Raw genomic sequence first — 144,179 nt, forward strand, 5'->3', positions numbered from 1 at the left:
TAAGGAGTAGTTACATTTATACAGTCCTAAAATTATATTTAGCCCTTTGAAGGCAAACGTGAGGCTGATGTGGCCCCTGGTGACAATGAGTTTGACCCCCCTGGTCTATAGGATTTTCTATGTATACTATCATGTGATCTGCAAACTGTGACAGTTTTACTTCCTCCTTTCTAATTTGGATGCCTTTTATTTCCTTTTCTTGTCTGATTGCTGTGGCTAGAACTTCCAATACCATGTTGAATAGAAGTAGCAAAAGCAGACATCCTTGTCTTGTTTCTGGTTTTAGAGAGAAAGCTTATAGTTTTTGCCTATTGAGTATGATGTTGGCTGTAGACTTCTTTTATATGGCCTTTATTATGCTATTTAATAATGGGAGTTGAGGTATCCTTCCTCTACTTTCACTTTGCTGAACGTTTTTATGATAAATGGATGCTGGATTTTATCAAATGCTTTTTCAGCATCTATTGATATGATCTTATGATATCTTGTCTTTCATTTTGTTTATGTGATGCATTGCACTTATTGATTTCCAAATATTGTACCATCCTTGCATCCCTGGGCTTAATCCAACTTGATCATGGTATATGATCTTTTTAATGTATTGCTGGTTCCAGTTTGCCAATATGTTGTTGAGGATTTTAGCATCTATGATCATCAGTGATATTGATCTGAGGTTTCCTTTCTTGTTTGTCTTTTCCTGGTTTTGGAATTAGAATAATACTGGCTTCATAAAAAGAGTTTGGGGGTCTTTCTTCCTCTTGAATTTTTTGGAATAGCTTGAGAAGAATGGGAGTTAGCTCTTCCCTGTTTGGTAAAATTTGCCTGTGAAGCCTTCTGGTTCAAGGCTTTTGTGTCAGAAGTTTTTTGATTACTGTTTCAATTTCACTAGTTGTTACCAGGCTATTCAGGCTTTCCCCTTCTTCTTGATTCAGTTTTAGAATATTATATGTATCTAGAAATTTGTCTAAATTGCCCAGGTTGTCAAATTTCTTGGCATATAGTTGTTCACAGAAATTCTGACAAACCTTTGTATTTCTTTGGTATTGCTTGTAATTTCTCCTCTTTGCTTTCTGATTTTGTATATTTGTGTCTTCTTGTAACAGGGTGCAGCCAAGAGGGGGGCCCCAAATAAGAATTTGTAATGAGGTCCAGAAGAGCTTGGAGATAATTGACTCCACACTGCAGGGCCACAACTGCCTGGAATGCTGGCAGCTATCGCCAGTTGTGGGAGGAGCCAGAAATTGGGCTGCAGAGGAAGTTGGCCCTGGGATTCAAACCCAGGTGTGGCAGCCATTTGGCATCTCTTTTTGGGACCATGCATCCTTTCGAGGACCACACGGCTTTGGTGGAGTCAGGACCTCTAGCTTTGGAAGTTCTCCCTTTTGCCATGTGGATGGTGCTGGGACCCTGAATCATGGACTTCTACTGTTTTCCTGAGATATGGTACCCCAGACTGGGCAGAGGGAGAAGGAAAAACTGTGTGCATTTGTGGGTATTCTAAAAAACTTCAGTCTGTATAACTTTTAAATAAATAATAATTCCTTTCCTTTTCATGCATCTGTGGCATTGAGAGACATTTTTCCTCTGGAGGCAGGCAAAATGAACCTAGTACAGGAGAGGAACCCCCAGAGAAAAAGGGGGGTATTTTATATTGTTCAGAACCCCCAATCTGTTCTGTAGGACTCTCTTTTTTTCTTGATGAGTCTGGTTAAAGGCTTGTTGATGTTATGTTTTCAAAGAACTATTTCCTGGATTTACTGATCCTTTGAATTGTTTTTGTAGACTGTATGTCACTTAATTCTGCTCAGATCTTTATTGTTTCCTTCCTTCTACTTTCTCTAGGCTTTGTTTGTTGTTATTCCTCTAGTTCCTGTAGATCTATGGTTAGGTTATTTATTTCAATTTTTTGTTTGTTTTTTTAAAATTATTTATTTATTTTTATTTTTAGGTAGACCTGTATTGCTATGAACTTCCTTCTCAGGAGTGTTTTAGTTGTTTCCCATAGGTTTGGGGCTGTTGTGTGTTCATTTTCATTTGTTTCCAGAAACTTTTTGATTTTTTCCTTGATCTTATTGTTAACCCATTTAATGTTTAACAGCGTGCTATTCAATCTTCATAAATTTGAATGTTTTTGAGTTTTATCCTTGAGGTTGGTTTCTAGTTTCAAGCCACTGTGATTTGAGAAAATTCTTGATACAATTTCAATTTTCTTGAATTTACTTGAGGCTTGTTATTTGTCCTACCATATGGTCTATCTTTGCAAATATTTCCTGTGCATTTGAAAAGAATGTATATTTTGCTTCTTTGGAATGCAAGGGTCTGCATATATAAATTAAGTCCATTTGATCAAGAGCTGGGGTGTCAAATTCATTTTCACTGGGGGCCACATCACCCTCACAGTTGCCTTCAAAAGGCCAAATGTAATTTTAGGACTGTATAAATGTAACTACTCCTTAACTAGGAGTAAGGATCTCAGTGCTGCTTTTGGGTAAGCAAAGTGCTGGGCTGGATAAAACAAGCTGAAGGGCTGGATTCGGCTCACAGGTCTTGTGTTCACCACCTGTGATCTAGAGTGTCATTTAGTGCCATAATACCTGTGTTGATTCTTTGTTTCAAAGATCTACCTATTGTTGACAGTGGGGTATTTAAATCCCTTACAGTTAGTGTGTTGCTGTTTATATCTTTTAAAGTTCACCAAGATTTTCCTTATATGTTTTGGTGCTCCTATGTTTGGTGCATATATGTTTACAATGTTTATGTCTTCTCGATTGTGGGGGCAACTTTGCCCAAAAAGTACCCCCGTCCACCACAGATGAAAGTGAAACTACCAAGACATGATCTGCTTGGGGAGGAAAGGTGGCTGATGCCTCAAAGGGGAAGGGCCAGGAGCCCCTTCCTCAAGGGGCTTTTATTGGGTTTGTTTGCACAAGAATACAGGTAAGGATCAAACAATAGATAGCTTTCAAAGAACTATAAGGGCTTATTCTTAGTCAGGGTCAGATAGCCAACAAGCCATAAAACTTTGAGGAACAGATTTCTTGCTTGGACCCTTATTATTTAAATGAGAGCATTCTAAACAAAGCATGTTTCACAGGATTTTACATATTCTTTCTTAGACCTGATCACCCTGGGGAACCTGCCCTTTCCAGCACAGGGTTGCACCACCTTCCCCATCATAGGCTTTTAGGCTTAAGTGGATTAGAGCCAGGAAGTGCTTCTCCCAGATGGAAATGGGGACTCAGGCTATGTCAGAATAGCTGGGGGGACAAAGGTCCATTTCTCCCTCTTTGTCACAGCCCCCCAAGTCCTTCCATGATGGCTTCCCAAGTGATCATGTGTGGCTTAGGTTGCCTCTCTCTCTGAGGGGTCGTACCCGTCATAGCCTAACCAACCAAGCATTAGGGGCAGGGGAGTAAACTGAAGCAGCATTTTCTACCAGAGACAAGCTTTGCCTCCTAAGTGGCTTGCATTCCAGAGGCCACTCACTCAGTCTTAGCCATGGGGAGCAGTTACAATTCCTGAAACCAGGCAGAGCAGGTCCCAACACTTGATGGCTTCTTCCCTGGAGTATTTTAAAGTGTCCTTCTCTGTCTCTTTTTATGTAATTTGTTTTGAAATCTATGTTGTTTGATGTAAGTATTGCTACTATGGCTTTTTTCTCTGTCCATTTGCTTGGAATATTTTTTTCATTCCTTCACTTCCAGTCTGTGTAGATCTTTTTTTCTGAGGTGAGTGTCTTGTAGACAGCATATATATGGGTCATGCTTTCATATCCATTCAGCTATGCTATGTCTTTTGATTAGAGTGTTGAGGGCAAAGGGGAACTAGCCAGAACATAGCTGTAAGGAAGCAAAAGGTGTTTTACTAACTAACGCAAAGAGGCTCCGGGACACACCCGAAGAGCAGGGTGTGTTCCAGGATGTGGTGTAAGAGCAACAAGGTTAGTCAGGCAGATAGCCATCTGGACAGTTACTAGGGAGGGAAATTTTACCCTGTGCACAAGCTCAACTGACCAATCAAGTAAAGGAGCATGAGCCAGTGCATGCCCCTGTGCACGAGCTCAACTGACCAATCAAGTAAAGGAGCACGAGCCAGTGCACGAGTTAACTCACCAATAATCAGTAACCCTATTGTGCCCCTGAGCCAACCACTAACCACCACATCTGCTTCTGTATCCAGCTTGCTTGCGCGCCTCCATAAAACCCTAAGCCTGTAAGCGTTTGGCAAGACTCTAATTTGCAGCCCTTGCGGGCACCGTGTCTCTGGACACTTTGGAGAGTTCCCCCCTGTGCAGGTTAAACTTGGCCAATAAAGTAACATCTTTGGAACCCTGAAAGTCTCCGACATTTGTTCTCGTGGTTGGTGAATGCAACAAGAGCATTATACCATTTACATTTAAGGTTATTATTGATAGGTACTTTTTCTTTGCCACTTTTTTTCATGCCTGTGTTTCTGTCTCTCTTGCTCTCTCTCTTTCTTCTTTTATTGCAGTCCCTTTAGCATCTCCACAGTTTGCTGGAGACATATTTTTTTTAGCCTTCTTTTGTCTGGGAAGCTCTTTATTTCACCATCTATTTTAAATGAGAGCCTTGCTGGATAGAGTAGTCTTTATTGTAAGTCCTCGTTTTTCATTATCTGGAGTATTTCATGACAATCCCTTCTGAGTTGTAGTGTTTTTATTGAGAAACTGGCTCATAGATAGCCTTATCTGAGCTCTCTTGTATGTTATTTGCTGTTTTTTCCTTGCTGCCTTTATGAGTCTCTTTTTGTCTTTATCATTTGGCATTTTAATTTTGATATGTCTTAGAGTAGACCTCTTTGGATTCATCTTGATTAGGATCCTCTGTGCTTTCTAAACTTGCATGACTTTTCCCCTCACAAAGTTAAGGAAGTTTTCTGTCATTATTTTTTCAAACAATGGGTTTGAAAAGCGTTTTCTATCCCTTGTTCCTTTTCTTCTCTTTCTTATATTCCTATGATGCAAATGTTTTTACATTTCATGTTGTCCCAAAGTACCCTTAAACTATCTTCATTCTTTTTTAGTCTTTTTTTGTTTTGTTTCTCTGCTTGGGTATTTCTTTCTACCTTGTTTTCCAGCTCACTGATTCTGTCCTCAGCTTCACCCAGCTTGCTTGCAATCCTTGTAGTGTATTTTTCATTTCAGATATTGTTTTCATTTCTTCCTGGTTCTTATTCACAGTTTCTATTTCCTTTTTCATGCCACTATAGTTCCCACTCAGTTCCTTGTACTTGTCACTGAGTTCCTCTTGCATCCTTATAAATGTTTTTTTAAATTCTGTGTCTGATAGATTGCTGCCTTGGTTTCATCTAGTTCTTTTTCTGGGGATTCCTCCATTCCTTTTGATTATGGATTCTTTCTTTGTCTCCCCATTTTAGGTGACTCTTTTTGTTTGTTTCTGCATCTCAGATTGCTCTGCTTTGCCTCCCTGTCTTCATGAGGTGGACTTCTGTGGTAGGAGTTCTGTGGGCCTCTGTTGTGCAGTCTCTTTGGCCTCCTGATCTGAATGTTCTAGCTTTGCCCTTCATTTAGTTTGTGTGGGCTCTCTTCTAGTATTTTGGCTTTGCTTGTTGGTGGTTTCTCCCCTCCAGTTGGCTGACTGGTAGTACCAACTCCTGCTTTGTCTTTTATATATTGGATAAAATAGGAGTAACCATAATATCCTCACCCAACTGGCCACAACTTATAAATATGGAAAGTAAATAATACTATTATGAGAAGAGGAAAAAGAATGTGAACTGACTTAAGGATATAAGAATGCTTTTGAGAGGGTATATGGAGGAGAAGTAGTAAGAGTAAGGAATAGGAACATGGCATAGTGCGGGAAAAAATGGAATTTATAGCAATGATAAGAAAGGTCAGGAAAAAGGTACAATGGAGTAAGACCAGAAAGGGTACAATGTAGAATTTGAAATAACAATAATATAAAACAATATATAATCTGAATCAAAATAACACAATATAAACAACCAAGAGTAGTGAGTTAGTTGGTATATGATTGAAACAAAAGAAGAAATGTTAAAAGGCTATGTGAAAGAAAAAGAAGGAAGAAAGAAAAACATAGGGTCTGAGGAAGAGTGAGGTGAAATTCATCTCAGCTGTTGGTGTTTGCCTTCTGCCTTCTTTCTGGATTCGTCTCTGGTTTTATATCAGCTCAAGGTCCTGGGGTAGGTCATCCAACTTCTGGCAACACTGCCTGTGTCTCCTTCACCTGCTCCCTTTTATGGGAGCTTCTGTTGTGACTGAGAGGGTGGGTCCTCTGTGTGCTCCCTGGGAGAAACTGTTCAGTCTTCTGGGAAAATTGTGGGTGCATTTCCTCCCCCCAGCCCCTAAACATCCCCTCTTAGTCTGTTCCAGTTTATTTCCAGCAATATATAATTTTTTTATTAAATAGCTATCCGTTTCATGGGGTGAAGGAGGGAGTTCAGTCTATTTAAGAGTCGGTTCTCTCCTCTTGGTATAGACGTCAGCTCTGTGGGTGAGCCGTGGCTGAGCAGAGCCCTGAATCCTCCTTGTTGTGCTGCTTTTTGAACTCCCTGCTTTGATGGCCTCAGTGAAATAGGGCCGTAAGAGCCAGTGTATTTTGTGTCCCTGTGAGGAGTTCAAAATGGGCCCTTTTAGGCATCCCTCTTGGTGGCTTTCTCTTGTGGACAAAATGCTCCCTGCAGTGTTGTTAAGCCTGCCCAGATGTCTTTGCAGATCTTCTCCTGCTCCTGCAGGAAGAGGGGGCTGGGTACAACCTTCTCTCCCCTGCAGTTTGCCAAGAAAGGGGGCTTGGTCTGGCTTTAAAGACTCTCAGGGGCTCAGTTCCCCACCCACTGCCCTTGCAGCATACTATAGCCACATTCTCCACTCTGCACAGCTGCACCAGGCTAGGGTTAAGAAATCACCTTGCTTTGTACCTTTTTGATCAGTCTGTCCAGCTGTACTGAGAGGGAGCAGATCACACCCACAATACTTTTTCCTTGTTGGCAGGGCAGCTGCACATGCGGGGTCCCTGCCCAGTACACCTCAGCTCCCTTTTTAAGAAGTCTCTCTGGGCACTCCCCCTGCAGCAGAGTCATTGTCTGACTTTCCGTACACACCACCTCTCCGAAATGTCAAGAGTCTATTCCAGTCACAGCTAGCTGTAGTCCTCCACCTTCACCACGTCCAGGTGCAAGTCCAATCTCTCTCAGTCTCTGGCACTCTCCCAGTTAACATTTGTCAGTGTAGCTAAGGGTGTGCCACTAGCTGTGTGTGTATTCAGCCTGGGTCTCCCTGATGACTTTGTCTACTCAAGTTGCTCTTGGTCCAGTCTGGGGATTTCCTGACCTGGGAGGGGAGCAAGCCACTAAGCTATCTCTGACCAGGTTCTCCATGGATGTAGGCACCGTGGCTGCTGGCACTGTGACTGCTGGTGCCATACCTGGAGATTTTCTTTGTCCACCTACAAATCCTCCTTACCACACATTTTGAAGAATCTTCTGCTCTCTTTGGCTTCCAAACTTCCTATCAGTTAAGATTCCATTGACCATTTACTTTACTTTTTGGAAGATCACTAAGTGTCCTAGTTGGGTACAAGAGCAAGTGGACTCAGTTTCCACCTACTTGGTCATGATCTTCCAGAAATCATCTATTATTAAGTTTTGAGCATTCTTTATATATTCTGCATAAGTTTCTTATCAGATATGTAATTTGCAAATACTATTATCCCAGTTTGTAGCTTTTTAAGTATTTCCTTAACAGTGTCTTTGCAAGAGCAAGTTTTTAGTTGTGGTGAAATTAAATTTAACAATTTTTTCTCTTATGGATTGTGGTTTTGGTCTCATTTATAAGAATTTTTTGCCCAATCCTAGTTCACAGTAATTTCTCTTATATTTGTTTCTAAAACCACTAAAGTTTTACATTTTATGTTTAGACCTGTGACCTGTTTTAACTTAATTTTTGTATGCTATCTGACATTTGAGTCAAAGGTCCTCTTTTTTTGTAGTTTGAAATAATTCTTTAGGCTTTCCTTGTTTTTCATGACACTGTATTTTTTGATAAGTAAAATCCAGTTGTTTTCAGATTGTGATTCATCTTGGTTTGTCTAATTATTTCCTCAATACTAGATTCAGATTATGTGTTTTTGTCAGGAAAACTACAAAATGGTACTGTGATCTTCCAGTATATATATTAGATGGCATATGATACTCTGACTCATCATTTTGCAATATATATTTGGATTCCTTTTGTATATTGAAATTATTAATGGCCTCAGGTTCATATCAGATCTTTTTCCTGATAAAATCTCACATTTTATTTATTTATTTTTCTGATATCTAGTTATTTCTATTTATACAATATAGGAAGTATATGTTTTCTGGACAAATACATATTAATAGATAAACTAGGTATTTCTATATTTCCAAATATAATATTATCCTGAAAACGGAATTTTAGGTAGTATGATAAATAGCATTTTACTAGTATTTATTTCATTAAAAAGTGATTTTTATCTATTTGTATTTTTCCAATATAAAACAAAAATGTGGCTTTTAACATTTATTTAACCCAAGTTTGATTTCTTTCCCAGCTCTGTGATTCATAGACCTTGATAGATAAGAGGTTCTTGAGTGTAGGTCTTTATACTGCCTCATTTACCATGGCAGTTTTAATTAAAAATTATAAATGAGGATATAAATTATTTTAAAAGCATCACTGAATAATAAAATCAGATAAATTGCTAAGACATCAACCAGTATAGCTTTTAGACTAAAATATAGAAAACTAGGACTTTCACCAAGATGGAGATATAGGTAGATCCACTTCTTCTCACTCAATCACAGGAAGAATTACAACTATACCTTGAAAGAAATAACACCAAGATCCACCAGAAAATCAAGCTTTGTGGAAGTCTGATAATCAAGGATTTAAGGAAGCCACATTCATCCATACAGGTGTGGGGAGGGAGGCAGTGATATGGTGTGGTGCAGGACGGTGATGGCAGTTGAATGGAGAGTCCCACATTTACATATGGTGGAAAAATCAGGAGGGATGCCTTGGGAGGGAGTGATCTCAGCCCCAGGCTACACTGTGAAGCCCAGGGTTTCAGACCTGGGGAGATAAATCCCTATAACTTCTAGCTATAAAAACCAGTGGGGGTTAGGGGTGGTGGAAGAAATGGCCAGATTTTCAGGAGACTCTGTTTAAAGGGCCCACACAGACTTAGAACATTTACAAACCCACCCACTAAGAGGTTCAACACCAGAGCAACAGCTGGAAGGGAGCCAGTTACACAGAGGAAGTGGGTGAAATGACTGAAAGGGGGGCAAGTACTAGGCAAGCCTCCAGAAGCCAGGCAGTGGCATTGTCCCCTCTCCAAGCCCTTCCACCACAAAAAGTCACAGAGCAGTGAAGCATGTTGCCTTGCCCTGGTGATTACCTACAGCTCTGCCCCACACAATTTATAGGTGCCTTTTCTACAATAAGCCATGCTACTAAGACAGGAAGTCAAAGGAGCTCTACCTAATAAACAGAAACAAGCACAGGGAGGCTGCCAAACTGAGGAGGCAAAGAAATATGGCCCAAATTAAAGAACAGATCAAAACCCCAGAAAAAGAAATAAGCAAAATGGAGACAACCAACCTAATAGGGGCAGAGTTCAAAACCCTGGTGATCAGGATGCTCAAAGAACTCACTGAGTACAGCAACAACATAAAGGAAGAAATGAAGGTTAAATTAAGTGAAATAAAAAAATCTATAGGGAAACATCAGGGGAGGTGAGGAAGCTGGGATTCAAATCAATGATTTAGAACATAAGGAAGAAATAAGCATTCAACAAAAACAGGAAGAAGAAAAATGATTAAAAAAACAAGGGTAGTGTAAGAACCCTCAGGACATCTCCAAACATACCAACTTCTGAATCATAGGGATGCCAGAAGGAAAAGAGGAAGAGGAAAAAATTGAAAACTTGTATGAAAAATAATGAAAGAAAATTTCCCCAATTTGGCATGGGAGATAGAAATACATGCCCAGGAAGCACAGAGAATCTCAAACAATTTGGACCCAAGGAGACACATATTAATTAAAATGCCAAAGGTTAAAGATGAAAGAGAATCTTAAAAGTAGCAAGAAAAAAGCAAAGATTTACCTACAAAGTGTTCCCATAAGACCAGCAGCTGATTTCTCAAAATGAATTTGCAGGCAAGAAGGAACTGGCAAGCAGTACTCAAAGTCATGAAAAGCAAAGACCTACAGCCTAGATTACTCTACCCAGCAAAGCTATGGTTTAGAATGGAAGGGCAGATAAAGTGCTTCTCAGATTAGGTAAAGCTAAATGAGTTCATCATCACCCAGCCATTATTATATGAAATGTTAAAGGGACTTACTTTAAAAAAAGAAGGTCAAAACTATGAACATTAAAATGGCAACAAATTCACAACGATCAACAACTGAATCAAAAAAAAAAAAAAAGAAAAGCTAAGCAAACAGCCAGAACAGGAACAGAATCATAGATATGGAGATCATTTGGAGGGTTATCAGCTGGGAAGGGAAAGGGGGAAAAAGAAGAGAAAGGTGCAGGGATTAAGGAGCATAATTGGTAGGTACAAAATAGACAGGGGGAGGTTAAAAATAGTATAGGAGATGTAGAAGCCAAAGAACTTATATGTACAACCTTCGGACATGAACTGAGGGGGTGCATTATTAGAGGAATTGAGGGTACTGGGTTGTGAGGGCAAAAGAGAAAAGTTGGGACAACTGTAATAGCATAATCAATAAAATATGTTTTTAAAAAACAAAAAATTATTTAACACTGCTCTTAGGATGGGACTTGCCTTAACTAACCATTGGCTCTTTTACTTACCCTATCCTCTCTCTATGGGCAAGAAGCTATCATAAAGCCCCCAATGGGAAAATCAGAAATGTCTGATTTAGATACCTGTGTTTTTCTCTTCCAATATTAATCTTGCTGGGCTAAGAATTAATACAAAGATAACCCTACATTGTTCATTTTACCAATCCTACTGTTGATTCCAAAGGTAAATTTTAATCCACAGTGATGTGCTAGAGTGATACAATGAGCTTGGAGGCATATGTTGGCTAACTATCCCAACTAGGCAAGTTGATGTAACATCTACAGTTAGAAAGGATCTCATTGTAAATCATTTGACATGAATAAACATTGCACTTCAGGAAAGACTTCTTAATTAAAAAGGTCTAATAATTTTAAAATCTCGATGAGGAATCACACTAAAACCATTGATAGTACTAAAATGATTAATCAAAATATATTGTTTATTTCTCCTCAGATATGATTTCTAATTATAGCATAGATGGGATCATGATTGAACTTCTACTCTTATCAGTATAACTTCTTCATTACAAAATAAATCCACCCACTGCTTAATGTTATGCATTCTAACTAGTGGGAAGAAGAAAGAAGAGAACTGATATTTATCATTAATTCAGTGTCCAAAACTAGTATTTAAAATTTTATTCCTCTTTATGCATTTTATTTAACATTTTGAAAAATTAATATACACCTTATCTTTATAAGTATTTGAGGTTATTTTATCTGCTTCCCATGAAAGATACTGTCTCTGTCTAATAGGTCATATCACGCATTTCAAATGTCCAAGTAATTTAATGGAAAGCATTTATTAAAGCTACCCATCTACTTGTTACACATGCTTCCATCTTCATTGTACCAATACCTTTAGCTCAGTACATGAACAAGTTGGGGAAAGATGGCTTTCCTGAGTCTGATAACAACCATCAGTGCCTTGTGGTCCCCTGAATCTCTGCACTCATTTTTTCCTTCCATCCACTACTAAGCCAGTTCATTAGCTCATCCTATGAGCAAATAAGTTGGTCAAGTCAAAGAATTTCTAAACACAATGAAACATATGAACACGTACATAATCATCAATATTAATGCTATTTTATTCTTGGGACTCAGGAGCATAAATTAGTAGCAATTCTTAGCTCAGACTACCCAATGTTTCTTGGACTTTTTCCAAACTAGCTCTTGTCTATTTTGTTCACAGTGACATTAGTTGAATGAATCGAACGCATGATCTGAGAGTCCTTATTTCTTCTTGCCTTTTTACCTGGAAAGCCTATATTCCAAAATCAAACTACCAGGAATCCCAGAACATGAGTAATGACTTACCAGAATCAATATTTTAGGATGAGTCTCTGTGATTTAAGTCTTTCTTACGACATTGTGTAACTATGGTCATCTGAGCAATAACCAAGTAAATAAAATTTTTATTGTTTATTCTGCCCTTTAGTGAACTTATGTGATGTCAGTAAAATCAGATCTGAGCCTGTAAGCCAATAAAGAAATGACTGGGCAAGAAGCATAAGGAAACATTCACTTCCAAATGCATTCACTTCCCCAGTGCCAAGCACAAACATATCAGATGGGGAAATCTAATCTCTCCAGAGGACTAAGGTCACCAAATGTGGGCTCTATGCAAGGCCTACCCTTTGATTTTAAGGTGACTCGTTGCCCCCATCAAGTTAAAGCTCCACAGGTCATACACAGTGCAATTTAGCTTAGACTCTTATTAAACTGGCTCAAGACATTTTAAAATGAAAACAGTCATTCTGAAATAAATTAGAAATGTGCTTTGGAAATGAAAGTGGTAAAATAAAAACATTGGCTCTTTTATTTCCAAATCCAAGTGTCAACCCCCCGAAAGGCTGCCAAAGGCTTAAGGAAAAATAAGTAACATTAACCACTTTGCTTAACAGCTCCCAGACAATGAGGACTAGTTAAAAACTAGCTATTTCATATTTCTACTAATGAATAAATGTTATTATTGGAGGGTTGATAGTAAAACCCTCTTCTTCCAGATCTACGTTAATAAAAGGAAGCTATTCCTTCACTCTTTAAAAATGTGCTAAGATTTTATGTCAGGCAAGCCATGCATGTTTAAGAATAATGACCATCACAAAGGAAATTTGATCCTAGACCCTGTGCCCACAACAGGAAAGACAAAGGAGACCTGCAGATCAGGCCTCTCACCTGACCTCACTCTTTTTAAATTTTCACTGTTTAAGGAATTCTTGTTAAAGGAAGACTTTCATAACCCAAATTGTGTTTCCTTGCTCAGTTATCAATTCTGTTATTTAAAACAGAAACGACATTATGTAAAGAATTACAAAATTAAAGAAAGGAATGCTTTAAATTTTTGTACTTGCTGAAAATTTGTCTTCCCCAGTTCTGTACAACTTCTAAGACTAGCACTATGTTTGCTAGACCTGGCATTTGCTCAGTACATAAGGTTCACAGTTTCCTTTACTTTTTAAATCTATTTTATATTTTGCAATGTTTTTACAACAATATCTAAGTTTTTCAATGTTTAGATATTTTTCTTCAAGGAAGCACGGGTTTCTTTTCATGGTCCCTGATCAATTTTAAACAGTTGGAGCAATGATAGCACTGTGAACTGTTTCTGAGCAGCCTCGTTACTTTGATGGGCTTGTAGTATGGCTACAGATTTACGGAAGAAACCTGTTGTGGGAGTTCCCAATCCTCAACATCTTAACGCAGATCCACAAGTGACCATGCAGTGGCTGCTGTTCATGTATAAGGTCAGGAGAATTTGACTGCTTCAGGTTGGCATCTACCCCTCCTCAAGAGCAGAAGCAAAGGTTAGGAAGGACTGTTTCCTCCAACTCAGCCTGTCTACCCTATTCTTGCTGGTAAAGTCACTGGCATGTTGTTGGAGATCAATAACTCAGAACTTCTTCCTATGCTTGAGTCTATATAGTCTCTCCATTCTACCTTGACCTCACTCTTTACTGTCTTCTCCTTAGTTTTTCAGTATATGTTAGTTAACAGATGAGCATTATGCCAGACACTGCAACAATATAAAAGGAGACAAGTCATGGTCCTTAACCAGCTTTTATGAATTTCCTACTTTGTAGGTGGAGGAAGAGAGAGAAGAAAGAGTAACTAACATTTATCCCTAGCAAGAAGCAGTATTGTATTGTAGATAAGAACGTGGGCTCTGGGCACCCCCACAATCAAGCATATCAATGACTAGTTTTTATCTGCATGAATAAGGAAGACATTGAGGGAGAACTAGCATAATTTTACTTAGGTTTTAAAAAGATTCCTTTTGTTGCTGTATTGAGAATAGACTGTATGAGATTAAATGCAACAATAAAAGCAGGAATAAAAACTTTTATATCAGTAGAAGAAACTTAACATATTTAATAGAAAACTGCAGTGAAGAAATAAGAAGAAAGTATAGCAATTAGGTGGCAAAAATAAAATCCTACTAAATTAGTAATAAGGATAAATGTAAATGGGAATAATTTACCAAGTAACAGACTGGTGTCTCAGATGACAAAAAAAAGTCAGTAATACATTGCATACAAGAAATTCTCTTGGGACAAAACAACACAGAAAACATTTAAAGACTGAATATGAACAGGTTTTTAAAAATCACTAGGTAAATAAAACAGAGTAAAGCAATATCAGTAACTAACAAAATGTAAAGAAGATAAAAAATGGAATGAGGAATATTATATACTGGTAAAAGGAGCAATACAATGAGATGATATACCCGCAATAACATTATTGCAACTAAGAATAGTGTTGGAAAACATTTCAAGCAGCAACTGACATAAGCATAGAAAGAAATATATAAATAATGGTAGTAATTTGGGATTTTAATACACCTATCTCAGAAATGGGTAGATGAAAGACAAAACACAGACATCAAGGATTTCATCAATATTATGAATATAGTGATGCTAACACAAACACACACACAGAAAGGAATATACACCCAACAAAGTAAGGCACTTTTAAAACTTGAACAAAAATAGGCAATATGTAAAGAAAAAAGGAATCACCAATAAAAGCCAAAATGTTAATATATCATGATGATATGGCCATGATGCAATAAAATTAGGGAATGAAAATAAAATACAGATTCAAAAATTTATATATTTGAAACATTTTTTAAAAAATCACATAGGCAATTCACTAATTTGGTGTTGGTGACTGTGAAAACAATATATATTAAAATTGGAGGGCTGTAACTAAAAGAGTGAGAATTTTTTTAACTCCCATTTTCATTTTTTTGCAGGTGATATCACCCCTGTTGAGAATGCATGCCCTAGATCTGTCTACCAATTTACAGGAATTGAAGAGCACAGAGGGACATATTAGCCAACACCACAGGGAGGCAATGAGCAAAAGCCAGAGAGTGCTTATTATTTTTAATGGAAGGATAAACAAGAACATTTTAAAAACTATAACTATAAGGAGGGAAATTTAATAAGGTAGAGAGGACAGAAATAAAAGTTGAAATTGCCCTAATATATATTATTTTGTAGAATTGATTTTACACCTATTAATTTTCATAGTTAAAAGCAAAATTAAATTTAAAAACACTAATCTCCAAAATTTAAAAGCAAAATGAAATAAGTTAACACTGGAAGTATTTCCAAGTTCACAAAATATAAAAACTATACCTCATTTTCTTCTGCAAATATATAGCAAGAATATAATTGAGGGGGCATGTATAGATCAAAAATAACCAAAAAAAGCACCTTAGAAACATTGTTAATACTGATTCAAACAAACTGTAAAAAAAATCTTGAGACAATTGGAAAAATTTAATATTAAGACATCACTCAGTTTTTAAGTCATAGGAAAAAAAGAATCATGAGCAATTACTATGAACAATTATGTATCAATAACTTGGATAACCTAGATTAAATGAATACATTTCTAAAAATGTGCAGCTACCTAGACTGAACTATATTGAAATAGACAATCTAAACAAACCTGTAATTAGAAAGGAGATTGAATTAGTCATCAAATATCCCCCAGTGAAAAAAAGTCTGGGACCAGATTGCTACAGTGATGAATTCCACCAAACATTTAGAGAAGAATTAACAGCAATCCTTCTCAAACTCTTCAAAATATTGAAAAGCAGGGAACACCTCCAAACTCACTTTATAAGGTCAGCATTACCCTGTTACCAAAGCCAGGCAAAAGCTACAAGAAAAGAAAACTACAGGTCAATATTCTTGATGAATACAAATGCACATTACCTAAGCAAACAGTACCAAGCCAAATTCAGCAGCGCATCAAAAAATAATACACCTGATCAAGTAGGGACTTATTCCTGGGCTGCATGAGATAGGGAACTCAATGTAATATACCATATTAAGAAAATGAAAGGTAAAAATCCCAAGATCATCCCAATAGATGCAGAAAATGCATTCAACAGTATTCCACATCTTCCATGATAAAAATTTCAACAAACTAAGAATAAAAGGAAATTATATCAATGTAATAAAAGCCATATATAAAAGTCTACAATGCAGGGGTGTCCAACCTGTGGCCCATGGGCCACATACATCCCTGGATGGCTATGAATGCAGCACAACACAAGATCATAAATTAATTTAAAATGAGATTCTTTTGTAATTACATATTACAATGTATTTAATGTGTGTCACAAGATAACTCCTCTTCTTCTTCTATTGTGGCCCAGAGAACCAAAACATTAGACACCTCTGGACAGCAAACATCATACTCAATAGTGAGACACAGAAAGCTTTTCCTCCTAGATTAGGAACCCAACAAGGATACCTATTCTTGCCACTCCTAGTCATTACAGTACTGGAAGTCCTAGCCACAGCAATTAGGCCAGAAAAAAAAAAGGAATCCAAATAGAAAAATAAAAATAAAAACTATCTTCATTTACAGATAACATGAACTTATATGGAGAAAACCCTAAAGTTTCCAACAAAAAAAAACCTGTTAGAATTAGTAAATGATTCAATTAAGTGGCAGAATATAACATCTACACACACACACAAAAAATCCAGTATATTTACATGTGCTAACAAGGAACTATCCAAAAAGGAAAATAAAACAATCTCATGTATAACAACATTGAAAATAATAAAATACGTAGGAATAAACTTAACTCACAAAGTAAACAACTTGTACAATGAAAATAACAAAACATTGATGAAAGATATTAAAGAGATGAATATGGACAGATATCTAGTGTTCATAGATTGGAATACTTAATATGTTAAAATGTCCATACTACCCAAAGCAATCTTGATGCAATACAATACCTATCAAAATATTAATAACATTTTTAAAGATTTTATTTATTTATCTTTAGAGGGGAAGGGAAGGAGAGAAGGAGAGAAGTATCAATGTATGGTTGCCTCTCGTGAGTCCCCTGCTGGGAACTGGCCAGCAACCCAGGCATGTGCCCTGACTGGGAATTGAACCGCGATTGTGTGAATCGCAGGCCTGTGCTCAATCTACTGAGCTACACCAGCCAGGGCTAATAACATTTTTATAGAAACAAAAAGATCATAAAATCTATTTGGAAGCACAAAGGATCCTGAATAGCTAAGACAACTTGGAGAAAGAAGAAAAAGCTGAAGACTTCATGTTTGCTGATTTCAAAATATATTAAATAGCAACAGCCATTAAAATAATATGGTACTGACATGCAGACATATAGAAGAAAGAAATAAACCCAAGAGTATTTGGTCAACTGATTTGCAACAAGGATGCCAAGAATACACAATGAGGAGAGGGTGGTATCTTCGACAAATGTTTCTGGGAAAAGTGGACATTCACATGCAATGGGAATAAATTAGATTCTTATTCATCACCCACAAAATCAACTCAAAATTGGGGAAAGACTTCAGTATAGCACACGACACTATAAAACCCCTAAAACTTCATGACAGTGGCCTTGGCAATGATTTCATGGATATGATGACAAAAGCACAGACAACCAAAGCAAAATAAAAAAAAAAAATAAGTAGGTCTACATGAACTAAAAAGCTTCTGTATAGTAAAGGCAAAAAATCATCAAAGGAAAAAGACAAACTATAAAATGGGAGAAAATATTTGCAAACTACATATTTTATAAAGGGTTAATTTCCAAAACGGATAGGGAACTGCTACAACTCAAGCCAAAAAAGAAATAACCCAACTAAAACTGGGCAAAAGACTTTTAAAAAGACAATTCACAAAAGACATAAACATATCAGGATAAAGACATACAAATTTCTTAGGATTAATCTAATGCAATACCAACAAATATAAGACAAGATGTTCAACATCACTAATCATCATGGGTATGCAAATAAAAACCACAATGAGATATTGCTTCATAGAATGGCTATTTTTTTAAAAGAATAAGAGTTGGAAAGGTTGTGGAAAAATTGGAAACTTTATATACTATTGATGGGAATATAAAATGGAGAAGTTGCTATGAAAAACAGTATGGTCATAAAACAGTCTTACGGACTGCTTTATACACTAACAAATTTGAAAACATAGACAAAGTGGAAACATTCCTAGAAACATATAAAATACTCAAAGCATGGTACAGAGAGAGAATGTCAAGACTTCTGGTCAGGATGGAGGTCAGGGTAGACACACTTTATTTGCTCACACAACAATAAGAAGGATAACAATCAATGTAAAAACAAAAAACAACCAGAACTACCAGAAAATTGAACTGTATGGAAGTCTGACAACCAAGAAGATAAAGACGAAACATTCATCTAGACAGGTAGGAGGGGTGGAGATGGGAAGCCTGGGAAGAGAGGATGTGCAGCAAGGTGGCAGCAGTGGCTGGTGGAACAGGCAGTCCTGCATTTATGTGTTGTAGATAAAAACTGGGAGGGACAACTGGGGAGCCAGGAATTCCAGCCCCAGGCCAGACTGCACAGCCCAGGGTTCTAACACTGGGAAAACAAAGCCTCATAACCTCTGGTTGTGAAAACCAGCAGGGTTTGCTGTGATGGGAGAAACTCCCAGTCTCTTGGAAGAGTCTGTTTAAAGTGCCCACAGGGTCCTAGAATATATACAAACCCACCAACTTGGGAAATCAGCACCAGGGCAAAAGCTAGAAGGGCACAGTCACTTACAGAAAGTGGGAGAAGTGACTGAAAATGGGGTGAGAGCCAAGCAAGTGACAATGTTCCCCCTCTGACCCCTACTCCCATACATAGTGCCACAAAGAGGAGAAGTGGGTTGCCCCATCCTGGCAAACACCTAAGGCTCTGCCCCTGACAACATAACAGATGCGCTGACAATGGGAGTCAAAGTAGTTCTACCTAATACACATCAACACAGGGAGCCTTGTTGTAGACCACTCTGCCTGGTTTTAGGAATTCTGTCTATACCCCTTGTGGCTAAGGGCAAGGGACACCTCTGGAATGCGAGCCACAGGGGACAAAGCTTGTCTCTGGTAGCAAACACTGCCTCAGTTTCTCTCCCTGCCCCCAAAGCTTGGTCAGAAGTCAATGATGGGTATGACCCCTCAGAGTGGGGCGGGCAACCTAAGCCAGACTCCATCACTTGGGGGGCCTTCATGGAAGGACTCAGGGGGCTGCAACAAAGAGCAATGGACTCTTGCCCCCACCCCCAGCTTTGTCAAAGCCCGAGTCCCCATGTTCTCTGGGAGAAGTCCTTCCTGGCTCTAATCCCCTTAAGCCTGAATACCTGTTGGGGAGAGGTGCAGCTCCTTACCTTGCTAGAGCATGTACTGGGGGAAAATATGGCATCACAAAGACTTGCTGATAAACGTGTGAAATCTTCTCTGCTAAGAGTGCTTTCATTCATATAAGGTTCCGAGAGGAAATGAGTATGTCTCCCAAAGTTTCTACGACTCTCTTCCTGACAGACACTGACTCAGACTCTGAAGCCCTCAGATACCTTTGAAATGTCATCTACTATTTGATCCTTGCTGCCCTGTATTCCTGTGTATTACCACCCAATAAAAGGCTATGGATGAAGGCACATGGGGCCTTTTTCTCCTCGGAGAAACTGGCCACTGCTGGCCTTTGTCTCCCCTGAAAAACTGGCCACAGCCCACTTCTCCTCCCCAAGCAGATCCGTCATGTCTCAGTCATTATTCACTATCATCCGTGGCACCCAGCGGGGACTCATGAGAGAAGTCGCCCCAACAGAGCCTGGCAAATAGAGGAGAAAGAGAAATATGGACCAAAAGAAAGAATATATCAAAACTCCAGAAAAAGAGCTGAGCAACAAGGAGATAGCCAACCTATCAGACGCAGATTTCAAAATACTGGTGATCAGGATGCTCAGGGAAATTATTGAGTATGGCCACAAAATAAAGGAAGAAGTAAAGGCTATACAAAGTTAAATAAAGAAACGTGTAGAGAGAACCAGCAATGAAGAGAAGGAAGCTGGGATTCAGATCAATGATTTGGAACATAGGGAAGAAATAAACATTCACCGAAAACAGAAAGAAGAAACAAGAATTCAAAAAAATAAGTGGAGGCTTAGGGACCTCTGGGATAACTTTAAACCTACTTGACATCCAAATCATAGGCAGTGTCAGAAGGAGAAGAGGGACAGCAGGACATTGAAAACTTATTTGAAAAAATATTGAAAGAAAACTTCCCCAATTTGGTGAAGGAAATAGACATACAAGTCCAGGAAGCTCAGAGAGTCCCCAAAAAGTTGGCCCCAAAGAGGACTGCCAAATCAGGACATGTCATAATTTAAATGCCAAAGATTAAAGATAAAGAGAGAAACTTAAAAGCAGCAAGAGAAAAGCAGAGATTCATTTACAAAAGAGTTCCCATAAGACTATCAGTTGATCTCTCAAAAGAAACCTTGTTGGCAAGAAGTTGGAAAGAAGTATTCAAAATGATGAAAAGCAAGGACCTACCACCTAGATTACTGTATCCAGTAAAGCTATAATTTAGAATGGAAGGGCAGATAAAGTGCTTCCCAGACAAGGTCAAGTTAAAAGAGTTCATCATCACCAAGCTCTTATTATATGAAATGTTAAAGGGACATTTCTAGGAAAAAGAATATCAAAACTATGAACAGTAAAATGATAACAAACTCACAACTGTCAGCAACTGAACCTAAAACAAAAACAAAACAAGACTAAGTAAACAACTAGAACAGGAACAGATTCACAGAAATAGAGATCACATGGAGGGTTATCAGTGGGGAGTGGGAGGGGGAGAATGGAGAAAAAGGTATAGGGAATAAAAAACAAAATAGACAGGGGGAGGTTAAGAGCAGTATAGGAAATGTAGAAGCCTAAGAACTTATATGTATGACCCATGGACATGAACTAAGTGGGGGGGATTGCTGGAGAGAATAGGGTAAAAGGTGAAGGTGGGCAAAGGGGAAGAAATGGGACAATTGTAATAGATAATCAATAAAATATACTTAAAATATATGTGTGTGTTTATATATACACACACACACTACTGCCCAGTTAACATAAATATACAATATTTTATATATATATATACACACATACACACATGTGTAGTACATATATATAGTGTGTGTATATGTATGTGTGTGTGTATAAAAACACAATACTACCCAGTTAACATAAATAGTCATATAATCTATAAGATCCAATAAATATTCATGGATACAAAAAAAGAGAGAGAATGTCAGTACAGTAGTAAGTATTAAAAAAATTGAAATGATAATTAAAGACTGTCCCCAAAACCTAGGCTATCTTGGCTTTACAAGAAAATTTCACCCAATTTTTAAGGAATAATTCTTTACTATCTAACATAAATTATTTAAGAAAAATTGAGACTTCCGCCAAGATGAAGGCATAGGTGGAAACACTGTGCCTCCTCTCACAACCAAGTTTAAAGTTAACAAAGTTTCAGTAACAAAAACACAGCCAAAACACAGAAAATTGAACTATATGGAAGTCCGACAACAGCAAACCATTCAGCCAGACCGGTAAGAGGGGCAGAGACAGCAGCTTAGCGAGGTCAGGCAGGAAAGATCTCCCCACGTAGGCACACCGGCAGCTGTGGGCAGATCCCAGGTGTGAGGTAGCAACAGGTGGACCCAGTGAGGGTGAAAGGCAGCAGGCTGACTGCAGTCACACATTCGAGTGCAGATAAACCAGTGAAGGAGTAAGCAGGGAGACAGACTGTGTAGGCCCCAGCAGCAGGAAGCAGCAGAAGGGACCACCATTGCCCCTCTCTGACCCTGCCCCAACATACAGGGTCACAACCCAGCGACTGAGTTGCCCTGCCCTGGTGAACACCTAGGGCTCTGCTCCTCATACATAACAGGTGGGAACAGACCAAAACATGCCTCAAGAAGAACTCAAAGCCCTGGAGCCAATAACTCTAAGTGACCAAGAAATAGCCAACCTATCAGATGCACAGTTCAAAATACTGGTGATCAGGATGCTCACAGAACTGGTTGATTTTGGTCACAAATTAGAGGAACAAGTGAAGGCTAAACTAATTGAAATAAAGGGAAATGCAGAGGAAACCAATAGTGATGGAAAGGAAACTGGGACTCAAATCAAGGGAGTGGACCAAAAGGAAGAAAAAAATGACCAAACAGAAAAACATGAAGAAACAAGAATTCAAAAAAATGAGGAGAGGCTTAGGAACCTTTAGGATATCTTTAAATGTTCCAACATCCAAATTATAGGGGTACCAGAAGGGGAAGAGGAACAGTCACATGTAGAACACTTATTGAACAAATAATAAGGGAGAACTTCCCCAATCTGGCAAAGGAAATAGACTTCCAGGAAATCCAGGAAGCTCCGAGAGTCCCAAAGAAGTTGGACCCAAGAAGGAACACACCAAGGCACATCATAATTACATTAGACAAGATTAAAATGAAGGAGAGAATCCTAGAAGCAGCAAGAAATAAGGGGACAGTCACCTACAAAGGAGTACCCATCAGACTGTCAGCTGATTTCTCAAAAGGGACCTTACAGGCAAGAAGGGGCTGGAAAGAAGTATTCCAAGTCATAAAAGGCAAGGACCCACATCCAAGATTGCTCTATCCAGCAAAGCTTTCATTTAGAATGGAAGGGCAGATAAAGTGCTTCTCAGATAAGATCAAATTCAAGGAGTTCATCATCACCAAGCCCTTATTATATGAAATGTCAAAGGGACTTGTCTAAGAAAAAAGAAGATAAAAAATATGAACAGTGAAAGGACAGCAAACTCACAGTTATTAACAACCACACCTAAAACAAAAGCAAACCAAGAGGACAGCTAGATCAGGAGCAGAACCATAGAAATGAAGATCACATGGAGGGTTAGCAACAGGGGAGTGGGAGGAGGAGAAGGGGGGAGAAGGTACAGAGAATAAGTAGCATAGACGGTAGGTAGAAAATAGACAGGGGGGAGGGCAAGAATAGTAGGGGAAATATAGAATCTAAAGAACTTGAGACACGTAGACATAAACTAAAGGGGAGGAATGGTGGGGGAGGAGGTGTGCAGGGTGGAGGGGAATGAAGGGAGGGAATTAGAACAACTGTAATGGCATAATCAAGAAAATATATTTTAAAAAAAGAAAAATTGAGAAAGATGCCCAGCTTTTTATTAGGCCAGAGCAATCTTGATTTCAATGTCAGATAAGGATACCTTAAGAAATTTATAGGTCTACTTTATTTATATAGATAGATAAATAGATTCCTAAGTAATATATTGACTTAATTAAATCACAAAGTGCCTTCAAGGTATGCAAGAATGCTTCACCTCAACAGTACTATAGTGATTTCTCATGTCAATGGACTAGAAGAGAAAAATCATAATCAGCTCAATGGATGCCCAAAATGATCTGATTAGATTGAACATGTGTTTATAATCTTACTTTTAAAAAATGAAAACTATAAATATAATGAAATCTTTAATAAATAATGAATAACTCTTTTGTGATTAAAAATAATGAACAACTCTATTATAAAAGGTAATCTTTTGTATGTGGTTACTACATCAGACACTATGCAATGGGCTTTATAAATCCTATTAAGTCCTTACAGAAATACTAAAGATACTAAGGAGTACACTTAGAAAGATTAATTTATTTGCCTAAGATTATAAAGGTAAAAGGTGGCAAAGGATAGATGCAGAACAAGGTCTATCCGATTACCAAGCCAAATGGTCTTTTCCTCCCCAAAATGGTTCTTATAAAAGAGCCAAGCCAACTTTATTGGTTTCCATCAAGACCTGTGGCTGCTCTGTAGTGAAATCATTTTGCTGAGGGTAGTCAGTGCTCATGATATCTTCAATATTTATGTCTAAGCTTTGTCTTGAAATATTATAAATATCCCCATGATGCAAAAACGGTCTCATCCAAAGAAGAATTTAAAAGGCAACAGAGAATCTGATCCCAGTGGTCTTGAGTATGGTAAAGCAGATCTGGATTCTGCAGATACAAGGATCCACAAATCCGGTGTGGTCATGAGCTTGCTGAGATGTAGTGTACTGATTTCAGAAAGAGTAAGAGGAAGATGAACATGCTGCTTATAAACAGCCATAAAAGTCACTGCAATTTACAGAACCACAACTGTATGTTGATCACCAGTTTGCATTTTTTATGAACTTAAGCCTCTGCCTAGAGCAGAAGAGTATGGGAAATTATTTTCCTAACTGATGTTAAATAGGGCAGATAGCAGCCACAATGGCAACATCAGCCAACGTAAAAATCTACAGAAAAGTGCCAGGAACTCTTATTGTATATAATCTTCTCAGCTCAGCTTGCCAAAATTAACAGCAGAGTTCTAGGGAACTAGAGAAAGGAAATGCTGGGAACAAGGACATCTGGAAAATTTGTCCTGGGAAACTGACCTTTGATTTGCCCTGTGAGTAAGTACTTAAGAATATGCTGGGGTTGTTACTAGTTGCATTTTTTTGGCAAGCAGGAAAGTAGCTTGGAATCCACAGGAAAATCAATAGAGGCAAGATTTTGAAAACAAAAAGCTGGGAGAAAGGCATTGGACAAGATTCCTCTCTAGATGATGGTGTCACTTTGGTGGGGACTTGAAGACCAGGCATAGTTGCTCCTATGGTTCTAATTGCTGGTGTTTCCCCTGCTCCAAGAAGTATCTGCATGTCTTGGTCATATCCTTTGTCTACATTAAAGGAACTTGTCTTATTTACCAGTTTTTAATCCAGCATCATTTCATTAATCATAACCACAATCCCATTATGACTAATAGGAAGAGAAGGGCAAAGGATTTGAGCCCCATGACTGGCTTCTAGTTGTACTCTTGACTTATCTATAATGCTACTCATTTAAAACATTAAGGGGATGGAGGAACTGAGCAAAACAGAAAAAGGACTCATGGACATGGACAACAGTGTGGTGATTGCTGGGGGTTAGTATAAGGGGACTAAATGATAATGGAAAAATACAATAAAGATTAAATAAAAACAAAACATTAAGTGTATACAAAAAAGAATAGTTATGATATAAAAGAAGGAATTTGGGGCCACTTACTGACCACCCTCTGTTTCCAGGGGTGTCCAACCTTTTGGCATCTCTGGGCCACACAGGAAAAAGAAGAGTTGTCTTGGGCCACACATTAAATACACAAACACTAACCAAAACTGATGAGCAAAAAAGATTTTTATGTAAATTTACAATTTTGTGTTGGACCACATTTATAGTCATCCTGGGCCACATGTGGGCCCATGGGCCACAGGTTGGACACCCCTGGTAGACAATTCATATGTTATTTCTAACCTTTATAGCAAAACATTTTATAAAGAACAAAATTTTTATCATGCATGTGATTGACAGATTACAGTTTCAGATGCATTTTCAGTTCTAGGCGTGGCCATGAGACTATGTTCTAACCAATGATACATACACTAAAGTGTTGTAGCAAACCTCTGGAAATTCCCCTTAAAAGGTAGGAGTCATGCCAGTCACTGCCTCCTCCATGCCATTCACGAGTGTGGTAGCTGAGACTCATTGGCCATTCTGGATAATGAAGACAAGGATCACACCTCAGAGCAGGGGATCGCAGAGCTGGTCCATATCCACATCATGAGGATTCAATGCCATGTGAGAGAGAAATATTTTTTAAATATAATTTAGTCAGCACTGATTTGGGGCTTACATTATATGCAGCTGAATTTGATTCTAACTGATGTAAGAACATAAATAACATTCCAAGCTCACAGATCTAGTAAGTGATAAAGCCCGAACTCGAACCTGCTCCAGACTCAGATCTACCTACAAGGTGCCGAACACTAAGAGCTGCAGAAAATAATCCAGTGAAAAAACAAGGGTTTTAAACTTCATTCTTCAGGAAACAGACTCTGAGTTGGAAGTTGGAGTTTTGTATAGAAGAAATTTATTGGGGAATTTACTCAGGAACCACATCCATGAGAACTGGATAGAAGTTGAATGGTGGCTTATTTGCAAAAGGCCTCAGTCAATTCCATGGGGAGCTCCAATGCAGAGATGACCTTTCAGAGATGTCTCAAAGGGGTCAGGGGCAGGGTCTTTAAACCCCACCTCAGTCATCGGATGCCAGTAGTTCCCAGGTAAAAGCAACAACCCTGGGTGATGTAGCTCCTGGGAGGGGGCTTAGCTGTGAATCATCACTGTGAGCTAAGTGATGGAGGAATGAAGGCCTTGGTTCTGCAGGAGTTTCCAGGTGTTACTAGAGCCTCCGCTGTGATGTGTATACTATTAAGGAGATATCAAAAGTACTTAAATCTGTTTCAATATGATCTGAGGACATCTGTTCACAGTCATCCATTCAATGTCACTTCAATGGGACTAAAACTTCAGTAATATGTACAAGCTGCTATGCTAAGAGCCATAAAAATACAAAGACATATATTTTATATATATAAAATATATATATATATTATATATGTATATATATTATATATATATATATATATATATCAAGAGGTCAAAATGGAGATGATGATGATTCAACTATCAAGCAAGGCTAAAAATATAGTTTGTAATATGAGGAATAAACACGTATCCTGGGTATTTAGAAGTGGGTGGGAGAAGTCATTTAAATCTGGGGAATTAAGAAGAGTTTCATGAAAATATGAGCACTTGAGCTGGACCTTGAAAGTAAGATTTGAACACATAAAGATTATTGAAATTAACAGTAATATTCCAAGGTGGTGAAATAATGGAATTACAATGGATAATAAGAAACAGGTTTTATTTGGTTGAAGTATAAAGGTAATGAAAAGAAGTAGTAAAACTTCCATGACAAAGGTCATTTGTTTTATTTATGCAGAAAAAAATACATAAAAAATAAAACAAAAAGAGGACACTATAGCCTAATTCAGTGATGGTGACACTTTAGCCTCTGTGTAGAGGTGTGACGTGCAGGACCTGGAGTGAGATCCTGGCTTCGGTGTTTATAATGTTGTCTGAATTATTGGACAGATCTGTGCCTTATTTTTTCATTTCAAAAATAGAGTCATTAATTGGAACTTCCTTGAGGGTTTTATAAAGATTAAATGAGTTAATACATGTAAGCCCATTCAAACAGTTCCTGTCCTGTCACAAAATCAGCACCCAATGCATAAATGTTCATCTTTATCATCATCTTGTTTATCCATGTCATCTACACTCAGAAATTTTTGTCATGTAGACATATTTGCATAGTTTTGTATCACTTAGCATACACATTTTTACTGTCATTTAGCTATTCAATATCAGTATCTTAGTCAACTTTTTTCTTTGTTGATAATTCACACTGTTTTTAGACAATATATGAATAAAACTGTCCCTTTTTTAACCTTGAAAATCCCTTAGTAATTGTACTTCTGTAGCAACAGCTTCCCCTCAGCTGCTGCTCCTTTCTCCTCCCACCTCCTTTTCTCACACTTTGTTCAGAATAAATGGAATGGATTAAGCAATGTCATCAAAATCCCTGAATCCCTGAAAGAGGTGTGTCTCAGTGCACAGTGATCACAAATTCACTGAGAGCACTCAGGCCAACACAACCCCTTTCTGAATAGGATTCACTCACACCAGCTATGTGTCACCATAATAGGAATGCAGTTGGTGGACGGAGAAAGAAAGACTAGAGTCATCTTCATCTATACAGTTTCCTCTTTTCATTTGCTTTCATCTAACATTATGGCTGTGCAAAAAGGGTCAAGTGAGGTATTCACAGGTAAGGTCTGAATACTTATATGATTAAGAAGCAAAAGGAGTATTGTACATTAAATGCTCACAAGTTCCCCAGAAATCTCCATTTCAATCTAGAAATCCACTTAATGGCAAGCTCTCACCCTCATCCCTTAGCGAGGCCAGAGTTCACACATTCCTTCTTCTAGACCACCTTTCAGGTGTATGGGAACCCAGAGTTTATTTTTCAAGGGGCCAAAAACTGCTTCCAGGGCCTGTTCAGTTGTCTTTACTAGGTCCAGGACAACTATTCATGCAGTATGGACAGAACTTGGTTATGTGAGCCACAGTATCCCCCCATGGGAATGTAAAGCTCCTTGTGGTGCATGATGGAGTCAAGGGTATGCCAAGAATGGAGCAGGCTGAAGGCCTTCTCCAAGATCTAGGGCTTGATCCCCTATGCTGCCACATTCCAGCATAGAACTCTGAAGAACCCAAGAATTCTCAATTCAGATTTGGCCTTTCAGCCATTGTGAAGACAGGAACACGGTAGGAGAACAGAACTTACTTTTTCAATGCTTTGTTAGTTTGGTGAGTAATGTTTTAAATATGGACCCATGGGTCCCCACTTGTACCCCTGTGCTACATTATGCACATGATAGCACTGGCATTTCCCTGGAGCATCACCTACCTCCATTCCTTAAGAACCAAGTAGTGGCCCAAAAGTCAGTGAACTGAAAGCATCTGGGTCATGGACCAGGACAGATTTATCCCCTGAAATAATACCGAAACCAGTAGGAATAGGCACTTTCAAATGCCTAGTTGATTCTCATACCTTTGTGATCCAGCACTAGCACAGTGGCTAACAACTATTTGTTAAATCAAGGATGAAGGAATGAATGAACTGGAACTTTTCCAATGGCTCAGACAATTTGAGAAGCTTGAATATCGCCCTCAGTTTGGTAGCAGCATTATTGCTAATATGTGCAGGTGCTTTGTGCATGAGAAGCAATGAAGCTGATGAACGATAACAATGGCTATGAAATTTGCATAAAATGCATATAGAAAGAACTATTTTCTGCTTTTTAATAACACATTGAGGTATCCACATGTGTAAACTAGGGATACTACACTTGAAAATAAGTACCACTTATGTTCAGTTCCTTGATTACATATTCAAATAAATGTACACAGTTTTATTTGAATGCGTAATCCTATGTAAATGGGAATGCTCAAACAAACTCATTTGGTCCATTTATTTAGATCTCTGATGGCTCATTCTGGTAAAATTCATTCACTTTCTCCATTTTTCTTTCTAAACCATTAACTAGAAGAAACATAATTTAAAACATTTTACTAAAATATCATTAAGGGTAGTGGATTGCTTTTTCTTTCTGGTGTTGTTACATTGAACTGTGAGGCATAGAAATATATGTGTAAATATCCACAAAAAGGAATATGCATTATGTATGACTTCAGTAATAGTCTACTGAATAAAGAAAGTGTCCTCATGTATATCAACGAAGTTTTCTAAAGATTTTATTTATTTATTTTTAGAGGGGATTTTTATTTATTTATTTTTAATGTGTGGCTCCCTCTCACACACCCTCTGCTGGGCACCTGGCCCACAACCCAGGCATGTGCTCTGACTGGGAATTGAACCTTGACCATTTGGTTCGAAGTCCAGTGCTTAATCCACTGAGCCACACCAGTCAGGTCATCAATTATTTTTTTAGTACTAAAAAATGCAGGGTGAGGCAAAAGTTGGTCTATAGTTTATAGTTGTTCATATGGAAGAAAATACAATAATATACAATAATGCAAGAATAAACTATGTTTTACATACTCATGACTGTAAACCTATGTTTACCCATCCCAGAAGATTCCACTCAAACTAGAGAAAAGAGATGTTTACCTGCCTCCCCACCTGCTTTGACAACTATGGATTATAGGATTGGATGGATATAGATGGGAAGTAAGCCTTTATTATTATTTAAAATTCTAGCAATTCATAGAGGGGGAACTAGGAAATTAAAAAACTGCTTTTTGTTGAATGCATGGACTTTTCTAATACTTATAATAATGGTGCTCCAGACTCAGACCCATGGATAGGGGGAGGGATATGGAGCTGTTTCCAGAAGGTTAAGCTGAGAGCAGTGTGAAGGGAGCAACTGGGTGGGGAGGACAACTGTCCTGTAATAATCATGGTGAGAGAAATAAGGGCATGGAATGGGGTCATAGCAAAGACAAAGTGAGATGGGGATGTGGTCAACAGTTATTGACAGTGGAAGGGGGACTGACAATCTAATAGGTATTATTGCTGACCCTCTCTCCTGAACCACAGACCCTCATTTCAACTCTGAGAGACTGAACAGCATGGGCATCTTTCAAAATCCTTGTGATCCATTCTGAACTTACAGTCTTTTCTACTCGGTTCTTCTACACAGTTTATGGCCATGTTGAAATCTCCCCCTCGTAACAAGCATTCTTTAGTACTGTTGATCTGGTAAAACTTAGGGTCTCTCTATTTATTTGGTCTTCTGTTTTGGGTCAAGGACAAAATAACTAAATGAAGTTTGATGGGAAGAATGAAGCAATTCTTCATTCACACTTCCCTGTCAGCCTTGTGGGCTTCTCTCTGTTGTCGTGGGCCCTTTTCAGATAGTAAGATGAGACAAAAGGTGATTACTTGGGAGGAACGTTTACCCCTAGGGTTTGAGGGGAGCCACAGTGGGCCCAGGGGACAAACTTAGGCCAGTTCAAGCCCCACTCAGCTCCTTAGAGTGAAACAAAAAATAGGAATTCAAGCCAAGCCCTCCTTGAAAACAAACTGTGCATTTGGTTGGAGCTGTACTTGTTTTATCTCTAAGTAAACTTATGTCTAAGTTAAAAAAATAAAAGCAGTCTGAGAATGGCTGGCCAGTTGTTAACATCTGGCACAGCTGGAAGGAGACAACCACAGCAGCCAGGAATCTCATTTATTCATACCTCTATCTATTGAAATTTAGCTTTCATTACTTTATTGGAATAGCTCTAGAAAAATAGCCCTCTCATCTTCAATGCCTGTGGTCTCTCTTACACTGTGCTTTCAGCAGTGGCTCTGGGCAGCACCATGGCCTCTCTGCCCTCTGGGCATATCTGGTCTGCCTCTACTCTCTCTGGCTGCGCCTGCACAGCCTATGAACTTCAAGTTCTCTTCCCTTATTAATCTTGCCCACTTGCTCTGCCTTTATTCCTCTTCTCTTATAGGTATTTTCTCCTTTGAAAACATGAATTCATCATATGGCCTCAACATTTACATTCACCTAGAAGACTCTTAAAGTTTCTACCTATAGTTCTAAAGTATCACTTAAGCTCCAGCCTTATATTTTCAAAATTCTGTTAGGAAATCACCTAATATTTTGATGGCTTCTCCAAATCAGTGCATCCAAAATGAAACTCACCATTCTCCCTCCCAAACTTGCTTTTGTTCTCTTAAATTTTCATATAACACAGTGCTTCCAGACATTCATACTCAAGGTCTACTAATTGTTATTCATTTATTCACTGAAAAAAGAAAACAACTAACTGAGCCTCAATTAGAGGCTGTGACAGCTGTTGAATATACATTATTGCCACAGTTGCCTTTAATTCCTTTTTTCCTTTACTATCCAAATAATTGCTAAGTTCTGACAACTTTCAAATCCATCCTATCCTCAGGAAGCTGGTTTTCACTATTCAAACTCAGACCCTCATCATTTCTTTGATGGATCATTGATATGGCCTCATCATGGGCTGCTTGTCTCCATTCTAACTCATGTTAGTTAACTCAAGGTTAACTTCCCCATGTTAACCCTCTCAAAGCATAGTTGTCACTGGTCACAAGCCAGCATAATGAGGGAGAAAGATATCCTCATATTAATTAGCTGTGTGAAACCTTGGCGGACAACTTACTGTACCTTCCCTTTAAAATAATACCTTCCTCACCTGGGATAATGTCAGGATTTATGAAATGATAACATATTCCAAGCACTTTACACATATTACTTTACTGAATCCTTACAACAACATCATGAAGCAAGTTATTAATGTTTCCTTTGTAAATAAAAAGAAGAAAAAGAAAAAGAACCTTAGGCACAAAAAGGAAGTAAATTGCCCAGTAGCAACTAGGAAGTAGCAAAGCCAAGATAGACATCTAGACTGTCTGATTCTCTTGCCTAATGCATAGTGGACACTAAAAACATGTCATTCCTGTCATTTCCCAAATATATGAGTTAACTCTTCCCTCTTTGTATAAACTAGATAGAATTAGGTTTCTGACCCTTGCAACTGGAAGAGTTTTAATTAATACAGGTACATACTGGTGGAATTCACCTTTGATGAACATTAGGGAGGCACAGGAGAGTTTCTGCACACCAAAAAAATCAAGCTTTTAATGGAAGACATGTAACTTATTAATAAAAACATCTTGCTTAGTGCAACAAAGCATGGAAAGCCTAATGAAAGTATATTTCTCAAGTATATTCTGTAAACAAACACTCAGATATTTACTCAAAAACATAAAATTTCTAATGATCAGATTTATAATCTACAGTGTGTAGCTTTGATTTGGAGCTTCCTCTTTATCCTGATATTGCTCGCGTGTCTTCTGAAATGTCAACAGCCATTAAGTTAATAAACTTTACAAGTACACTTAATCTACACTAGCTCATCTGATCACCAGTCAAAGAGATGCTGGTCTTGCCTATGGTGTCTTTGCATTATCAAATAAACACTTCATTCAACAAGAGCTTTGTCTATTACTCTTCTTAGCACTCTAAAACTAGAATTGCTCTTCTCTGCCTCAAGTCCTCCTCTCCCCAGCCATAGATGGTATTCAGGGCTCAGTCCCAGGGAAACTCTCAACACATGTCACCTTCATACAGACTTAGTCTGGGAGCCATCATTTTGACTGCTCAGGTTTATGTTTATCTTTATATCTGTAGGCTTTGCATTGCATATACAGAATTTCTTCTTGTAGCTTCAGCTGTGCTTGGCATTGTATGCAGAGAATCCAGTACTGCCTTTCAAATTGTTCTGCCTAGAGTTTGCGTATAAAGATGATAGATGCTAGCTAGCTTTATAAAAATGTTGTATAAAATAAACCACCAAAACGAGTACAGTACAAATCAGATGAAACAAAAATACACTTGGTGGTATCTAATTTTACAGGGTATGAACAGTTCGAGTTGGGTTTTCAATGCTCACAACAAAATAAATAAAAATGAGTAAAAAGTCCTGAAGTTTGAACACTAATATTGAAGCAATGGTTTTCTGTATTCATTGCTGCTGTGAGTAGAGTATGCATAACATTGAGTTGGATGCATTGTCTGGATTAGAATTAATCTTCAGGCTAACAGATGGCTTTTTATTTTCATGCATTTATTTGGATTTTTCCCATCTCTGAAGTCAGCCTCATTAAGATGTATGAGCTTTGAAAATACTTTTGAAGTTTGTATTGCACCGCAGAGGTGCCCTGTGGAACAGTTAATCCCCATTTTGAGGAAACTGATAAACAGGCAGGCAACTTAGTCACTTCCATGTAACCTCACAGTGAGAAGGCTGAGGTATCATCAATGAGTGAGATCATCAATTTTGGAGAGCAGCTATCTATTAGTTTACCTATCTGTGGGTGACAAACAAGTACATCAAAAGGATGAAGCATCTCATTTAACAGTTCCATTAAATCTTCCTCTCTGATTCACAAGAGATTCAGGCAAAGCCTGAGGAAAGACTTTTAAGTAATAATACTAATCTCTGTTAACCACCAAAGTAATTCACTGCTTAAAATCTTCCTAATGACTTCCAATAATGTAAAGAATAAAATTCAAATCTTTTAGTCTAATAAATTATTGATGACCACCTGTCTACTTACCACTCACATCCCTTGTAGCAGCCAACTTATGAATCTTAGCAGCTAATTATCCTTCCAGCTAACCCACCCACACCAAACACAGAGAGCAGCATTCCAGCTGCTTCCTCTCCCTGCATCTTTGCTGCTCTGCACTCACATGGTCTTCTCCCTCCTGTTAGCTCGACAAATAACAAACACTTCCAGGAATTCGGTAAGACAAACAACCTAGGAAATGATGAATAATTAAACATACAGCTTATCAGTCACAAAAAAAATCTAAAAGACCAATAACAAATAAGGAAATTGAAGCAGTAATAAATAATAAAATTAAAATTAAAAACTCATGAAGAAAAGTCTAGGACAAATAGCTTCATTAGTGAATTCTACCAAATGTTTAAAGAAGAATTAATACCAATTCTTCTCAAACTCTTCTAAAAAAATTAAAGAGAACACTCTCAAACTCATTTTACAAAGCCAACATTGCCCTCATAGCAAAGCCAGACAGGGCAACTTCAAGAAAAAAAATATAGGCCAATATTCCTGATGAACATACATGCAAAAATTTCAAAGAAAATACTAGCAAACTGAATTCAACAACACATTGCAAGTATAGTAAACCATGATAAAATGAGGAGGGTTTATCCCTGGGCTGAATGTTTCAATATACACAAATCAATAAATTGGATATATCACAGTATCAGAATGAAGAATAAACATCACACAATGATCTCAATGGATGCAAACAATTAATAAAACTCAAAAATCTCTCATGATAAAAACCCTTAAAAACTGAATATAGAAGGAATGTGTTTCCACATAAACACATTCAAGGTCACATAGACCTTCCTATGTGACAAGTCCATAGCTAACATTATACTCAATGGTAAAAACTGGAAGCTTTTGCTGTAAGGTCAGGAACAAGTCAAGGATGCCCATTCTCACCACTGTTATTCGACATAGTACTGCAAGTTCCACCAGAGCAATCAGGCAAAGAAAAGAAATAAATGCCATTCAAATCAGAAAGGGAGAAGTAAAATTGTTTCTAGATGACATGAGCTTATATAAAGAACACCCAAAAGACTCCATTAAAAAATGGTTAGGAAGGACTTCCGCCAAGATGGAGGTGTAGGTAGAAACACTTTGAGCTATGGTACATTTACACAATGGAATTCTATGCTGCAGAAAGGAAGAAGGAGCTTCTACCTTTTGCAACATCATGGATGGAACTGGAGAGCACTATGTTGAGCAAAATAAGCCAGGCAGTGAAAGACAAATACCATATGATCTCACCGTTAACAGGAATCCAAACAACAAAACAAACAAGCAAGCAAAATATGACCAAAGACACTCAAATATGGAACAGGCTGACAGGGTCCAGAGGGGAGAAGGGAGAGAATCATAGGGGAAAAGGGGATGGACTCACATGAACAAGTATAAAGGACACATGGACAATAAGTAAGGTGGGGGGCAGAAATGGGAGGGAGGTGGGGAGCACTGGGGGGGCAGGGCTGGGAATATAAGACAGAAAACGGTACTTGAATAAGAATTAAATAAAAATAAAATTTATTTAAAAATTAAAAAATAAATATTAATATATATTTTTAAAAAGAAACACTGTGCCTTCTTCCACAACCAAGTTTAAAGACAACAAAGTTTTAGTAAACAAAAATGCAGCCAAAACACAGAAAATTAAACTAATACGGAAGTCCAACAACAATGAACCATTCAACAGGACTGGTAAGAGGGGCAGAGCCAGCAGCTGAGCGAGGTCAGGCAGGAAAGATCCCCCAACCCAGGTGCCCAGGCAGCTGTGGATGGATCCCAGGTGTAGGGTAGCAACAGGTGGACCCAGTGAGGGTGCGAGGCGGCAGGCTGACCGCAGTCACACATTTGCACGCAGATAAACCAGTGAAGGAGTAAGCAGTGAGACAGACCACGCAGGCCCCAGCAGCGGGAAGCAGCAGAGAGAGCCACCATTGCTCTTCTTTGACCCCGCCCCCACATAACAGCATCACAACCCAGCGACTGAGTTGCCCCACCCTGGTGAGCACTTAGGGCTCCACTCCTCATACATAACAGGTGGGAACAGACCAAAATATGGCTCAAAAAGAACTCAAAGCCCTGGAGCCGATAACTCTAAGTGACCGAGAAATAGCCAACTTATCAGATGCACAATTCAAGATACTGGTGATCAGGATGCTCACAGAACTGTTCGATTTTAGTCACAAACTAGAGGAACATATGAAGGCTAAACTAATTGAAATGAAGGGAAATGCACAGGAAACCAATAGTGATGGAAAGGAAACTGGGACTCAAATCAAGGGAGTGGACCAGAAGGAAACAAAAAACAACCAAACAGAACAATATGAAGAGAGAAGAATTCAAAAAAATGAGGAGAGGCTTAGGAGCCTCCAGGACATCTTTAAATGCTCAACATCCGAATTATAGGGGTACCAGAAGAGGAAACGAAAGGGCAAGTGGAAAACTTATTTGAACAAATAATAAAGCCCTGGCTGGTGTAGCTCAGTGGATTGAGTGCAGGCCTGTGAACCACACGATCGCGGTTCGATTCTCAGTCAGGGCACATGCCTGGGTTGCAGGCTAGTTCCCAGCAGGGGACTCACGAGAGGCAATCATAAATTGATATTTCTCCCCTTCCCTTCCTCTCTAAAGATAAATAAATAAAATCTTTTAAAAAATAATAATAAAGGAGAACTTCCCCAATCTGGAAAAGGAAATAGACTTCCAGGAAGTCCAGGAATCTCAGAGAGTCCCAAAGAAGTTGGACCCAAGAAGGAACACACCAAGGCACATCATAATTACATCAGCAAAAATTAAAATGAAGGAGAGAATCCTAGAAGCAGCAAGAGATAAGGGGACACTCACCTACAAAGGAGTGCCCATTAGGCTGTCAGCTGATTTCTCAAAAGAGACCTTACAGGCAAGAAGGAGCTGGAAAGAGGTATTCCAAGTCATGAAATCCAAAGACCTACATCTAAGATTGCTCTATCCAGCAAAGCTTTCATTTAGAATAGAAAGGCAGATAAAGTGCTTCTCAGATAAGATCAAATTCAAGGAGTTCATCATCACCAAGCCCTTATTATATAAAATGTTAAAGAAGTTAAATGTTAAGAAAAAGAAGATAAAAATATGAACAGTGAAAGGACAGCAAACTCACAGGTATTAACAACCACACCTAAAACAAAAGCAAACTAAGAGGACAGCTAGATCAGGAGCGGAACCATAGAAATGAAGATCACATGGAGGCTTAGCAACAGGGGAGTGAGAGGAGGAGAAGGGAGGAGAAGGTACAGAAAATAAGTAGCATAGATGGTAGGTAGAAAATAGATAGGGGGGAGGTCAAGAATAGTAGAGGAAATATAGTATCTAAAGAACTTGAGACACATGGTCATAAACTAAAGGGGGGGTGGTGGGGGAGGGGGTGTGCAGGGTGGAGGGGAATGAGGGGGGGAATAGAACTACTGTAATGACATAATCAATAAAATATATTTAAAAATGGTTAGAACTACTCAACAAATTCCATAAGGTTTCAAGATACAAATTAACATACAAAAATAAGTCATGTTTCCATACACTAACATTTGAACAGCCTGAAAAAGAAATAATCACATTCACAATAGGATCAAAAACAATAAAACACGTAGGAGTAAATTTTGTTGGTTTGTAACTGGCCCCTGCACAAAGAAGGCAAGGAGAGACTAAAGAAATGGATCATTTCAGATGGGTAAAGTGGTGGGTCTCATAAGCAAGGGAACTTACTTACAAGGCTTATCTTCAGTGGCCACAAGACAAGTAGACCTCTGTACACGCCTACCAGAATCTTACAAGTAAGTTTATGTAGAAGCCTTAACTGGGTTTAGTCACATATTTGGTCCAGATGGTCTCAACAACACATTGCTCTCTCAGTGCTATATTATTAAAATGTCTCTGGCTGTGGGAATGGTGGGCAGCACATACATTCTAAAGACAGGGAGGGGATGAGGGTCCTCAATTGCTGGCTTCAGCTCAAGGGTCAACCAGCACTCACATTCTCTCCATAACCTCCTTCAACATCCCACCCCTCTTGAGTGGCCAGCATGGAGGTGGCTGTTTTGGCAGCTGTTTGCACTGGAGGCAGTTACCACCACAACAATATAGGCGCGTATAAGAAAAAACACAGATTAAGATAATAATTCCACAAATAAACGACCATTGTCTTTCACCAACAGCCCCATGATCCAAACCACTGACTTCAGTCCGTTAGGCTGGGGATCAGATCTCTCAAAGCATTTATTTGTGTCCTCATAGAACTTTATAAAGAGTATACATTAACAGACTCACAACATTCTGTTTGGATAATGGCACAGGTGCCTCCTTGTGAGGTAATAATAATGTCCAAGGCTATCTAGGACAATGAAGGATGGCTTTCCTCATTAGAGACATTTCAGTGTTTAGTAAAGTCAAGATTTGTTGTCTATCATTTAAGTCTTGCTGGGTGAACTCACTAAGAACTTCCATGTGGTATAATACCCTCCAGGCCAAAGGAGGAGCAAAGACAATAGCCAAATAACTGTACTGGTGGAAAACAGAATGTGTCCACCAGGTCTTGAGGAGAGGGAGGTTGGTAGCTTTAAGAACTTGACCTGGTTGTGCATGCCATACATGTTGGCCGGGGAAGAGCACCATCAGGCATGAGGAGTTGAACAGGGGACAGGATATGCCAGACCTGAGCTCCTACCTTTTCCCCTCTTTCAGTGAGGCATGTTTCATTCCAGATGTAGTGCGTTCAACAGGTTAGCTTGCAGTAGGACAATGGGATCCTTGTGGAGACGGAGTAGTTCCTGCTCACAAAGTAGTTCACTCATCCAGCTGGCATGTCCCAATGCAAATTCCAGTAGATACTGCCTTTCCAAGGTGTGATCAGACTTGGTTTTCTGAGTAGCATAGCTCATTGATCCAAGGTGAGTGTCTCCAACCATGGCTGTTCCCCATGACTTCCACAGCTTTACAGCACTGGATATCTTGGCAGGGGTTCCCAGTTTGGCTTTTGGGGCAATAGGCCCTACTGGTTGATCATTCAAATGTATTAAAGCCTGTGACAATATGTTCACTCCACCACTGTGGTTTTAGTATTTTAATCTACTGCTTTAATACTTTATTTTTCCTTTCTAGAACCCCGGTGCTTGTGGGCTACAGAGGAGATAAAACCTGTATTCAATACAGGTTCTTTTTTGCAGTCTTGCACATAATGACCTTTAAATGTGACTCCCAAAGCTGTCTATTTGTTGAGGGTATCCAGATGGTATTGAGATTCTCTAATCCCCCAATGGTGATGGCCTGGTTTGAGTGGCAACAGAAGAAAGCTTAGTTAGGCCACAGTTCACAAAAACAAAGGCAAATTCAGAATCCTCACTTAGAGGGAAGGAGCCAATACAATCGATTTGCCAATTCTCCGCTGGATGGGGACCCTAGTGGGTGGCCCCACACTCCTTTGGTGGTTGCCTTAGGCCTTCTTTGGATTCACAGGACATGCTGTTACTGCGATTTCCCAGTCACTGCACTTCAAGGGCAATTTGGCATCCTTGGCAGTACGCTGTCCCACCCAGGCACAGCTATAGCCACTCCTTTTCAGTGCATTCAGTCTGTTGAATCTACTGCAGGGTCAGTTGCTAGCATCCAGACCTAGGCCGTGCTTTGAACAGGCAGAGTTTTTGTTTGCCTTTTCACCAATTTCCTTGAAAAATAGATATATAGTTTACTTCCACCTATAAAGTTATAAAACTGTAGATGGGGTTTTAGAACAAATCAACCTTCCTATTCAAGGTCAGTGGCAGAAATGACTCTATAACCAAGTCTACTCTTTCTATTAATGATGTTTTCTACTGTTCCATAAATCCAATCCAATTGATTTAACATATGCATATTAGATGCCTACTTTGTATAAAGAAAACATCTTCTTAAACATAATGTTTTTAAAGAATTATTGTCCTAAAATTTCTGCCACAAGTTTTTTCTTCAATATGACACCACTTTTGATAAAGTCTTTTGTTCAAACAAAACGTATAACCAGTAGCAATAACATTATAAACTGAAAGAGAAATTATTCTTTGTCCATTCATGTAGCCATTCAATCATCCAGTCAATTGTCAAGCATGTACTGAGTCATGCTGTGTCAGACAAACTAAGCTTTGGGATACATAGATCAATAAGAAATGGTTCATACTCTAGAGTGGAGGGAAAGCCTAATGTGAGTGGATTCTAGATTTAATGAATGAGAGAAACTAAAGATTATGAATGTATCTCAAGATTTTGTAGGAAACAGAAGTGGAAACATGGACAATAACCAAGGGTGAGGGATGGGATCAAGAGAGTATCTATTTTTTTTAATGAGAATAACAAAAAATGTTTATACGTTTGGGATACTATACAATCAAGATGGGGAAACTGACATGCCAAAGAAGTAAGAATTGCCAGAGTAGGGAGAAGAAACTGGAGTTAATGTACAAATGGAAGGGATGTCCTTAGGCAGGAGCATGGACAAGCTCTCTCTAGTCAGGAAGGAAGGCAGAGTGAAGGGAAACAAATGCAGGGGGTGGGCAGATGTGGCGGATGAAGGCATATTTGTGAAGATCTCTCCTGAGTGACTGCTTTTTCAGTGAAATAAGGAACAAAGTAATTAGCAGAGAGTAAGCATGAGAATGGTGTATTAAAGGCTGCAGGAGAGAAGGAAAGATATGAAATAGTCTTCTGTGTGAGTGGACCAAAAAAACGTCATGTGACTGTGGGGCAGCTCTACAACCCATTGAATGTCAGTGGTCACGAATTCAAATGAAGCAGTCAGCTGGATAAGGCAGAGACAGATGAGGAGCAGGTGCAGCTAAAGAACAGTGTAGTGGAACAACGTGCAGAAACAAAGAGCTGAAGGGGTTTGTGATGGGGGCATAGAAAACCTGTTAAGCATTTTATACTGGAACCTATAAGATAGAAAGAACTAATCCTGTTTTTCAAGCAAGGCAATGATATTTCATTTGGTTTGCCAGAAAGAAAATTCTGGTAGATATGAACATGATGGGCTGAAAGTTTGCTAGTGATCATATGAACTTTGTGGTACTTAAAACTTTTTCTTATAACCATCAACTGTAGTTCACCCTATACAACAAAACTGGTGATAAAAGACACCAATAAAATGTTGAAAAATATGAACCCATGAGTACCCACTAAAAATATTTGTTTTTAATCCAAATGGCTTTCTTAATTTTCATAGGTACCTCATACATATGGACAATATTCTCTGAAACAAACTTTCTCTTGTCTTGCCTAAAGATTAACACAAAGACAATATTCTCCTATGACTCAGCTTATCAAAAAGAAAGAAAATAGAAAAGGGAATTTATTTGAAATAAGTCAACTTTTTCTCGTGATGGAAAGTCTGCATGATTACTTTGAACATAATGTATTACACTTGTTTCAGACTGACTCTAAATTAGTTAAGCTTTTAAATAACCAAATTCTAAACATTTACAGACACACTAAAATGGCATAAAATGCAAAGAACTGGGGTATGACATAAATTAATGAATGATCAAAAATTTATTTTCCTGTAAAAGGTTAAATAACTCCTTTGGGAGTTATTTGAGAACACATATCTGAAAACTTCACAGGCAAGTTTATTTTGACTTAAAATCTATCGAATATTTTCAGAAATACTATTTTTAAAGATAATTCTAAATACAAATGTAAATAAGGTCCAAGGAAAGGTAAACATTTTTTCTTTGGTGAATTAATGATGCCAGAGTTGAAAGAACATCAGTTTTGCCACAGGCAATTCCAACAGACAATGTATTTGATATTTGAACCATGACTTCTATGAAAGAAGATTCAGTAAGGCTGTATCCTTCACTAAAAATCACATGCTATTTTTGGAACCCCCCAAACCTTCTTCTACTTGATGATTATTATCTCAAAAGTGTACTTATTTATTGAAAAAAAAAGAATGTTCAAATGACCTTTATCAGGACCCCCGGATCTAGCTTTTCTAGTTTAGCTCAGTTCTAAAACAATTTCAATTCATTTGCTTCAAGGTTATTAAGCTTAAACCTGAATATCCAAATATAAGAGATAGACCTCAAAATAATCATTTGATCATTGAAGAGAACAGGTCTTCAATAATGATACAAACCAAACTTTACTAAACAGTCTACTTACCTCTTTAGAGTTACTGAAAAATTAATGCTTTCATTCAACTTAACGATCAACTGCACTCATTTGTATCCAAGGGGGTCCTAGGGAAACAACAAGAATTTCTGTTTGAAGAGTCAGGCTATTTCTTTGTTTGATTTACTATTCACAGTAAGTATTTAATTGTCCACAGTTTTTTTCTAGACCAATTTTAAATCATTAAATTAATATCAGATTTCAAGTATATTGAAAATTATCTGTCTTTAGCTCATTCACAATGTACAGTTGCTCAAATTAATTTGAATAAAGTGGCCTATTCTTTTATTTTTAGGAGCTACACATACACAGAAAGAGGAAACCAGTAAATAATCTCCTCATACACAGCTTAAGACTCATCTCTGCACCCTGAATGCCAATTGAAAAATTACCATTATGTAGCCACCTGATCACGATCAGTAAATTCAGAGCAGTGGTTTGGAAATGCCAAATGAAACTAGAGTTCCACATTGTAAGTAGTCACACTGTGACTTGTATTATTTCCATATGTAGATCAAAAGAAAAAGTATTGGCAGCTATTTTCCTGTCAGTTAAATGACTGCTCAACTCATATTCAATGGGTTAAATTTTTCAATGCAAAGCTCACTGTAAAATATAAAATCTATGAAAAAAAAATTTAATTTCAATTATAAACAATCAGCTCTACCCAAAGAGAGAATGGTGTTCACCAAACTATAAATAACCGAGTTTCAAAGTCTACCCTGGGTTTTCACAAGTAGAGCTCTGGCTTGTCTTCAAGAACATATGTTAAAACTCTTAGAACAAGAGCAATGACCTTTTCCTTTGTATTTTAGAATAAAATAACAGCTATTGCCTTGACGTTAAGCATTCACTGTATAATTCTGACATTTTAATAAGGAAACGAGCTTTCTTAATATTTTCAGTTCCTTTCATTTTACAAGAGAAAGAATAAATTTAGATGATCATCAAGGCCAACAAAATTGCAGCATTGCACAACGTAGACATGAGATTCAAACTCAGCCTGTGGGTATAATTATTTAGATTTTATACTTAAATTCTTTCCTGAAACGTGAAGCCAGCTTCAAAGGCCATCTCACTTACAATACAAAAGGCCAAAGTGTGGCTTTCCGACATCCATCCTGATGACATTATGTTAGAAGAAAGAAAACGAGTGTTTGAGTGAATTAAATTAAAATCAGAATGACCCCATTTACTAGTACTGTGACCTCAGAAACCCTACCTAATATCTTTGAGCCTCAGTTGTATATGCGTGAAGCAAGAGTAATCATACTTTCCTTGTACGGCAAAGAAGGTAAATATGATGTTCAAGTTAAGAATATAATTGAGGTTTTAACACAATGCCAGGAACTGAGAGTCTAGAGGTAGAAGGAAGACACAGACACTATACACATAAATACAGACACATAGTGTAGACATGTAGTTGAGTTGAAACAAGAGCAAAGGAGGAAAGACATCAGCACTGTGTGAGCAAATAATGGGGGGAGAGGGAACAGAAGTAACCCATCTGAGGAAGTGATTAAATAAGTATATAGATAGAAATATGTTATGGAAGGAATTGTGCATCTCCAAATTCATATGTTAAAGTCACTAACTCCTCTTATGACTGTGTTTAGATGCTGGGTCCTAAAGGATCTAATTAAGGTTAAATGAGGTCATCAGGGTGGGCCCTCCTTTAATATAACTGGCCTCCTTATAAGAAGAAGAAATTAGGACACTAATTAGGACACACAGAGGGGAGACACACCAAGACACAGTGAGACAGTGGCCAACTAAGAGCCAGGAGACAGGCCCCAGAAGGAACCAACCCTGCTGATACCTTGATCTTGGCTTCCAGCCTCCAGGACTGTGAGAAAATAAATTTGTTCTGTTTAAGCCACCCAGATTGAGGTACTTTATGATGGAAGCCTTAGTGAACTAATAGAAAATTGCAACATTCATTCTTTCAACAAATACTTTCTGAACTTAAATATGAATTAGAAACTGTTCTAGGACCCCGAGGAAACTGCAGTAAATAAAACTAGTTTAAGGTCTTATCCATCATGGAACTTACAGCCTGACAGGGACTGGAGCAGGAGACAGATAATAATTAAGAAAGGAAAATAAATGATGGCAAGTGCCATGAAGAAAAATAAAGGAGGGAGGGGAGATTAGAAGAATTGGGAGTGGGAGAAGGAACAGTTTACAATTTTAGATAGAGTAGCCAGGAAAGGCCCCACTAATGACGTGGCATCAGAGTAAAGATCTGGTGGAAATGAGGGAGTGAGTCTTGTGGATGTGTGGGAGAGGAACATTCCGGACAGAGGCAAAACAAGTTCAAAGACCTGAAGAAGGAATGTGTCTGACACATTCAAGGAGCAGGGAGGAGGCCAGTATGACTGCAGTAGAGTAATCATGGGAGGAATAACAAGAGATGAGAGTAAGAAGGTCATAGGGGACAGTAGATATGTGCACATGTTTAGTAGGCAGTTGGAGTTATGAGTCTGAAGACAGGTAAGAGGTCTGGGTAGATTTGGGCAGAATACAACAATTTGGGAGGCCAAGACCTGCCAGTAGATTTAACGCCTGAGGCCGGATGAGGTCACCAAAGGAGTAAGTGCCGGTAGAAAAGACATGTGGCACAGGACCAAGATTGGGCTGCTCTGCAGTTTAGAAAGGTGAGGCGGCACCCGCATAGACCATGCTACATTATACGAGGGGTGTCCTTGAAGCCATGTGAAAGAAGAGAAGTAGTATTTAAAGAAAGATTAATTAACTATCTATAAAATAGTGACAAAGTGAGTCTTAACCATTAGTATAGTAATGTGAATGTCTCTCATAAATTAGATTAAGAACCATTTCAGTGGACAAGGTGGAGTTAAAAACCTTGAGTTTTAATCTAAAATTCTGAGTACAGAATTTTACAGAATGAGTATAGATTCTTAAATCCAAATTCTGAGTACAGAATTAGATTTAAGAGAGAAGGAGAGAAAAGATTCACATTCACTGAGTACATACAATGGCATATAATGTAGAAAGAGAAATAGGGTGGTAGCAGCTGGGAATTGATGATTAACTTTGAGAGGGGAGGAACAACTACATGTTGGTATGCAGGAATGAGAGACCCAGTTTGGAAGAAACAAATGGTGACAGGAGAGAAAAGGCAGAACTTTCAGAGCCATATTTTTGATAAATAAGAGGGGATGGGAAGTGGGAACTGATGTAGAAAGGTGGGCAGATGATATTGCTGAGAGTTTATGGAAGTTCTCTTCTGATAGCTTTGATTTTTGTTCGGTGAAATAAGAAGTAATGCCATCAGCTGAGAGCACTCTAGTGCAATTTCAGGGTTCTGAGAGAGAAAGGAGAGCTAGAAATCAGACATTCAGAAGAACAGAGACTGAATGAAGTGTAGTATGGAGTTGCTAGGTGGTATCAATAGCCCACTTGTGGTCAATTGTCATGAATTTAAACTGAGACAATGGAACATGGTTTTCTCCAGAGAGGATCAGTTATGTGAATGCAGGCATAAAATAAATAGAGTGAGTTTAACCACGGTTGTGGCTTACTCAAATGTTTAACAAAAGAAGAGCAAGGAAATTAAGGGAATAGGCAAGAGATGTTTGATCGCAGAATTCCAAGTGATTAAGACAGCAAGCAAGGGCATGAAGGGGACAAGAGATAGTGAAATTGTAACAGGATCTGCAAATAGAAGAATCAGTGAGATTAAAGTTAGTGGAATTCATTTAGCAAAGGATGTGAGCTAAAAAGATAGAAAAAGATATTTGAAAAGCAGGATGTCTGAAAATAAGATTGTAGAGAAGTTAGTTACTAAGGGCCAGGAAATACTCATGGAAGAAGGTAGCTGAGGTAAGATGAAGAATATTCGGAAAAGGAGGTTAAGGAGCTGACAGGCTAGAATATTGGACTGATTATCTATACATTACAGTTGGCAAGAGTTTAATGTGACAGAGAGTGAGCTGAGGAATAGGGACAAGTGCCTCAGGCCCATAGAGAACCACAGTAAGAGGAGATACATCTATCTCCTCTTGCCAATGAGGTGGGTGGTATAGACTGATGGCATAAGGAACAAGAGAAAGGAGGGGACTAGTCTGAAGCTTTCCTTAAAGAACAAGAAGAACATCTAAAAGCCGCCTCCCAGGCCAGTGCTATTAGGGAGGTGGGAACACAAACAGACACATTTGAAAGGTTTGGAGGGGGGAATGGTGCCTTCGGAGGAGAGACACGTTTCAGTTAGAGCAGATGAGGGGAGGGGCCATCACAGGAAAGGCTGAAGATAAAGAAGGTTTAGCTAATGACTGATCTTGCCTTTCTGAGGGCACTAAGAAAGGGGTTTTCCTAGATGGTGAGGGTTGAGAGACAGAGACACGTGTGGGGCAGCAGCCAACCTTCTCAGGGGTGAACTGAGATTCATAGGCTCCTGATGACTGACATGGGCAAACACGGGTGGGAGCTTATTAACCTGAGGGAGTAGGCTATGGGGGCTAAGTCAGTCTGGGTTCAGTGAGGAAAATAGAAATAGTCATCATTTCAAGAAGAAAGACAGTTTCTAATTAAGCTTTTTGATAGAAATTGTAAATTCACACACAGCTATAAAATACTAGAGGTTTTCTAGATATTCTACCCTTTGCATGCAAAACTGTTAGAACATTATCGCAATCAGAATGTCGATATTGATACAACTGTAATACATAACAATAACATCTCCACAGCATACTTTAGGGAGCCACACCCAGCTTCACTTTGCCCCTTCTCCTCCTTAACTCCTGACAACCACTAACTAATCTGCTCTCCACCCCTATAATTTTATCATTTAAGAATGTTATTATATAAATAGAAGCACACAGTATGTAACCTTTTAGGACTGGCCTTTTCTCACTCAGCGTCATTCTGTGGAGATTCATCCAGGTGGTAGTTCATTCTTTTTTATTGCTGAGTTAGGGCCCATAGTATGGATGCATCACATGTGTTTACTCAGTTACCTGTTTTGAACATATCATAGTAGTCTGATTAATGGCCTCCCAGAGATATCAATTCCTGATCCCTGGAATCTATTAGCATTATCTTATATGGCAAAAGAGACCAAATATGTTATTTAGGTAAAGATGGTGAACCTTGGATTATCTGAGTGGGCCCTAAATGCAATCACAAGCATCCTTGTGAGAGACAGAGCAAAAATACATGAGCAAAAGAGGAGGCAAAGTGCCCATGGAGACAGGATTGGAGCCATGTGAACAAAAGCCAGGGGATGATGGCTGCCACTGGAAGAGGCACAGGATAGTGTCCTGGAGCCTCCTGGAGCAGTACAACCTGCTGACACCGTAGCTTTAGCCCAGTGGAATTAAGTTCTGTCTTCTGGCCCTCAGAACTGTGAATACGTTTCTCTTCTTGTCAGCCACTGAGCTTGTGGTGTTGAGCAGGTTTGCACAGAAGAGATCCACATTCCTATCTCCCTAGCTCTTTGGACTTTCTCTTTGGGTGTCCAGCCTTTTGGCATTTCTGGTCCACACTGGAAGAAGAAGAGTTGTTTTGGGCCACACATTAAATACCCAAACACTAATAAAAACTGATGAGCAAAAAAAGACATTTTAAGTAAATTTACAATTTTGTGTTGAGCCACATTCATAGTCATGCTTGGTTGCATGCGGCCCGTGAGCTGTGGGTTGGACACCTCTGTGTAGAGCATGCCAGGAAAGTTCTGACATGTCAACCTAGTTGACAGTAGGCAGCAATGAGTCCTTGTTATCACCATTCCTAGGTCCTCAAGCCAACACATTAAGGAATATTTCCTGTGTGAGTATACCCATATCAATATGTCTGGTCTCTCTTATATCATCCTTTTGGTTTAATATCCTTACTGTTCATTTCTACACTTACTCCCAAATGCCTACCAATGCAAAGTGGTAATAATCTTTTTCTTCTGCATGGATGCCTTCTCTTTGACCTGATCTTGTACTTCTGTTTGGGATGCGGTGGCATCTCATTCATTATTTCCCAGGAAATAAAGGTGAATGGTAGGTGTGGATCCTGAGAACCAATATTTCTGAGGAGAGAACTGTCTTAGATGCAGTCATTGACACCATTTTCTCTCTTGTGGGTGTAGGGGGTGGGCAAGACTATTTCTGTCTTTGTCAGCTATAAAGATAAAGTATTCCTCCCCTAAGGAAGATGCTGTGTTTTCTGATACTTAACCTTTGATTTTAATTTATATTTTTTCCTGCGTCTAAACCCTGAACATCCAGAACAACCAGCTGGAAACAGTGTTATCCCCACATGGCCATAGTGGCTAAATGCTAAACCCCATAGCCACTTGATCCTCCAACTCACTGTCCTCCATCATCCCACACTACCACTGGAGATAACTGGAGTAAATATAACATCACCTCTTGCCACCAATTGCAAGTATCCATTTCCCCTGGCAAGCAAGTTATTTGTATACCCATTAAATGTGTGGGCACTCCAATCCCAGAATCCCACTTTGATGGTTTCCTGGGGCTACTAATGGTACAAATTACTCCAGTTTTCAGGACTGCAGCAGAAGGAAGATGGCACACCCAAAAGGCGTCAAATGAAGAGGGTGGCAAGGATAAAAGAAACCTACAAGAGATGGTGAAGCGGCCCGAGTAAACAAGACCAAGGTGTTTCCACTCCTCAGAAAAGGTAAGGAAAATCTGGAGACCTCTCTCTGGAGGAGAGGGCTATGTTAGAAACTGTGACACAGAGGAGCACAGCTATTTCCAAACACTGCATGACATGAAGAGAGGCAAGAAAATAAACACCTGGACCTCTTTCCCTTCCCACTCCGTTTTCTCCTAGTGGCCTTTGCCATTTGCAAAAAACAACCAAGGATTTTGGTTAATACAGTGCATAGAAGTCAACTTCCTAGGACACTCTGCAGGATGAGGGGATGGAGTTGATTTAGAAGGGTAAAGAATATCCCTTTGAGCAGGCTCCCAGCTTGTGCAGTACTGGAAAGCGCAGAGAGGAAGCTATCAACAGAAAAAAACAGGGTACTTTTAGGACCACCAAAATTTAGCACATGGGCACTCTTCTCGAGGTGAACTGCAGAGGGGCATATTACGCCAACCATTATGCTCTACTTCTGCTTAAATATTTAGTAAATTTTCCTTTCCAATTTTTCCACTGAAAAATGATGCTTAAAATGTGACTATTACATACTTGTACTCCTAGACAGGGACATTCCTCTGGAATCCCTCGCCTTTCATTTTAAAGTGTGGCAAGCTTACATTCTACTACTAGTATCTGTATTGCTTTTATTATAAAAACCTTCTTTCCAAACACTGAAATAAAGTGCCTCTAGGTGTCCAATTGTAATTCCTAACATACCTCTGCCTATCCTTAAGGATTATGTATACTTTCCTTTGAGAAGCTTGGGCTTAAGTGAGCTCATTATTGGCACTGTTGCCACTTTTAGGGCACAAAGAGCTCCCGTTCTGATGTTTCAGTCCTCCTAGGAACACACAGGACATACCACCACTCATCAACTATGGATGCACACCCAAGTAGTTATACTCCAAGTGATGGGTTATTCCTGGAGAGAGGAGGAGCAGGTAACTGGGGGTTGGAGGTCTTTTACTGCATCTGCAAGGAAAAACAAAAACTTGAAACTAATGTAGGGAACTAGTATTATGTGTGAGGTGTTGGTCACAAGTGTGGCATTACACCCCAAAGTTAGCAAAAGTCACAAATAAAGGCTCCCAGGCACCATCATCCCTGTCCCAGGATTGCTCATTGTTAAATTTGCCGGCACACCACTAAGTTTAGTAAAGTAGCATTAAGGCCCTGGATTGGGGCTCTGTGGTTCAAGAATAGAGTCCACCATTCAATGAGGTATGATGTATGAGATCTGTCCAGAAAAAGTCAAACCATTGTTTTCTTTTTTTCTCTTGTCCAAGTAAGTTGTCTCCATTCCCCCCACCCACCACCACCACTATCCCTTGGCCCACCCACTCCCACCTCCCACCCTTAATCCTACCCACCTTTGGCTTTGTCCATAGGTCCTTTATATGTGTTCCTTGACAGCCCTTCTTCCTTTCCCCCATTATCCCCTTTGCCTCCTGCCCTCTGGTTACTGTCAGTTTGTTCCTTATTTCAATGTCTCCGGTTATATTTTGCTTGCTTGTTTAGTTGATTACATTCCACTTAGAGGTGAGATCATATGGTATCTGTTTTTCACCACCTGGTTTATTTCACTCAACATAATGCTCTCCAGTTCCATCCACACTGTCCTAAAAGGTAGGAGCTCCTTTTTCTGCTGCATAGAACTCCATTGTGTAAATGTCCTAGTTTTTTGACCCATTCATTTACTGATGGACAGAGTTTGCTTCCAGCACTTGGCTGTTTGTAAATTGTGCTGCTATGAACGTTGGGTACATAGGTTCTTTCAAATTTTTTTCAGGATCCTTAAGGTATAATCCCAGCAGTGGAACTGCCAGGTCAAAAGGCAGTTCCATTTTCAGTTTTTTGAGGAAATTCCATATTGTTTGCCACAGTGGCTGCACCAGTTTGCATTCTCAACAGTGCACTAGGGTTCCCTTTTCTCCACAACCCTGCCAGCACTTGTTGATTCGGTTATGATGACCATTCTGACTGGTGTGAAATATCTTGTTAATTTTAATCTGAATCTCTCTGATGGCTAGTGATGCCGAGCATCCTTTCATATGTCTCTGTGCCCTTGGAGAAGTGTCTGTTCAGGAGAACGCAGGCAGGAAAATATCAAATATCCCAGGCAGCAATATTTTCACCAATATACCCCCTAGAGCAAGGGACATAAAGAATAAACAAATGGGGCTTCATAAAAATAAAAAGCTTATGCACAAAGAAAACATCAGCTAAATGAAAAAGGAGCCAACCATATGGGCAAATATACTTGCCAATGATACCTTGGACAAAGGATTGACCTCCAAAATAAAGAACTCACAGGACTCCACTTCAGGAAGACAACCCAATTAAAAAATGGGCAAACCACTGTTTATATAAGAACGGTTTGTGTGACATCAATGTAACCCAGCAGCCAAGTTGAGTGGACTGGAATGCACAAGTGAACAATGAAATCTTCACTGTACTAGTCAGGGGGGCAGTAGACACAGCTCAGTGAGCATGTGCACTGTGTGGCCATTGCGTTCAAAATGAGTGGCTAGAGCAACCAATCTGCATCAAATTTTGCATTAAGCTTGAACATGTCTTCACAGAAACTATTCAGAAGACTCAGAAGGCTGCAGCTGTGAGCAAACAATGATTGGCAACTTCATCATGGCAACACACCCGCTCATGCATCAATCTCAGGCAGTTCTTTGGTGAAACACCAATCACCAAGGTGACTTAGCCCCACTACAGACCTGATATGGCACCCTGTGATGTCTGGCTTTCCCAAAAACTGAAATCACCTTTGAAAAGGTAGAGACCTCAGTCTATGAGATTCAGGAACACGACAGGGCAGCTGACGGCACTTGGGAGAACTGTGAGGTCCCAAGGTGCCTACTTTGAAGGGGACAGACTGAGGCATCATTGTTCTAGGCAGTGTTTCTTGTATCTTCAGTAAGCATCTCTACTTTTCATATCACATGCCTGGATACCTTGTAGACAGACCTCATAGAGCAAGTTGCGTAATATCCCAGGACCTTATTTTCCCATCAGTAAAATAGGGATGATAGAACCTACGCTATAAGCTTATGAGGACTGAACAGGTTGATCATGTGAAGCACTTATAGCTGTTCTAAAACTGAGGAACAAAACAGAAACAGAGGCATGGACACATGGAACAGACTGATGGCTGAGAGAGGGAGGGAAGACTGGATGAAAGAAGGGACTACTAGCCAAGGAACATATATGCGTAACACTTAGGTAACACTGTTGTAAAGGCCAGAGGGAAGAGGGGCCAGGGGCTGGGTGGAAGTGGGCAAAGGTGGGTGGGTGGGGACATACGTAACTGTCAACACTAAACAAAATATGTCCTAAGACAAAGCTGTTATTAATTGGAGATATGTCCTAAGGCTTTTGCCAATCCAAAATTCACCAACACTGTAACTTTATTTTCCCCCTAAAATGAACTCATTAGCTCTCTTCATATTCTTTTTAAATATTAGGAATTGTTTTCAGGTATATTTTTGATCAAGGATATATGTATTAACATGCATTTATAAATGCATTTAGTTTTTAAGTACAATGGTAACATTTCAACCAGTGAAGATGTACTGAGTTCCCCAAATCCAATTAGTTTCAGATACTCAGTAATAGATACTGAAAAATGTAACTGAAAATTTACACAAGTCTGATTGAGTTTCAATAGCAAGGAGTATGTGAATTCGTGTACATGCACACATACACAGAGACCCACTTTAAAAATCAATTCATCAGAGCGCCTATACAGAAAACTAAGACACTAAAAGAGTTATACACTGGGTAACACGACCCATTATCCAATACAAGGAATGGTTCTGGACTCAGCAAAACGCAGACATGAAGCAGTACTAGGATCCAGCCGAGTACAGGATTCAACTGGCAACACTAACACTGGGCTTTGGTGGTGGTGAACGGAGTCATGTGTAAGCAGTGGCTAGATCTCCTATACCACTCTGCATAAGGGCACCACCCCTCCTCATATAGTCTTAAAATTTATCCCATGTCCTCTTTGTTCTCAGGAAGCTACTGGAGGATATGTTCCACACAAATAAAGTAAATCTTAGACAGACATGACACATGAAAGTGAGAAATCAGGGACTGCAACATAAGGGAGAGGCAAGCAATCCCAGGATGACGGTGAAAAGAAATTCTAGGACAGATGTGTACCAGCCACAAAAGCCTGAGTCTAGACTGGACAAAGAGGAACCATTTCTTCAAGATGGATGAAAACAATGAACTGCTATGTCTGAACATAAGATATTCATACATCTAGTCGAGTTTTACCTAGAATTAGCAATAAGTACATGGGAACCTATGCAAACAAAGTCAGTTATTAACTTAAGGAAATAAAAATGCACTGTAAGGGGGCTGGGTGGGAAAGGTGAAGAGATTAAACAAGAACAAACAAAACCTCATAGACAGAGACAACAGTAGGATGATTACTAGAGGGAGAGACGGTGTTGAAGGTAAAGGGGGTGAGGGGGGAATGATCAAAGGAAACTTCAGTTTGGGTGGCAAACACACAATACAATATGAAAATGATGTTACAGAATTATACACCTGCAACCTAGAAAATTTTATTAACCAATGTCACTGCAATAAATAAAAATAAAAAGATTTACATACAGTGTTAAAATAAAAAATGCATATAGGGTAAGAATACATTCAGCTCTGCACAGCATTATATAATCTTAATAAGGTAAACTTCTTAATCACAGTCAATATTGTAAACGGTGTATTGTCATTATGCTGAGAAAAAAGGAGAAAGGAAGGAAATATGTAATGGTTGGAAAGCAGAATAGCAAAACTTTATATTACATATTAAAGAACTGCCTTATTTTTTAATTAACTTGTATTTTATTATATTTTCTCCATTACCATTTATCCCCCTATGCCCTCCTCCCCACTGCAATCACCAGTGTTGCCTTAAATTGGAAACCACGCAAAAGCAATATATGAATGTTATTTGGAGATACGGTTATAAAGAACAAAAAAATAAATCTTAAGAGCTTATCTGGAGACAGGAAATGGAAAGATATCAAGATAGTGGTGTTTTTCATTCAGAAAAAAATCTGTAGATGTGACTCTTTAAACTATGTGTACATGTAACTTTGATTAAGAAAGAATAGAAAAACAAAAAATCTGGCACAATATTTGGCTCATAAAAATTCATTGTTAATCATTTTATTATAATGACAAGACAGATGACAGTTTTTCCTATCACCATTACAATCATGCTAGAGATAATGCTTCCTATATTATAAATGCTACTCCATCCGTTTAAAACACGTTATTTTACTATACTTGGAATATTTGGGCATGCTTAATAAAATAAAAAATTATAAAACATTCCAATTATTGTTTCTTTTTACTAAGCAAGTATCTAATTTTACACAGAACTTTCAATTTTAGTAATGGAAACAATAAAATTATTTTACTTCTTGATATTAAACAGTAATAACACCAATTTCTCAAGACATGCAATACATCGACATGAAACTGGGTTGGCTTGAAAGTCTGTTTGTTTTTTCTGTAAAATAAAAGACATGCTTTTCATTTTCACCAACAGCTTTATTGATTTGGATATTTTGAGGATGTGGGCTATCTCTTGCTATTATTGACTTCCAGTGGATAGAAGCCAGGAATGCTGCTAAACATCTTGCAATGCATAAAAAACAGCCCCACAGCAAAGAATTATTTGCTCACAATGTCAATAGCACCAAGAAAGTTTGCAAACCACTTTTAACGAATTTGATCAGTCTCAGCACCTTCTCCCTACATTGCATAACTCTTTTTGAGTTTCAGTTGTGTTTACCTTTCTTGAAATAATAAGGCATAATATGGCAAAAATGTTGCCTATTTTCCTCTACCTTCAATATTAAAATGACTGCACAAAAAATTTACCAATTTTGATGTTTTTTAAAAATGCACACCAATATGACTGCTGTCACAACACAATATAACGAAATTATTTTGAAAAGTTAATGAGAACTAAGCACTACTAGAGCCATCATACAGAAAAAACTAAATGAACTGTTTGGCCAACCCAACAGATTCTGTCATCAATATGATGGTCTTGGCACTTTATATATTATGTTCCCACTTTAAATTAAATCCTATTTACTCAAAAAAAAGAAAAAACAGGCAAAGGCAATGAACAGATAGTTCATTAAAAAAGGAATACAAACAGCCAATAACACCACTGACATACCAACCTCATTAGTAATGAAAGAAATAGAAATTTAAAAAAATAAGGTACCATTTTTCACATATATTGGCNTCCCACTTTAAATTAAATCCTATTTACTCAAAAAAAAAAAGAAAAACAGGCAAAGGCAATGAACAGATAGTTCATTAAAAAAGGAATACAAACAGCCAATAACAACACTGACATACCAACCTCATTAGTAATGAAAGAAATAGAAATTTAAAAAAATAAGGTACCATTTTTCACATATATTGGCAAAGGTTAAGTTAAAAAAAAGATAGTATCTACAGCTTATCAGGGCAGGGCGAGGGGTGAAAGGTGGTCACCCATGTAAAACTAACTGGAAGTATAAGTTGCACAGGCATTCTGGAGAGCAATTTGGCCACACTTATCAAAGCTCTAAAAAAATTTAATCCCTTTGAACCAACCATTCTAATTCCAGAAACTTTCTCAAGAAATAATTAAGCATGTAGCTCAACTGTGGTTATAAGGATAACCACTGCACCACTGCTTAGAGTCTGCAGGCAATCAAAATGTCTAACGAAGAGGAAAAATGAGTAAATTGAGGCACACCTCTCTTGCGGCAGGCAGTGGGCTTCCCCTAGATGCCATTCTCCCAACTTCGCCTTAGCTTCTACTTTACAGAGTTTATTTCCCCCAGAGTGTAAGGATCAGCTTTCTTGGTGATCTAATCTGAGTGAAGGGAAACCGAAGGGAAATATGCAAACTTGTGGGAAATGTGCTCCTTACTGACAAAACTGAGATGTGAGGGGAGAACAACTCAAGAGCCTTTCCTGACTTTTAGATGTAGTTTTATGAAAATCTGAAGCTGGAAGTTATAGCAGCAGCTCTCATGACCACAAAACAAGCCTAAGGCAAAACAACTTGAAGCGGAGGCAAAAAAGTGTCCTTAATGACACCTCTGAACTGTCTGTTGTACGAGATTAATAAATGTTCAAAATTTAACTTTGAGTTAAATTTGGACACTGTTACCTCTGGTCAAAAGCATCCTAACTGATATTAGTCATACAAGAGAATACTTTAGAGCCTGTAACAGGTTTGCCACAGAATTATTTACGAACAGTAGATGTGCAATTTAATAAAATTTACAAAATAGTATGTTCCCATTTTTTATTAAAAATGAAGTATATTGATATTGATTCATTTGCCAAGAAAAAGGTTTTAAAAGTAGTTATATCTGATATAGTTATGCCTGAAGAACCGGAATTTAAATGTTTCCTTATTGCATATTTGCATGCCTCAGAGATACTGTGGGTTCAGTTCCAAACTACCATAATAGGGTAGTCATAATCTTTTTGCTTGTGGAGGGTCTTGCCTTCCATTTGTAAAAAATGTTAACACCTGTGAAGCACGATAAAGTGAAGCACAATACAGCAAAGTGCATTAAAACAAGGCATGCCTGTATCACTTAAGATTCTGCCACCCTTTTCTATTTCTTCTGCCAATTCAATGCAATTCTGAGAAAAAAGAAAAGGTAGACATATTCTAAGCTATCTTGAACTGGGAGTATGCTTTTTTAATAGGAAAGTTGTTTTTCTTTCTCAAAGTCTTTTGTGAAATAAAACTTGATAGTATCAGGCATTTATTTCTTATGAGTACAGAATATTACAAACAGTTTTCACTTCCCTTTGTTACTTATCATATCATGATTTTGTACCATTTCGTATCAGAATTTCTTCTGTGAAGCAAAAACAGTCCCAAAATGAAGGATCTTCGGGGGTCATAGGAACAGCAGATGATATTAAGTCATTATAGGTAAGAATCGTAAACTGCCTCTGGGATGGTTTAGAATCATCTTGAGATGAAGCCTAAAAGGGAAAAAAAGTAGATTATGTCACAGTTACACTGCATGTTAATCTTATGATCAATTTTATAATTAGGAAAATAAGAAGAAAGACCAAATTACACTTCAGTAATACTAAAGTGTTAACACAGTAGGATTTCTAACTGTTTTCACTCCTTCTATTAGTGTTGCCAATACAACAAATTCTGAAAAATATGAAATAACCTACTTGTCACTTTTTGTTTATAACAATAATTTATGGTATTTGTTTAAAATGTAGACTTACTGAATCACATATCCAAACATTCTACTTCAGCAGGTGAGTTAAAAGGAATCCCAAAATATATAAGAACGTGGGTTATTCTGATAGCAGGGGGCCACCAAGCAAATTTTTGAGAAATATTTTAGAGAGTGAATCTGATAAACACGCAGAGATGTAAAACTTCTTTAGGAAATGATTCATTTGACACTAAACTTAATCTGTATTTTACCCTCTGAGGTAGAACCCTTGTTGACAACTGAACCCTGCAGACCTTCTTCAACATCCTACACATTCCTGTAATGGTACTACTTGGATTTTATACAGTACTTTAACAAGGTCAGTACCTATTTAATGTGATGTATGTCTCTCGGATATGCTCATATGGTTGTTATCTCAATTTTATAGATGGAGAAATTGAGGAAGATCAATTGAGGAAATTTAGGAAGATCAACCACTTTTGCACAAGCTCACAATACAGGTTTACACGGCAGTCCTTTTCCTGTTATGTTACTGCTGCTGCCTAAACAAGCTCTCTTCAGGGAAATACAAAGGAAGCACATGTGCAAATGTTACAAAAAATATAAAGTTCTACGGAAATATAGGGTATTTACAGAGAATGCAGGGTTGAGGTAAAATAAGATAGGTAACAAGGACAGGTAACCTTGGTCAGAACATCTTCAGATAATAAGATTCAATTTTAACATGCCATTCCTATTTTTTAAATGTATTTCTTTTAATTTTAGAATTTTTGTAAGAATTTATTTGAACTTACTGAGGATATACACCAGAGAACAAGATTTCAAATGTTCCCCTCTTTGTTGGTTTTAAACATTGCAAAAATCTCTTCCCAACTTTCAGCATTAACTTTATCAATAAACTTGTTTGAACAGAAATCCTAAATTTTGGTATGATCTAATCAGTCCATTTAATTTATTGTTTGTGAATTTAAAAAAATTGGTAAGAATTTACTTGGGCCAACCTACCAACACATGCAGGGAAGCAAGATCCTAGGTGCTCCCCATGCCATCCCTCTTTAGGGAAGATAATCTATAAGGTGTTTTAATCTTTGTTAATCTCTCTAAGGCATGGTCTATAGACTGAGCTATTTTTCTAAAAATAATGATATACGTATATTGATCACACCACAGTTCCTGACACGGATTCTGTAAAAATAATATGCATATAGTTTCAATTATTATAACATTATCAATATTCCTTATATACTGCTGCAGAATCACAACTATATGAAGGCTAAGAGTCCTTGACCCTAAGGGTTTTTTGGTTTTAAAATGTTCTCACTCACCAATTAACAACAGAAGAAAGTAAAAACAGACTGTAATTAAAGAACTGGGGCTGATGCTGTGCCACCATATGATACAAGGCCTCTCATATGTTTGATACTGAAACTTTGGGAATAATTAAGGATAAAAGGGGGAAGGGGCTCAATTTGCTGGGTAATTCCATTACCACCCGTCAACTTGGTATCCTTACATTTAAGATGTTCCCCAGGAAACAAACCACAGTTATGATGACTACGATAGTGATTTCCTTGAATTTCAACTGAAAGTGTGAGTAGTTGGACAGCATTACCAAAGTTTTTTCTTCATAATATCTAAGTATTTGAAATGAAACAGGTAACATGCTTCTTATAATTTTTTGTAAAATCTCTGATGATCTTATGCATTTGATAACAAAAATACTTCTAAATTCAGAATCTAAAAACAAACACCCCCCCCCCAAACTGATACACAGTCGTCCCTTGCTATATCGTGGTTCACTTACTGTAGCCTCACTGTATCGCGGGCAGTAAGTGAACCATAATATAGGGAGGGACGACTGTACACTTCACTGGTGAGTACCCACGTAGAATTTTATATGTTGTTAAAATTGCGTAGGTTTAAGGGTGTAGACAGTGTTTAAGAGCATATTAAGTGTTTATAAGAGTGGGAAGGGTTTACAGGAGTGCAGGAAGGGTTTATAAAGCCTTAATATATATATAAATAATAAAATAAATATAATGCCACTACTTCACGGATTTTCACCTATTGCGGGAGTCTCTGGAACGTAACTCCCGCAGTAGGTGAGGAATCGCTGTAAACCAAATGATTACTTCTATCAGTCAGGAACAAACTCCATATTGATTCATGCTTTTAAAATAAAAGTCAGAGAAATCTTAAAATCTTACATCTTGATGTCTAGATCCATCAGGTTTCCTAAGAGCTACTGCAACAAAATGGTGCTCGTCTATTTTGCTTTCCTGAAAAATAAAACACAATACAGATTAAAAAATATGTAAACTTAGATATTTAAATATGTAAACATCTTTAAAATCTCAACTTCTCTCTCTCTCCACACATACACACACACATTCCCCCACTTCCACTGACCATTTCAGAAGAAGTCAAATACATTTTGACTCTTTAGTCTGGAATATTTCAATATGTATTTCCTAAGTGGAATATTCTCTCACATAACCAGAGTAGTTAATAACTTTGGTTAATAATATGTTGGAATTGAACTTAAATCCACCACCTGTGTTCCAAATTTCTGAACTAATCCAATAACGTCTTTTACAGCATTCCCCAACTCCAATGCAGGAGGCAGTCTAGGGTCAAGTGTTGCATTCAGTTGTTATGTTTTTCTAGCCTTTCTTTTGACATTAATATTTTTAAATACAAGCCATATTCTCCCCTTTACTTACAGAACGCTGCTCATTTGGGGTTTTCCTGATGTTTCTTAACAATTTATAGAACACATTCTAAACCAGAGTATTACACAGATAAAGTGTCCTAACTAGAGGTACCTTTAGCCATCTGCCCTCACTGGTGATGTTTTAATTTTATATATGCTTAAAATTAACATATAAAATCAGATTGCAACACTGGTTTATAAACACTTAGTTAACTACACACTATAGCCTACAGGATATCATGGTGGAATTTTATAGGTAAGACAAAGAACATGCGACTTTCTATTTTCCCCTATGTATGAGACTAAAGGGGAGGGGAGAGAAGAGTAGAGAGCCAGCTTTTAAAAGACAATTGATACTGAAGCTGCTACCAGAGAAAAGTATGAATGACTATTAAAAAAAAAAAGTCAAAATTTTCACTAGAAAGCCATTTTACTAAGACATTCTTCCACAAGACATCAGCTGAACTAGGAAACTACAATCAGAAACTGTTACTTGTATCCAAATTAATAAAAACTAAAATTCAATATGAATTTAAAACATTTAAAGAGGAAAATATATAATTAGCTGCAATATATATCAGAAAATATTTAATACACTATTTCCCCTTTAGCGAAAAAACAGGCTCACAATATTATAAATAAATCTATTCTTTTTGACACACGGTTGTCCTCTCATTCTTTATAGTGAATATATTAATAATATAAACACCATAACATAGAGACATTTTGACTACAATTACTTTAGGAAAAGACCGAAAGACCAGCATTCTACAGTGTCTGTATCTTAGGCAAATATCAGAGATTGTGATCGTGGGCAATAACCAGTTTTCTCATTCAGTATCTGTCCACTAAAATGCCAAGCCCATTTTCTCCTTAAGACTTTAGCTTCCATTTTCCTAAATATTACTAAAAACACTAACCAAATATTCATAAAATCTTCTTCTTTATATAAATTTCACTTACAGTGCTCTTTTGAGGCACCAAGGAAATAAATGCCTCCTTTTTTCCCCCTCTTAGTATTCCGAATTTTACCACATATCCTATGTGGCAGTATCCTTAAGTTCTGCTTAGATGAGGGCAGTATCCTCAGCCTGCTCCATTATTTACTGGAGATACCATACAGCTGTATACTTGGAGTTAAGGTTGGTACATACATGTAGCTTCAACCTCTGCAGGCATTCTTTTAATGATGCCTGGAGAAGTAGGGCTTTTTTTTAGCTTAGCTGCATCAGTTCTCACAATATAAAAAAGAGAATGCAAGAGTCTAAAGTAGTTTAGTTATTCACTGGCTATATGCCTTAATAAAAACCATAGTCTTACAAGGGATTTGTCCTGTGTCCAACCCAGGCAATAGTATTTTCTCAAATGGCCTGTTACTTAAATTTAGTCACCAAGTACATACGGGAAAAAACTTAGCCATGGGGCTAATGGTGTTTGGTCACAACTCTGGCTATTTCAGGAAGTAGTATCTACACAGTAGAAGCAGACAGTAGCCAAGTTCTCTGCCCTGTGCAGATCTCTCATTTGGAGTTAAATATAAAAAGTGGGGAAGGGCTGAACCTTCTTTGTACTTTCTTCTCAGTTTACTAAAGGCATGAGGCAACACGGTGTAGGAATAAAAGGCAACTTATTTTCTCAACCTTTAAACAAGAACCTTTAAACAAGTTCTAACAATTCATTTTTCTCTTTCCCTGGATGAAATCTTGAACAGATCTCCCAAATGACACTTTTAGTCACTCTCACTTTTCAAATTTTCCCTCAGTCAAGGTGCTTTGCCCTGTTTGATCCAAATTCAGTTTCTCACATTATAAAGAGCTTCTTTCTCCACCATCTATCCAGCTTATATCTAATTCAGGTTTGGAAGCTTCCAATGGGGAGAGGAATTGATTTCATCTCTTCCAAACTCCAGACTCTGCCCCCTCTACCCTCATTGACTGTGCTGTCTCCAGTTCTTTCAGTGTGGGTGACTTAGTGTGTATGAGCGCAAATGCAAAGGGGTGAAAACAGGAAGGAAAGGGCAGTGAAGATCATTCATGCCAGGGTTGCATGCTGAACTCGGAGCCCCACCCAGCTGTGTGCCCCAAAAGTAGGCTCTTTACCCAGTAGGGTGATTTGAAGATGCCCTGAAAAAACCCTCCCATCTGCATCCGTCAGCTCCAGGTATGCCTCCCTTAGCTCTATACCCATCATTCTTTCCTCAGCCGCTAGTTTCTGGCTATCCACAACAGAACATAATTCTGTTATGTTCACTCTCTCTCCCCTCCTGTTTATTACACATTTAAATGTGTAATAAACAATCCACATTTAATATATCATGTATCACATATAAATGTATCATACATGGTTTTCTTACCTTTGTAACTGGTACACTGAATTGCCAAAACACCCAGGGACATTTAAAAAACTTAATTATTTTCCATGGCTGCCTTCAAAAATGTCCTGATGAATCTCCCTTTCTAGCTCCTGAACAAGACTTTAAGCAAGCCCCACATCTCTTTGGTCACTTTAGGCGTAAAAAAACCCATTTCCTTCCTAGAACAAATGCAGAATCTTCTCCCTGGCCTCACCTTGCTTTTCTAATCTTTCTCTTCCACTCTGGTTTCCTTAAGGTAGGTGGAACAAGGAAGGGGACGGGAGGAAAAGGGCAGAGTAATGACCAATGCTGTTTAATTCAGTTTTTAGAACCCTGAACATATGAAGTATTCAAAGGCTAGTTTATCTCACCGGGTGGGCATGTGGGGTTCTTTCACAGAACCACTTCCAGTTCTTTAGCCTTCCCTGTACCACTTCCCAAAGCTGCCTCTGCATTCAGACTTCCTATAATTCCAGTCCTTATCAACTAATATAGAGTAGACTGCCCACTGCCTCTTTCTTTTGGAGTTCCTTGGGGTCCTTTCAAGATGCTTCAAGCCCAGTGGCTACCACTTTCCACAGCACCCATTTGGTCCACAGGAACTCAGAGATCTTTACCACCCAAAAAGGTGAGGCCTGGCTGGCTCAGCCATGATTGTATGCCTCTCCCCGCTAGTAGGCCTACTCCACCACTAAGAATGAAGGATCCCCCCAGAGTGAAATGGCTAAGGTTTAACCCTCTAAGTATTAATTTTATATACAATTTTTTAAAGTTGTACTCTTAAAATATCCTAAATATAATTACCCCTTACTTGATAAAATTCCTACCTTACCTGGTTTGTTAGTGGTTTTAACACAGATCTCATTCTCAAAATACTTTCTGCCCCTTGCATCCACCAAAACTACTCTCTTAGTTTATTTCTAACTATATTTGATCATTCTTTTTGTTTCCTCCACACCTGCTTTAATATTAGTATCCTCAGGATGCTAGGCTAGGGCCTCCCTCTCTTCCAATATAGGTAATTTCTCTTTCCTAATACGGCTGCAACTCTAAATCCCAAGGCTCCAACTACCAGGCGTATGTTATGATTATGATGGTTTCCCTCTGACCTGGCCCTTTATTCTATTCATCTGACACCTCAAACTCATATCTGACTTGTTCCCTAGAATCCAGTTTTTCAATAGTGGGTCCTATGTAAGTCACAGAATTGATCATAACATCTTTGACATCTTACTTGATTAATCTCTACCCAGAGAGAATTTGTTCTTAAAATACAAATCTGATCTTATCACTCTCTACTAATACCTGTTAAATTCTTTTCAGAATATTAGTGAATAGTCCCATTTTATCTACTCATCACAAATTCTTCTTGTAAGATTTTATTTATTCATTCTTAGAGAGAGGGGGAGGGAGAAAGACAGGGATAGAAACATCAATGTGTGGTTGCCTCTTGCAGACCTGGCCGGCAACCCAGGCATGTGCCCTGACTGGAAATCAAACTGGCGACCCTTTGGTTCATAGGCTGGTGCCCAATCCACTGAGTCACACCAGCCAGGGTGACTCATCAATAATTCTTTATTCTGGGCACCAAACTTCTCTGAAGATAATTCAGGTGATTATTTCAAGAACAAGCAGATTAGTATACAACCTATTTGCTTGGCTCTGGACACCTGAAACAAGCTGGACCAATCCCAGTAGACCACTTCCTTGGCTGCAATGACTAGTCAGAGGATAAGCAATAGACCCAAGCTAGGCCAGGGAGCTCAGGACTTGGAATAGAAAGGGAGCCCACCAATCTCTGTGGGGTTTTATCCTGTTACATGAGTGATAAGCAGCCATATTTCCAGCTACACAAACCACAGAAGTTAAGAAAGCTAATGTACAAAATAAGAAACAAAGGTGGGAGAAAACTGAAGCCAGGATACATAGAAAGGCAAAAGTAAAATATAAGAGTTCTGAGTTTCCCAGTCCCTAATTCTAGTTAATTCTGAGGCCCAGTTACATGAAACACTCTGGCAGCCTCTATGGTATCATTTGGCTTAAAAGAATTTATGTTGGATTTCTGTTGCAAACAACTAAAAATTGCTAGTAACAGAAATCAAGTACAGAAAGAGAACAAAATCTTTAACTGACCCATAATACCCTGCATGAAATTACGAATCTGACCCGGAACGCCCTCATCACGCAACAGTCCAAATAGCTTCCTTTGGCTGAGGAAAAGGAAAGCTCTTTATACACACAAAGCTCTTTCTACTCCAGAGCCTTTTTCTTCCCATTTTTCTTAACTCACTATGATTAATCTTTCATGTACCAGCTTAAATGCTGTATGTCCTCATGGCACCCTTGACCTCACCTTCTGAGCACTGGGACTAGATTCCAGCTGTGTTTCATTTCGATGGCCGGCCTCCTCAAATCAATCTCACACACATACACAAAATAAGCAAATCCTTGCAGTTACAGCAATTTTGATAAATTTGTTACCTCGAATGCCCATTCTTTTTCTTCTTCTCCATCCAGAAACAAGCGTGTTTCTTTATAAACCTGGCCTATATCCAGGTTTAATGGGGATATGTCAAATTCAAGCCGTTGCAATTCAAATCCTAGCCCAACACCTATGGCTTTTATGAAGCTTTCTTTCAGTGCCTAAGATACAGAAAAACATTTTCTCTTAGAGCTTTAAGTAGATAAAAATTTTCCATAAAAAGCTATAGGCCTAAAACATCTGGATCTTTAACTCTATACTACAATATGTCAACAAACTATTTTTTTTCACTGTTATAGTAGGCATGAAGACAAACTAGCTGTATGACTTTAAGGAAAATCATTCAAACTCCCTGGACCTCCATTTTCTCATGTGTAACATGCAATAATAATAGGTCTTTTAAAATAATTTCGCTTATTTAGAAAAGGCTTCAAGTAATGCCTCTGGCATACAGTAAATTTTATATGCGTTTGTTAAATAAAGCCTACTGTGTGTAAGTTTAACACAGAAAACATTCATAAAAAGTGATAAATAAAATGCCTTGTTCTAGCTTCAAAAGTAAATACCTTCTAACTGAGCATTAAATATGTTAAGTCTTCTTAAATGTCATTATAATATAATAATGTATACATAAAAATCATGCAGTTTCCAACTAATGACCCATTTAACTTCAAACAGTATATGAACTACCAGGTAACAAACTTTTTTGCTCCTATTTTTTGCAAAGATAATAAAATCATCCCAAGTATTTACTTTTAAAATTAGAAAGACATTATACCCAATTCCTATAAAACATATCCAGCTGAGTCCATTCATCCTTAAAGCTTCTGATTGTTTCCCATTCTTTGTTGGTAAACTTTCTTTTCATAATATGAAAGAATTCTGAAATTGAACCACGACCTGTCAATTAAGGAAATAGAGAATTAAAAAGGGCTGTTCTATTACCAAATCTGTTAAAGACAGCACACAAAAGAGCACCACAGGCCAAGCTTACGTTTGAATAATCACAATAATCCTCAACAAAATATCAGCAAATTCAATTACGCTGGGAATTAAAAGAGTAATATACAATGACGAGGCCCTGGCTGGTGTAGCTCAGTGTATTGAGCACGGGCCTGTGAACCAGAGGATTGCGGTTCAATTCCCAGTCAGGGCACATGCCTGGGTTGCAGGCCGGTTCCCCGCAGGCCAACTCCCAGCAGGGGATGCACGAAAGGCATCCATACATTGATGTTTCTCTCCCTCTCTCCTTCCCCTCTAAAGATAAATAAAAAAAGAAAATCTTTAAAAAAAAAAAAAACAATGATGAGCTGGGGTCAGCTCTCAGGAAAAAGATAGGTCAACAGGAATAGTGAAATCCCATGAGTTACTAAATGTTTAAGGAGAAAAACAGTATATATCACAGATGCCCTCCCAAACTGGTAAAATTAAGCAGCCAAACCTGTTATAAATTTTAGTTAAGAGGAAATTCCTATATATGACAGAAAATCATAAATCCTTAAAACTCTTGGAGCAATTCTATTCTGGGGATTAGAATTTTACTTTGCTACATAACAAGAAAAAAAGGTACAACTTCTTTATTATAACTTCTTAAAAATGGGTAGAAGGTTGAAAAGTGTTCTTTAAGTTATCACAATGAATGGAAAAATATACTTATTTCCTTCAAAATAATTAATGTTTTCTAATATGACTTCTCCAAATAAAACAAATTTCAATTTCTATTCTTTGGGGGATACTATAAAATAGGCTCGTTTAAAAAAAATCTGAAATCTATCTCTAACTCCACTGTTTCATAAACAAAATATTACATAGTATTCTAAAAATAAATGACAAAAAGCACAGAATTCTAAGGACCTGACTCCCAGAGTTAAAGGTTAAGACAGATTAAAATACAGACAATGCCTTTTATATTATATTTTCCAAAATATTATAATTAAATGTTTGTCCTTTTTTACTATTATAAGGCAGGAACTTTCTATCATCATCATTTATTCTACAGGCATGCAGACATGTACAAATATTACACAAACAGGTATTGAACTAACAATTAAAAACAAATCAGTCATGGTTCTTGCTCACACACACTCCAGCTTAATGGCCTATCGGAAAGGCTGGCCCAAGGCACATGAACATGAATGTTTACTCCATGAATAACTGAATGTTTATTATTTGGTAAATTATTTTCTAAAAGTTTTACAGCCCTATTCTTTTCCAGAAAACGTCTAGAACATAGTCCCTCTGCAGAGTCTGTTCATGTACTTTGCCTATTCTAACTCCAACTCTCATTTCTAAAATACCCAACTGCAAAATCTGACATTCTTAACTGACTGACTACAACCCTAAAAAGGGACATCTGCCAACATAGCATGTCTGGGAAAAAGACGTCAAATCCCCCGACTTGACGCTTAATTGGCATTTAATCACTAACTTCTCCATGAGAATTCAATAATTAGCACTGCTATTATTATAATTTGCACTCTAAAAATGCCTAAGTGCTAGATGCTGGAAGTATGATAAGCAAAGCACACATGAACCTTATCTTCACAGGGAGTTCATAGTTTCTCCTTCAAGCGACTTTCTACCTTTTTAATCTCATGGCACACATAAAGTAATTACTAAAATTCTGCAGTAAACCAAAAAATACATCTTTTGCTGATCTGACAAAAAAATAAATATAATTTTGACTCATTCACACCAAGGGAAAGAGGTCAGTGCCCCAGACTAAACAGTCAGGTATTGCATGTTTTAAAAACTCTTGTGCCACACGGGTTGAAAATCCTTCTTGACTGTTCTACAGTAAAGAAGTAACTTTCCCGTAGTTATCTCAAGGGTAGAAAATATTGAGCCAGCTCTGCCCCAAATTAACATTCCCCCACCATCCCCATTTCAAAATAGTCAAAAAGTCTCCTCTTGTTTAGCCAGGAAATATTTCCAAAAACCCTACAACAATATGTGGTCCTTTAGTTCAAGACAAAGGTACTCATTTATTTTGAAGTTCATTAGACTCATTTAATCATCTGTTGTCTCCTTAGCCCTCTCCTCTTCAAGAAGAATAACATTACATTTTATGAATCCAATTAGTGTCTACTGTTTTTTTATAGTTAAAATGATTATTTCCTTAAAGTAGCCTGGCAAAGCTATAAAGTCGTTTCATGCAACAGCATTGAAATAATAAACTGTGATCTTAAGAGTCCCAGGACTATGAATCCCTTTGATAGTCTGGTGCCTATCCCTTAAGGCCCTTAATAAAAACCATCTTGTTAAAATGCAAGCATCACTAGTATATTCTGACTTGACAAATTACACAGTAGAGAAAGTAAAGCAAGCAACCTTGTATAAGTCATCAAAGTACATCTGAAGACTTTAAATAATGGAAGCACTATAGCTATATAAATCATGAACTCTATCCTCCACAGATTCTGGCACAGTGTAAATAATAACAATGGGAAGAATAGCTACCTTGGATTTGGAAAACAGCAGTATATAAGTTGAGTGGAACTGTAGTTTAACATAATACTATCTTAAAAAGATATGCTTGTTGTTATCTACAGAGCCAATTTCTTTGTTGGTTTCTTTCAAGTTATAATTTCATAACACTCTGATTTTTAACTAAATATAATAGGGCAATCAAGGGAAAAATTTAAATATGCATGCTAATAATAAACTGATTAACATAAAAAGCAATCTAGCATAATCACTAGAAAGCAATCACATAACTGATTATGTGCAGCAAAAAGTATCTGATACGAGTGCATTTTCATACTTTTGAGAGCATCCTATTTATTTCACAAAATAAGAGATGTGACAGCAACAGAAAAAGATGGTTTTGTAAGTATTCAGCCAAAGCACGACAGCACCACACTGTGGCATTACAGTGGAAATACACAGTGGGTGCGTACTCTTTTAAGTACTTTATCTGGGAAACTGGAATTAGGAATACCAAATAGCATATTGTCCTTCAAACTAACTGAAAACAGCATAATTACTGGGTATATAAGTTGGCAAAGCCACCTATAATACCATCACATATTCATGACATTACATGTCATATTCATTTTAATCATTCTATTATTGCACATGAAAAAACTTAAGTATACACATAGGACAGACAAAAACGACCAAAAATTTATATAGAACCATTAACCAAGTTTTAAAAAGTAGATCCCTTATCTTATAGCTTAATCTTTAGGGAAAGCAGTGTTAGATATCAACTAAATGTTCCCAGTAATCAACTCCTCAAGGTCATACACCGACTGGAAACATATTCAACATACAGTAGAAAGGGAAAGCAAAGTAATTTGTAGGTAACACCCCAGGTGCTAGTGCAAGCCTATGGGGAAGAAAATTGGACAAGTACCAGAACCTTAAGGCCAACCAACATCAATCTCTTTCCAAACAACGTATCAGCATCTCAGTGAAAGTTTGCCTCTCTTCTTCCATCCGCTTGCTTCACGTAAGGAGATTGAGCTTTGGATAATGAATTGTTCTAGAAATTCTAGTAGTTTCATTCACTAAGTACTGAATTACTTGTGATCTTGCTTCCGTGGGATGTGACAGTCTTCTAAAATTTCAGTTAGTCTGTACACAATAATGCTTGACTTATCAGCTCACTTGTCAGGGAATTTTATCCAGATACAAGCCCAGAATAAAAAAAAAGAAGTCTGAGCTGCTAAAAAGGGTTTCACACGCTACCACAAAGCATGTAGTATGTTAACAAAAGAGCCCCTTAGGCCCTCCATAAAAGTAGCTCATCACAGAAGAAATCACGACTGAGGTTTGAAACTCTCCACCACTGAAGCAGTCCTAAATTACAGGAGCTTTTCGTATTTTTATTTAAATAGCATTTATCAATACCTACATGTATCAACACATACAGGCAAGAAAAAGGCCTACAGAGTTAGGGCTACCTAGCTACAAACATGCTGTCTTTCAAGTAAAAGGAAGGACTGTGAAAGCAGGGTAAAGGGGCAAGAGCGGGGCCAGGGCCAGTCACCCTGAAGAGCCAGAGGACAGAGCAGGGAGCCACAAAGCATTAATCTCAGGCCTTGACACTTGATGGAATTTGTTCTGCAGGCTTTGGAACTTTGTCAGGACCCATGAGCCTTTTTTCTTCCACCTTCTCCCTTTTAAAACAGGAATGCCAATCCCATGCCTGCCTCACCAATGTACTTTAGAAGCAGGTTATCTGTTCTCTTATAGGTTCACTGATGGAAAAGGAATTTTGCCTCACATTCCATCATACCCAGAGTTTCACCCATACCTGACTTAGATGATTCAGATAGTGAGATCTGGAACTTTCTGGGTTGATATTTAGATGAGATTTAGGTTTTAAAGTTAATGCTATAATAGTTTAAGACTTAAGGATGCTGGGATGGGGTGAATTTATTTTTTATGTGAGAAGGATATAAATTTGGCAGGGTCACAGGATAGAATGTAGTGGGTTGAATAGTGTCACCCAAAGTTCGTGCCCATCCAGAACCTCCAAATATGATATTTGAAAATAGGTTGTTTTTTTGCAGGTGTAATCAAGTCATAATAGATTAGAGTGGCCCTATTATCCAATGACTGGTATGCTTGTAAGAAAAACTATTTAGACACACGGAGAACCTACAGGGGAAAAGGTCATGTGAAGATGAAAGTGGAAAATGAAGTGAGACAGGTCCAAGCCAAGGACTGCCAGGAAACCAAGTAGAGGCACAGGAGTCTTCCCCAGAACTTAGAGGGCACATGGCCCTGGCAATACTTTCATTAACTTGTGGCCTTCACAACTGTCAAACAACAAATTTCTGTTGTTTTAAGACAGCAAGTCTGTGGTACTTTGTTAGGAGTCCTAGGACACTACTAGCACACATGAATGCAATTTAACTTAAACACACAAACACAGTTAAACACTCTTAAGAGCTTTAGTGTTATGGACTGGAGTCAAATGTTCAAATCCTGGCTCCCTCACTTCTTTACTGTTACTTAACATCACTGTGGCTATAAATTAGGGACAAAGAGTTGGGCATATTAAGGAATAAACATGTAAAGTGCCCAGAACTATTAAGTACTTAATGTGAGCTGTAAGGTAGTTGGGGTAGTTTTATACATCCTCTTCTGTGAATTGTTTTATCAAGTCCTTGACCCATTCATCAAGTAAGTCTTAAGGCATTTTCCTTTCAGTGCTCACAAATATTTTATATATTAACAACATTAACCTTTTTCTGTTATATTTGCCACAAATATACTGCACGGTCTGTGAAAGAAAAGATGTAATATGAAATCAATCACATCTGCTGACTTTGTGGGGTTTTTTGCCCTTTTGAGGGCAAAATGCATCCTTTTTAAATAAGTCTGACCAAATATACATTCACTACTGTGTTCCAATAATTGTTTTTAAAACCTAACTCTAACTACTGGCATGTTGTTATATAGAGTGAGATAAGGACCTAACAGCTCTGTGATTATTTCACTCGTAAAAAATGTTGATTGGTTACAATCACATTCTTTTGTTACCTCTGTAAATTAATACAATATTGCTCAAACATTAATGTGTCTAACAATCACCAGGGAAATTGCTTACATATAGAACCCTTAGTTGCATCTCGGAACTTCTGGTTCAGTAGGTCTGTGGTTTCAAAATATCTATGTTTTTAATAAACATTCTGGCCTATTTTAATATTTTGACCACCATTATAGAAACAACATTCTATACTTGTAACAGCAACAATTACCACAACAAACTTAGAACTAACATTTATCAAGTACTTAAGAATTCCATGTGCTTTATATGTTTTTTCCTATCTACTCAATTCTGATAGGTAGATAGGAAAATTCTACCACAATTCTGGTGGTAGAATTGTTTAGCTCCAGGATATAAAATACCCAATATACACATAGTACAAATTCTAGAGGAATTAGACAAATATAAAAAGATACAATTTTAGAATAAAATACAAGAGACTCTATAATGTACAATTGGGAGTAAATATTTTACCAATTAATTTTTTTCTAACAAGATGAATTCAGAATTTTTCAAGGAAAAGGTTAAGTATATTTAAGTAAAATTCATATACCAAAAAATAAAACCAAATTCAAAAAACAATATATAGACACTGGGCTCTAATACTTAATCCCCCTAGTTTTCTATTCTTCTAACATCACACTCTTGTTTACAATGTCTAGTATTTTTAAAAATGGTAAATCTTCTTAGACATCAGTTCCTCCATAAAAACTAAATAAACTTAACTGAGTTCCACAGAATTTTTCAGATTTTATAACTGCAAATCCTTAAACAGTGTCAATAAAGCCTAGTATTAAGAGGCCATACACTGTAGAGCAAAGTGCCTAAATATCTGGGTTTTGTAGTATGGATTCAAATCCACGACCTTCTCCTGTTCAAGCCACCTTGAGCAAGTGTCTTAATCTATTCTATAAAATTAATAGTACAGCTGGCCCTTGAACAACGGAGGTTTATATATAACAAAGGTCCACTTACAGGTATATTTTCTGCTGTACACTCGGTCTTCCAAATCTGAACGTTTCATATCTGTGGATTCAACCAACCACAGACAGAATTTTTGACCCAAGGTTGGAAAACCATGGATGCAGGGCAGACTGTAAGCATCACTCCATGCCATCTTATGTAACACACTTGGGCATCTGCAGATTCTGGTATCTGCAAGGGTTCTTGATACCAGTGCCCTGTAGATACCAATGGGTAACTACAGCCAAGTTCCTGGGAGAGTAAAAAGTTACACAGATTACCAGCTGCATGGGAGGCTGGTGTTCCTGAGCCCTGCGTTGTTCATGGGTCAACTGTCCATCCTTGACTTAAGTAGATAAAACAAGATAATGCTCACAGGCATTTAATGGTGTCACACACATAGGCACTACTCAATAAATCCTAGTTCTATGTTATGACCCCACTCAAAGCCCATTTAGTAACTGAGGAGGCATACTCCCTGCCAGTGAAGACCGGGTTTTCAGTAAGAAGTTCTGACTACGAAGGGAAGTGTCAATTTACTGACTTATTTAAGCTATTTAGGGGCTCTAAAAATCCTAGCTTTAAAAAAAAAAAAGAAGCAAGCTTAAGCACAACATGCAAAAATGCTTTAACTACCACATTCTGCAAAATGCAGATCTATAAGAGTATTGATCAGATATGGCCTAGACAGAAATGATGGTAGAATAGACTGGAGCAGGCACAAAGCTGAAAAGTGAATAAGAACTGAATGGAAGTGGAGAAGGGTAAAAGCTTGGGAGATAAATGGAGAGTGAGGAAGAAGACTCAAAGGAAAAACTATTTTTTATCATAACTCACTGATGAGAAAAGTTTATAGTCTGGACCTCCAGCCAAGATGGAGGCATAGGTAGAAACACTGTGCCTCCTCACACAACCAAAATTAAGGACAGCAAAGATTTAGAAACAAAAACACAACCAGAACAGACAGAAAACTGAACCATGCATTAAGTCCGATGACGACCATTCATCTAGACTGGTAAGAGGAGCAGAGCCAGCGGCTGGTGGAGAGGGGTCCCGGCAGGAAAAGGCAGTGACGGGCACCCAGGCAGTGTGGGTCTAGCAAACCTGGGCCCGGGGAGGAAATGAGCAGACCCAGTGAGATGTGTAAGGCGGTTGGCTGACTGAGGTCACACATTCATGCTCAGAAAAAACAGGCAAAAACAGGCAGCGAGACAGACCACACAACCCAGGGTCCCAGTGCCAGGATATAAAGCCTAAAAGCTTTGGCTGAAAACACTTGTGAGGGCTCAAGTGCCAGGAGAGACCCCCAGCCTTACAGGGGAGTTCATTGGAGAGACCCGAAGGATCCTAGAACATATACAAGCCCACCCACCCAGGAACCAGCACCAGAAGGGCCAAATTTGCTTGTAGGAAGCCGCAGAGGGGACTGAAATCCCAGAGAGAGCAGAGCAAGCACCACTGTTACCTCTCTGATCCCGCCCCCACATACAATGTTACAACCCAGCAACTGAGTTGCCCCACCCTGGTGAACACCTAAGGCTCCGCCCCTCATACATAACAGGCGCGACCTGACCAAAAAATTATGGCTCAAACAGAAGAGCAAATCAAAGCCCCAGTGCCAATACTTTTAAGCAACCAAGAGATAACCAACTTATCAGACGCACAGTTCAAAATACTGGTGATCAGGATGCTCACAGAACTGGTTGATTTAGGTCACAAGTTAGATGAAAAAATGAAGGGTACACTAAGTGAAATGAAGCACAACGCACAGGGAATCAATAGTGATGGGAAGAAAACTGGGACTAAAATCAATGGAGTGGACCAAAAGGAAGGAACAACCAACCAACCAAATAGAAAAGAATGAAGAAACAGGAATTCAAAAGAGTGAGGAGAGGCTTAGGAACCCCCAGGACATCTTTAAATATTCCAACATCTGAATTATAGGGGTACCAGATGGGGAAGAGGAAAAGCAACAAGAGGAGCAGTTATTTGAACAAATAATAAAGAACTTCCCCATTCTGGCAAAAGAAATAGACTTCCAGGAAGTCCAGGAAGCTCGGAGAGTCTCAAAGAAGGTGGACCCAAAGAGGAATATACCAAGGCACATCATAATTACATAAGCTAGGATTAAAATGAAGGAGAGAATTTTAGAAGCAGCAAGAGATTAAGGGGATAGTCACCTACAAAGGAGTGCCCATCAGACTGTCAGCGGATTTCTCAAAAGAGACCTTGCAGGCAAAAAGAGGCTGGAAAGAAGAATTCCAAGTCATAAAAGGCAAGGACCCACATCCAAGATTGCTCTATCCAGCAAGCTTTAATTTAGAATGGAAAGGCAGATAAAGTGCTTCTCAGATAAGGTCAAGTTAAAGGAGTTCATCATCACCAAGCCCTTTTATGAATTGTTAAAAGGACTTATCTAAGAAAAAGAGGATAAAAAATATGAACAGTGAAAGGACAGCAAACTCACAGTTATTAACCACCACACCTAAAACAAAAACAAACTAAGCGGACAGCTAGATCAGGAACGGAGCCACAGAAATGGAGATCACATGGAGGGTTAGCAATATAGGAGTGGAAGGAGGAGAAGGGGGGAGAAGGTATAGAGGAGAAGTAGCATAGACAGTAGGTAGAAAATAGACAGTGGGGAGGGCAAGAATAGTATGGGAAATATAGAATCTAAAGAACTTGTGACACATGGACATAAACTAAACGGGGGGAGTGGTGGGGGAGGGGGTGTGCAGGGTACAGAGAAATGAAGGGGGGAAACAAGACTACTGTAATGGCATAATCAATAAAATATATTATAAAAGTTTATATTCTAACTAGTATCTGATACAAATACCATTTTTCATTGTGGTTATGTACCTTTTTCATTTTTCAACAAATTTAGTATTTTTAGCAAAATTGAGAACTCCTATCATTTGTACATTCAATACATACTGAGCTTCTGCTATATGCTAGACCCTTTAAGTACTAGGTATACTGTGGCAAAAACAAAACAAGCATGACTCAACTTATCTAATGACGGATAACTAGCAAGTCAGTCATAGTTACAAATGAGAAGGACCATGAAGGAAAAGAAGACCAAGTGGTCAGCAAATGGAGAGGTAATGAGAATAAAATATGGTCATGTTAAACAGACTGGATTTTATTAAAAAGCAACCTAATAATTTTAAGACAACTGCTGCAGGTTTTATTTTCTTTAAAAAGACCACTTCAACTCTGTAATAACTCGGTGAGTACACAAGTAAAAAGGGGGAATCAATTCGGAAGCCATTAAAATATTACAGGAGATGGATTACAGTGTAAGGAGACAAGTAACAGGCCCTGCCACAGTCCTAGCTATCATGTACTATCATCATTTACTCTATACTTACTGAGCTTAATCTACATAACAGTTGTTCTAGAAAACAGCTCTGTATTATTTCAAAGCTATTAAATTAGTATTAAATTTCAAAATAGAGTCTTTTGTGCTGCCAATTAATACTCAGCAAAGTTTATAATAAGAATGTAAAGCCACAGGGGAAAAAATTCTTGGTCATTTCCCAAATTTAAACCACAGTTTTTAGATTGTATTTATCTTATCTTGCCTTGTTTTGTAATTACGATATATAAATATGGTAGATAAAAATTAAAAAACAACTAAAATTTTATTCCAAATTGGGTACCAGAGTGATGACCTACAAAACACCTTTCCCCCAGGCTTAGGAATGTACTGCCCTGCCAGTTTATTTATACCAGGGTCCCCAATATCCTGCAATTGCTCTTCTCTAGACATTCATTAAAACAAATATTTATTGAGTACCAAATAGGCACCACTTTTAAAATAAGGTTTCTTTCTCCATTTATACCAGGGTCCCCAATATCCTGCAATTGCTCTTCTCTAGACATTCATTAAAACAAGTATTTATTGAGTACCAAATAGGCACCACTTTTAAAATAAGGTTTCTTTCTCCATTGAGCAAAGACTAAAGTGGTGGTTGCAATCATCTCCCTAATTGTGGACACCTGGCTAGAAGGACCCCAAAGCTTCCTAGCTCCATTAATGTATTTTTGCCAACCCTGCCATAATAGCCGGGAAAGGAAAACAGAACCTAGAAGAAGTGGATAATTGACAAGAAGGAAAGACTCCACACGTTCCAATATAATGTTCACCTGCACACAAAATGGGAGTATAAAACTGAGTCTTTCAATATACAAACGATGCCTACGAAGACTGACTCCATCTTCAGAGTTGACAATCTAATAATAATGTCCAGTACAAAGTACAATATACTTGCTGCTCTCTAAGTTTTACCCTCCATCATTTCGTAACTTTTAAAAACACCCCTTGCTCAATTTCCTCACTTATTCTGATAAGCACAGCAATTCAAATAAATCTCCAGTGAAATAAACCAGTGTCTACTTGCCACCTCACTGAGAAATGATGTCCATTCATACTTTAGAAATTGAGTAATTTCAGTAACAATAAAAGCGACGACCAGAAAATATCTCTTGCCCCATATTTTACTGGCTATATTGCAGCTTTTTGCCAATAAACCAAATAAGACAAGGCCTGGGTACTATGATTAGTCAATTAATGCTCAATTATCTTCCAATCACTTTCCTTTTTTTATTTATCTTTAGAGGGGAGGGGAAGGAGAGAGGGAGAGAAATATCAGTGTATGGTTGCCTCTCGTGCCTCTCCCACTGGGAACTGGCCTGCAACCCAGGCATGTGCCCTGACTAGAATCGAACTGCTATCCTCTGGTTTGCAGGCCCACAGTCAATCAACTGAGCTATACCTGCCAAGGCCTATCATTTCTTATAAGTTTCAATTAGTAATTACTTGTTTATTTAGTACTGACCACAGCCAACACTGTCCATCAAGGCAACTGGTAATAAAATCTGTGTCTTACGGTAAGGCATAATTTCCAGGTGGCTAGCAACCTGATGAGCCAACCTTTGCTGTGTAATTATGCTGACTAAGGAGCAATGGCTTCTCTGATAATTTCTGATTTTAGGTAAAGCTCATGTAAGTACAGCAGAAAACTTATGAAAGCTTATGGGCTCATTCTAATGTGCATTCTCAATCCTCTACAGCAGTGGTTCTTTCAAAATAAGCCGTCTATATGAAACTGCTGAAAACTAGATCTTCTCCTGAGAAAAATGTACACAAAATACAGCAAATAATTTTAGTAAAGTAAAATAACTTGATGCTTATCCAGGGACCCAGGTAAGGAATCCACGATCACTTACTTATCACTTTGCTCCTTGTGAGCAAAGTTAAGAATAGAGTTGTAATAGAAAGGTTTTATGAGCAAGTCAGAGAAGCAAGTAGCTTGGGGGCCCCAGGCAGTGTAGCTCCATTGGCTGGGTGCTGTCGTGCTAACTGAAAAGTCCTCAGTTTGTTTCCTGGTCAGGGCACATGTCTGGGTTGCTGGTTTGGTCCCCAGCTGGGTGTACCCGAGGTAGGTAATTGGTGTTTTTCTCTCATATCACTGTTTCTCTCCTTTCTTTCTGCCCCTTTCCCCCTCTCTCAAAAAAGAAATAAAGAAAAAGTAACTGGTGGGAAAATTCAAAGTAAGGACAAAGACAACAAAAATGAGAGAGAAGATTCACAGCCATACTCTGAAGCCTTGCTCTGTGTGCATGAGAATGTATATATAAGCACATTGACAAATGTATATATAATTATTCATTGACAAATAATTATTGGGAACTATGTAGCTAACATAGTTCTGTTCTCTAAGGAAGAGAGGAATGACAGTCAATCATCCTGATAATCATAAACAGATTATGGTACCAGAATGCAGGAGATACATTTAATGAGGGTCTATAACAAAAGAACCTAGTTTAAAGGTTCACAAAGGCTTCCCTAAAGTAAGAATGAGGTGAAAGGTAACCAGTAAATAAGTATGCAGAAATACTTATTTACTTATCTATGCAGAAATTGGGGGTGGGGGTGGCAATAACGTTAATAAAAATCTTCCATACCCAGGGAATCATAAGCAAAGATCCTGAAGTTGCATTATGAAATGAGAAGGATGTCTCTCTTATTAAACTGCTTTCTTCCTGGACTGTTACTTATCCTTTGATAAAAATAACAGTATATTCATTTTAGGTTTGGGACAATTAAATTGAAGAATATATGTAAAGCACTTGGTAAAATGCCTTGGCACACATAAGAGCTTGGTAAATACAGTATTAGTGATGATGAAAATTATGGTTAAGAGAACCTGTGTTCTAGTAAAATTCTCTGGGCATACTCAACCCCAAAATAAATGTTAGCAGTTCCTACAGCCACCAATTACAAATTCCTAAAGTAAAATATAAGCAACTTAAATATTTTAATAATTGCTTGCCCTTCATTTCTACTTATATAAATGTGCTACAAAGAGTTCTAGATGTGGCACAAATACATGTTATCTTTTCCTAAGAACTACAATATACTTTGTCATTGAGATAATTCACTGATAAATTCTGGGAAATAAGTGAAACAAAGTTCTTACAACATTAATTACCACAGTTTTGAATAGAATGCCACTCAAAATTGATTGGAGTCCAGTTAAGTCCAGTAGATCCAAAACTATTGAAAAACTATTGTTTAAAAATTTAAGTCTTCCAAACATTTCAAATTCAGTCTTATTTAACCAGCTGAAGTGTAATTCAAAAAGAAAATCTTTACATTTCACTTTGTCTCTGACAAAGCATTACCTCATCACTCCCTAGTAATAATGAATCTATCCTTTATTTAAGTCTGTTAATATTCAAAGAAATACGCCTTTTTCAGATATATGCTCTCTCAGATACACCTCTGAGTATTGAGCATATTTTTCCTAAAATTTCATCTACATTTCCTGGCCTGAGATTACTCAATAAATAGGTACGGATGGAGACAAGGAGATACCTAACCCTTGTACTACAAAAATGCAACATTACCTGGAAAACTAGTTTTCATTATATCAATTCCAACTTGTAGCTCAGGTTCAGCAGCAAGGACAGCATAGTCCCCTTGATGAGAGATGTTAAAGTTGAAATTGGGGTAAGGATTCAATGAGTCTTTTGCAAGAACTGGTTTTCCCTTTGGAGTTCTTTGCAAACGAATATTATTCCAAGGGATATTCAATTTCTCTGCAATTAATTTCCTTATCATGAGACGACCAGCCTGTTAAATAAAACATAACCATTCAGTAGATATACAGGTATCCTGCCTGTAACATACAAAGTCAATTTTTGTGGTTTTCAAAATATTTTTTAAAGTTGTAAAAAGTATATTGCATCAAGATTTAAGCAATGCTTAAGAAGGTAAAAGTTAATCTTAGCAATTTCCTCACCTGAACAGAAAACCAATGTTAACAAGTGGGCATCCTTCCAGTCTTTTCTTTAAGTATCTAAATATACGCTCATGTACGTATGATTTTGCTATCTCCATGTGAGACCCTATTGTATATTCTATTATGTATAACCCTTTTAACTTGTTGGGGATTATTTCATATCTGTACATAACTGTCCAGTCTGTACCGTATTAGTTGTAGCATAATATTGTATTTCATAGTATCAAGAAAGTTTAAATGGATTTGTTCTAGTTTTGTTATTACAAATAATTCCCTAGTGAGTAACCTTGTGCCTATATCTCTGCGCACACATGCAAGCATTCCTAGGTCCTACACATCAGTGATTTTCAACCCATGTACTGCCAAAAAAATTTTAAAACACGCAATATCTGGCTATTTAGTTAGGGGCACTGAACTCTTTCCCCTTAGAAAAACTTTCTGGTGTGAGGCAGACTTTTAGTAATTAGTCTGTGTGTGCTGAGATGAAAAAGGTTAAAAATCACTGCTATATACTCATCACTCCGTTTCAACAATTAGCTATGCATGATCTACTTTTTTCCACACATCCCCTTACCCACTCAATCCCACCTCCACCTAATAATTAGGAAAGGTATTACTAAAATCACACAAAAAATAACCAAAAATACCAATGGGTATAACAAAGTATATAGTTTGTAAAGTATCTTTCAAGTTTTCTTCTTCAATTCTAACACTTTTAGAAACTGAAGCACTAAATAATATTCACCAATGTCTTCAAAAAATATGAATTAGCTCAAATTTCAAATGAAAGGTTTCTCGATATAGGGACAACTTCAAGGAGAAAGTTTTTCTTGAAATGATAGTAAATTACAAGCTGTTTCAAAATGCCTTACAGAAAAGTAATTTTGAGATCCAACTTTCCATTTGTTGCTTAAAAACATGTAACTAAAATAAATAATTATATTTATTGTTTCCCAAGCTATGCAGCCAGGAAGGTATGCCTGGGAAGCACACTGTCCATGGCTTCAGCTTCTCTGGTAAAAGGAGGCTGGTCTGCGTCTCTTCAGTTCCACAGTGTGCACGAATAAACGAAATAATGAAACTGGAGGGCAACCGCGCCCAAGGTTCGTGCTGCCTGTCACCACTCAGTCAAAAGCCGAGACAGGAATTGGATTAAAATCACGCTTTTATTAATATCAAAGGCTAGCGGTCTGAGGCGGTGGCGGGTTAAAATCCTAACATCTACCTTATCTTGAGGTTTCAGAATCAAATTTATATAGGGGAAACGTGGAAATTTGGGGAGGGGAAATTCCTGCTGTTTCTCTAGAGAGGAGCTGAAAGGGAAGTCCCCAGCTCCTTGTCAAGCTGGTTCCTTTGTTCCAGTGTTCTCGGGCTGTAAATTGCTCAAACTGTTTAGCCTTGTTTAATGTTCTTTTCTCAGTTTCCCCAATCCACTTCCCCAGGAATTTTCCTAGTTTCTTACTATCCTACCTCAGTCATACCACCAATATTTTTAGGAACCTATCACGTGCAGGGCACCCTTGCAGAGTGGTGGGCTATTTAACTGGCAGACTAAGTAGGTGCTACGGGCCCATGCAGAAAAAAAAAAGGATAAAAATATAAAAAATACTCATGGAGAGGAGAGCGCCAACCATTTCGTAGGCCCTCCCTTCACCTATTCAATGGTTTAGTAGGGTCTCTATTTCAATTACAACATGGGAGGGGCTCATTTTTGCTCCAGAGCCAGGCCTCCGAAGCAACTACAAAGGCAGAAGAGACCAGACCACGCAGACATTCCGCAGGGCCGACCACTCTAGCCCCGCGCCTGCCCCAAGTAGGCTAAAACGCGGGCGTCGGCGGTAGGATGCGAGGGAATGTCCACAGCTCGGCCCACCTCCCCCAAAATCTCCCTCGGCTCAAAATACCACAGACGAATAGTACCATGGCTGCCTTAGCGTCCCGGGCAAAGACGAACTGGCCAATGCGCTCCTTTTCCTCAGGCTGGATCGATCGAACAGCCAGCAGCCACTCGGCTCGGCTCGGCAGCCAAGTGCCGCAGGAAAAGGCCCAGCGCACGCCCTCCATGGCTGAAACCAAGCAGAAACGCCTGGCTTGGAGAACCATACACTAAAGACGAAGCTCACCACCAATACCACGGCCCGATTGCGCGGTCGCTGAAAGGGCCCCTCCCCCTCCTACCCGGCATGCGCGCGGAGAGGGCGGAGCATCGCGTACGTTCTACGGCACGTTCGCCTTCTGACCCCCTCACATCCCCGCCCCCAACACCACCGCCGCCTCCTCTAGGAGGAAGCGGCTGGGGCGGTGGACGGAGACACGCCTCTGCGCTCTGCGGCAACGTGTGACGTCACGTGGGGCGGTGCGTCGGTGGCGAGAGAAAGGAGGGACCAAGACCGGAGCAGATAGTTAACGCCACTCACACTTGGAAAAGAGCTAACGGGACAGCGGTGCAAGCCAATCGTGATCAGTCTTCTGGAGGCAGAGAAACTGGGGTGGAGACTTCGGGTACTGCGGTTGCAGGTGCGTGATTTCTGGGGTCTCAGGGAGGAGTGGGATGGTAACATCCTAATCCTGGAAGCTAGGATCGGTCCCTGTGACACACAGAAGAGAGAATTCTGTGTCGCTCCTTCGTGTTCGGGATGGGAGAGGTTTCCGCGTCTGAGAAAGGACTGCATGGTGCCCTTTGGAGTTGTGCTTTGTATAGGGTCAAGTTGACTTCCCCCGCCAACCCCCGGCCCTTTAGGTCAAACCCTTCCGCTCACCTAGGACACTTCCTAGCTGCCGCCCACTCTGAATCCCGCTTTCCAAGATTGGGGCAAAGATGCTGCCCCCAGTGTGGGGCGCCTACCCGGCCTGAATCAAAGGCTGCCCGCGAGCAGCAGGAGTAATGCTGATCCTTTGTTCTCACCACCAAGTGACTCAGGTGCCGTTTTGCGATCGCCAAGCCTGGACCAAAACCCTCGGAAGACTGAGGATTCTATTGTTGAGACACCAGTGGTTCCACCACATCACAGGTCCTTGCTCTAAAAGTGGCAGAACCAAATTAAATAAGTTCAGCAACCCTTCAGAATTACTCTGTGCCTTTGCTCAGTTATTTTTATTGATGTCTCTTGTTTCCATAGTTGTTCCATGTAGACTGTAGGTGACTTTTATAAGAGCCCTAGTGATCAAACCCCCTTCCAGGTTTTGGTCCAGAAAAAAATTAATCTCTGCAGATGAATGTAACTGCTCAACTTTGTGGTAGATTAAATGCTACATTGACTGTGAGAATCAGATTCTTTTCTTCCTTTGGCTGCCAAGGAACTTTAATTAAAGGCCAGCATTAGTAAAGAACAGTTATCTGTCGATTATCTTCATGCTCTTTGATGTGGGTTGTATACTGTTTTTTAGCTATACTAGTTCCCATTAGGTTTTTGTGATATCATGAGCCCCCTTCAATCTTTTGCAGGAAAATGTGGTTTTGAACACATACACAAATCTGCAAAGGGCTGTAAAATGAATTACTAACTTTGTGTATTAGTTTAGCTAATGGTATGAAAGGCTGTGTCAGGGGCTATATTTAAGGTCTACTTATCACCTGCAAAGAGTTTACAGTCTGGCAAAGCAGATAAAATATACAAAACTACATAAGAATAAATGTAAAGATGTGTGAAGTATAAGTTATCTACTAACACTCCTTTCAGTAGAGTGAAAGAAGGGAACTTCATTGTAGTAGGTTGAGGTGGAGTTAATGTAGACGTCTTTAAAGAAGTTTTCTGCGTTAGGGAGTAGAAAATAGGATGATAGCTAGAGGGGAATAAAAGGTCAGAGGATATATTTTTGTTTGATGTTTGTTTAAAGATGGGAGACACTAAACTTTGTGCACTGATGGAAAATGTCCAGAGTGGGCAAAATTGTTGATGTAAGCAGAGAGTAGTGTGTGTGTGTGTCTGTGTTCTCCACTCTAAATTGTATTCCAGAGTGGAGGACCATACCTTTATTGGTTTTGGCTGTATGCCCAGTATCTGGAAAAGTGCTGGACACAGTAATAGCTATTCTGTAACCTTTCTAATATTTGTTGAATAAATGAATGACTTGCACTCTATTTCTCTTACCTTTTTAAAATTCATTCTTCAAACATCAGATACTTAAAAATATAAAAAAGAAGATCATGTTACCGTTCAGTTCAAAGTCTTCTGTGGTCCCTATTGCACTCAAAATAAAATTCCAGATTCTTGTGGCCCCTGGATCCTGCATGAGGCAGTACTGGCCTCCTGCAGCCCCATCTCACCAACATCCTTGCTTACTCTTACTAATTCCATTTCAGCAATGATAGCCTTCTTTCATTTCTTTAAAATGAAGGACTCTTCCTCTCTTTAGGGCTTTATATGTGATTTTGTTCAGCAACCCCTTACCTTCTTATCATTCAGGTGTCAATTTAAATTACACTTGGTCAGGATAGCTCTCTCTCCCTAATATTGTAGTGGATGAGGACAGGACTCAGGAGCCATACGGTCTGGGTTTACATCCCAGCTCTCTGCTTATTTGCTATGTGATCTTGGGTAAATAAGTTAAATTCTCAAAGCCTCATTTTCACTGTATATAATATGAGGACAATAGTAGTATCTATTTTACATAGTTGTTTTGAAGATTTAGAGAGTATATGAAGCATGCGGTACAGAGCCTGACATGAAACACTGTAAGTGTTCACTGTTACCATTGTTATTATCTGAAGTTGAGTATACCCCCCAGCAGAGTTCATTTTTATTTCCATTTTCCAGTTGTTTCTTCATAGTATTTATAACAATCGATGATTTGTCAGTCTTCTAAATACTCAACACAAAGAAAGCAGAGATCATATCTGATTTATTCACCATGCTATCTCGAGTGCCTAATTCAACACCTGGCGTATATTTAGCACTCTAAGAAGTATTGGCTAAAATAGGCCAGAATTCATGCTTTATATTGAAACATTAGTTGTCAAATTAATGTTACTGCAAGACCCAATGAAATCAAAGCCCAGATTAGTCACAGCATAGCTTTACTTTTAACATTTTACTTCTGTAAAGTGGCATTTGCATTTTTGTCATATCAAAGGTTTGGCTCTTAGGCTTGATTCTTGTACTTTTATTGATTCAATTCTGTAAGTCAGATTTTAATGGAAGACACTAAAACAAGCACAAGTAAACAGTAGTTTTGAAAATTGATTCAATGTTTTAAAGTAGAAGGTGAGATGAAGCTGAGATGCAGTCTTTTCCTGGCTGGTGTAGCTCAGTGGATTGAGGTAGGACTATGAAACAAAGTGGTTGCCAGTTGAGTCCCAGTCAGGGCACATGCCTGGATTGTGGGCCAGGTCCCCAGTAGCAGGTGTGTGACAGGCAACCACACATTGATGTTTCTTTCCCTCTCTTTTCTCTCTAAAAATAAATAAATAAAATTAAAAAAAAAACAAAATATACCATGGTTTTATGTGCTACTGGGAAAGAAAAATGCCATTTTAACTAGCACAACATTTAATCACTTAATTTTTCATACTTATGGAAAGCCATTTGTAAAATAATATTACCCTAGTTCATAAATATGAAGAAAATATGAGTAAAATTGTGATGCTCTTATAACTTCTTCACATTCATAGTCTTATTAACTCTTCTAATTCACTTTCAACTCAAAGTCTTTTTTAAAAATACATTTTATTGATTATGCTATTATAGTTCCGTTTCCCCTCCTTTATTCCCCTCCACCCTGCACACCCCCTCCCACTCGCATTTCCCCCTTTATTTCATGTCCATGGGTTGCCCATGTAAGTTCTTTGGCTTCTACATTTCCTATACTATTCTTAACCTCCCCCTGTCTATTTTCTACCTACCATTTATGCTATTTATTCTCTGTACCTTTCCCCCCCATCTTCCACTCCCCCACTGATAACCCTCCAAGTGATCTCCATTTCTGTGATTCTGTTCCTGTTCTAGTTGTTTTCTTATTTTTTTAATAGCTGTGAGTTTGTTGTCATTTTACTGTTCATATGTTTAATCTTTTTCTTAGATAAGTCCCTTTAACATTTCATATAATAAGAGCTGGGTGGTGATGAACTCCTTTAACTTGACCTTATCTGAGAAGCACTTTATCTGCTCTTCCATTCTAAATGAGAGCTTTGCTGGATAGAGCAATCTTGAATGTAGGTCCTTGCCTTTCATGACTTGGAATACTTCTTTCCAGCCCCTTCTTGCCTGTAAGGTCTCTTTTGAGAAATCAGCTGACAGTCTAATGGGAACTCCTTTATAGGTAACTGTCTCCTTTTCTCTTGCTGCTTCTAAGATTTTCTTCTTATCTTTCATCTTGGGTAATGTAATTATGATGTGCTTTGGTGTGTTTTCTTGGGTCCAACTTCTTTGAGACTCTCTGAGCTTCCTGGTCTTCCTGGAAGTCTATTTCCTTTGCCAGATTAGGGAAGTTTTCCTTCATTATTTTTTCAGATAAGTTTTCAATTTCTGAGTCTTCCTCCTTTCCCTCTGGCACCCCTATGATTTGGATGTTGGAATATTTAAAGATGTCCTGGAGGTTCCTAAGCCTACCCTCATTTTTTAAATTCTTGTTTCTTCATTCTGTTCTGGTTGAATATTTTTTCTTCCTTCTGGTCCCCACCATCGATTTGAGTCCTGGTTTCCTTCCCTTCACTGTTGGTTCTCTGTACATTTTCTTTTATTTTACTTGGGATAGCCTTCATTTTTTTCCTCTAATTTGCAACCATATTCAACCAATTCTGTGAGCATCCTGATTACTAGTGTTTTGAACTCTGCATCTGATAGGTTGACTATCTCTTCATTGCTTAGTTGTATTTTTTCTGGAGTTTTGAACTGTTCTTTCATTTGGGCCATTTTTTTTTCTGTCTCTGCATGCCTGTTAGTAGTAAGGGATGGAGCTTTAGGTGTTCGCCAGGGTGGGGCAACCCACGTGACTGCGTGGGTTGTGACACTATGTAGGGAAGTGGTCCAAGAGGGGAAAGTGCTGCTTGCTCCACTCTCTTCCGGTTTTCAGTCACTTCCCCTGCTACCCACAATCAAATTGGGCCCCTCTGGTGTTGATTCCCGTGTGAGTGGGTTTGTTTATGTTCTAGGACCCTGTGGGTCTCTCCAATGAACTCTCCTGTGAGGCTGGGAGTTTCTCCCGCTACCCAGTCAACCGCCCCAGAAGTTTTCAGTCAGAGGTTTCAGGCTTTATTTCCTGGTGCTGGAACCCTGGGTTTTGAGGTCTCACTCCCTAGTTGTTCCTCCTGGTTTATGCACATGCAGATGTCAGGCTGCCCAGTCTGCAAGCCCCTGGCTTACCCGTGCTCTACCAGCCACTGCTTTTCTGCAGTCCTCTCTACCTGGCTGCCTGTCTCTACCCCACCTACCAGTCTGGATGAATGTTTCTTCTTTAGATCCTTGGTTGTTAAGGAGCTTGTTTTAAAAACAAGCTGAATATAAGACAAAACAGCCAAAAGGTACCCAAACCTGAGACTTTCAAAAGGATAACATCTGCATTTCTGCATAGTGGCAGAAGTCTCAAGAATATCAATTTTAAAAATCCCATACATAGCTATTCACTTGTAGAGTTGTTAAAAGATAAAGTTTTTAAAACAAGCTCCTGGACTTCCATACAGTTCAATTTTCCACCAGTTCTGGTTGTTCTTTGTTTTTAAATTTGTTGTCCTTCTTTTGCTTGTGGGAGGATACATACTGTGCCTACTTCTGCCTCTGTCTTGGCCAGGAGTCAACTCAAAGTCTTGATGTCCCTGTGTTTCCACCTGTTCTCTGCTATCAAGAACATTAATGATATATCATTTCTTAAATGAGTGACCGTTATTATCTCTCTCCAGGGTTTTTTTTCAAGAAGCTGATACCCATTCTTCACATTCTGATGCATGTACAGATAATGACAAATATGTCATGACTGCTACCTGACCAAGAGTGATTTTAAGATATGTATCAATTTTAGATAAATGTTAAAAAATGCACCTTCAAATTAGTGAAATATGATTTTGGATTTGCAGAATCTTTGGAGGAAAAATAGTGCCTTATGGATTTTTTATTAAAAATTAAAATGTTTCTGGCTAAGTGTATGTTATTGATTTTAACCATCAATATTTACATACTATTTGACAATATTTAATGTTCATGATACCACTTACATACTATAGTACAGTGTAACGCATGCGTCCACTGGCTGAAAAGCAAGCCAGACCCTCAGAGATCCTCAAGAGGAGTCTTTAGTAATTGATGGGCCTTTAGAACCCTTATGCAATCGAAATGTAAGAATGTAAATCTCAGCTTTTTGCAATTGACATTTAGAATATGCATGGAAGGCTTTATCTTTTAACAACTTTTTACAAGTGAATAGCTATGTATGGGATTTTTTGAAATGATATTCTCAAGACTTATGCCACTATGCAGAAATACAGATTTTTATCCTTTGAAAGTCTCAGGTTTGGTTACATTTTAGCTGTTTTGTCTTATATTCAGCTTGTTTTTAAAAACCGAGGAACCACTTATACCAAAAGTAAAACAATGGGTTTTTTTTTGCATTTTCTGCATGTTTGAAACAATAAAAATGGAATATCAAAATAATTTTTGAACTGAATTTATATTTTACTATACATTTCTTTCAATTTTTTTGAAATAATTATAGATATACAGAAATTTACAAAGATATAGTAGTGTAGTTTGATCACTTGCCCAGTGGTTGATCCTTCACCCAGTTTCCCCAGTGGTTACATCTTACATATTATTGACCAAAATCAAAACCAGGAATTTGATATTGGTATGCCGTGTGTGTATAGTTCTGTTATTTTATCACATGTATAGATAGATTCCTATAACTATCACCACAGTCAAGTTACAGAGTGCTGTAGATTACTATAAAGGTCTTCCTATGCATACATATCCCCCTGTCTTGTGCATGTCCACCTCATCTTCCTCAGTCCCAATTGAGGACTGTGAGCCGTAGTCCTCAGTCCCTGGGGTCCACTAACCTGTTTTCCATGTCTCTAAATTTGTCATTTCAAGAATATTATATCAATAGATACAGAATCAAATGGCATGTGACTTTTTGATATTGGCTTTTTTCACTCATTATGGTGCCCTTAAAATCCATATTAGTTATTATACATGAGTAGTTTGTTCCTTTTTAATGGTGAGTATATTCCATGGCATAGATGTACCACAGTTGTATACTTATTTATTTACTGAGCAATATTTTGGTTGCTAGTTAACATCCATCACTTTACATAATTATAATGTTATTTATTCTGATGAGAACTTTTGAGAACTACTATTAGCAAGTTTCAGATATACAAGGTCTGGAAAAATTCCAGCCATTGTTAATGAGAACAGTTTGCACAACATCTGTGTAACCTGGCAGCCGAGGAGAGTAGACTGGGATGCACATGCATGAACAATGACAAATTCACTGTACTGGTCAGGGGAAGCAATAGACACTGTTGAATGAGCACATGTGCTGTGTGGCTGTCTCATTCAAAATAACTGAGGGAATAGAGCAGTGAATCTGCATCAGATTTTGTGTTAAACTTGAACATTCCTCCATGGAAACTATTTGGAGGATTCAGAAGGTCATAGCTATAGGCAACTGGTGATTGGCAGGCAACTGGTGATTGGCAGCTTCATGAAGACAGTGCCCCCACTCATGCATCACATGTGGTCAGAGTTTTTGGCAAGACATCAAGTCACCCAGGTGACTCAGCCCTTTTGCAGCCCAAATTTCTGACTTTTCCGAGAACTAAAATCAACTTTGAAAGGAAAGAGATTTCAGACTATAGATGAGATTTAGGGAAATACGAGCAAGCAGCTGATGTGATTGGGAGAACTGTGTGAGGTCCCAAGGCGCCTACTTTGATGGGGTCTGAGATNTGTGGTGCAGAGTTTTTGGCAAGACATCAAGTCACCCAGGTGACTCAGCCCTTTTGCAGCCCAAATTTCTGACTTTTCCGAGAACTAAAATCAACTTTGAAAGGAAAGAGATTTCAGACTATAGATGAGATTTAGGGAAATACGAGCAAGCAGCTGATGTGATTGGGAGAACTGTGTGAGGTCCCAAGGCGCCTACTTCGATGGGGTCTGAGATGTTATGTGTACAGTGTTTCTTATGTTTTCTTCAATAAATGCCTCTTTTTCATATTGCATAGTTGGATACTTTCTGGACAGACCTCATGCAGTATTATATTGGTAACTGTAGTCATCATGCTGCATGTTACATCTCCAAAATTTATTTACATTATAATGGGAAGTTTGTACATTTTAACCACATTCACACAGTTCTCCCACCTTCTGGAAAATACCAATTTGCTCCCTGTTTCTATAGGTTTGAAACTTATATGTGACTTCACATATATGTGACATCATACAGTAGTTTTCTTTCTCTGTATGACTTAGTTTGCTTAGCATAAGTTCCGTCCATGTTGTCGAAAATGGTTGGATTTCTTTTTAATGCCTAAATACTATTCCTGTATGTGTGCACACATAAATATCAAGTTTTCTTATCTATTAATCTACCCATAGACATTTGTTTCCTTATTTTTAATTACACTGCAGTAAACTCGGGGTTGCAGTTATCTCTTCAGGATAATGATTTAGCTGCTCTTGGATATGTACCCAGAGGTTGAACAGCTAGATCATGGTAGCTTAATTTTAATTTCCTGAATCACCTCTGTACTGTTTCGTACATTGGCTTTGTGATTTTACATTCACATCAAAACTGGGCAAGGGTTCCCTTTTCTCTATATTCTCCACAACAATTATCATCACTTTTCTTTTTGACAGTTCCCATGTTGATGAGTGTGAGGTAACATCTTGGCGCTTTGATTAGCATTTTTCTGATGATTAGTGATGTTGAGCACCTTCTCATGTACCTGTTGGCCATTAACATCTTCTTTTGGAAAATGTCTATTTGGGTGCTTTGCACATTTTTAATTGGATTATTTGGGGTTTTTTGCTAGTGAGTCTTATGAGTTTCTTATATATTTTGTATATTAATACCTTATCAGATGTGTGATTTCAAAATATTTCTTCCCATGTTGTAGGTTGCCTTTTCATTCTGTTGATAATTTTTGTACTATACAGATGCTTTTTAGTTTGATGTAATATCACCTGTTTATTTTTGTTTTTGCTGTTTGTGCTTTAGGTGTCATATCAGAAAAAAATCATTACTATTACTGATGCTAAGGAGCTTATTTCCTATTTTTCTTCTAAGAGTTTTATGGTTTTAGGTGTTATATTTACATCTTTAATTGATTTTGAGTTAATTTTTATAAGTGGTATGAGGTGGGGATCTAGTTTCATTTTTTGTATATAAATATCCAATTTCCCAGCAATGTTTATTAAAGAAAATGTTTTTCTTCCACTATTTGTGGTTTCCTTGTCAAGTATTACTTTACTGTATATCTTTATTTCTGGGCTGTTAATTCTTTTCCACTAGTCTGTGTGTCCATTTTTATGCCAGCACAATGCAGCTTTGATTTCTATACCCTTGTAATATTTAAGAAGTGTGATATGTCTAGCTTTGTTCTTTCTCCGGATTTTTTTGGTTATTTGGAGTCTTGGTAGTTCTGTATGAATTTTAGGATTTTTTAAAATTTTTGTGAAAAATGCCTTGGAAATCTCTTTAGGGATTGCCTTGAATATACTGATGGCTTTGGGTAGTATGGGCATTTTAACAATATTAATTCTTCCAATTTAAGAATATAGGCCATCCTTCTATTTATTTGTGTCTTTTTAATTTGTTTAATCAATGTCTTATAGTTTTCAGTATATAAATCTTTCATTTACTTGGTTAAATTTATTTCTATGTATTTTATTGGTTTTGATGCAATTATAATGGGGATTTTTCTCATTTCATTTTTTGATAATTTGTTGTTAATACTACTAATTTTGTATATTATATTTGTATCCTGCCACTTTACTGAATTCATTTATTATTTCTAACACTTTTCTGGTGGAGTATTTAGGCTTTTCTGTATATAAAATCATGATGTCTGCAAACAAAGACAGTTTTACCTCTTCCTTTCTAATTCTAATGTCTTTTATTTGTTTTTCTTGCCTTATTACTCTGGCCCGAACTTCTAGTACTATGTTGAGTAGTGGTGAGAATGGGCATCCTTGTTTAGTCCTAATACTAGAGAAAAAACCTTCAGCTTTTCACAACTGAGTATGATGTTAGCTGTGGGCTTGTCATGGTTTGCCTTTATTATTATGTTGAGATAATTCTCTGTATAATTTGATGAGAATTCTTATTTATGAAGGGATGCTGAATTTTCAAATGCTGTTTCTGGATCTTTTGAGTGATCATACAATTTTTATCTTTATAATTATTGTGATGAATCACATTTATTGATTGGTGTATGTTGAACCATCCTTGCATCCCAGGGATGGATGAATCATGACATATGATCCTTAAATGTGCTGTTGAATTCAGCCTGCTTGTATTTTTGTTGAGAATTTTTTCATCTGTATTTCTTAGGGATATTGGCATACAGTTTTCTTTTTATGTAGTGGCCTTATATGGCTTTTGTATCATGGTAATGCTGGCCTCATAAAATGAATTTATAAGTGTTCCCTTTTCAGTTTCTTGGAAATGTTCGAAAAGAATGGCTGTTAATTCTTTTTAAAAATCTTTGGCAAGCTCTGGCTAGTATGGCTCTGTGGATTGAGTGCTGGCCTGTGAACCAAAGGGTCACCTGTTCGATTTCCAGTCAGGGCACATGCCTGGGTTGCGGGCCAGGTCCCCAGTAGGGGGCATATTAGAGGCAACCACACATTGATGTTTCTCTCTCTCTTTCTGTCTTCTTCCCTTCCCCTCTAAGAATAAATAAATAAAATATTTTTTAAAATCTTTGGTAAAATTTACCCATCAATCCATCTGCTTTTGAACTTTGTTGGAAGGTTTTTAATTACACATTCAATCTTATGGTAATTGGTCTATTCAGATTTTCTATTTCTTCATGAGTCAGAGTTGGTAGGTTGTTTCTAGGAATTTTTCTAGTTTATCTAGGTAATCTGGTTTGATGGTGTATAATTGTTCATAGTAGAATTGTATGATTGTATTCTTCTGGTATCAGTTATAGTGTCTTTTCTTTCATTTATAATTTTATTATTTGGGATCTCTCCACTTGTCTTTCTCTCTTTGGTTAGTCTAGGTAAAGGTTTGTCAACTTTTTTCAAAGAACCACATCTTAGTTTTGTCAGTCTTTTTCTTGTTTTCATATTTTCTGTTTCATTTATTTCTATTCTAAACTTTATTATTTCTTTATTTTTCCCAAATCCTTGAGATGTAAAATGAAGTTGTTTATTTGTATTCTTTTTCCTTGGTTTATACATTTATTAGTATAAATTTTCCTCTTAGAATTGCTTTTGGTGCATTCCATAAGTTTTAGTATGTTGTAATTTCATTTTCAAGATTTAAAAAATATGTGTGTGTATTTAAATCTTTACCCAAGGATATGTTTACTGATTTTTTTTAGAGAGAAAGGGAAGGAGGGAGGAGCGGGGGAGAAAGACAGATAAAGAGAGAGAAGGGAGAAAGAGGGAGGGAGACAGGGAGGTGGGGAGAGAGATCAGTTGCTTCCCATATGCACCCTGGCCAGGGCTAAAACCTGCAACCTAGGGGTATGCCCTGACCAGGGATCCAACCCGCAGCCTTCTGGTATACAGGAAATGCTCCAACCAGCTTGAGGCGGCGTTCAAAATACTTTTTATTTCCTACTTAAATTCTTCTTTAATATACTGGTTGTTCAAGAGTGTTGTTGAATTTTCAAGTATTTGCCAGTTTTCCTCCTGTTACTGATTTCTAGTTTGATATGATTGTGGCTAAAAAACAGAGTTGGTATGTTTTTAGTATTCTTAAATTTGCTGAGACTTGGTCTGTGTCCTAACATATGTCTTTATCCTAGAAAATGTTCTCTTTATGCTTGAGGAAAATGATTATTCCGCTCTTTCTGGACAGAACATCTGTAAATATCTCTTGGTTCTCTTTGGTCTACAATGCTGTTCAAATCCTCTGTCTCCTTACTGATTTTCTGACTGGATGGTCTCTTCATTGTTGAAAGTGTTGTATTAAAGTCCCCAATTATTATGGTAATGCCATTTATAGTTCCTGTTAGTTCCGTTAGTGTTTGCTTTATATTTTTGATGCTCTGATGTTACATGCCTGAATATTTACAATTTTTGTATCTTCTTGATGATCAACCCCATTATCATTATATAATGACTTTCTTTGTTTCCTTTGACCATTTTTAGCTTCAAATCTATTTTGTCTGTTATAAGTACAGCTACTCCTGCTTTCTTTTGATTACCATTTGCTTAAAATACCTTTTTCTACACCTTTTCTCTCAATCTGTTTACCAAAGGGAGTGTCTTCTTAGCAGCTTATTGTTGGATTTTTTAAATCCGTTCAGCCATCCTGTCTTTTGATTTCAATTTTAACCCATTTACGTTTCAAATAATTATTACTAGGTAAAGTCTTGCCTTGCCATGTTGTTGGGTTCTGACTGTTTTGTAGATCCTTTGTTTCTTTTTATCTTTCTGTCTTCTTTGTGATTTGATTATTTTTTTGTAGTAATGTTACACTCCTGTATCACAATATTGTATGTAGTTCCTACAGGTTTTTCCTTATCGGTTACTATGAGGCTTACATAAATATAACACCCTTTCAGCTCATAACTTAATTTTTATAACATATATAAACTGGACACTTTCGCTCCCCCCATATATTTTAGGCTATTCATTTTTTTAAGTTTGTAAAAAATATTTACTTATTTTTAGAGAGAGAGGGAGAGAAACATCAGTGTGTGGTTGCCTCTCACATACCCCATACCGGGACCTGTTCCAAAACGCAGGCATGTGCCCTGACTGGGATTCGAGCTGGTGACTCTGGTTCACAGGCCAGCACTCAGTCCATTGAGTCACACCAGTCAGGGCTGATATTTCAATTTACATACATTTTATAGTACGTATTCTGTAACAAATTACTGTATTTATGGTTATTTTAATATGTTAGCTTTTAAATTAGAGTTGTCAATGAATTATGTACCACCATTACAATGTTAGAGACTCTGACTTTGACACTATATTTACTATTGTCAGTGTTACATTTACATTCATATGTTCTTGTGATGTCATTTGGCATCCAATTTCTGCTTAAAGAACTTACCTCAGTATTTCTCATAAGGCAAGTTTAGTGGTAATGAACTCCCATAGCTTTGGTTTTGGGGGGGTGGGGGTTGGAAAGTTTTATCTCTCATTTTTTCTGAAAGACAGCTTTGCCAGGTATAACATTCTTACCTGATAATTTTTTCCTGTCACTATTTTAAATATATTGCCTTGTTCTCAACTGACCTACATAATTTCTGTCCATAGTCTTATTGGGAGTGGCAGTCTGATGTTTTGCTCTTCTGCTGCATTCCGTCACTGGCTTTTGACAATAGCATTATAATGTGTCTCTGTGTAGCCTTTCTGGGTTAAACCTATTTGTAATCCTTTGGGCCACATGACTCTGGACATCCATTTCTCTCCCCAGGTTTGGGAAGTCTTCAGTCATTATTGCTTTAAATATACTTCCTGTCCCTTCTCCTTTCTCTTCCTTATTCTGGCATTCTTGCAATGCATATGTTGTTCTTTTGACGGTGTCTTACGGCTCCATAGTCTGTGTTCACTCTTTATTTTCCCTTGATCTCCTCCTTTTATAGTACACTGATTCTTTCTTCTGATTGATGGAGTCTGATGTTTAAGCTCTCCAATGAATTCTTCAGGCCAGTCATTGATTGCTATTTTCAACTTTAAAATTTCTGGGTATTTTTAAATGGCTTTTACTTCTTTGCTGAATTTCTCATTTTGTTCTTCATTTCATTTAATTGTGTGTGTTTCCTTGTGGTTCAGTAAATTTCTGTAAGAGGACTATTCTGAATTCTTTGTACAGTTCATAAATCTCTGTTTCTTTAAGGTTAGTTATTGGAGCTTTATTACTTTCCTTTGGTGGTGCCACGTTAGCCTGTCTCTCTGCTCCAGTGCTGTTGTAAGTGGAGTTGTAGGTGAGGCTATCAAGTTTTCCAGGTATTCTGGTTAGGCTTCTTCTTTGGTAGTCCTGCAGGCTGTATTCAGCCCTAAGCAGGCCTTCGTATTTGCTTCCCAAGCCTTGGTGGGTCTGTGTAACAGACTCCACAGCTGGTATGTCTTGCTGTCTAGGAACCTGAATAAGATAAAACTGTGCACCTCCCTGGCCTAATGGGTTTACCAGCTGGGCTTTGCAGATGGGTGGAATCATTGGCTGGGTGATCTGCTTAAGTGCTGCTGGGCTTTTCAGTTTTCCCAGGTCCTCTGGCCAGGTTACTTGATGGGGTGGGACTGTGGACTGCACTTAGGACTTTAGCACAGGACTAAAATTAACTTCCCAGACCAGGTGGGCAGTATAACTATGTCCTAAGTGAAGTAAGGCTTGTTGTTTGGGGTCTCAAATCAGGCAGAACTGTGCCATCAAGTTCCCTGACTAGATGCAATCACTATCTTATGTTCAAAATTTTAAGAAACTCAAATAATTTTCACTAGCAATGTATGAGAGATCCAGTATCTCTACAGCCTGTAAGCATTTGATGTTATCACTATTTTTATATTAACCATTTGAATAGATGGATGGTGGTAGATACTTCATTGTGGTCTTAATTTTGCATTCCTATAATGACTAATGATACTGAACAGCACATCACATGCATATTTGCCATCTGTATATATTCTCTGATGAAATATTTCTTCATGTCTTTTGCCCCTTTTTAAGTGGATTATTTTGTCTGTGTGTGTGTGCTTTTTGCTGGTGAGGTTTTTTTAAATTATTAATTTTTAGGGAGAATGAGACAGAAAGATAGAGAGAGAGAGACAGAGAGATACATTGATGTGAGAAACATCAATCAGTTGCCTCCCAATACACACCCCAACCCAGGACTGTACGTGCAGCCTTTTTGTGTATGGGATGGAGTTCCAACCAACTGAGCTGCCCAGCCAGGCTTTTTTTCCTGGTGAGTTTTGAGAGTTTTTTGTATGTTCCAGATATGAATCCTTTATCAGATTTCATTGCAAATAGTTTCTCCAGTCCATAGCTTGTCTTTTCATCCTCTTAACGAGCCCTTCATAGAGGGACATTCTTAGTTTTGATAAAATTCAGTTTATCAACTTTTTTGCCTCTATATCATGGATTGTGCTTTTAATGTCCTATCTAATAACTGATTGACTAATCCCTGGTTTACAAAGATTGTTTCCTATATTTTCCTTTAAGAACTTTATAGTTTTACATTTAAATCTGTGATTCATTTTGAATGTAATTTTTTTTTAACTTGTGAACATCCATTTGCTTAACCATTATTTGTTAAATGTGTGTTTTCACTGACTTGCCCTTTGGATCTTTGGTCAAAAGTCAGTTGGCTCTGCTGGGACTATAACCTAAGAATACTGAAACACCAATCTGAAAGAACTCATGCACCCCGATGTTCATAACAGCATTATTTACAATAGTCAAGTTTAGGAGCAATATAAGTGCCCATCAGTAAATGAGTGGATCAAAAAACTGTGGTACATTTACACAGTGGAATACTACACAGCAGAAAGAAAGAAGGAGCTCCTACCCTTAGTGACAGCATAAATGGAACTTGAGAGCATTATGCTAAGTGAAATAAGCCAGGTGATAAAAGACAAATACCATATGATCTCACTATTAATAGGAACCTAATCAATAAAACAAACAAGTGAGCAAAATAGAACCAAAGATATTGAAATTAAGAACAAACTGACAGTAACCAGAGGGTAGGTGGGTGGGGATAATGAGGTGTAAGTGAGAATGGTTGTGAAGGAACATGTATAAAGGACACATGGACAAAGCCAAAGGGGGGTAGAATTGAGGGGGGAGGTGGGGACGGCTGGGGTGGGGGAAGGGAAGAGGGAGATGAAAAATAATCAGTTGGCTTTACTTGAGTGGAGCTACTCCTTAGTGATGTATTGTGTTTCACTGATCTGTGTGATCCACCAGTATCTCACAGTCTTGATTACTTTACCTGTATTACTCTTGAAATTAGGTAGACTGATTCTTCCCACATTACTATTCTTTTTCAAAATTATGTTAGCTATTCTAGTTTCTGTGTTATGCCGTGTAAGTTTTAGAGTAATCTTACCTATCTCTACAAAAAAATCTTCCTGGGATTTTGATTCAAATTGTGTTAAACCTGTATACTGTTATGGAGAGAATCAACATCTTTACTATGTTATTTTTTCTAATTCATGGACATGATCCATCTCTCCATTTCTTTAGGTTTCTTTGATTTGGGGGGTCAGCATTTTGCAGTTTTCAATGTACAGGACAGGTACACATTTTGTTAGATTTATACATAAGTATTTCTCTCCTTTTTAACTATTATGAATGCTATTACATTTGAAATTTTGGTTACCATATGTTCATGGCTTTGGTATGAACAGGAATTGGTAGATTTACTGTGGACACCTATAGAAAACAATTAATCTTTGTATGTTAGTTTTGTGTCCTCTGGAATTGCTGAACCAGATTACTAATTTTATGAATTTTTTGTGGAGTACTTGGGATTTTCATTGTAGACAATCTTGTCATCAGTAAATAGACACTTTGTTCTTCCTTTCCAGTGTATATACCTTTTTATAACAGACATTTTTTGCCTTAGAATATTGACTAGAATGTCCATTGCTATGATGAATAGCAGTGGTGAGAGTGAACACCCTGGCCATTTTCCTCATCTTAGAGCAAAAGCATTCAATCTCCTGCCATTCGGTATAAGGTTAGCTGTAGGTTTTTTATAGATGTCCTTCACCGAGTTGGGAAAGTTCTTCTCTGTTCCTTGTTTGCCGAGAGGTTTTTTTTTTTTTCACGAATAGGTGTTGAAGTTTTAAATGCTTTTACAGTCATGCACCACATAATGACATTACAGTCAACAATGACCACATATATGACAATGGATACCATGTAACCTAGATGTGTGATAGTCTACACCATCTAGGTTTATGTAAGTATACACTATGATGTTTGCACAATGACAAAATCACCTAGTGACTTGCTTCTCCAAATGTATCATTGTCAAGTGGTGCATGACTCTAATGTGTCAGTTGATACCATCATGTGATTTTTCTTTTATAACTTGCTTCAGTGGTGGGTAACATTGATTGATATTCAAATATTGAACCACACTTACATCCCTGGATAAAGCTTCTTGGTCATAGTATGTAATTCCTTTTACATATTTCTGATTTTTTTTGCTGATTTTTAAAAACAATTTAAAATCTATATTTGTAAGGGATATTATTCTGTAGTTTAGGGGATTTTATTGTACTGTCTCTCTTTGGGTACCACAATAATTCTGATGAAATTTGTCAGGAAATATTTCCTTCTGTTCTGTACTCTGGGAGAAATTATTTAGGTTCAGTATTAATTCTTCTTTAAACTTGATGAATTTAACTTCACTAGCAGTTACACGGCTATTTAAATTTTGTATTTCATTTTGATTGAGTTGTAGTAATGTGTGTTTTTTTTTAGGAATTAGTCTGTTTCACCTGTACTATCAAATTATTTGTGGAATTGTTTACTATACCTACTAAATTCAAATTGATTTTTCCTTACAAATAAGCTATTTCTTGCTGCAAAATTTTTGTATGTGTCTTTAGTTTTTAGAAGTGTGCCTGTAATGTTCCTTGGCATAGATTTCTTTAGATTTATCTTGTTTGGGCTTTACTCATGTTCACAAATCTATAGGCTTATGTCTTTTGCCACATTTTGGACATTTTCAGTCATTGTTTCATCAGCTACTTTTTTAGTCCCACTCTCTTTTCCTGTCCTTGATCGAATATGTGTCAGGTTTTTTATTATAGTCCCACATATTCTTCAAGTTGTTCATTTGTTTTTTAATCTGATTTTCCTCTTTTCAGTGTTTTTTCATTGTGTACACAAGGTTCAGATTTTGTAGTTTCTATTGTTTTCTCTTCAAGCTCCTTGATGCTTTCTTTTTTTGTCCACTCTGTTGTGTTTGGCTATTATATTTGTTCTAAAATTTTCATTTGGTTCTTCTTTAGTTCTCTTCCTTTCCTAAGATTTTCTATTTTTTCATTTGCTTCATATTTATAATTTCTTCTTGAAGCATTTCTATAGTGACTGTTTTAAAATTCTTAGCAGATAATTCTAACATCTGTGTCATCTCAGTGTTGGTATTTGTTGACTGTTTTTCTCATTCAATTTGATAGATTGCTGGTTCTTGGAATATTATCTTGTAAGACTCTGAAACTTACTTAAATTTTGCATTTTGGCAGGTCTTTTCTGACAATTAAAGTCATCGCTTAATTACTTCCAGGTTGGGGTGGAGGTCCAGATTCTGTATCTCACCTATGCTGACATCTAGGATAGGAGGGTCTCCTTTTTACTGCTGGATAGAATTGGGAATTCAGGCTCCCCTCTCTGCATTCTCTGATAGCACTCTGGCTGGGAGAGGGAGGAGCACCTTGTTGCTGTTCTTGATGTGGTCTCCACTGATACCGTGTGAGGTTGGCTTGTTGCTACTGAGTAAGAGTGAAATTCTTGACTGCACTAGGCCTTTGACTTGACTCCAGCAAGGAGAGGGAGGAATCCCATATTAGTGTCAGCTGGTAGTAGAAGTGCAGGCTCCCCATGTGCCACATGGTCTTGACTTATGGTGAGGGGGAGGTGATTGATGGACACTGTTAGCACTCTGCAGAGATTAATGGCCTGGCTCTTCATTCAGCCTTCTCTGACATTACTCCAGTGGGAAAATTGGAGGAGAGTTGAGGCACCCTGTTACACCCTGGTAAGATGGACTTCTATGCTCTCTATTCTACTTATACTGACTTGGGTGGGTAGAGACCAAGTCTCCCATCCAATTTTATGATTTTCTTGTAACAAAAACCCAGGCTCCACTGCCTACTCAAATGAAAGCCAAACCTGTGAGGCAGGTGCAGTTAAAAAGGAGAGGTTTTATTCAAATTGCAAGCAATTCAAGAAGATGGGAGACTTGTGTCATCAGAAAAACCCATCTTAAAATTTCAGTGCAGGTGGAGGTTTTTATGAGGATTTAGAGATAAAGCAGAACAAAGAGGCAGGGGAGGGGAACGTGCTGCTTCTCCTGAGAAGAGGGAGCATGGGAAAGGGAGGGGGCTTCCTGCTCACATTTCAGCGCAGTCTGTCTTCAGGCAGGAATTGGTAGATTTCCTGTGGACACCTATGGATTTGCACAGCTGGCGCCGAGCAGTTATTTCTCCCTTTCTCCCCTGGAGTCGACTTCTCTAAGCTGTAAAAAAGGTTTAGATAAGGGGTAAAAACACAGGTTTTTAGTAATACAATCTAAGAAAGCAAATGGTTGGCTGCAGCCTTGAGAAAATGTATTTTAATTAAAATGTTAAATTACGGTTGCACTCTGAGGCAGATTGTGGAGATGAGGTCCTTCTTTCCACTAACAGATTGATGCTCCAGCCTATTGCTAGACTTGAGAAGTAGATCAGGAGTAACACCTGGTTCAGAACTACCCTCAAGCTTCTCACTATCACTTTCCCTCCATTTCACCCACTCTCATTTTTAATGCTCCCTGTTTACAGCCACTCAGACCAATACTCACAAAATCATTGCAGGGAACTTATTTTTCCAATAATCCTGCCAATTACATTCAAATATGCATGCATACACACTCATACTTGCAATCAGACACTCCTATACAGGCATACTATTCTTAATATAAATAGTACATCAGCTATCCAGTGGAGCTTGCTGTATACATTCTATACAATATAGTAGGCACTAGCAGCATGTATTAGTTGGGGGTTCCCAGACAAACCAACCAATCGGAGGGCTGGCAGGCTGGCTGGCTGGCTGGATAGATGGATTGATTTACTGTAAGGGGTTGCCTTATGTGTTTATGGAAACTAAGAAGTACCAAAATCTGCAGTCAGCAAGCTGGAAAACCTGGGATAGCCGATGGTAAAGTTGTAGTTCAAGTCTGAGTTCAGAGTAGGAGAAACCTGATGTCCCACTCCAAGTCAGCCAGGCAGAGAGAAAGAATTCTTAATCAGCCTTTTGTTTTCTTCAGGCCTTCAGTGGATTAGATGAGTCCCACTCACATTAGGGAGAACAGTCTGCTTTACTCAGTCTACTGGTTCAAATGTTAGTCTCATGAAGAAACACCCTCAGAGACACACCCACAAATAATGTTTACCCAAATACAGGATGGGGCAGAAGTAGGTTATAGTTTGAGTATTCTTTGAGTGGTCGTGAGTATTTTTATATTATTATAAACCTACTTTTACCCTATTCTGTATATGGGTACCCTGTGGCCCAGTGAAGTTTATACATAAAAGTAACCATGATACTATATATATGGCTACTGATTACTTAACTATTTAATTTTAAGTAATTTAAATTTGAATACCTGTACATGATTCATGGTTACTGTACACAGCAATAGATTGTCTCAGTCCTAGAATGTAGCTTTGATTGGTGCTTTAGAACCACTGAGACTACTTCTCCAGTGTTTGGTTTCCACCTAGGCTTGAAACGGCCCCTTTGGGTGAACCAAGCCTCCATGAAAGAAGTCCAGATATCACGAGACTGCCACGTATGAGGAGGTACAAGCTAGCCACGTGGACAAAGTGCATGGCGGGGGGTGGGGGGGAGAGTCTCATCTGTTCTAGCAATCCCATTTGAATCATCAGAAATGTGAGTGAAGAATTCACATTGGACCTCTAACCCAGTCAGTCCCTCAGGTGCCTTCAGTGAGAGCTGCCACCTGACTGACCCCAAGCAAGAAGCTCCACCTAGTCTCCCAGAATCATAGGAGATTTTAAATTGTTGTCTTAAACTACTAAGTTTTAGGGATGATTTGCAAAGCAATAGATAACCGAAACAGAACTATACTAAGTAATCAAGAATCTCTATTTCTCTGGCTTTTCTAGTTCCAAGTCTTCTTTTCCATTCTGTTTCTCACTTTCCTGCTTTTGATGGTATAAACTTTCATGAATTTCAGGTTTGGGAAAGTCAGTTGTCTGGCCTTTACCGATCTGGGATTTCTGACTTAATGTTTAAAAGGCTTTTAAAAATAAAGTTATTTACTGTTTCTTTCTGCTTTCAAATGGGCCAGTGTGGACCAATGCTTGCCTTTTTCTTCCTTAGTAAAATCCATAACTAGTTAATACAACTTAATGTTGATTTTTTTCCCAATCAGTTGTCTTTTAAAAGTCTAACTGTAGAAGGCATATCTATGGCTCAGAATCAACATTTTAACATCTGCTTTGCTACCAGAAGAAAATGAATGGGCAGGGAGAAGGATGTGTTGGGTATGCACCCAAATGATGATCACTATATAAATGATAGCTCTTACATGTAACTGGGCTAGTCACGCAGTAAGATCTTATATAAAGTATTTTTACAACTTATAAATTGTGCTACTTAACACATTTATATAGCCTTGAATTTTATCCCTTAATGGTATAAATTTTATCCCAATGAGCACAATATTTATAAAAGTTCAAAAGGAATTATTTTTAAATGTCATGAAAACACATGTTTACAACAAGGTTTGCTATCTTAGATTGTTCCTAGAGAGCATTTTTTGTAATTGATAACGAAGGCAAATTTGATTTGAAAATTTTATTAGGACTCTACTTCAGTGATTTTTTTCTTCATTTCAGTTCTAAGAAGAGATAGAAATTGGCTATGGATAATTCATATGATTTCAATCAACACAGCTCATGTAATGGAATTTCATCTGAGAAGATTAACGACTTTCTTGTGTCAGAAGATCATGGACAGAAAATCTTAAGTGTACTGCAGAATTTTAGAGAACAAAATGTCTTTTATGATTTCAAAATAATTGTGAAAGATGAAATAATCCCATGTCATCGTTGTGTGTTAGCAGCATGCAGTGACTTTTTCAGGTACTTTACCTTGTTTGTGCCTCAGTTTTTATTATACAGATGATTATTTTTTAAAACTCGATTTTCCATTCACAGGGGCATTCAACAGTACATTTTAATACTCAAAAACAGCTGATTAGAACCTAGATTAACTAATGACTTTTGAGTATGAAAATTTAATACTATCTTTTGCAAAGCTTAGGTCTTTACAGGCCAGCATTTCCAAAAGTTCTATAGAACATTAGTCCCTTAAAATGATTGGGGGAAAACTGTTTTGATCTGGGGTCAGTTTCATTTTGGGGGATTTTGCACTGTCTTTTAGGAAAAGAGAGATTCATCCAAAATGGAAGCAAAACTCAAAGAACATGAGGAGTCTGAGAGGGAAACACCTTTCAGGGTCGTGTATTACAACCGTGGGTTATCCGGAGGCGAGTCACTCTGCCCCGGAAGGTGTCGGATTTGTCCTCTTAGGCCAAGTTGCTCCGATAGTAGGGAAAAGTACTGCCAGAAGCACTTCTGGAGAGCACCCGACTTGTTCTGGTTTTAGGCAACCTACTGAGTATAAGCTGTGTCCCAGGTATATCATCTTACGAGGAGTGTCCTAGCCATGATACTCTAACAACCCACTGTTTCCACATTGGGTGTTTGAGTCTGCGAGGTGAAGGGCAGACACATGGCCCACCCTGCGAGACTTCTTGGTCAGACACACTTGGATGTCCGGTGACATCCTGGGCTTCAGCCCTGTTAGTAACCCTGCAATGAGGTTAAGCCCTCACTGCAGTATTTTGCATTATGTTCCATTTTGGAAGTAATTTTTATTTGAAGTAAGCAGGATTTAAACCCTCTCTAATAAGCAGACTTACTTTAAAAAGAACAAGACTTAAGATAAAAACATAATTTTTATTAGCTGTTTGCCTAGCTATATGTTTTCGTTTTTTTTCCATTTCTTGTCTCAGGGCACTTAAGTTATTCTTCTTCACGCTTCACCGGAGCCCTAATTGTTTTTATGCTCTCTCTCAGGTTCCACCAGTTTCTCCCCCTCTGCTTTAATCCAGTTTCTCTTCCAAGTGATTCTTTCCTACTCCCTTATCCTCATGTCACCCCTTCATCAGAGGGAGCTGTTCAGTATAATGGTTAAGTACTTGGCCTCCCAATACACATGCTCTAAATCTAAATCCCAGTTCTACCATTTACTAGATATGTGACCTTAGATGTGATACACTTATTGTTTAGTTTTATGAAATCTCATTCCCTTTTTCCGGAAGTGCTGTATGAAATGTGTCCTTTTAGATGTGTGTTTATTTATTGGGAGAATTTCCCCACCCAGATGTGTCAGAGACAACTGATCCCGCACTGTGTGCCATCGTTCACAGGTCTCACTACTGCCGAAGTGAAAATTAATTTGAAAGAGACTTTTAAATAGTGAGCCCAGAAGCATTACGTATCTTAAGTAATTTTAATTATCACCTGCAGGGTTGATAGTAATTAATTCACAAATAAATAAATTCAGCCATTAGTGAGATTTTACTCTGATTTTATGAATAGTATATAAGAACATCAAATCAGTATACAAAATCTGAATCTTTTTATAACCTCGTTTGGATTAATTGCTATATCCCTGATATAATATATATATTTTGCAATGCGGGAGTTATGTAATACATATATTTAATGGAAAAATAGTATCATATATAACTATTCTAGACATTAAACTAGTTTTTAGGATGCTTTGAAATATATTTTATAAATATATTTTAAATCAACTTGTTAGAGGAAATTTTTTAAGTTAATATTGAAAATTATCATGTAATAGAATATTTCTGTTTACTTCTTCTTCTATGTTCTTCATTTTTGCAGGGCTATGTTTGAAGTAAACATGAAAGAAAGAGATGATGGAAGCGTTACCATTACTAATTTGTCCTCTAAAGCAGTGAGAGCATTCCTTGACTATGCCTATACTGGGAAAACAAAGATAACAGATGACAATGTGGAAATGTTCTTCCAGTTGTCATCATTTCTTCAAGTTTCCTCCCTATCCAAAGCTTGCAGTGACTTTTTAATAAAAAGTATTAATATTGTCAATTGTTTACAGTTGTTATCTATGTCAGATAGCTATGGCTCTACCCGATTATTTAATCATGCATTATACTTTGTACAGCATCACTTTTCCTTATTATTTAAATCCAGTGATTTCTTAGAGGTGAATTTCGGAATACTACAGAAATGCCTGGAATCTGATGAATTAGATGTCCCTGAAGAAGAAACTGTACTGAAAGTTGTCCTTAATTGGACTAAATATAACTTAGAATCAAGGCAAAAGCATCTACCTTATTTGATTAAAAAAGTAAGATTACATCAGTTACCTGAGGAGGCACTTCAAGACTGTCTGCTCAGTGAAGAGTGTTTACTCAAGAGCACAAACTGTTTTGACATAATCTCGGATGCGATTAAGTGTGTGCAAGGTTCTGGTGGACTTTTCCCTGATGCTCGACCATCCACAACTGAAAAGTACATATTTGTTCACAAAACTGAGGAAAATGGAGAAAATCAATATACATTTTGCTATAATATTAAAACTGATTCGTGGAAGATACTGCCACAATCACATCTGATTGATTTGCCAGGATCTAGTCTGTCGAGTTACGGAGAAAAAATATTCTTGACAGGTGGTTGCAAAGGGTCGTGTTGTAGAACGGTTCGGCTTCACATTGCAGAGTCATATCATGATGCCACTGATCAAACCTGGTGCTACTGTCCAGTCAAAAATGATTTCTTCCTGGTGTCAACTATGAAAACACCCAGAACCATGCATACATCAGTTATGGCTATCAATAGGTTATTTGTCATAGGTGGCAAGACTACGGGATCTCAGGACATTAAAAGTCTCTTAGATGTTGAATCTTACAACCCTCTTTCCAAAGAATGGATGTCTGTGAGCCCCTTACCCAGGGGCATATACTACCCCGAAGCAAGTGCATGCCAAAATGTAATTTATGTTCTTGGATCAGAGGTAGAGATTACAGATGCCTTTAACCCATCACTTGATTGCTTTTTCAAATACAATGCTACAACTGATCAGTGGTCTGAATTAGTTGCAGAGTTCGGGCAGTTTTTTCATGCAACGTTAATTAAGGCTGTCCCAGTAAACTGCACACTCTATATATGTGATCTTTCCACCTATAAAGTTTACAGTTTTTGTCCAGATACTTGTGTCTGGAAGGGTGAAGGATCTTTTGAATGTGCAGGCTTCAATGCAGGTGCTGTTGGAATTGAAGATAAAATTTACATATTAGGTGGTGATTACGCACCAGATGAAATCACGGATGAAGTGCAGGTCTACCACAGCAGCAGGTCTGAGTGGGAGGAAGTCTCACCAATGCCAAGAGCCTTAACTGAATTCTACTGCCAGGTGATTCAGTTTAATAAATACAGGGATCCATGGTTTTCCAACCATTTCTAAAAGTAGTGTGTACTTAGACATCGTAAAACTATTCTGGTTCCAGAAACCTACAGTAAATGTGTTAACATTAATAGTTGGTAAAAAGGTCTTCACAGGTTAATAAATTAAAATTGTGTATCCTATTAGAAAATTACTATGAATGTACATCATATAAGAAACTTAAAATACAGCTCCCAGAAATTTAAAATACAAAACACATTGTACCAAAAATTGTACTGATTATAATCCAGAATACTTAGTATTTTCATATGTAAATGAAACTCTTAGACTTTAATGTTTTAATTTTTAAAGTACTTCATCCTAGAAAGACTAGTAAAAATAAAAGAAAGTTCACAGATTAGTACTATGTGGATTCGAGAAATCTCTTCAGGTAGTAAGAATGATGTACACTTTATTATTAGATAAAGTGAAAAATAAACTACAAAGAAGGGAGAATCCTACCTTGTTACTATAGGTATAAGAGTTGTTGAATTCTTATTCTTTCTGACCGTAGTCGGCTTTTTAAAAATCCTTTTCTTTCACCATTGTTTTGTTAACAATTTTTTCTAAAATGCAGTGTGGTTCCCCAGCCCTCTAAACTGCACACGAAACATGGTTTAACTTTTTTTATGATTCAGCTTTTATTTAATGATTCAACTGTTCATCAAGAGCATAATGTATCATGAAAAATTTCACAACGCCATCAGCAGTCACTGAAATGCTTTTTTTAAAATTGCTGTGTCTGTTCTCAGTTTAGTTGGCTTCAATTTCTAGCAGTATGATATCTCTCTCAGTTTTTGGCTCAAGTTCAAGAAGTTAACATTCTTTATTTAATTACTAGTTTTATGTTCCACTGACCTGAGTTTATCTTAACATGTAACCCATTTGAGTGGAGTTCTTAGATTCTTGGATGGAAATGCTAACATACTTTTTCTGTATTATTGCCAGGTTCCAAAGTAATTGAGAATATAGAAAATCTGACCTCTGGGTAAATGGATCATTTTCATTGAATTTCTTAAACCATTAGATGTCCAAATTTGTGTTGTAATTAAGAGTTTTTTCAGCATTTAAATTAGTCCCGTATCAGTTTTCTGTGATGATACATATCAACTGTAAAACACCATGTTGGTTTGTTACTTTAGTAATTTATTCACAGTGAATGATTTTCCAAATTTAAAACAAATTACTGGACTTTTGGTATTAATAATAGTATTCACAACCTATTTCTATTTAGATGTTTAATCACTTTTAACCCAAACAATATTCTCAGCTAGGATTATTCTGTTTTGCATCAGGGTATGTTTCTTTAATCAGTTTAAAAGATATATGCATTTTAGGTTTTAATACCTACTATTTACAGCTCAGGTAATGTGCAGATTGGATTTCTTTGGAATCAAATGTAGTTTCTTACACTCTGTAGTAAATGTACATATTCTTTAGAAATATGTTCCAAAATGGAAATACACCTAAATGAAGGTTCTTTTACTGTATAAATGTATGCAATCATAAGTTTCAAATATATTTTTCAATATAGAACAGGCTATTAGATGAGACTACCTTGTCATGTAATTACAAAATCAGGGAGTGTCCTCAGTCAGATGGCAGTTGCATGAAAGCAGTTCTGTAGCATTGGTCTCCCTCCCTCTTGACCTTATTTGGTGTGGGTGACTCTCTCTCTCTCTCTGTCTCTCTCTATCTCTCTGTCTCTCTCTCTCTCGCAAAGCAAATTAAGTCCATAACATTGGGTGACCTGTACATATGTGAATTTTCTGAACTGTTAAGTATATATCAAGTATGTTTAAAATGTCCTGTTTTAATCACTGGCTGTAGGAATTGTTAATCTCTTCTAGAAAGGAGACACTAATGCATGAGTCTCTGACATGCAAGCTTCAGTAATCTATTCTCAGTAACCCCCAGAAGGAGCTATTTTTCCTGTCTGTCTGGTTAGGGAAGAAGGAATAATATTCTTTTATCATTGGGCTCTTCCTTACGTTTTCTTTTCCTTTAAAGCCTGATGCCCTCTCATTACCACCCATCATCCACTGCTAAAGTGTGAGAGAGAAAATGATTGTGCTCCGTATCCATATTGTTTTCAGTCCTGTGGGAAAATTCCATTTAACATTTCTAATCCTTTGCCATTTGTCTATCCACTACATTTGGACTATACATGCAAAAAATTCTAATGCAATATATTCTAAAACTGAAAGTAGGTACATGGCATTATTAAAGATACAATGAAGACAATTAAATTCAGCATTTTTATAAAATAAATTCAAAGTTAATGGGCATTTCTAGAGTGATCTTTGGACTTGAGTTAAAATGCCAAGCACCTTTTGTTCTCCTATTGCTTGGGAGATTGTGTATATGAAGATTATTCAAGTAATCAAAATTACTTCATTTCTATAATAGTCAACTCTAGTCTAGGGATGGACAGAGATCTTTATCACAGATAAAGTGTGACCTCATCCTGCAATATAATTCTGTTTTTCCTAGACACCAAGAAGAGCAATTGAATATGTGTTCAGTGTACCAAGCTCAAGTTATACCATCTGGAAATCAGAGTCAAGTATAAAGAAAGGCATTTGTTTGCATTTTGAGATTTGGAAACAAAATGTAATGATTAAGTATATGGTTGAATATATATGTTGCTTTTAGGTAATCATTCTCAGTTTAATTGAATTCGGTGTTTGGGATATCTTTGTATTTAGAATGGAATTTGTAAGGCTCAAAGATGTCTTCCAATAGGCAGCTCTAGAGGGCGAGCTAAAAACAAAGGCTGGGATTGTGGAATTTGTAGGGAAGCAGATTTCTGTTCAATTTAGGAAACTACTTTACTCCACTTTATAAAGCCATATTTAAAGTAAGACAAACGATCAAAAACTGGCATGTGGCTGATGATTAGTCCAATAAATTCCTACACCAGAGTGTACAACCAAAGATTTCTATATTCCAGTTACACATTTTTATCTTAATAGTTTTCTTAAGTAAGACTAATTGCTTCCTCCTCCAATTCAGCATTTTTGTAACTCCATTTCAGTGGTTCTGTGTACTCAAGATTTCAGTAGGGCTTGAGCCTTAAAACCACATCATTTCAGGAGCGTTCTTATGGCAGGAAATTTGTTGTTTGTTTTAATTACTCAGGAAAAAGTCTGTGAATGGTGCTGACATTTATGGTAAACTGCTAATAAGGATTTTTCCTTCTGTCTACCATAGGTGCACATTTATTTTACAGTAATTAGAAACTGAAAGACCAGTACCTAAAACTTTGTTCTAAATTGTTACAGCTACAAGTGTAGCTATATAACTAAATGTAGTGATTCTAGTTAAAGATCACATGATTTAAAAGAATATCTAAAAAATCTAGATGCATTTATAAATAAATATTTGATGACACTATGATGCTTAATCAAATTTAATATCTAAATAGGGGATTTAATCAGAGGGTGACACTACTGTACACATTAAAAGATAACTCTTCTAAATCATATTGAAACTTGAAAATAACCTTGGAATCTAATACAGCTTTCAACCTGGTATAGAAAGCCCCTTCAAATTGTGAAACATCCTTAAATGATGATTTTTTTTTCCAATTTCAAATTCAGTGCTTTCAGGGGTAAAGAGCTCACTACCTTCATTTTTGAACAGTTCTCTCAGAAAGTTCTTCCTAACACTAAAAGCAATTCTGCCTCCTGTATTAATTTCCAGCCCTTGGTCCTAGGTTGTTTCCACAAGTGTTTGAAAAAGTAGCATGCGTTCCGCATATCTGATATCAAAGCCTCGTTTTTTGTGTGTTTTTTTTTTTCTTGTTTAAATGCTTAGCACTTTAAAACCTGCCACAATGGCCAGGGTTACAGGATACTCCTTGTATAATGGCCTCTATTCTAGCTTACCACCTTTTGGTGGGTTGCACCTGACCAACGTGGCAGAACTTCATATCTCATGCATCTCATTCCCTGAAGCAGCTGTCCAGCTCCCATAAATCCAGTTCGAGCTGGAGCCTTGTGTTCTCTGTCTCTCCTTCTACCCTCTCTCAGCATAATCACAAACACAGTTTCTGGGAGAGGAATTCTAAAGCCAAATATTAATGTCTTTCAATCATTCGTCATTGGGTATGCTTTTCAGAATTTTATTTTATTTTTATTTTTTGTGGTGTTCAAATACAGTTGTCTGCATTTTCCCCTGCCCCACCCATGCTCATCTCCCACCCTTGACCCCACCCCTTTTGGCTTTGTCCGTGTGTCCTTTATACATGTTCCTTGGTGGACCTCTCTCTGTTTTCCCCTATTATCCCTCTCCCCCCACCCCTCTGGTTACTGTTAGTTTTTTCTTTATTTCAGTGTCTTGGGTTATATTTTGCTTGCTTGCTTGTCTCGTTGATTAGGTTAAAAAAAACTTAAAAGACCCCCAAAAGTATACAAAAAATAGAAACCACAGCAGTCACATCCATGATGGTAAGTTAAGGAGGACAGTTTGCTTACAAATCAAAAAAGACCAAGCTTATGGTAATAATCGAAGTTTGGAGATTCTGTGCTGTTAGCCAGTTGAATAGCATATGATATTTTCCATAAAATAATGCCATTGTTTAAAAAAAAACTCAGTCGGTCATGTAGCTTTGTTCATTTCTATAACTTTGACCACATTCTCCACCTTAACTGTCTAACTCAACAAATTATGAATTTGGTTCCAAGGGTAACAAGGCTACTAGAATAACAAGACTGGTACAATTCCCTGAATATCACATTATTGTATAAATATTTCTTTGCATGTCTGTCTGCCTCATTTAGTTGTAGACTCTTTGGAATAGGGACATATATTCATCATTTCTGTACCTAGAAATTAGCACAGTGCCTAAATATAATAAGGCATCCAATAAATGGATATTGAGCCAATATGTGAAGCAAAATATATTTATTGTTACTGAAAGGATTTGCTATAATTGTACACTTTGCAACTTATTTTTCATCTACAAAGGAAACTGGATGTACATTAGCATTTTATGTTTTAGAATTGTTTGACATTGTACTTTATTATTAATGTATATGTTAACTTTTTATAATATATGTTTCTCATTTAAAGTCTAAGAAATGGGATTAGTTAATTTATACAGCTTCACTTTCTGTTAGTATATGGAAGAGTTGGTAATGAAGCATTTTTTGTTTGAGAGTGAGATTGCATTACGCAGTGCACTGCCCACCTTTGGAGAACATGTAGAGCTGGTTGTAGGACTGTATAGTACATGCATGGTTGGGTCTTGCAAGTGAAATTACAGATTCAAGGTCACTTATCCACCTAGTGAGTTTTATTTATAGTATCTAATTATCTGTGTCCTTTCAAAGGCAATAGTAGATAAGACAAGTGCAAATTTCATTAGCAGACCATTACTCCTATAGAGCGTAGTAGTTTCAGTGACCTTTATTTCCTTTGGTGGATAGTGCTCAAATCTACTTACATTGCATATACAAGTATTTTGCTTCATTTTCCTGTTAGTGGAATGTGGTCTTTTGTCATATGGAATGAGAAATAAAATCAGCCTTTTTGTAGGTCCATGTTAACCAGATTAACATAAAATAAAATACTTTAATCTGTAATAAAATATTTCAATTCTATAAAATATTTATTAATTTATTAAAATGTATCTCAGAAAAGAATGTATTCTCTTTGTATTTATTACTATTAAAAATAAAAAAAGGTAGGTAGCACTGGCTGGCATAGCTCAGTGGGTTAAGCGCAGGCTGCAAACCAAAGGGTTGCTGGTTCAATTCCCAGTCAGGGCACATGCCTGGGTTGCAGGCCAGGTCCCCATTGGGGGGCCACATAAGAGGCAACCACACATGGATGTTTCTTTCTTCTTTCTCCCTCCCTTCCCCTCTCTAAAAAAAAGTAAATAAAAATAAATTTAAAAATAGGTAGATAAAAGTGTACGCTAAACTAAGGCTCTTTCTTGACATCTGCTTCCTCAGATGCTCTGCGTGGCACTAGTGAGCCTCAGAATTGGTGAGTTTTCAATGGTTGAGAATGGCTTCTGTAGCGATGATGACATGTCCTGTAACCCTTAGACTTCAAGGAGTCATAAATGAATCAGGGGTCTCCTCTCTCAGTCAACATTTTAATAGTCGCAGACACCCAGTGAAGCTTTCTTGAGTTGTTGAACAGAATGGTCAGTAATCTTAGTCTAATGCTTCCGCACTTGAAGTTCTCTCCCTGAAATCTGAGCCTGCCTGAAATAGCCCCTTTCTCCCCACTACAGGAGAAAAAAGGGCAAGCCCCTCTTTTTCAAATTTAACCCCCGTACTAACAAAATAATTTGCAAAGAGCATATAAATTATTAGTTTGTCCCCTTTCCAAATCACTATGATTTACTTAATATTGTGCTGCAGGCTCTTATGCAAAAAAAGTTTGCAAATAGTTTTGTCAAAAACTGTAGCAATTGGCCAATATACATATTTTAATTGATTTATGTATATTTTCTAGAGAAAGTAATCCTTAAAAAGTACTACTCTTTCCCTAGCTGGTACATTAATTAATTAAAACCGCAGATTGTACTTTTAAATACCTTTGTAAAATCTGTTTCCAGAAAAGAGTTTCTTTGCACTTACAGAATTTTGTAACTTTAAAGACTTCTATAGGCTTAATAAAACTAATGAAATCTGTGGGACCGAGCTTAAAATGGAACATAGGCATCAATACGGAACAGACCCATCCTAGTATTTATAGCGTTAGACTTCCTTGCACCTGATAAATATTTTTGCATTTCTTTTAAGTTCAGGGTTCGTTGAACTTGATTTTGCTCTAGGAGTAATTAGTGAATCTTCCATGGGACTTTAATTACCTTCCCTAACCCTGACCAAAATGTGTGCAGTAAGATGAGTTTAAATTGTTTAATCAAGGAAAGGCTTTCCCTTTAGGCTTTTCAGATTTAAAAATCCAATTAACCCTAATGTTTTTCTTCTAGAGATTACCCACTCTTTTATGTTATGAAACATTAATTGGAATTCAGACTACTTATAGCTTTTTTAAAACAACCTTTTAACAAATCAGTAAATTTTTTGTTGTTGTTTTTACAAATAGTATTTACCTTCTGTCTATTCCTGCAGGAATGAATATTGCCACAGTATTCTTTCATTTAAATATAGTACACAGTTCTCTTACAAGCCCAAATTAATATACACTCTTGTTTCTAAGAATTTTTATAAAGAAAATTATTCAATAGTTCAAAGCATCTACATTTCTTCTATTGATAAGTGAAATGCTGAAATTCTAACTAATACTTTTTGTAATTTCCTATCTACCACAATATAGCATCAGGTAGTGTCCCTCAGACTTACTTCAAAAAATAATCATCTGTGGTGTCTGTTAAAAATACCAAATCTAGGACCTCATTCTTAGGAACTTGATTTAGTTAATTCTGGTCCTGGAAACTCATATTTTTAAAAGCACCACAAATAACTTACGGGTGAACGAGTTAGGAAGTATCCTAAGATAAGTGTTAAGAACCCAGTTCAAAGTCAGACAGGCATGGGCATGAATCTTAGTTCCACCGTAGAGAGTAGTTTAAAAGCTGTGTAAGCTTGGGCAAGTCTGTGCTCCAGATTCTTTATTGGTAAAATTGGAATAGTAGTTGTACATTCCATAAAGTCTTATCGTGAAAATTAAATGAAATAATGCACGTGGTGTGCTTGGCACAATATGGAGCAATGGAAAATGTTCAGTAAATGTCTATCTCCTTCCTCCCTTTTTTCTTGCTTAATTTCAGCAGAAGTCATCTTCCCCTAGCACTCCAACATGCTACCACAGTCTTACATTCTACAAATAGAGATAAAATTTTAGATCTGAAAAGTACCCAATTTTATCTTGACAGAGGGAATGGATGGGACAAAGTAAAACTTTACGTAATACACAGTTTAGTTTTGACTTGGCCCTGGAGATTCTCTCTAGGCTCAACCATGAGTTTCTCAGTTATTCATTCAGCAACGACTTCTTGAGCTCCTCCTGTGTGTCACTGCTATAATCTAGGATTGAGGGTATAATAGCAAGAAAATCAGATGTTTTCCATGTTATCCTTCAACTCACCGAGTGTCTGGCTGCTTCTGTGAGTCTCTCCAGATTTGATTTTACCTGATCTCTGTCACTAACACTTTCAGTTTGGCCCCATTTGTATTTTCTACTCTCTCTCAGGGACTCAAGCCTTAGTAAGTTCATTGGCTTCTACATCTGCGCTACCCAGGTGAGAATCCCCTTCTCTTCCTCGAACCACAGCTCTCGAGCTCAACCGTGCCTCCTGTGGCTGACACGGTCCAGATCTCCTGTGCACATGAGTGGAGGGGTCACACTGCCAGACCGCAGAACTCTAGAGTGATCACAAAATGGGTGAGAGCTCTTAGCGGTCTACAAGGAATTTCAAATTTATTGAATATTTTATTTCACCAACTGCAATGCAGAAAAATGGGTGAATCTTTGAGCAAAGTTAAAAATATTTTTCTCGATAATCTCCCACCTTGATATATGTATCCGACCCTTTGTAATGTGCCCTGTTGGCAAACTGTGGGATATCATCACGTAGAGAAGTCCTATGTTTTTTAACCTGGTAAATTGGGTGTGATTACCATCTCTCATCAGTTCCCCAAGCATATGCACTTACCAAAATAGAACAGACTTGTGAACATGTGCAGGGGTCAGCTTATTTATATTTGGAAATAAAAAGGGCATGGTCAGACATGAAAAACTCCATTTGTATATGATGATCCCTCTCATTAATGATTTAAGAGTCTTCCTGGGCCCTAAAACTGAAATTAATGCAGCATCAGGGTAATAAAAAAAGCAGAGGCAAGTAGTCTAAATTCCATGTGACTGACCAGAATATCTAGGAAAACGACATGATGCTGAGTCAGGACCAGAGTGTGAAGGGGAGGGCTGAAGGAAAGAAGCCAGTGATTCTCCAAGAGGAGTTGTATCGACAGCTGCTGTGAACTGTCATTCCTTAACCCTGCTCTGCTCATCCAATGTCTCTGCCTTAAGTGGGCTCTGCTTATGTAGGGCCAGGAGTCGTGACAATCTATGTCTTGAGATGCAAAAAAGACTATAGGGTGTCTTGTGGGGAATAGGGAGGATCTGGATTTACAGGATCTGTTGAGTCCAAAGAAGAGACACTCAAATACAGTGGCTAGACCCAGACTTCCTTGTTGTAACTTCCAGTGTGTCATAGAAATATTTCTGAGCAGAAGAGGGGGTCTGCACATGAAGACTCTGATGCTCAAGAAATGAAATTGGTTCTTCATGCACATTTTACTTCAAGCGCTTTACTCTCTTAAGCTGGGGCATAGATGTAGTCAACATTTCTGTATAATACCAGTGTCATCGTTTGAATGAAGAGGCACATGGTATTTATTATGTGTCACTTAAAAAAGGCCAGCAGGCTACCCCAGTCAAGTCCTCACAGAACAGCAGGAGCTTATAGACAACATGCCTATATTAATTATATATTTCTACATAATAAACTACATCAAATTTAATGGCTTAAAACAATCTTGTTGCCCATGGTTCCATAGGTGAGGAATTTGGGCAGTGCTCACCAGGGAAAGCTTGTCTTTGTTCCACATAGTGTTGGCTGGAGGCCTCACAGCTGGTACCGTGGTGGTGGTGGTCAGTGGGACACCTCAGTTCTCTTCCATGTGGCCTCTCTGTGTGGACTCTTTCTTCTAGGGCTGCACTGTCCAATATGGTAAGCAGGACATGTGGCTATTTACATGGAAAATCATACTACTGAAACATTTTTTAAATTAAAAATTTAGTATCAAAGTCACATTTCAAATAGTAGTTATGTATGGCCACTGGCTGACACATTGGACACTGTTTACTATTTCCATCAAGGCAGAAATTTCTGTTGGGAAGCACCAGTCTAGGGCCCTTTCTCCACGTGGCCTCTCTCCAGCAGGATAGTCTGGAATTCTCCTCACGGTGCCCGGCTTCTCTCTGACAGCAGAGCCACAGGGCCTCAGGGCCTGGCCTTGGACATCCCAGACACCACTTCTACATTCTATTGGTCAACGCAATTCATAAAACAACACAGATTCAAGAGGTGGGAAGTAGACTCCATAGCAAAGAGCAAAGACATGTTGTAAAGGATGTAGAAACAGAGTTAGGGTTCACGGGGAGCCATTTTTAACAATCTTCCACCATATCAAATTCAACTGTGTGTTCTTTCTGTGGAGTAAGTACTCCCATGTTGGAAGCTGGCCTCCTCTCAGCCTCATCTGTCTTTACTCTCTGTCTTGCATTACATGCACTAGTCTATATTTGGCAGCAGTAGTCCCTGTAACCTCTGCCTCTATGTCCCCTCTCTCTCCCTTACCATTACAAGGTAAAAATATGTTGTAAGGTAAACATTGCTTCAATTCCACTGTCAAACTTGATGATCACTGCCATGCTTACACGCTGAAATTTTTACAGCCTCTTGCTTTGTCATACTTACTTTGCAAAATCAAAACTGAAGTGATCTGATGAGACTTCTATAAATTCCCACAACCAACCACATCCACTCCCCTACCAGCACTTTTACCCAATACTCTACCTGTCCCCTTTTCACTGTTCTTGTGTCCACTGCCTACTTGTGAATAGACAGTATCCCTCCTCATTCACAACCCTTCCCCGTTGCTCCTTCAGCATCCATTTCCCCATCCTCATGGACCATTTCCATCAGCGTACAAACATGGTGATTCCATATGCCTTCCAGCAACTGCCCTATTCCTCTCTATGCATCCACCTACCTTTCTTCTCTCAGGTTTTTGCCAATCATTTCACCAAAACAGTTTTTGTCAAGAATACCAGTCGCCTTTTAACACTTGTCTTACCTGACCTGTCAGCAATTTTTTACCTAGTTCATCACTCCCTCCTTCTGGATACACACCCTCTCACGACCATACTGTTTCCCTGCTGACCTTGCATTCTCTCCAAGGTGAGCCCTCCCCCCACCGCACCCTCCACCCCCTGCGGGAGCTCGGGGGAGCGATGGCTGCCTGAGAGTGGGGCTGCTGCTACAAGATGTGAACCAGCAGGGCCTGCTCCACCTCATGACTCGCCGCTCACGACTCGTGCATTTTGAGGCCCCACAGGTGCTGCCACACCCTCACCGTGCTAGTCCTTCCAGGGCTTCAACACCAGCACCACCGCCCCTCTCCTCCGAGGTGTCCCCAGCACCACTGTCAACCCCTTTGGGTGTCACTAGCCTTAACATTCTGCAAAGCAGAATGTTTTGAGTGCCCTGGAAAGAGAAAGAGCTGCCTTAACTGACCCCGCAGTGGTGGCCGGAGACCTAGAGAGCCTGAGGCTGGACTGCCATGCCCAGCGCTGGCAGCACGCAGAGGGTACCGACAGCGGGGCCTGGAGGGAAGATGGCCTAGGCCACTTGCTCTCCCTGGGCCACCTGCATCCCTCTCCAAGCCCTCCCTCATGAGCTGCCCTCCCACGTGAAGCGTGCCTACAGGACCTTCCCAGCTGTGTGGGCCATCATGGTCCCAGGACAGGACTGCCCAATCCCCAACCCTGGAACAGCTGTCCCTTCCCCAAACAGCAGAAATACCCTCAGTACACCTGGGGGTGTCTCAGGCAAGCGCATTACTGGTGGCCACTGGCTACCTGCAGAAGATGCAGGAGGAGGAAGCTGGAAAGCTGCCGCAAAAGAGGGCGCTGCTGCTGTAGGAGGCTGCAGACTCGGGGCTCGCCTTGGACTGGGGCCTCCCGACAAAGAGGAACTGGAGCTGAAGGCGCCCTGCGCCAGCCAGCCTGGGCCCTGCCACAGGGTTCAGCCCCGTGTACCCTCTGCCCTGGGAAGCAGCACCCTGATGGTGACCGCCAAAGCTAAGCGGCGCTTTGGGGAGCGGCTCTGTGTCCCGAACCCCTAGCTGCGAGGGGCCTGTGTGCCTCAGCAGGCGATGTTCCCTACCCACCTCCAGGCCCTGGAGGCCCAAGGGCAACCCATTCACACACAGGCATTGTCCTAATTCCAAAATCAGATAAATACATTGCAAAGAAAGAAAATTGTAAGCCAATATCCTCGATGAATTTGGGGATCATACATTACGACCCCAACCTGTAATATCTGTCACTTCAGGTGTCACCGCATGGGAAATGAGTGGTTTGGGTGTAACAGCGCACCCCCCCAACCCCCCCACCCCACCACCGCCCCAGCCACACACACACAACGGAGGTTCATCTGCCTGACAGCAACAAAAACCAAACTCCAGGCAGGTACTGGTGCAAAAGGAAAGGTTTTATTCAGGTGCTGCATGACCTGGAAGAATGGTGGACTCAGAGACCATCTCATCTTCCTGCTCAAGCCCCCAGTTCTTATAGGGACAAGGAGGGGAGGGCTTCCTCCATCCAGTTACCTTGGTAGCTTTTGGCATTCTGGGGGGAAGGGGAAAGCTGAAAGGGGGTTCCTAGCCATTCATCTTCCTAGCTTTCCGTTCACTCAGGCTCTATCCATTCATACTTACTAGCTTTGGGAGCTGTCAGGCCTTATCCATTCATATTTCCAGCTTTTGGCACTTAGTGTAAGAACCTCCCCCTACCACCCTCTTGGCCAACGGGGGAGACTCCCCAACTCTGACTGACCCTTTAAGGTATTATGGGCACTTCTGATCTTAGCAGCTCTCACACTCCCTCTCCAGTGTCCTTGGCGTAAACAGCAGGAGGACTCACAGGTGCTGATGCCACAGCTGCCACCTGTGTGTGTTTGGCTGGGCCAGGACCCCTGCTTCCTATGGAGTTCCTTCTCAGTTTGACAGAACCCCTCTTCGCTTTAGCACCGCACAGTTACTTCCTAGGGCTGCAGGTCCGGCCAGGGAAGCAGGGGCCTCTGCTTGTCAATATGCACATGGCCCTCAAGCCAACATGGCCGACCCTGAGCAGATCGGGAAGTACCTGAGGGTTCAGAGTGAATCTCCCTTTGTTGGCCCTGGGTCCTGGAGCATCCTCTGTGCAGGGCCATCTGCATGTGCCCCATCCCCCATGAATCTTGGACAGTTAGTAGCTCCTCTGGCAGAACCTTGGTAAGGGCGCCCCTTCATCTCACCCATCCCTTGCCCCACCCAAGTGGCAGTTCCAAGTGTACCCTAGCAACAGGCCCAACAGTCAGCTCTTGGCTTTCAGCAGTGTTGTTGGCTATTGAAAGAGTTTGCTGGTATCTTGCTCTTGGTTCTTTCTGTTCAAGGACAGAATTCACCCAAGCGCCCAGTGGGCTGTTACCTGGAAGACTCTGTGTCAGACTCTGCCCACAGCCCCAGTCCTGGGGAATAGGAAGACCTCTCTTTCATTGTGTCCAGGCCTGGGTCTCAGCAGAGAATCCTCCATGTGCAGAGCCCAGAAGATGGGTGCCACCGGAAATCCCAGGCCGCTGTGAGGAGCTCCTGCTCCCAAAGGAACGCCATAACCAGTTCCTACAGCTCCACCTGAGGTTTCCCGCTAGTGGAGAGGGGGAGGCAGCCACTCACTTGCCATGCCAGGCTGCCCCAGAAGTTTACAAAGACAGTGAGCCAGCGGGTCCTTCAGGCTCCCTCCTCAGCTGCTGTGATTGCCCAAAGGAAGAGTCAGTCTGCAAAGGACCAAAGTGACACCCGTAGGCAGAGACCCCCTAACCACTCACCTTCCCGTGACAGGCCCCGAAGGTAGAAGGTTCCTCTGCTGCCGCTCAGGTGAGGAGAACCGCTGAGGCTGCCACTGCCTCCCCAGCTGGGTTACAGAGCCACAGCCGAACACATCGATGCAGAGAAGTGAGCACTGTGGCAGCGAATCCGCAGTGCTCTGTGGGGTAGGTGGAGGCCATCTCAGGCTGTGGTGCTCCAGAGCCTTTTCGGTCGTCCTCAAGGCCTGCTCCTGTCGCTAGTCCTAGCACCCCTTCATCCCCCAGCCTGCCAGTCACCTCTGCAGGGAGTGCTGGCTCCTCAGCAGACATCCTCAGGGACCTCCATGTCGGTACCATCCTGCTACCGACATGGAGGTCACCCCAAGGGACACCCTTCCACCTACCTACAATCTCCTCTCAGGGGCTCCCTCTGACTCTAGAGGTGGAGAACAGGCAGCATCAGCCGCAGCCCAGGCCCCAACCTTTACTCCAGGCCAGCCAGCCCTGGGCAGCACCACATAGGCCACCTTGGGCACACAGGCCAGCATCAGGCCAGCCAGTGCTGCCACCTCAACTGTAGGCCCCCCAGGCACAGCTACTCAATGCTGTGGGGGAAGATTGGGCCAAAACTCCTGCAAGCGCTCTTGCCAGGGCACCCTCATAACCACCACAGGCCCCAACCCTCACAACAACCCTGTGCTTGGAGGCACCACTGCCTCCACCTTGAGTCCCATCCTGGGAGGTGCCACAGTGCACAGTGCCCATCCTCCCAGCAGAGGCCTTGGCATCGCCAGCAGCCAGGTGTCCTCTAGTGGGGTGTGGGTCCCAGACTCAACCCCTCAGCTATCCTTCCTCTGCTATGAGCACAGCAAGGACTGGTAGGACCTCCAGCCTACCAATCACTTCAGTGGTCACTGCAGGCCCATCCTCAAACACATCCACAGGCTTGGCTGCCCAGCCCACCTGTGACAGGGAGGTCACCCCCATGGATACCACTACACCTCCCTAGTTCTTCTTTTAGGGGCTCCTCTCTGACTGTAGTGGGAAGAGCCTTGCTGTTGAGGCCCTACCATCACATTGCACAAAAACCACTGGACCATCAATTGAGTCCTTACCAAAGCACTAAACCCTTTCCCTGTGAGGTGTCATGAAGACAATCACGAAACCTAAGTCAGTGTCACAGCACAGGCTTTGTTCAGATGCCAGAAAGTAGCAAAGAGGGAGTTGGATTTCTCAAATGTACTTCTATTTAGCTGGGGTCTGAGGGTTGTACTATCTCTAACAGAAGGTTGGAAATGAAGGAGTGGTCCAGGCAAACAAGAAGGGGGAATCTCATGGTCTTTCTGGGAGGAAAAGGAAAATGGCACCTGGAGAAACAAAGGGAGACAAGCAGAATTGGTGAGGATCTGGATCAATGTGATGGCCTACCTTCTCTCTCATATGTGTGGCTTGAAGGGACAAAACATGTATGGCATGGCCTCTCAAGTGCTTATGTCAAAGCTGCTACCTGTGTTTGGCAGCTGGGCCAGGACCTTTGCTACCCCGAGCTCCCCCTCAGCTCGACAGATCCCCCTCTTAAGCACCACACAGGTACTTCTGCCCGGGCTGCACAGCCCCCAGAAAAGCAAAGGCACAATTCATTGTTTAGAATTGATAAATTAGAAGAACTCAGAATAATTTACTTAAGGTTCTTCCATGTTGTCTGAAACAGCAGTGTGTTAATTTTTATTGTTTAGTAGTATTCCATTGTATGAATTTACCATAGTTTGTTCACATGCCAGGAAAGATCTGGCAGTTTTTAGAATTTTTTTTTTATGCTAAGCATTCTAATAACTAAACACTGGTATTCATTGCGGTATTAATGTGTACTTTTTAATGACTAATGATATGGAACATTTTTTCATCTGTATAAAAATATGGATGAAACATTTCCATCCATATATTTTCTTTTTAAAAATATATTTTATTGATTATGCTATTACAGTTGTCCTATTTCCCCCCTTCATTCCCCTCTAACCTACACACCCCCTCCCCCACCATCCCCCCATAGTTTATGACCACGTCTCAAGTTCTTTAGATTCTATATTTCCAATACTATTCTTGCCCTCCCCCATCTATTTTTTACCTACTGTCTATGCTACTTATTTTCTGTATCTTCTCCCCCCTTCTCCTCCTCCCACTCCCCTGTTGCTAACCCTCCATGTGTTCTTCATTTCTATGGTTCTGCTCCTGATCTAGCTGTCCTCTGGGTTTGCTTTTGTTTTAGGTGTGGTTGTTAGTAACTTTGAGTTTGCTGTCCTTTCACTGTTCATATTTTTATCTTCTTTTTCTTACATAAGTCCCTTTAACATTTCATATAATAAGGGCTTGGTGATGATGAACTCCTTGAATTTGATCTTATCTGAGAAGCACTTTATCTGCCCTTCCATTCTAAATGAAAGCTTTGCTGGATAGAGCAGTTTTGGATGTAGGTCTTTGGATTTCATGACTTGGAATACTTCTTTCCAGCTCCTTCTTGCCTGTAAGGTCTCTTTTGAGAAATCTGCTGACAGTCTGATGGGAACTCCTTTGTAGGTGAGTGTCCCCTTATCTCTTGCTGCTTCTAGGATTCTCTCCTTCATTTTCATCTTGGCTAATGTAATTATGATGTGCCTTGATGTGTTCCTTCTCGGGTTCAACTTCTTTGGGACTCTCTGAGCTTCCTGGATTTCCTGGAAGTCTATTTCCTTTGCCAGACTGGGGAAGTTCTCCTTTATTATTTGTTCAAGTAAGTTTTACACTCATGAGTGTTTCTTTTCCCCTTCTGATACTCCTATAATTCAGATGTTGGAACGTTTAAAGATGTCCTGGAGGTTCCTAAGCCTCTCCTCATTTTTTTGAATTCTTGTTTCTTCATATTTTTCTGTTTGGTCATTTTTTTCTTCCTTCTGGTCCACTCCCTTGATTTGAGTCCCAGTTTCCTTTCCATCACTATTGGTTTCCTGGGCATTTCCTTTCATTTCAATTAGTTTAGCCTTCATTTGTTTCTCTAATTTGTGACTAAAATCGACCAGTTCTGTGAGCATCCCGATTACCAGTATTTTGAACTGTGCATCTGATAGGTTGACTATTTCTTGGTCACTTGGAGTTATTGGCTCTGGGGCTTTGAGTTCTTCTTGAGCCGTATTTTGGTCTGTTTGTGCCTATTATGTATGAGGAACGGAGCCCTAGGTGTTCACGGCGGTGGGGGGCGGGGGAAGGCAACTCAGTCGCAGGGTTGCGATGCTGTATTTGGGGGCAGGGTCAAAGAGGGGCAATGGGGCTCCCTTCTGTTGCTTCCTGCTGCTGGGGCCTGTGTGGTCTGTCTCACTCCTCACTCCTTTGCTGGTTTATCTGCGCTCGAACGTGTGACCGTGGTCAGCCTGTCACCTTGTGCCCTCACTGGGTCCGCCCATTGCTACCCCACACCCGGGATCCACCCACGGCTCCCTGTGCATGCCTGGGTCAACGGATCTTTCTGGCTCGACCCTGCTCTGCTGCTGGCTTCACCCCTCTTACCGGTCTGGCTGAATGGTTCGTTGTTGTCGGACTTCCATATAGTTCAATTTTCTGTGTTTTGGCTGTGTTTTTATTGCTAAAACTTTGTTGACTTTAAACTTGGTTGTATGAGAAGGCACAGTGTTTCCACCTATGCCTCCATCTTGGTGGAAGTCCATCCATACATTTTCTTTGGGGCAGAATCTTTTTATCTTTTTCTCCATTAAAAGAATGCAGTTGTTGGTTTGTTTGTTTAATTTAAGGTAAGTTTTTAACATATTCTCGGTATATACCCTTTATCAGAAGTGTAAGTCCTCCAATTTTGCTCTTTTTCAATATTGCTTTGGATTTTGAGCTTTTTACAATTAAATGTGAATTTGATGACCAGCTTTTCTATTCATGTAAAAAGCGGTGATTTGATTGAAATTGCATTGAATATGCACTCATTTAGATAAACTGACATCTCAACAATTTGTCTTCTAATCCTTGAATACAGGATGTCATTCCCTTATTTGGACATTTAAAATTTCATCCATTCTTTATAGTTTTCAGAGTACAAGTCTTTCATATCCTTGTTTAAATTTATTTTCAGGTATTTAGTTCTTTTAGACGCTATTGAAAATGGAATTGCCTTTTAATTTTCTTTATGGATTGTCATTGCTAGTGTATAGAAATGCAACTGATGTTTGTGTGTTGATCTTATGACATGAAAATTTGTTCAATTTGTTTGTTACCACTAGCAGATTCATGGTGTATTCTTTAGCAGGATATATATATATATAAATCCTTTCTTTTAATGGAGAAAAAGATAAAAAGATTCTGCCCCAAAGAAAAAATATATATATCCTGCTAAATATATATATGTATGTATGTATGTATATATATATATATATATATGTATGTGTATATATATATATATATATACACACATACATACATGCAATCATGCCATCAGTGATATGATTTTACTTCTTTCTTTCAGATTTGGATTGCTTTTATATCTTTTTCTTATCTAATTGCTCTGGTCAGAAGTTTAGTATAGTGTTGAAGAGCAGTGGTGAAAACACACATCTTTATTTTGTTCCTGCTCTTACTAGAAAAGCTTTCAGTCCTTCAACATTATGTTGTTATCTGTGGGGTTTTCATAGTTTACCTTTATAATGTTGAGGAAGTTCTTGTCTATTCATGTTTTTCTCAGAGCTTTTTTTTAAATCATGAGTTTTAGATTTTATTAAATGTCTTTTCTATGTTTATTGAGGTGATCAATAGTTTGATTCCATTAATGTGTATTATATAAATTGATATTCTTATATTGACCTCTTCTTGCATTCCTAGGATAAATCCTACTTGTTCATGGTATATAATTTTTATATGCTTCAGATTCAGTTTGTTAGTATTTTTTGAGAACTTTTTCATCTATATTCATATAAACCATTTTGGGTATTATAGTTTTTATGTGGTGTCTTTTCCTGGCCTTGGTATCAGAAAAATTCTGGCCTCATCAAATGAGTTAAGAAGATTTCCCTTCTATTCTATTTAGAAAGAGTTTGAGAAATATCAGAGTTTATCCTTCCTAAGTCTTTGATAGTGTTCATCTTTTTTCTTTTTTTATCCTCACTTAAAGACATTTTTTCATTGCTTGTTAGAAAGAGAAGAAGGAGAGACAGAGACACTGATGCAAGAAAAAAGCATCAGTTGGTTTTCTCCCATAAGCCCCCTGACCTGGCAACAAAGCCTCAACCTAGGTATATGCCCTGACAGGGCAGAAATCAAACCCACAACCTTTTAGTTATAGGATGACACTCCAACCAACAGAGTCACATCAGCCAAGGTCCAAGTCTTTTTTTAAATGTAAGTGTTTACTGCTATATATTTTTCTCTCAGCACTGCTTTCTCTACATCCCATAAGAAAGATATGTTGTGCCTTCCTTTCTCTTGGTTTCTAAGCTCTTCCAGCATATTTAAGACAGTTGTTTGAAGTCTTAGACTTCTATCATCTGAACTTTCTTAGGAACTGTTTCAGTTAGTACATTTATTCCTATGAATGGGCCATACATTCCTATTTTTTTCTAATTTGTTAATGTCTTATGATTTTCTTCTTGAAAATATGATGTTTTACTATTACAATGTCACTGTGGAAATCAGATTTTTCCCTTGTCCAGGTTTGACTTTGTTGTTGTTGTTGTTATTGTTGAAGGCTATGGTAGTCCTTTTTTTCTCATGTGTTTGCTCAACTATTTTTTACAGAGAATGTATTTCTTGCTATGAATGGTCACTGAAGACTATTCCTTAACCAACATTCAGGCAGTGTTTTGACAAAGACTTCCCTGAATACTAGGAGCCAGAAAAAGAGAGAGAGTAAACATTTCCTAGTCTTGGCAGTTTGGCTGTATTAGGGCTCTTCCTCAACACTTAGCCAGGCTTTCACTGAACCTTAGGGACCAGTCTAAAGTGAAAGCTGCATATTCAAAGATAATTTTTTGAGCAAGCATCTCAACCTGGGCATGTGTGTGCCTTTCTAAATTCCCCAAATGTATGGGTGATTTTGAGTGCTCCAATTACCCAAGGAAGTTTCCTCCCCGACTTTTTCTCCTAGGCATCAGGAAATCTGCTGTATGCTCCAACAATATTCTTTTGCCCCTGGCAGCTAGGGCAGCTGTGAGTTATTTGGCCAGCTTTGTGGTTTCAACTAATGCCTATACCTTTTCTAGCATTCAAGTAGCTCTCAGACAGTAGAAGACACTTTTCACTATTGGGGATAATAAAAATTTCATCATCTTACTATTTTATATTAGAAAGGATAGACAGTAGTAACTTTTGAAAACCTATATGTTGCTCTCTTGCTCTAAATGTGAAAAACTGTTTTTTTAAAAAATATATATGATAAAAAAATAGCATGAGATCAACCCTCTTATGTAAAAAAAAACCCCTGAATCTTAATATATCCTCTTGCATTGCAGTAAAAGTATAAATATCAAAGTTTTTTGGTATATGTTTGAGTTTAAATATTAAAGAGGTATGGTATAATATATGCTGATTTTTACATGTATGAGATACATTAGTATGTTAAAATTACCATCAAATTCTTTGAGGGACAATTTAATGTTTGAATTAGAGATATTTAACTTTTTAAAGAGTTTTTCAAGTTTTAGATCTGTTTTAACCTTTATAAGCTTCAAAATTATGTTCAGGTATTTTTTTTCTTATAAATCTTATAATCATTGAAACTCTGTATTTTGCTGAGCATCAATATGAAAACACAGGTAAGTATATTAAGGTATAAAACTAGAATTACAATAGTAAATAAACATAAATTTAAGCTTTTTTCTCTAATTGAGTATGTTGTAAGAGTTTAAAAATCTAACTATGGGTGTGGGAGGAAGATGGTGGCGAGATAGGTGGAAGCCAAGTCCACTTCCCTCTGCACATGGGTGAAACCCCTAGCTGATCTTCTCAGGGATAGAGCCAACAGCCAATAGTACCCTAGCATATAAGAAGGTTGGAGACCAAAAATTGTAGAGAAAATTGAAAAATCAGATGGTGGAAGCTGTGAACATCAGGATACCTACTGGAAGAGGAAACCGAACAACAAAGAAATCACCAACAGATAAAAACAGAAGGAGGTGAAGGAGGAAGTGGAAGCCACACTAACTTAACCAGGACCTATCTGGAAATACAACTAAATGGTGGAGAAATTACTCAGGACAAACTAAACAAGAGCAAGAGAGAATCCTCAAATTCTTGTACACATGGAAGAGCCAGCTTCAACACAACCTGCCCACACCTGCACAACAGAATACAAGAGGTGGTGGATGGAGTGACCTTCAGTTAGCCAGCTGGAGGGAAGGACCCACCAAAGAAAGACCCAACAACAATCAAAACCCAAAGACATACAGAAAGCAAACATAATGACAGCTCAAGACCAGTGAGCTCAGGAGATTAAGGATACTGCACCACCGAATCTCGCAGGACTTATACCATAGAAGTTCCCATCACAAACCCAGGGAGTCAGAACACATCAATTTGAGAACCAGAGGCTAACAAGAAGAGTCTCACAAACAATAGGAAGACAAAAAAAAAATCCCCAAATGAAAGGGAAGGAAGCCTTAGAAAGAATGCTAAATGAAATAGAAGCAACTGAGCTATCAGATACTGAATTCAAAGCAATGGTTATCAGGAAGCTCGATGAACTCACAGAGAATTACCAGAAACTACAGGGAAACTACAATGAACTCGCTGCAAACTATATCATCATGAAAAAGGAAATAGAAACTATCAACAAAGGCCAAGAGGAAATAAAGAATGCTATTTCTGAACTGAAGAACACAGTAGAAGGAATCAAAAGCAGGCTCAATGAAACAGGATCACATCAGTGATCTGGAGGACAAGCATAAAAAAACACCCAGAAAGAGCAAGAATAGAAAAAGAGGCTCAGAAATAATAAAGAGGGGTTAAGGAAAATGCAGGACAACATGAAACGTAATAATATCTGTATAATAGGGATACCAGAAGGAGAAGAAGAGCAAGGGATAGAAAACCTGTTTGAAAAAGTAATGTCAAAAAACTTTCCTAATTTGATGAGAGAAAAAGTCACACAAATCTAGGAAACACACACAAAGTCCCAAGTCCCAATCAAGAGTAACCCAAAGAAGCCCACTTGAAGACATATCATAATTAAAATGGCAAAATTTAAGATAAAAAGAGAATCTTAAAGGCAGCCAGGGAAAAACAGGAAGTAACATACAAGGGGGGCCTAATAAGGTTAGCAACTGACTTCTCAATAGAAATGCTCCAAGCCAGAAAGGAATGGCAAGAAATATTTTAAGTAATGAAAACCAGAAGCCTGCAACCAGGATTACTTATCCATAATGGCTCTCAATTAAAATAGAAGACCAAATAAGAAGCTTCCTGGACAAAAGAAGCCTTGAAGAATACACCTCCTCAAAACCAGCTCTGCAAGAGATGCTAAAGGGTTTCCTTTAAGAATAGGAAGGAAAACAGTGAAAGAGAGAGAAACAGGTATGAAAAAAATGGCAATGAATAAGTACCTGTCAATAATAACCTTAAATGTAAATGGATTAAATGCTCTAATCAAAAGACACAGAATAGCAAAATGGATAAGAAAACATGACCCACACATATGCTTCCTACAGGAGACCCACCTGAGAACAAAAGACCTACACAGACTGAAAGTGAAGGGCTGGAAACAAATATTCCAAGCAAACAGAGAGGGGAAAAGAGCTGGGTAGTAATACGCATATCAGACAAAATAGACTTCAAAAAAAGAGACATAAAAAGAGACCCAGAAGGTCACTTCATAATACTCAATTATGAAGGTCACTTCATAATTCTTTCAAGGGGAGAATCCATCAAGAAGACATAAACGTCATAAATATATATGCACCCAACAGAGGAGCACCCAAATACCTAAAGAAAATCTTGGAGGACTTCAAGAAAGATATTGACAGCAATACAATTATAGTAGGGGATTTTAACACCCTACTGTCAAAAATGGACAGATCTTCCAAACAAAATATCAACAAAGGTATTGTAGCATTGAACAAAGCCCTAGATGACATGGACTTAACTGATATATAGAGAGTGTTTCATCCCAAAGAAGCAAAATACGCATCATTTTCAAATGCACATGGGACATTTTCAAAGATAGATCACATGATAGGACACAAAACAAGCATCAACAAATTCAAGAAAACCGAAATCATACCAAGCATTTTCTCTGACCACAAGGGACTGAAACTAGAAACCAACCTCAAGGAAAAAAGCCCCAAACACTCAAATTCATGGAAACTGAGTAGCATGCTACTGAATAATGAATGGGTGAAGAATAAGATTAGGGAAGAAATTAACAAGTTTCTGGAAAGAAATGAAAATGAACTCACAACAATTCAAATCTTATGGGACACAGTGAAGGCAGTCCTGAGAGGGAAGTTCATAGCAATACAGGCTGTTGTAGACCACTCTGCCTGGTTCTAGGAATTGTATCTCAACCCCTGGTGGCTAAGGGCAAGGGATGACCTTTGGAATGCAAGCCACAGGAGACAAAGCTTGTCTCTGGTAGCAAATGCTGCCTCAGTTTCCTCTCCCTGCCCACAAAGCTTGGTCGGAAGTCAATGACCGGTAAGACCCGTCACAGCGGGGCCTTAGACAACACTTTTATTGGCTGAATGGTACAAGAAAGACTGTTTACCTTTATTTATAACATATTTTTATAAAAAATGTTGCTAAATTACTAAAGCAGAAAGATAAAATTCATAATCTATATGAAAGATCAGCATGTTTCCTGAAGGAAAAGCCAAATACCTAATTAATAAAATCTTTTGTATTTATGTTTAAAAGTCTTTTGAAGATATAAATGACAAAAATGAAATCATTAATTGGAATATCTTTCAAATTTTAAACTATTAAGTTTTCTGCAAAATTAGATATATGCTTTCATATTTTTAAAACATTTTGGTCTCTGAGCTGCTCCTGCCTGCTCTGTAAATCATCACCATGTGCTGGTCTTCCCTTTGCCTGCTCTGTTTCAGACCCCTGGGCTTTCTCTGTTTCTTCATCAGGCCACGCTGTTTCTGCCTAATGGCCTTACTTGCACATGCCTTTCTCCCTGTTATCATGTGTAAGGCTTCTTGTCATTCAGATTCTAATTTAATCATGTTACATCTCAGAAAGACTTTTTCTGACAACTCTAAATTAGTCATTCCCTTTTGTTACTCTATGTTAATGCTCTGCATATTCCTTGTCACTATATGGTATTTTTCTTACTTATTGTCCTGATCTGACTTGTCTGTATCAAAAAGCAGGTGTCTAGTTCCTGACACACAAGTGTTCATAGCATAAATAAGTGAGAATTATAGCATATTTAGAACCAGGCACAGTATGTGAGGAATTTACTTTTTTCCTTGAAGAATTAAATAACATAATTCTTTGTATTTCATACTGAAATTTCTAGAAATGCTTTTTTAAAAATGGAGAAATATTACCATATTTTTCAAACTATAAGATGCACCCCCCCAAATTTGGGAGGAAAAAGGGGGCGTGTCTTATAGTTCACATGTAGCTTACCTGGCTCGCTGTGGCAGGGGGGCTACAGTGGAGCAGGGTCACAGGTTATTAAATATTTTGTCACATTTTTTGCTTCAAAAATTTTTCCTCTTTTTCTTCTCTAAACCTAGGTGCATCTTATGGTTCGGTGCATCTTATCGTCCTAAAAATATGGTAATTTTAGTTTTAAAATTTTGTCTCTTGGTGAAATTATTTATATATGCATATATTAAGATTCTTTGTTTTTAAATGTATTTTTCTTTTATTTTTAAAATAATCTCACAGCAAAGGACTAGAAGGAGCCAGTTACCAAGAATCATTGTATAATGCTTTGCAGTCTCTAAGAGACAGAGAATTCTCCATATTTTAAGAAAGTCTCCTATATGCCAGGTAGTATAAAATAAAGTTCTTGTATTTTAACATTTACTGTCATGACTTCTTTTCTGAAAACTTGACAGATGGTGTCAGTGTGTGGATTTGCACTGGTGAAGTAGAATAAGGACTTGGGGGCTGTCGTCAGGGTGTTTCCTTGTCATTTCGCCCTCCTCTCAAAACAATAATAGGACAGGTTAGAGGAGTTCATCATCACTAAGCCCTTATTATATGAAATGTTAAAGCGACTTATCTAAAAAAAAGAAGATAAAAATATGAACAATAAAATGACAACAAACTCACAATTATCAACAAATGAACCTAAAAGAAAAGAAAAACAATGAAAACAAAAACTCAGCAAACAATTAGAACAGGAACAGAATCAGAGAAATGGACATCACATGGAGGGGTTACAGTGGGGAGGAGGGAGGAATAGGGTGGGAAAAGGTACAGGGAAGAAGAAGCACAATTAGTAGGCATAAAATAGATGGAGAGAGATAAAAATGGTACAGGAAACAGAGGATTCATAGAACTTATATGTACAACCCATTGACATGAACTAAGGGTGGGGATGCTGGAGGGTTGGGAGGGCAGGGTGGAGGGGGGATAAAGACAGAGAAATTGGGAAAACTGTAATAACATAATCAATAAAAATACTATAAATCCCCCCAAAATCTTTGTATAACAAAAATTCATACAAATTAAAGACAAAACTCAAACAATGAAAAAGAGGGGGAGGTAGCAATATCCAGTGATTAACAGTTTTATAGCTTGTGCACATCTGAGAAAAAAGTGCTCAGATGAGTTTTATTTTCTGCAACATGTTTTAACAAGAATTGTGGGTGCGCCTATCTTAACAACTGTTTTCTGTATCTTGAAAAAATATTCTTTGCTTTTTAAAAGTTATGTGATAGAGAATTCTTTAATGCACATTTGTCAAAGATACATATATATTATGATGTATTTATTTATTTATGTTTTACATGTAGGAGCATGCTCATATACTAGGTACTTACATAAATGTTTACATTTTTTAATGTAATACATTTCTCTTTGCTTATGTGGTTTAAATACAAAAAAATTCAAAAGAAAAATTTGCTCCATGGCTGGTGCAGCTCAGTGGATTGAGTGCTGGCCTGTGAACCAAAAGGTTGCAGGTTTGTTTCCCAGTCAGAACACCTGCCTGGGTTGCAGGCCAGGTCCCCAGCTGGTGGCACACAAGAGGCAACCACATAGTGATGTTTCTCTCCCTCTCTCTCCCTCCCTTCCTCTTGCTCTAAAAATGAATAAATAAAATCTTTTTTAGAAAACTTAAAAACAATTCTCTTTGGGACCCCCGTCATACTTTTATCATGAACTCTCAAGTTTTGTTGATTACTGCTCCTTTGTCTTCTTCCTGGACCAGTACACAGAGAGTTTTAATCTTATCTCCTTTAGTAGTTGTATGGAATTTGCCTCTCTTAATATTAGTGTTTTTTTAAAAAAAATAAAATGGTCACTAATGATCAATACTTACAGGCTTGTCATTGGTCACAAATGAGACATTGCACCAGAAAGTACTTAGCTGTAATAGACTAAACAATTGTACCATTGTTTTTTGTTTAGCAGTAGCTAGTTATCTATTAAATCCTATATGTTGTTACAGAAGTAATGTTACCATTTAAGTGCTTATTATGTTCTTGCCTCCTAGGCTCTTTCATATGTATTCTCTAATCACCAAGGTAATTCTGGAAGGGAAGAGCTTAGATTCACAAGAAACCAGTAACGTGCCCAAAGTTATGTAGCCTTAAGGGGCAGAACTGAGCCTCAGATCCGGGTCTGTCAGATTCCAGACTTCANAGTTACCAAGAATCATTGTATAATGATTGTGTAATTCTGGAACGGAAGAGCTTAGATTCACAGGAAACAGGTAACGTGCCCAAAGTTATGCAGCCATAAGGGGCAGAACTGAGCCTCAGATCCGGGTCTGTCAGATTCCAGACTTCATTGTCACTGCATTGTACTGGGGATGCGAATATCAGCATCGTTAGGTCAGAATCAGAGCCTATGATCAGAGCTCTTCGATGACGGATTTGAGCTTTGGCTTTCCTGAAAACCTCTCCTTAGTTTTCTAGTCGTCTTGTTTCTTTTGTCACTAGAGTAAAAGAAGTGGAAGAGCTGTGCAAGGGCAGCCTCGAGTCTGTGTACTCACTGTACCCCACACTGAGCAGACTGCAGGCCATCGGGGAGCTCGAAAACATCGGGGAGCTTTTCTCAAGGTATGTGATTCATACGGCTTTGTCCTCAGCTGTGGTTTTTCTGTGACTTTAAAAAATCAAAGTAGAGACCAACAGTAAGTTTGTTCTATCAAGATGTAAAAGTTGATTAGTCTAATGAACTGTGGTCTTATTAAACATTTTCAAAAATAATGAATGTAAAAATTTAGGACTTTAAAATTTAGCTTTATCTGTTTTCCTTTTTACCGCATTTTACCTTTTCTACCCCAGATAAAAGTGTTTCCTCTGTTTTTTTGCCATAGCATACAATACTCAATTCTAGCACTGCATTGGCCTTAGTGCCATTTTATAGAGACTCTGTCATGCTATACTAAAGCATACTATACTCCCTGAAGGTGGGCCCATTCTTTTGTTTATTGTTGTATCCCCAGTGCATTTTGCTGTTGACTGATTCATACAGAATAGTACTGACTGTTCAAACTAAACATTCAGCTGTCTTTATTCAGTGACTCTCAATGGGTTCCGAGAGTTGTGTCAGGGATATTGGTTCTTATATTGGTGAGAAGGAAATGATCCAGAACATTGGAAAATGAGCTAAAGCAGCTCTTCCGGATGCTACAGATCTCAGTTTGGATTCTGTGACCCTGAGAAAGTCACTTATTTGGGGGTCCTCCTTTCCTCATTTCTAAAATGGTGAATTTATATTTGATGGTCTCTTGAGCCCCTTGCAGGCCTATCATTCTGAGTCATATTATTATCATAAGAGGAAGGAAAGAGGGTATAATTTACTAACATCACCATGCTTTCATGCTGAACTGAATCAATACGCTTTTTTGAGTAAAAAAGAAGGAAATTTTAGACTCCGGAAATAAAATGGTGTTTCAAAATTGCATAGTCAAGGCATAGCCATTGACGTGGCTTCTCTTAACTAGAGGATGAAGGAACAAAACTGCTTTCTGCTTTCATTAATAAGAATATTGGCAGTTCTTAGTGCCACAATTGTAGGATCTTTTCCTCTGAATGAAAGATGTCTTCAACTAAAGAGAGGATTAGAGTCCTTAAGAAATCCCTAGAGAATAATACAGAATCTTTCTCCAATAGGGGGTTCTAAGGAAGAGAGGCAGGAGGAAAGTTTGATGAGCTGGGAAAGTTTGATGAACAGCAGTCCTTCAAGTGTGGCGTAGAGATTCCTGAGGGTCCCCAAATCTATTCAGAGTGTCCATAATCAAAACTATCTTTATACTTACAGTGAGATTTTTTCTCTCATACTCTCATGAAGTAGAGTAAAGTTTTTGAGGTATCAGAGAAAAGTTTTCACACATCTGCAAAGACTATTAACATACTCCTTTCTTTTCCAACTACATACCTGTTTGAAGTAGATTTTTCATGTACTTGAACCAGTACATTATATCATAACAAAACAAATGTAGAAGCATTTTTAATTCAGCTATTTCTAGTAACTCAGACATTAAATAAATTTATAGAATGTAATTCAATACCATATTCTCACTAAATGCTGTTTTGAGAACTGTGGTTATTTTAATGTTATTTAGGATATATAGTAGATTTATTAGTTATTTAAATAAATTAATATATATTTAATTCTTTCTCAGTTTCAGTTTCATGTATGGTAAATATCAACAGATATAATCCTAAATAGAAACTCTTTAGGGTCTTCACCAATTTGTAAGAGTGTAAAAGGGTTCCTGAGATTAAAAAGTTTGGTACCTCCTGCTGTAGGATCATTTTGGGAGGAATTAGTTTTGGTCCTATGAATGTGTGTCACTGTGTCCTTTATCAGGGTATAAAGAGCTTTCTCTTACTAGTCAGCACCTTGTCATCTTCTTCATCTCCCTGCTTCAACTTAATTTCTCTCAATATGGTAGTACCAAAGGGTTAGACAGCATCACCTAGTTCAGACACCTGGGAAGCGTGCTGTTCATGTAAACTAATTGTACAACATGCATTTTCTCTTCCTTTAATAAATAGTGTCAGTGTATGAAACATTTGCCATCATTTCCTTCCCTGGATTGTGATTTAGTAACAGCTGCAGTTGCATGGAGTCATCCCCTCTGCCTGCCGGGCACTGTGGGTGATTAGTGGGTTGATTCCATCTCCTTGCAGGCAGGTCCTCTTTTACCACAAGGAGCATCGAAGCAGGACGAGAGGTCTGGGTGTCTGGTGTGACGGGCCTGATGACTGTGTTCTCATTTCTGAAAATAGTATATTTAGAAATGCTGCTTTTTGTGAAAGTTTTTAAGAAATCTTTTAAAATGTTCATTGTCTGTGGCCTCTCTTCCGACCCTCCAAGTTCAGACAGTTCTGTAGTTTTCTAAATTTGATCCTTATTTTTGATTATTTAGAAGTTCCAGTCTCGTTACTGTAAAAACACCTTTGTGTTTTATCTTAAATTTAAGACCTGCATAACAGCAATTTGTTTCCACTTTGCTTGTTCACCTGAGTTCTGTGATTCTGCTTTCAGATCAGCTATGGATAAGCAGCCCTCTGAAGTGTATGTAAAGTGGCAGAGACACTCCCAGCTTCTCAAAGGCAGCGATTTTAGTTTTCAGGAGCCTATCATGGCTCTGCGCACAGTCATTTTGGAGCTCCTGATGGAAAAGGAAATGGAGAACTCCCAAAAAGAATGTTTTCGGGACACTCTCACCAAGCACCTTGTAGAACTCTTGCCATACCAGCCCAAACACCCAGGTGGTAGGACATGAGTCTATGTCATCTCACCTCTTGACCTTTCTTTTATTGCCAAGAAGATAGAAAGGGTGAGTAAAAAGGCAATGTCACTGAGAGACAAGAGATCACTATTAGGGTCCTATAGAGCAAATTGTGTAACCTAAGGTTTCCCATTTTAGAATTAGGTCTGAGTTTAAGCCTTGAACAAGGTACTTACCTCTCTAAGCCTCAACTTCCTGTTTATAAAATGAGAAGATATCTAACTCATATTGATAACAATTCAGTGATTTAATATACTGTGTGCATACACAAGTACATACATATACATATATACATACATATACATATGTGAGAAAAATGTACAGGCAGTGTTGGGGCTGGGGAGGACAGGGGGAGACATACTTAAGACAGTTCTGATGTATAGTTAAGTCCTCAAGGAATGGTAGTTACTGCTTTTACTATTATTAACAGTAGTAGTAATAATAGTAAAAGTATTTACTTTTATATGTTATTTTCATTTCAGCTTCCCGAAAGGGCAGTATTTAAAATTAAACAGTGTAATTCAACTAGTTGTGGAGTTTCTGAGTGGCAGCTGGAGGAAGCGCAAGTCTTCTGGGCAAAAAAGGAGCAGAGTCTCGCCCTGAGCATCCTCAAGGACATGATCGAGAAGTTGGATGCCCGCTGCTCAGAGGTTCGCTTTTTTATTGTCTGAATTAGTATTTTTACTATTATAAAAAATTACTCTGCTTACTTTTAATAAATTCACAGTTTTATTAAAGTCTTGAAATGACTGATCCATGAATAAGAAATTGTAAACGGAAGTCTGAAAAATTAATATTTATAAAATGGTTTAGAAAGTCTTCATTTTCCTGTTTGCAACAATTCTATCAGTCCGTCTTATTGTAGATTTATTTCACTTACCCTCTAGTACTTTTTTAAAAACTTCCTATAGAAATCAAGAAGTATGTGCAAGACAAACATGAAATAGCTATTATAAATTCAAAATAACAAAAAAAAGGAAGGGAAATGCATGAAAGAAAAGTTTTTTTAAAAAAGCACTTTGGAGTAATTAGTTTATCGATAGAAATACTTTGAAAATAGAATGCCTGTTATTTTATCTAACACTACCTATTATTTATTGAGAACTTGGCTGCTGCTTTTCCAGCTTTATCTCCAGCACATAGTGGACAAAAATAGAGGCATTTGTAGGACTCAGGGAGCATTAGATGTTTTTAGTCATGATGGTGTTCTTCTGTCATACACCTGATTTGTGAATAACGGGTTACTTTACTTTTGGTAATGGGCACTTGTATGACATCTTCCATTATTAGAGAATTGATAATGATACCAAAGCACTGGGAACCAATATGCTATGCTGTTTAAATATTGCTTCACAATATGGGTCCTGGAGTAAGGCTGCCTAGAGTTACCTACTGTCTTTGTACCTCAGTTTTAGTTTCTACCCTACAAATTAAGGATAATTGTACTCACTTCATAGGATTAAATAAATTAATGGTTATACAGTCCTTAGAAAATGCCTGGCATATAAGAACTACTTAATAATTATGAGTTGCTCCAATAAGAATGACAATAATAGTAAACATTAAAGGATGATTATTTCATAAAGTTATTTCTTGGATTACTAAAATAATTGTATGGCAAAAGCAGATAAAAAACATTGTTAACTTACATTTTTTCCCCTTAAATGGAAGATTTTTTTGTTTAGTTCTGGTAACAAATTACATTTTAAGATTTTGCTTTTCATGCACAGCATGACCCCAAACTAAAGCATATATGCACAGAATGTCTTAAGGTTTGTGGCAACTGGTTAGCAGAAACCTGCTTAGAAGACCCTGCAGGCATTATGCAGACCTACCTAGGAAAGGTAGGACTTTCCAGCAGCACTAAGACAGTTGTTTAGCATGAATATACTTGATCTTCTTCATCAAGATTAAATTTATTTTGGAGGCAAATAAAGTATGATTTCACTTTTTCATATGTTATTATAGTTGTGGCTCTATCTAACTTTAGGGCAGAATGAAACAGAATGTTACTAAAGAAGTATATTTTGAAAATAAGCTCCAATGTGTTTTACTTCCCACCAGCAGCTACTCTTTCAACAAGTTGTTTCTAATCATGTCTCCACTTATTTATCAATGAAACCAGCTGATTAAGTAATGTGCAAGTCAGTCTTTGTTATTTGTTTGTAGTCCAACCACCCAACAAGTAGTACTAGGACTTCCGTACTCCAGCTATTTCTTTATTTTAACTAATTTTGGAAATAGTTACCTCACTAAATAAGTGTAGCATGAAAATTATAATATAATTGTCTTTAAATTTTATAGAGCCTTTTGTTTTTGAACATTTCTTCACAACTATTAGCTGTCACTATCAGTTGTTTTGAAAAGTCAAGAAAACACTGTACTTCTTATGATGTAGCTGATACATAGATAAGATAAATGTTAGTGTAGGGATTTCTTTGACCTGAGTGATTAGATGTCTTTAGTACCTGTAAATACAATATAAATGAATTGTGTTTTTTGGAAGGCAGTGGAAGTTGGTGGAAATTATGACAAAGAAAGTAATGATATGTATAGACCCCAGAATCAGAAAATAGCATGGTGAAGGTTGGGGAGGGAGGTGCAGGCTGGGTGGAGGTGGTGAAGGGCGGGGCATAAGGGACATCTGTAACAGTGTCAACAATGTAAAAGAAATGGAAAAATGAAGGCATTTCTCTCATTAGCATGGTTCTCAGATACTCTGTACCAGAGAATTGAAAACTACATGAGATCATCAGAATTTGAAAACAAACAAGCTCTCCTGAAAAGGGCCAAAGTGGACATGGGCCTTTATATAAAATTCAGACCAATGACAGCTCACTAACTGTAGGTAAATATATGTATAAGTGACAAGATGTATAGACATACATGACTGTGTATATACAGATACATAGAACCCAGAGCATGAATTCATGCTCTGCTTCTATGTTCATGGGAGAATATAAGGATGTTAGTTTTTTGTTTTGCTTTTTTTAAAAAATATATTTATTTATTTTTTTATGGAGGAAAGGAAGGAGAAAGAGAGGGAGAGAAACATCTATGCGTGGTTGCCCCTTGTGCATCCCCAACGGGAGACCTGGCCTGCAACCAAGGCGTGTGCCCTCATTGGGAAGCAAACCCGTGACCTTTTGGTTTGCAGGCCTGTGCTCAATCCACTGAGCTACACGAGCCAGGGCTGCTTTGCTTTTTTGGTTTGTTGGTATCATAGATGAAAAGTGGTAGGTGTTGAAATTAAATTCTAAAAAATTACCTCTTTTGATATAATTAAACCTTTTACTCAGGCCTGCCTTTGGTCTGTATATTTGTGTACATAGAGAATAAAGTTAACTAAATTCCTAGGTAGATTCCACTTTGTCTTTGGTTGCCTAGGCTAACTTTTGAATTGCACAAGCTTATTTTAAGACAAAAAGTAAGTTTGTTTCCTTTATAGTATTTAGAATTTTGCTTTTTAAATTTTCATTCATGTTGTATATCATGTATGGTTTTGTAGTTCTATAAAATTTGACGGCTTGGGCTGGATAAAAGTACACTCCACTCCATGCACTGAAAGATAAAAAATGCTTCTAGTTGCCTGAAATGTTTCTGGTTTCATCAGTTGCCTGTTAAGTAGAGAAGGGTATAGTATGTGGACATTTCATCTTTATTCTCTCTGGCTTGAAAATTCTGAATTTCTGAAGTCAATGGCATGAAGAAGGCAAGTTGTCTTTTTTAACTGGATATTCTATGCTGTGCTTGAAGAGTTTAGGATTAAGTCCCTCCATGTCATGGGCTATACATAAGGTCTGTTCAGAAAAAGTTCAGCCACCGTTAATACAATGAGAATGGTTTACACAACACTGATGAAAGCTGGCAGCCAAGGAGAGTAGGTTGGAACACACATGCCTGGGCAGTGACAAGTTCACTGGACTAGTTAGTCAATGGGGGCAGGAAGCGCTGTGAGTGAGCATGTGTGCCGTGTAGTTGTCACATTCAAAATGACTGAGCAAGTAGAGCAACAAATCTGCTTCAAATTTTNTTTGCTTTTTTGGTTTGTTGGTATCATAGATGAAAAGTGGTAGATGTTAAGTTACCTCTTTTGATATAATTAAACCTTTTATTCAGGCCTGCCTTTGGTCTGTATATTTGTGTACATAGAGAATAAAGTTAACAAAATTCCTAGGTAGATTCCACTTTGTCTTTGGTTGCCTAGGCTAACTTTTGAATTGCACAAGCTTATTTTAAGACAAAAAGTAAGTTTGTTTCCTTTATAATATTTAGAATTTTGCTTTTTTAATTTTCGTTCATGTTGTATATCATGTATGGTTTTGTAGTTCTATAAAATTTGACGGCTTGGGCTGGATAAAAGTACACTCCACTCCATGCACTGAAAGATCAAAAATGTTTCTAGTTGCCTGAAATGTTTCTGGTTTCATCAGTTGCCTGTTAAGTAGAGAAGGGTATAGTATGTGGACATTTCATCTTTATTCTCTCTGGCTTGAAAATTCTGAATTTCTGAAGTCAATGGCATGAAGAAGGCAAGTTGTCTTTTTTAACTGGATATTCTATGCTGTGCTTGAAGAGTTTAGGATTAAGTCCCTCCATGTCATGGGCTATACATAAGGTCTGTTCAGAAAAAGTTCAGCCACCGTTAATACAATGAGAATGGTTTACACAACACTGATGAAAGCTGGCAGCCAAGGAGAGTAGGTTGGAACACACATGCCTGGGCAGTGACAAGTTCACTGGACTAGTTAGTCAATGGGGGCAGGAAGCGCTGTGAGTGAGCATGTGTGCCGTGTAGTTGTCACATTCAAAATGACTGAGCAAGTAGAGCAACAAATCTGCTTCAAATTTTGCTTTAGGCGTGAACATTCCTCCACTGAAACTATTTGGATAATTCAGAAGGCTGTAACTATGGGCAACTGGTGATTGGCAGCTTCATCTGGCCTTAGCAAATGCAAACAAAGATGAACCTTTGACCAAACCAGAGACAGCAATAAGCAGTAGAATAACTAAAAATGCACCTAAAAAAGTTCTCAGCTGGAAGAGATATTTAGATTAAAGACATATAACTTTTTGAACTGTGATTTTATGTTTTCCCCCAATATTATTTTCTTAAGTCTCAGGGATTCTAAGAATGTGTGTTGTGACTGTATTCAGTTTGTAAATTCTTTGTGATTAGGATGCAACCTAAAACTGGTTCAAAATTTCTGAATATTTCTCAAAGCATAGGATGTAATAATAATATTTCACATTTTTTCTCACAGCAATAAGTAAATAAAAAGTAGATTTTGAAAAGTACCCATACTATTTACTCTGGAGATTATTATACCTTTTATGTATTTCATTCCTAAGGGAATTGTCTGGTTTGGATTGAGGGGTTATAGTCCTTTCATTGTCTACATGTGTGCATACAGTCTTTTTCTTTTGTTATTATAACTGAAAATTTGAAGTGTCAGGTATTTTCATATGCATTTTTTGTTTGTTTCTTATTAATAGGATTGAATCGAGGCTGCGAACAAAATAATCCCTATTATCAGTAGCAGGAGACCTCAGATGGTCAGAAATGTTGAGACACTCTGTGAGGCTCCTATTTTGTTAGCAAACTTTGGTGCCACTCAGTGGAAGACTCAGAGAAGTATGTGATTCAAAGAAAATGAGTGTTCCTTTCTTGCTATGTTATTCTCTGTAAGGATATATTAATTATAGCGAATACTATGTAAATCTCTTTAAAATCACAAACAATGCTATAATTACAGATATGAAAGCCCTGATGATTACAATCCCCACATGATCCAAAACTTAATTTTTTTATCTAAAAGCTTCAACACCCTTCACTTTTTCACTTAGTATCTTTTTGTGGGACTGATAATAGATGACTGCACTGTATTAATTATTTGAGTTCTCTGGGTAATCTGTACCAGAGAATTGCATAGAAACAAGTCATTTAACTGAATAACTGAGAGTCTATAGGTCAAAGGTTTTTTAAATTTTCTGTTAGTTACTGTGTCCTGGGAGTTAAAAGTCAAAAGGCCTCCATTTTTTCCATGGAATACCTTGCATGTAACCCATCACTCTTCTTGAGGTGTCTGTTCAAATAATTATAAGCTGCTGTTATTCTTGGTTATATGCATTCTTTTATCAGTATCTCCCTCCCTATACTTTAATAGTGGTATTTCTTTTTATGTTCAGAATCATAGTTTCACATTTAAATTCTTATTACTTTGAAATCAGAATGAGACTTCTCATTGTGTTTCTCTAAGCAAACAAAAAACATTGTCATGTCCTTTAGTCACTTTTAATTGTAATATTACAAGTGTATATTGTATAATGATCTTATTAATTTCTTTTAAAACACATGTAATTATCTTAAGGTGCTCAGTCTACCCCCTCAGATGGAATGTGGTCTAATAACCAATGCCAGGTAACCTGCAAACGCATTGTAAGCCGTGCTGCCCATTGCATGCTCCAACCCTGAGCCGCACTGTGTCCTGAGCCCCTGGGTCTCCATTTCTAAATCAGGGCCCAAACCACGGGTCAGCCACAGGCTGGGTCTGTGGCGTCTCCTCCTGAACAGTGTTTTACCTTCAGTGGTGTTCCTCAATTTTTGGTTGTCACTAAAACCTCTTTATTTTAAACACAGAAGGCATGAAAATTCCAGTAGACCAGCCAATTACTAAACTTAAGACTATAGAAGAGGTTGTTGTTCCTACTGTGGAAATTAAGGTAATTTACCATTAATTGTTTTGATTTTTTAAATTAAACAAAATTCTTTTCTAATTAGGTTAAATCATTTGAAATCACTTTTTTGTTGATCAAAATTGATTAAATATTGGCAGTTTCATCTGTTTCATGCTATAGTTTTTTTCACTATTAGACTCCCTTTGCTTGAGCCTCAAACTACTTAAAGGCCTCTCCTGCTTTCCTTTCTTTTGCCTTCAGTTTTATGACTCCATCTTTCTTATGAAGAAGGTCTGTAAACTGTTGTCTTCACTGTCCAGAAGGAAAGAGTCCATGTTCTTATGCCAAAGTTAACTTTCAACTTGGTGAGAAAGTTTCTAATGGTGTTCTTGGTTTAAAAAGTTCTGTATGCATTAGAGTATATTGACTGTGATATATTACAGTATTAAGTAATGCAGTATGTATTACAATATAAATTTAATTATAATGTACATGATATTTAACTATGTCATAATGGCCTTTTATTGCTACAAGTAACCTATGCTCAAGGAGATATGTAATAATAAAGGTTCAAGGGTGTCCAACCCACGGCCAAAGGGCTGCATGTGGCCCAGAATGGCAAGGAATGTGGCCCAACACAAAATCATAAATTTACTTAAAACCTTTTATTTGCTCATCAGTTTTTATTAGTGTTTGTATATTTAATGTGTGGCCCAAGACACACCAAAAGGTTGGACAACCCTGGTAGGAAATGTTCATTTTAACTACATTGTCATGAGGTAGTTAATGTTTGTCTGAGGTGGACCTCCTAAACAGTGGTGGAGAAGAGGAGGTCAGGCAGAGCAGAAACAGAATAAACTACTGTGTGCTGTAGTTCTGAGGGGGGTATAGGTGACAAATTATTTGGTGCCTCTACAACGTTCACATGCCAGTTGGAAGGAAAGTCGGTCAGCTATGGAATCTCCTAATCTCACTGTATTTTTCACTTAGGGGTTGCTTTTGAACAGGGTAAGATCCTTCCTACTCCTGAAACGGTTCCTCTTAGACTCACCAGAGATATTGTGGATGGGATGGGCATCACTGGTGTTGAAGGTGTCTTCAGAAGGTAAGTGATGTAAGGTAGGGTAGGGCAGGTGATTTTTGGTATCACAATTACTTGGATAATTGATTTCTACAGATTATAGAATTCATTGCTAGGATTATATTTCAGTGCTTTGCCAGTACTAGGGAAAAGACCCTGGGTGAAAATCCTAACAGGTTCCCCTTCTTTCAGATCACCTGGGACCTCCCCTGATATATCATAGGTACTGTCCTCCTTAACCTCCTCTGGAAGCAGCCCACCTTTCCCTTTAGGACCTCTGTTCTAGCTAACTCTTTCTTTTTACTGTACGAAACTCCTGTTGGAGGCTCATCATCA

At 38.3% G+C, this 144,179-nt stretch overlaps 2 protein-coding genes across 2 annotated transcripts; one reads left to right on the forward strand and one right to left on the reverse strand.

Annotated features, from left to right (window-relative positions):
• Positions 1 to 55,019: 55,019 nt before the first annotated feature.
• AASDHPPT (aminoadipate-semialdehyde dehydrogenase-phosphopantetheinyl transferase) lies at positions 55,020 to 81,370 on the reverse strand. The gene is made up of 6 exons (XM_037047733.1): positions 81,120 to 81,370; positions 78,805 to 79,030; positions 65,197 to 65,318; positions 64,418 to 64,579; positions 59,078 to 59,149; positions 55,020 to 56,655 (listed from the first exon to the last, which is right to left on the reverse strand). The coding sequence occupies exons 1-6, from the start codon at positions 81,300 to 81,302 to the stop codon at positions 56,491 to 56,493; spliced, it is 930 nt and encodes a 309-aa protein (XP_036903628.1). The 5' UTR covers positions 81,303 to 81,370; the 3' UTR covers positions 55,020 to 56,490.
• A 159-nt stretch (positions 81,371 to 81,529) lies between these two features.
• Positions 81,530 to 108,257, forward strand: KBTBD3 (kelch repeat and BTB domain containing 3). The gene is made up of 3 exons (XM_037047732.1): positions 81,530 to 81,716; positions 102,908 to 103,153; positions 104,990 to 108,257. The coding sequence occupies exons 2-3, from the start codon at positions 102,933 to 102,935 to the stop codon at positions 106,590 to 106,592; spliced, it is 1,824 nt and encodes a 607-aa protein (XP_036903627.1). The 5' UTR covers positions 81,530 to 81,716; positions 102,908 to 102,932; the 3' UTR covers positions 106,593 to 108,257.
• The last annotated feature ends 35,922 nt before the right edge of the window (positions 108,258 to 144,179 follow it).

Source organism: Sturnira hondurensis, unplaced genomic scaffold (assembly GCF_014824575.4).
Source record: "Sturnira hondurensis isolate 20B ecotype Veracruz unplaced genomic scaffold, ASM1482457v3 Scaffold0006213, whole genome shotgun sequence".
Lineage (NCBI taxonomy): Eukaryota > Metazoa > Chordata > Mammalia > Chiroptera > Phyllostomidae > Sturnira > Sturnira hondurensis.

Excerpts from the sequence above, each read along its gene's own strand:
- AASDHPPT (XM_037047733.1), bottom strand. The coding sequence starts at position 81,302 with ATGGTTCTCCAAGCCAGGCGTTTCTGCTTGGTTTCAGCCATGGAGGGC. Across the intron at positions 79,031-81,119 it reads GGGACGCTAAGGCAGCCATG|GCTGGTCGTCTCATGATAAG; the intron begins GTACTATTCGTC and ends TTTATTTAACAG. Across the intron at positions 56,656-59,077 it reads ATGGATCTAGACATCAAGAT|GCTTCATCTCAAGATGATTC; the intron begins GTAAGATTTTAA and ends TTTCCCTTTTAG.
- KBTBD3 (XM_037047732.1), top strand. The coding sequence starts at position 102,933 with ATGGATAATTCATATGATTTCAATCAACACAGCTCATGTAATGGAATT. Across the intron at positions 103,154-104,989 it reads GCATGCAGTGACTTTTTCAG|GGCTATGTTTGAAGTAAACA; the intron begins GTACTTTACCTT and ends TCATTTTTGCAG.